Source organism: Phalacrocorax aristotelis, chromosome 9 (genome assembly GCF_949628215.1).
Source record: "Phalacrocorax aristotelis chromosome 9, bGulAri2.1, whole genome shotgun sequence".
Taxonomy (NCBI): Eukaryota; Metazoa; Chordata; class Aves; order Suliformes; family Phalacrocoracidae; genus Phalacrocorax; species Phalacrocorax aristotelis.
Genome location: NC_134284.1, coordinates 34,237,479 through 34,359,393, shown reverse-complemented (window position 1 = coordinate 34,359,393; position 121,915 = coordinate 34,237,479). Strand labels below are relative to the sequence as shown.

The 121,915-nt window shown below is 50.9% G+C and overlaps 1 protein-coding gene across 5 annotated transcripts; it reads left to right on the top strand.

Moving 5' to 3' along the window:
* The first annotated feature begins 11,113 nt into the window (after nucleotides 1–11,113).
* On the top strand, nucleotides 11,114–114,744 carry SAMD4A (sterile alpha motif domain containing 4A). 5 transcript variants are annotated; one of them, XR_012662392.1, is made up of 12 exons: nucleotides 11,114–11,460; nucleotides 73,741–74,259; nucleotides 93,077–93,340; nucleotides 98,875–98,984; nucleotides 99,637–99,723; nucleotides 102,284–102,578; nucleotides 104,053–104,138; nucleotides 106,378–106,496; nucleotides 109,972–110,173; nucleotides 110,468–110,594; nucleotides 112,363–113,509; nucleotides 114,520–114,744. XR_012662392.1 is itself a non-coding variant. In XM_075104305.1 (12 exons), the coding sequence occupies exons 1-12, from the start codon at nucleotides 11,265–11,267 to the stop codon at nucleotides 114,546–114,548; spliced, it is 2,118 nt and encodes a 705-aa protein (XP_074960406.1). In that variant the 5' UTR covers nucleotides 11,114–11,264; the 3' UTR covers nucleotides 114,549–114,744. The 5 variants fall into 5 exon arrangements, 4 of the variants coding, with proteins under 4 accessions (XP_074960406.1, XP_074960408.1, XP_074960405.1 ...); XM_075104305.1 differs by having other exon boundaries at nucleotides 112,363–112,446; XM_075104307.1 differs by lacking the exon at nucleotides 93,077–93,340 and having other exon boundaries at nucleotides 112,363–112,446.
* The last annotated feature ends 7,171 nt before the right edge of the window (nucleotides 114,745–121,915 follow it).

The following is a 121,915-nucleotide window of genomic DNA, read 5'->3' as shown; positions in this document are numbered from 1 at the left end:
GCTGGTTTGTGCATTGCTCAGTCCCCCCACACCCTGATAAAGCTCTGCAAGGTCTGCCAGGTGAAGGAGGGAGGTCTGGGGCTGACGTGCGTAACAGGGAGGTGTCTGCAGTAACTGGCCACCAGTCACAATTTGCTCAGTTGTCCTGATATCCACAATAAACAAGGACTGGCCTCTGTCACTGCAGCAGACGTGCAGCCCCTGCAAAGGCTGTCCCTGGTGTCCTGTATGTTTATAGCTAATGTAATTAATGCCAGGAATAGCTGAATTTTATCTGATACAGCAAAACTCCTCCTCTGAATTAAGCCATTAGGAAGGCTTGGTATTGTCTTGCTGGAGTATGCTGGGCAGGAAGGGCAAAGGGAAAAACAGGATTAGGGTTGTATTTCTGGATAACTTCAGTGTTACTACCATTTTAATGTTGCTTTGACAGCATACAACGGCCTTGTAATGCAAATGCATACTGGAGCGCAGCTATCAGGGCACAACCGAGCACTGGGGAGTCCCATGCTTTGCAGGGTCCCCCAAAACCAGCCAGACCCTGCTCCCTGTTTTGCCACTGCTCTCTGAAGCAGTGCTAGCCACGATCCCCTGGGATGTTTGCCCAGCCAGTGACCACGGAAGGGCTCAGAAAGTCTCTCCTGAACAGTGCGGAGTCGCTCGGGAGGCTCTACACCTTGTTTCTGTATTGCTTTTACTCCCTCATGCCCATGAGCGATGTGGATAGAGAGACACAAGCTTGTAATGCAGCAATGGTTTTACCTGTAAAAAGGGGCTTCTACTGGTTTGGTTCCATAAATTCGTAGGAATGTGCAACACCTACATAAAGGCACCTTTGTCTGGATGCTGCTGCGTCTGAGCTAGGAGAGTTCCTGCTTTAATTATGCCATCCCATAATGGGAATGGTTTAAAACAGTAAAAATACTATACCCAAACATAGCCTTGAGAGTAGATGAAGTCTTCAGCGGAGTCTGACGTCCTAAGTGAGGAGTCTCTGTTTCTCTGACAGTATTTTGAAAAGCAATGATAGATAACAAATTCACACTGAGGTTACTGAGACCTTGTTAGGGTTCACAGAAACCCAGAAACCTCCTTTTACTCCTCCTCCCTACCCATGTCCTCCTTAGCCATAGAAAGGGCAACCCTGTGACGTGTGCCATAGTCGTGACCTGATGGGTCACTGCATTTCCAGTCTTTAGAAAACACCTGTACTACCTGTGCAGGGTCCGGGTGCTCCTGAGGGTCGAGAGAATCCCAGAATTACTTCTGCGGAACCAGCAATAAATTGTCTGGACAATTAGTTGCTACCTGTGTTTTATATCCTCTGCGGCGTCCTTGTATCAGCAGATTTGTACCTAGAAATCTTTTCTAGGTTTTAGATGCCTCCTCCAGCTTTTTGTCTTCATCGGATGAGGGGTTTTGGTGGTTCCTGATATTTTTCACTCTCCCATTGCATAGCCACTGCACATCTAATATTTCCTGGCAGATTTTTCAATAGAGGCTGTAGTCAGGGGACTAGTGAGAAGTCTAATGCATCACTTATCTCTCCCGTAGTGCTATTTATTTCAGTGTCTACCAGCTCCTTGTGAGCAATATTTTAACAAACAGGCTAGAGGGAGGATTGCTAATTTGTGAATTATTTTGATAGTTGTTCCTCTTCCTCTTTTTTCCTTTTAACTCTGCATATGCTATTGAGTTTGGAGGCAGTGAGACCCCAGAGATCTACCAGGGGTCATCAGGCATCAGTCTTCTGCTACCAGAATAGAGTGAGATACAGATGTCCTGTTGCTTCTTACCTGGTCAACTATGACACAGACACTCAAAGCTATTTGATTTTGGTCTCCCGTTCCTGAGGGACCTCAGTTTCAAGGATTTCCCCTGTAGGGAAAGAGCCTAGACTGCAAGTTCAAAATGCAGCAGCTTGCAGGAAGCCCTGGGGTGGGATATTTCTGGCAGCGAGGCTGAGGATAATTATGGCAAGCGGAGAGCCTCGAGGGAGTCGGGCACCGCGTTTTCTCACGTGGCCGCCTCACTTGCCAAGGTTAGCAGACCCCTTTCTATGGCGGCACATTTCATTGATCAAAGTAAGAACAGGGCAGTGATTTATGATGTATGACAGCTTGAAAAGCAATGCTTTTCATCAGACGCTGCCATACATGGAGACAAGATTGACAACCCAGCTGCTGCCTTTCTTCTGAAAGCTGGCTTCTTCCTAGGTGGTCAGTACCAGACCCTGGCTGGAGCGGCTGCGGCATCATCCAACCCTCCTCCACCGGTACAGCTTGCTCAAAGGCCAGCTTGAATCACACAAGAAGTTACCTTTACATTTTGCTGTAGGACCAAAGAAAGATGTTTGCCAAGAGCTGGTGGCTTCACATGTAAGAATGGCCATGGCTTTTCCAGTCTTTCAACCTTTAAGTATCTTCCCAGAAACAGGAAAATGTGTAAATAAGTCTGCCAGCTCCAGTTTTCCCTTTCAGCGCCAACTTCTTAATGCAACCATCTGCATCAAGTCCAACAGCATTTAATGCTCTACCATTAACAAGCCATTTGCTTTTCTCCTGTCCTGAAAAAGGTATTTGATAATATAAAGGACTCTTGATGCTATGACATGTTTTGATGGGATCATTTATATCCTTCATTTTAGCAACCTCTACCTTGCTGTTCCCACCATCCAACTGATGTATCTACTCACAGTGTCCCATCAGACACTTATTTCACAGCACCTCGTGGAATTTGAAGTTTCCAGCCTTTGCAGGGTTGTACCCTCGGCAGTATTTTGCCAATCCTTTTGCTGGGCTGTATTTTGCTGCCTGTCAGTCTGTTATGGACAGGCAGATTGGCAACGTGCAGATTTCTCTGCAATTCATCCTGTTCCTGCTTCCAGTGACTGCTGTCAGGTGAGACCGCAGCAACGCGGGGCTCCGCTATCCCCCTCTGGATACATCTGCGCTAGCTAGCGAGAACAGATGGACCTCCATTAGGCCACATTTTCAACAGCGTCCTTAAATGTTCCTTGTTGCTTTATGTTAAGTGTTCATCCTCCAAAGATTCCCATAAAAACCATGTCCTCCAGCACAGCCAATACTTCCCTTGTCCGACATAGTCTGAAGGCTACTGAAAGAGGCGGTGGGGACAGAGAGGTGGCTGAACACTGGTGATGATGGGGACAATCACAGAAAATGTGGTAGGTTGTAAAGCTTTGCCCTGGAGCCAGCACCAGTGTTAATCATGGCCATCTATGCTGGAACATAATGTGTGATCTCGTATTTTAACTACGTGGTACTCTCTGCTGCAGGGAGCAGGACAAATCTGTACAAGGGCAAGGCAAACCCAAAGACATATCCACTGACTTCTGATCAAGAGCCTTCTTTCTCCGAATGAGCTCCTCAAAGCGCAAGAGTCAGAATGATTTTCAGTCTTTTTTGTGTCTCTTATTTGGAGCAACATAATCCTTTGTAGTAGGAGTTGGAGATGGACCTTGGTCCAGCTGAGGGACCCTACCCGCACAAATCCGATCTAATAAGGTGGGTTTATCCCTTTTTTGCATCTCCTTGTTTCCATGAAAACCTTTCCTTCTTTTCCCACATCTTGTAGAGAAACTTGTTGATACTCATGAAGACGAGAGTGGTGGTTTTGGGGCGTTTTGGCACATTGCACCGAGCGTGTTGAGTGGCCCATGGGCAGAGCTGCCAGGGTTCCCTGCTCCCCATGCCAGGCTCCTTGGGGAAGCGGTGACCTCTGCTGTGCTCTGCTGGGTGGTAGCTGGAGACAAGCTGGGATGGCCAAGTTTGGTATATACAGAGCAACATTTACCATTTTACATATTTATTTAGTCAGTTTTTCAGGGAAACACATAAATAGATCTGAGCAGCAATTTAAGTGCCAGACAGAGCATTGTACAACCGGTCTGGTTCATCAGGGTGTTGGGGCTGGTATTACCCAGTTTGCTCTTAGCCCTTCAACAGACATGTCCGCCTTCAGTGATGGAGGTCTCCTGAGGACTCCTGAGACGCAACCTCTGTACCAGGGTGAGCAGGCAGCATCCTGGGCAAGCGAGTGGCCTGAGACATGGTGGGATGGAAAGAGATGCGAGGACGGTGCTCAGGGCACAGCTGAGACTCTGCCAAACCCATCTGACCTCCTGCGTATGTGGAGCCTCTCTCCCCAGTTCACTCGGTTCCCATGGCTTGTCCCCTTCTTGTCACCTCTTGCAGTATCTTCAGAGGACTTGGGCAAAATGCAGAAAACCCCTTAGAGGTCTCAGTGGATTGTCTCTATTTACACCTCTTCTAGCTGTGCATGCACACGTTTATTATTTCTGTGCAGCCCTAGTTGTTACTTATGTTGGTTTTGCTGAAAGCTGCATGTTTGGAGCCAGGAGCAGGAGAATCGATGCGAGCAGTTTCCCCCCATGTTTGCCTTTCATGCTTGGATCCCCTCCCATTTCATCAGGTGAGAGCGTCAAGGTTTTTCTCCACTCCAGCATCCTGGCTACATCTAAACCCTCACCCAGCCTGGCAACTCTTCCACTCTCCTTTAAGGAAACTCTCCTTAAATTACCACCATTTTGTGAGCGCTAGGCATGCTTCATTATTAATAATTAAGTAGGAAAACTGCCTTAGTACCAGTGGTGCTGACACATGTCTTGAGTTGGAACCAGGCTTCCAAAGAGAATTGCTTGAAAGGGGTAGTTAGGGAAGCAATTTCCTCGACGGTGTGTGCTAATGCACATCTCCAAGACTGTCTTGGAGCTGCTGGAGCCAGGGAGTCGAGCAGCTCCGTTGAATGGTGCCTCCTTGGGGATCAGTGTCTTGTTTCATCAGGGCCATCTGCTTGCAACACAGCCTCAGTCAGCTCCAAGTCCTACAACAAGCTGCTTTCATTGCTGGCTGGAAATGGTTTGAAAAATCTGAGTGTTGTAGGTAAACATGCCGTGAGGCTATGGGATATAGCCATCCAGGGAGTTATCTCGCCAGCAGGCATTTATGGGGTGTTAGCGCACACGAAGAGGGGCCCAGAGCCGCTCAGGCATCTTGCTGCGGACCCATCCGAGGCATGAGCTGGAGGTGTGCTCTGTGCCTGTGCCGACAGCTGGTCGGAGGGGGTGGGATGGGACATCTCTCATGTGCCGTGCAAACCAGCACGCCTAATAACCAGGCTGCCCCAAAGGCCCAACGGGGCTTGAGTCAGGCTTTGCCGTCAACACACACAGCGGTCTCAGTTTTGCAAAATCAAACTCTGCAAATATTCACTCGTTGATGGGACGATAAGGTTTTGCAATGTAAAAGCCTGCATTTATATTCATGGGGCTGTTTGAAACTGGAAGAGCCCCATGAAACTCACTGCCTGTCTGGTTAAATAAATCCTTCACATCCCCTTCTTAGCTCCTCTTCGTCACCGATTCAGCACGCGTCACGGGGCGGGAGAGCGGCCTGTGATATGTTTGCAAGAGATGCTTTTTTGAGGTCCATTAGTTCAGGCTGGAAGATGAGTGTTTCACACCCTGCTCCAAAACGATGCCAGCAGAACGCAGTGTACGTAGGGCCGGATTAGGTATTCCAGGGCCAGGATTGTCTTTGCTTCTGTTTTTTTCTGTGCAGAAGAGACCTGTGTCCTCCTCCCCCAGCCTCAAGTAGATACGTGTAGGAGAGACCATCAAAGATTGCTGCTCCTTTCACAGTGAATTCAGACCCGAGATCATCCCCGAACCCTGGACTGGGCACAGGAAGGTGAGTATAAATACAAATTTTTAAAGTCTGCCACATCCAGTTTGGAAATCTAGATCCATGTAGGTTTTATTGTTTACTTTTTATTTTTACTTTTCTTATATTGCTTTTCTTTGTGTTTGTTTTTGGCGGGGCTTATTTGTATGAATTGCACAGCTCTCCACTTTACCACCCAGGGTAAGGAAAACACTAGCATCCCAGTGGCCAGTTCCCACATTTTGTTTAGGAACAAATGGAAGAGATGTCATATTTAATTATCTCAGCTTGCCTACCACGATATTTTTGCTAATACTTGGGTTTAGTGAGATAGGGAATCTGGGCCGTTGTGTGCTGGTGGATATACTCATCCTTTCTTTGGCTAAATATGCTATCGGATAGCTTCCACGGGGGTGAGCCACGGCTTCCTTTGAGCTCCTGCAACGTCAGGATTCACTAATTTGCTTAGACCAACTGCTTGGCTAATATTACTGCAGGCCTCTTGTTTCCTCCCTGAATAGGTAAGCAGAAGCATAGGTGGTGCCTGGATGTTGCTGTCCCAAGCCACCCCGGGATGCCGGCAGTGGAGGTCGGCCAGACCACGCCATCAGCTCTGCTCTGGCCAAAAACCAGCAGCGGGGGCGATGCCAAACCCCACTAACAGCCACCGCTCTCTGTCCCGGGACTTGCAGCCCTGCAGAAATGCTCTGGCTGGATCTGCAAAGATCCCGGGTCCCCCAGGGATTGCTGTATAAAATGGAATTATCCTGCTTCTCCACTCGCTCTGCCTTGTGTCTGTGCAGAGCTGGCTGGGGTGTCTCTGCTCCCAGGACACAATGTCTGCACATTGGGTGCTCCGTCCGTGGGGAGGAGAGTTGACCACAGAGGTGTTGATGAGCCCCTCCACCCCACCTGATCAGCCCCACAAAAGGAGATTTGCTTCCAGCCAGCTCGGGGACCCTTTTATCACACTGATCTGTACAGGCGCCCGTCCCGCAATGCATCTAGCGGTGCAGCAGGGTATTTCTTCCACAGGTCACAGATATATTTTGTAATTACCATAGAAACCTCCAAACATCACAGCGTATGCTCTTGCATCAGGACCTCGCTCCTCCGCATCTGCTTCCCGGGGACGCTATGGGGAATACGTACTGTGGGGTCCCGAGTGGCGAATCACTGTTTTTGGTTTTATTATCAGGTGCATTCTTGATGTCTCCCAGAGCGCGGGATAGACTCTGTGGCTTCAGTCCTTTAGCTCTTCATGACTTGCTGCGCGTCGGGGGACACCGTCTCTCGCCGATCTGCCTGGCCTCGCATAGTGCTGCATTTGACGTTTCAGCTCAAAATATTCTTCTGCTGGCTGCTATTACCACTTTAGATGTGCAAAATGCAAAACCTGAGAGGCGTTATCAGCAAAGCAAGCTTGGCAACCCTTAAATTAGCAACGTGCAAGCACGAGGCATTCTGCCCGGAGCTCCTCGTGCCGTTAAAGCTGATGGTTTAACGAGCCTCACTCCGTCTTCCCGCGCAAGATGTGCACACCGGCACAGCAGATGGTGTATCCTCGCAGCTCCACAGGCCATCCCTCAGCACGCCCGGACGGCGGGAGGACTGTCGGCACCGAGGTGAGGGGAAAGGGGTTCTTTGACCATTTATTAGGATGAGACAGATGGCTGGGGTTTGTCGGCAGGGAACTCCGCTCCTGTTTCTTTAATTAGTCACCATGCTGAAAGCTAAAGCGTGTAATATGCAAACTCCTAAGCGGGGTGAGATGGACCTTTTGCGCCTGATGTACAGGAGCAGCTGGAAGCAACTGCGTAATCTGCATCTCCTGGTCCTGCTGCGGGATCGATGCTCCTGCACACGGGACCGGGCCTTCCCAGTGGCTTTGGGCAGCATTTATCTCCCTGCTATATTTTTTAACCTGAAATGGGACAGATTCAGCCATGTGCATAGATTTTTAAGCTGAAGGGTGCACAAACCCAGAGTTTTCCTTTTTGCAGTACCCACCAGAGCACGCAGCTCCTTTTGGGGAGCGGATTCACCCGTGGAGGGGTTCAGCCCCTGGTTTCCCTCGATCCCATCACGCCTCCCTCCCTCGCCATCTCCAGACACATGAGCACATCTCTTACCTCTGGGTTTCCCTGTCTGCAAAGCAAGGGGCACTAGGAAACGCTACAAAAGTACCAGCGTCACTTGTTCCCTGCAGCACAAGCCATGCATGGATCAGACATCTGGCATCCTTTTGCCCACAAATAAACACAATTCGCGCCTTTATTTATGCTTTATAAAGTGTTAGATTCTGCTCAATTATTAGCTTGTCTTCTTGCAAACGCTTGTGCTTGCTTCCCCCCCCCCCCCCCCCCCCCCCGTTTCCCTTCTTGGATATACCTGTATCACTCATCCCTTGAATATCAGGGAAATAAAATCTGCAGGGTATTTCGGTAACCCAAAACACAAATCCTACCCTCCTCTGCATACTGTTAGTCTTGTGGGGTTAAATCCATCCATCCCCATCAACTGCTTCCAGAACCCTGGGGCAGCATTTACCCTGAGGATGGCGACATGCAAAAGGTGAAGGGAGAGCAGTGGATGTTGTCTATCTCATCTCGACCTCAGCAAGGCATTCGACACTGTCTCCCAGAGCCTCCTCACAGGCAAGACAAGGAAGTGTGGGGTGGATGAGGGACAGTGAGGTGGCCAGAGACCTGGCTCAACAACAGAGCTCAGGGGGTCGTGACCAACGGGGCAGAGTCTGGCTGGAGGCCTGTCACTAGTGGTGCTCCCCAGGGGCCTGTGCTGGGTCCTGTCCTGTTCAACATGTTCATCAGTGACCCGGACGATGGGACAGAGCGTAACCTCAGCAAGTTCGCTGATGATGCCGAGCTGGGAGGAGCGGCTGATACACCAGCAGGCCGTGCTGCCACCCAGCGAGACCTGGACAGGCTGGAGAGCTGGGCCCAGGGGAACCTCAGGGAATTCAACAAGAGCCAGTGCCAGGTCCTGCCCCTGGGGAGGAACAGCCCCCCGCACCAGCACAGGCTGGGGGGGACCTGCTGGAGAGCGGCTCTGCTGAGAGGCCCTGGGGGTGCTGGGGGGCAGCGAGGTGACCCTGAGCCAGCACCGGGCCCTTGGGGCCAAGGGGGCCAGCGGTGTCCTGGTGACCATGAAAAGGCGTGTGGGCAGCAGGGCGAGGGAGGTTCTCCTCCCCCTCTGCTCTGCCCTAGTGAGGCCACATCTGGGGGGCTGCGTCCAGTTCTGGGCCCCCCAGTTTAAGAGGGATGTGGAACTGCTCAAGCAAGTCCAGTGGAGAGCTACCAAGGTGATCAGGGGCCTGGAGCATCTCCCTTATGAGGGAAGGCTGAGAGACCTGGGTTTGTTCAGCCTGGACAAGAGAAGGCTGAGGGGGGATCTCATCAATGCATATAAATATCTAAAGGGTGGGTGTCAGGAGGATGGGACTGGGCTCTTTTCAGTGGTGCCCAACGCCAGGCCAAGGGGCCACGGGCACAAGGTGGAACACGGGAAGTTCCCCCTGAACATGAGGACAAACCCCTTCCCTGTGCGGGTGCCAGAGCAGGGGCACAGGCTGCCCAGAGAGGCTGTGGGGTCCCTTCCCTGGAGACATTCACCCCCCGCCTGGACGCGGCCCTGTGCCCCCTGCCCTGGGTGTGCCTGCTCACGCAGGGGTGGGACGGGATGAGCTCCAGAGGTCCCTTCCAGCCCCCACCTGTCTGTGATTCTGTGAGTTTGTAAAACGTCGAAAAAGAAAATTAAAATGATTTTTTAAAATGCCTTTTCTTGACGAGGCGACATTTAAAGGAGCCGAAAGTAGCATTTTTCCCGCCGCCCCAAAAAAGAAAAAAACCCAGCCGAACCCCTGCCATTACCCCGCAGCCCGCTAGATGGTGGCTTCCTCCAGCGGGAAACCCGCAGCGGGGGGGCCGGGGCGGTGAATTGGGGGTACGGGCTCTTCTCCAGCCCCCACCCCCTCCCGCAGCACCCCGAATCCCCCTGGGGACTGGGGGGGGGGGGTTCAGGGGGGCGCGCGGAGCCGCACGGCTTTGCAAGGGTTTGGAACCGGGAGGGGGGGGACGGGGGGGACACCCCCCTCCGCCTCCCCGCGCGCCCCGCCCCTCCCCGCCCCCATGACGTCACCGGTATGCAAATGACGGCATGTGGGGAGCGGGGGCTCGGCGCGCGGCTGGGCTCAGTCTCGCGCCGCGGAGCCGCCGCTCGCGCCCCGCGCCCCCCCCCTTCCCCCCCTCCCCTCTCCCCGCCATGGCACGGCCCCCCCCGGCGCCGCGCCGCCCCCCCCCGCGCCCCGGGGCCGCTCTGAGCCAGGTGAGTGTTTCGGTGCCGGGGGGGGGGTGGTGGGGGGAACTTTTTTTTGGGTTGAGGGCGAAAAACCTCATTCCGCACGCCCCCCCTTTTAGCCGTGCTCTGCTGCAGTGGGGACACCCCCCGGGCGCTGGGTGCGTTGGGGGGGTTGCTTGTTCCCCCCCTAAGTGGGGGTGCTGGATGCATTGGGGGGGGTTGCTTATTCCCCCTCCCCCCCGGCGGCTCGGTATGCATGGGGGGGGTTGCTTATCCCGGGTCGCTGGATGCATTGCGGGGGTTGCTTATTCCCCCCAACCCGGGGGTGCTGGGTGCATTGAGGGGGCTTCCCCCATGCCTGAGTGTCGGTGGGAGGGAGGGTTCCCTTCCTCCCCCGGGGTGCTGGGTGCTTATTCTCCCCCCACTGAGGTGCTGGATGCATGGCGGGGGTTGCTTACCTCCTTCCCCCCCACCGGGGGGTGCTGGCTGCACTGCATGGGGGTTGCTTACATCCCCCACTCCCCCGTGCTGCTGGGTGCACCCTGGGCTGGGGGTGGTGGTGCTGGGTGCGCTGGGGGGGTGCTCCTACCCCATCTTGGGTGCTCCGGGGTGGGGGGAGGCAGCTCCCAGCGTGGAGGGTATCGGAGATCTGCTCCTTTGAAGAGGAGGAGGAGGAGGAAGGCTGCGGTGCCCGGACCACTGCGTGCCAGGGACGAGGGCGAGCCTTCCTCCTCCTCCTCCTCCTCCCCGCCCCTCCTGACGCCCCCCCCCCCCCCATCTCTTCCAGGTGTGAGGCCCCCGCCGGAGGAGGCAGCCCCCGCCGCTCCCAGCCCTGCCCGCCGCAGCCTCGCTGGGGGCAGCCCTGACGCCGGGGTTTTCCTTTTCTTTTTTTTTTTCCCTGGCTTTTTTTTTTTCCCTTCTTTTTTTGGCCTTCCTCCCCCTCCTCTCCCCTCCTCTCCCTCCCTCCCGTGCCGCCGTCAGGGAATCCAGCACTGCACCGAAGCCAGAAGAGAGGGAGCAAAACCCAGCCCAGGCCGAAAGCTGCGTCCAAAACAAAACCCACCCTTTTTATTGCAAAGGAGATATTTTTTTCTTTTTTTTTTTTTTTTTTAATTTTTATTATAATTATTTTTTAATCCTGACCCAAGACATAGGGGCAGAAGCGGAGTCAGGGCGGGGAGGCTTTCCCGGTTATTTATTTTCTCCCCCCGCAGAGGTGTCTCCTCCGGCCGCCGGCTCACCATGATGTTTCGAGACCAGGTCGGCGTGTTGGCCGGTTGGTTCAAGGGCTGGAACGAGTGCGAGCAGACTGTTGCGCTGCTCTCGCTGCTGAAACGCGTCAGCCGGACTCAAGCTCGCTTCCTCCAGCTCTGCCTGGAGCACTCCCTGGCAGACTGCACCGAGCTCCACATCCTCGAAGGGGAGGCCAACAACCCCGGTGAGTGGGTTTTGGGGTTTGTCTTTTTTTTTTTTTGCTGCAACCCTTCTTGAATGATGCTGTAATGCGGGCAAAATTAAAAAAACCAAAACACCCAAGAAAAGAGGGAGGTCGGGGAGCCGGGGCTCCCCAGCCTGCTAGCATTAATATCTTCTCTTCATGCGTTTTATTTTTCAAACGGGTGATGGCTTATTTCAGTTCTATTTTTATTTTTTTTTTTCACAGCAAACTACTCCAGTCTATGGCGTGGTGTAACTACGGTAGCATGAATGATTGGTGGTTTTTTTCCTCTCTCCCCCCCCCACCCCCCCCTTCCTCCTTCCATGCAGTTTCCTGTGAAATAAGTAAGTCAGGTCACGTAGAGTCTGGATTTTCTAGGCTTCTTTTGGACAACGTGGCTTGCTTTGCTTTCTGCAACATGCAGAAGCAGCTCATCGCTACCTTACACAAACTGTTATTTTCTAAAGGTCTGGGCAGCTGGGTTATCCTATTTTCTTCTTTTTTTTTTTTTTTTTTAAAATGTGGCAATTCCTATTTCATCATTCAGATCCTGTTTGGACGCATTTTTTCCTGCGGCTCTGAATACTCCCTTGTGTTTCAGCAGAGCTCTGAGAAAATATGAGTAGACCGTTTTATGTTACTGGATGCAGAGGATGCGTTGCAGAAAACATGCGTGGCTGCAAAAGTATATTTGGGTTTTATTTATACACCGTTACAAGTTACTGAACTCCGCAGAAGTAAATGGAGTTTGAAGATGGCATAAGCGCGGTGTGAATCGTGCTGTGGGCTAACGTATTTATTTAGGGGTGTGCATGCATGTATGTTCCTAAATACGTGTGCGCAGATAGATGGGGGATGCAAGTCCCTTTGCGCAGAGTTTGTGAAATACAAGAGTACGAGCAGGGAGGGTGAAAATCTGTCTCTAAGTTGCGTAGTTACGTTTCCCCAACCCCCCGCCCTGTTGCAAAGCATCTTTTTTTTTGTTTAAAATCCCGGGACGGGGAGGGCCCAGGAGCTCGTGCTTTTCAGGCTGTGCGTGTCGAAGCGGTGCTGGGGAGCGGCCCGGCCGCATTTTGCGATAGGTGGAAATCTTGCGGGCTGACGGCGGCCGGATCCCGAACAGAGCCCCCAGTGTTGATGGGGCGGGAGGAATGCAGGGTCCTTCTCCAGCTGTTCCCTATTAGAGCACCGAGCCGGCAGGATTTGGCAGCTGCCTGTGCTGCCATTTGATGACAAGGTCCAGCGCAACGCCGCGTTCGACCAAGGATGGATTTAAGTCCTTCTGCAGGAAACCAAGCCCGGGGCTGCTCCGGCGCGAAGGGATTGGGGCTGGCTATGGGGGAGCGAGGCTGGAATTGGCCGTTCCCTTATATAGCTCGCAGGAATGAGAGGGAGGAATGCTGCCGAGTGCGTCTGGGCGCAATACTGCTGGTTTTATCAACAGCTGAAGGGCCGAACCTCATCCATTTGGGTGGGGAGGCCCCGGGGGGGGTTGCAGGGAGGGAGCATGCTCTCTAAACTCAGCAGCCTCCCGTGCCGGCCTTAGCACAGCCTTGCTACAATTCCCGCTGCAAGTTGGCGTGAGCGATATATTTTTAATTTCAAATTGTTTATTGGCATCGTAATTTTTCATTCGAATCGTGGTTTTGGCGGTAGCCATGTCCCTTAGGTTGGTCAGGTAATTAGAGGGGGGTGGTTTACCTCCTCACCACAGGAAAGGTGAATTATGAAGGAAAACAGAATTTTGAAGTCTTCCCGGGTACAAAGTCACGTATGGCCATCTGTGTGGTGGCGTTTGCTCGACGTAAGGCAAGGTGGAAACGAGGAGTTGGGCCCTTCCCATCTCCACTCGTGCGAGCAGTCCCTGCTTGCCCCTGTAATCCCGTTGACCTTGCTTGGCGCGAGGATCGCTCCTGCGAGCGAAGCTTGGCATCCAGCCTCCTGCCTGTCCCTCGGTGCATTTGTGGAGCTGCCTGCGCTTTTCCTGACGTTTCTTCCAAAAATGAGCCATTCTTCCAGGGCATTTGTAACGCCGATAGCAAAACCTGGATCCGCTGAGTTCCTCTCTCTAGCCGAGATCCCCTCTATATGCCTTTCCCATGGGAGGGATGTATCCGTGCATCCTGTGGAGCAGGACGCGTGCTTTTCCGAGCCGCGCGATCTTGTTGCAGTGGAGGGAAGGGTGGCAGAGGTTTGCAACCAAAAACTGTCGGGGGAGAGCTTTTAGCCTCCAGCGTTAATGCTGTCGTCTTCGTAAAACCACCTGTATTTTTTAAATCACTCCTATTCAGCACCCGTTTTGCAGTCTGATGTTTGTCACTTGCCTGATAATGGAATTGCACTGGGTTCTTCTGAACCATCATCATCATCTAACCTTGTGTTACTCTTTACTGTTTGAATCCCATTGTTTGCTGTGCTAATTTGGGCTTGATTCCCTCCCAGGCTGGGGCTGAGGTGGCTCCTGGTATGTTTTCCGGGCGTTTGCTGACTTGGAAATGGTGGCTCCCTGCTTTCAGGTGCCCCACCAGCATCCTTGTTGATGTTGGGGATGTGGCAGCAGTGGTGTGCAAGGGACTGCAGGGTGATGGGGGCGCACAGCCGAAATGGGACGTAGGAGCTGGCTGTAGGACATGGTGTGGTCTCCTTCAATGAAGCATGGGTGAAACCTTCCATCTGGCAAGGGGCGTCACCATGAGTGAAGCAACACTGGTCTAGTTTAGCGTGCCGGAGCGAGCGTCCGAACTGACTTAAACAGTGGGTTCTTGTGAGGAGTGAGTTGTTTTGTACGTGCGGGACCTGTTGCTTGCCCGGACCCTGCTGGGGAGGTGGGAAAACTTGGACGTTATCCCTAGTCGAAGGACGTTAGGAGGAGGTGGCAGCCCTACTGTGTTCCTTGGTGGATGGGCACCATCCTTGGCATCACCAACAACTGAGATGATGAGGAGGGGACCCTAAGGGAGCCTGGAGCATAAAATCCTCACTGGCTGGTGGAGCTGGGCTCAAGAGCCTTCAAGTGTGTGGACCAGGCATTGAGGAGGACTTCTCTCAACAAAGGTGTCTGGGTTGTTTCTTGCCTGGTAGACTCCAAATGAGAGGTCTGCTGTAGATGAGATGGGATGGGAAAACCTCAAGGGAGAAAAATAACTCTTTTTTACTAGTTAATTGACATGGAGAAGTGGTGTATTTATTTGGAAGGAGTTCTATCTTTTTTTTTTTTTTTCCAAGTGTAAGGGTGTTTTTGAGAATGACAGCCAAGCCTTCCTCGTTAGGACTGCAGACCTGCGGTGGCTCTGCTGTGTGCAGCTGTGTATGAGCTTCCAAAAGGCCTGACGAGCCTCCTGCTTCCGTGGCTCTTTGGATGCCTGCTCAAGTGTGGAGGGGTGGGTATAAGCACACTGCCTGCCTCCGATGAGAGACATCTTGCAGAAGGTTACACTGGTGTCCTGGAGCACACTGGAGACGTGACGACGTGCAGTGCAGGGGCTGCGGAGATGGCTGCGAGACCACCAGCAATCCATAGTGCTTTTAAGGATATTGCTTGATTATAAGGGTAGATTGAAGTGAGAGACGAATGCGGAAGGGAATCTGTAAGTTTCTTCATTAGGTGAAGCGTACAGCTTGTGGTTATCCTACATGGTGGGTGTAAGTGGCTTCAGAGCTTTACTGGTTTAACTGGTGAAGAATGTGGGTTGCTGCTAATTCAGTTGGAGTGTGAATGGCTTGGCCTGCCGTGCATGGAGAATATAGAAACCATATTATCCGTCCACAGAAATAGAAGTTTCGGGTATTACATAGCGCTATTTAAAAGCCTGCTATAACTTCCTTCCTTCCTTCCAGCCTGGCCTCGCTGGGCGGCCTCGGTCCCAGCTGCTCGGAGCCGTCAGGACACGGCGACCTCCTCCGAGCCTCCAGTAAAGGTCAGGCAGGAGCGTAATGTGCCCCATGGTGGGAGCAGGACCTGTGCTCCTCCTGCGCCTGCCGGCTGGGGCTGAGACACTGAGGGGCGCCAGGTATAGCTGCTCTGCAGGATACAGCCCCGATGAGGAGACGGGGGCTGCCATATCCACAAAACCTGGTCCATAGGCTTTTGTCATTGAGTGCAGGATGTGCTTCTGCTCCCACCTGCTCAGGCATCCCCTCTCTGATGGCCAGAGGCATGACTGGGATTTTCCTGGGGCTTCCAGAGTCGTCCCACATCCCATCCCGCAGGCCCCGGCTTCAGAGCTGCCGCGGCTTCCTCACTCCCGCAGAGTCTGCTGGCTGACGGAGATGGCCGAAGGCTCCTGTGGGTCCTCCAGGCATCCGAGCACCCGTCTGCACTGCTGGCAGCAGAGTGACAGCTTTAAGCTCTTGGTTTTGAAGGACAACAAGCTTTCTTCGCCCTGTGCACAGGACATCAACTACTTCATGTGTTATGACCAAAGTCTTTATTTCATTTCAGCAGGCTGTCAGGTGTCCAATTGAGAGCATCAAAATGACCTAGATTTCTTGTCCTGGAAAGGACTGGCTGGAGGAAGAGACAAGGGTTGCAGGGAGCGGTAGTGTCTTTAATTAGACCAAGTGATGCAGCTGGAAAAAATGGCCAAGCACGAAGGTGCACCAGCTCAAAGAAGGGCTTATGTGGTTGTGGGTTTTTTTTTCCCCCCCCAACTGTACCAGCTGGTCTATTAAAAGGTATTACATGTTCCTGCAGACCTCTCCTCTCATATCCTTAGGTCGCTGTGGCTCCAGCCCTATGACTGTTGCTGCCAGCCTGGCCGCAGACAGTCTCCCAGCTCATTGGGAAGCTGCTACCCCCTGCTATGTGAATTTTGCAGTTCAACCCCAGTGACCCCCACTGACCATCCCAGTGCCCAGTTTGAAGACGGTTCTTCATTATTTTTGTTTTATTTTTTTTAATTTTTCTTTGCTTACTGTTGCATTGTAGTGCTGAACTCTAGTTTAAGCGTCCTTGGGCTGTGTGAGAGCATCACTGGTCTGTCCTGTGGTGGGGACCAGAGGGGCTGAGCAGGCATCCTGGGAGGAGGATGGGGAAGGAGCTAAGCCCCATTCTCGGTGGGAACAATAGGCAGTTTTAAGTGCAACACCGGACACTGGCATTGTGTTCTCCCTCTGCTCCCTTGTCTCTGCCTGGAGTGGGGTGTGAGCACCCTTGCTGGCTCTGCTCATTGAAAATCCTCAGCTGGGACCCTTAAATGGAGAGATCTGCTGAGCTGGTGGACCCTGGCTTCTTTTTATCTGCATGCTGTTGCTTGAGCTGCTGCCATGCATCTTGCCCAGGTTTTGTTTGCAAACTTGAGGGCTAAAAGCTATCTCTGCTGGGTTTTTTGGAGAATAGTGAAGGGAGTGATACAGAGGTAGAGCGGTGTTAGCCTGGGGATTTGAGCAAGGCTACACACCCAGTATTCTCTTACAATTCAAAGAATTTTATTTTTAAAGATGTTTTTTAGAGTAGCTGTGGAAGCACCACAGGCCAGCGTTTGGCTCACACCTGGCTGGAGGCAGGTCTGTGGCAGGGCTCTCCCTTTCGCCCTGTTGATGGGACCTAGAGGAGACGCCTCTTGGGTTCATGCCTAACTCTTCTATATTTTCTCTTCTTTGTTTAAAAATGCCTTCCCTCGTGGCTCCTGGGAGATGTCCTTTGCAGTCAGAGAAGGAGAGGGGAGCTCTATGAATGGCAAGGTCTCCTCCGTGGGGCAGAGCTCATGAGGGCTGGGTCATTTGGGTGGCGGGTGTGCCTCTTCCCGCATGGCAGAGCTTGCTGGTGGAAACTTATTTTGGGTAGCAATGCTTAAAATGGGGCAAGGTGAGGAAAAAATCTTAACTAATGAGAGCAGTGTGATTTGCCACCCTGAGCATCACGCTGGTGCAAGAAACTCTGCCCACGGGCAGGCTCCTCTTCCCCAGAGAGACTCTTCTATACTTTGCAGCCTCCTTCTATCATTTTGTCATATGATGCATGCCTTGGTGAGGGGCCTGATGTCAGGGTTAATATTCCCAGTGACTGCAGTTGGGAAGAATCCTGCTGTTGAAATGCACGTGAAAGATGCAGAGAAGCATTTCATGCATCATCGCAGACCCAAGAAAGAGTTTTCTGCCTGGACTGGCTTGTTGTCCCATGATATCTATCCAAACGCTACGCTTCTGCACAGACACCTCGTGTTTGCACCTGAAGAAGTAGTTGAGAGTAAGTTCTGCCCCATAGCAGTGGCTGCAGGGAGGCTGTACGTGAAGGGGAGAAACCGCACGCGGCATTGCTGACAGTGTATGGCAGCCTTCAACCCATCAACCCATATCTTGATGGGAGAGGCCAAGGATAGCTTGAGATCAGGAGCTGAATAAGAACCAACTGTAGAGCCATCAATCAAAATAATCTAGTTTGTGAATACCCTTATCTTCAAATGAGATTAAATGATGAATGGGGAGAGCACTCTGCTTGTAGCCCGGGCCGTTGCTTGTGGCTGATCATCCGTGCAGTTGCATCCTTTGGTGTGTTAGACCTCAGCATCAGAAGGATGCCGTGTGCCCGTCTTGCCACTTATTTTACATGTTTGCATTTGGTCCAGTTGCTTTTACGACAATTGATGCTCCAGTCAGCCAAAGTTTCCTGCAAAGTTTCCCTGAAGCACTTGGTGAAGGTTTCTGAGGACCAGGTGGATGATGGTGCAAACTCCCATCTTCCTACAATTTCTCAAGCTTTGACCTTTCTTTTTTACCTCTTCCATCAAAAACCACTTTTATTTAATTTGTGGCCCATGAAAGCAATTTTTTTACCAAGCTGGGAGTTATGTTTGCAATCAGTGTGAGTAACTGAAATAGTAATTAGTGTGAACGCTTGCTTTATTTTAAGATGCATTCGTCAGTGCTTCAGCTCTCCAGCTTCATGCTTGTGTCTAATGTTACCACAGATAACTGTTTGGAGAAAGGGCACCCCTTGCACTACCACTGCATCCAAACCCCAGGGGTCGGAGCCGACAGCTCCTCAGGGTTGGGTTCATCAGAGGGTGGAGGAGCAGCTGTACTACAGCGGCTGCTCGGCCGCGTTTTGGGGTTCCCACCTGATTGCCCCAGTCTTCTCCCCGCATCTTGCATGGTGCTAAGGGAGGGCAGGAGCCCACGGCAAAGCACAAAGTCAACATGTTTGAAACTCTTTCTGTCTGCAGAAACCCGGGAGTGAGGCTTGACTCCAAGGGTTGCAGCTGGGGTGAATGCTTACATGAGTCGTGTGTGCGTGCTTGTATACCTCTGAGTGTGTGCGTGCCCTTTGCACTTTCTGTGCTCACTGAAAAAAACAGAGCATTACTTCTACTAACTCTTGGTTACGGAAGAGCTGCCAAGGGATCTAAGAGATGCGAGAAGAGGCTGGAGGCCCTGATGCAGGGGATGCACAGGCTTGCATGCTCACCCTTTTTCTCTTAAACAGTGTGTTTCTCTTTGCAGTGCTCTGGTCCTAAGAAGGAGACCCAGAGCTTTGCAGAGGTCACCGCTGAGCGTGAGTTTGGCAGTGGCAAATAGCCAAGCCGGTGGCTTTCCATTTTGGCCCCAGTAATTACAAATAAAGTTGAGATTGCAGCGAGCAGATCCGTTTCCGACTTCTTTCCGCCTGCGCGCCGCTTCCTCTTCCGCAGCAGATGCACTAAGTGGAAGGGCAGGATCTCATCAAAACAAGGTTGGGGTGGTTTCTCTGTGGGAGAACGTGATGCTGGCTTTTTCTTTTTTTTTTTTTAAGAGGTTTTTAAGAGGTTCTTTTTTTTTTTTTTTTTTTTTTTTAAGAGGTTTTATGCAGAAACTGCGTTTCTGGCATGGAGAGATTGTCCCAAGCCCTCTGCTCGGGGAGAAGAAACCCAGTGTGCAGTCTCCCCCATTGCATGGTGGCCATGCAATTTGGTCTGCTCTGATTCTGGGTAGGGGGCAGAAAACGAGCCCTGTTGGGGTGATGGGACCAGCTCCAGAGGCAGAAACGCAGTTTGCTTTGTACCTGGCAGGAGTTAGCTGTGTGAGGCAGGTGCCTGGGCTTCTACCAGCCTTGCCATGCAGGAGGCAAATGCATCTAAGGTGCACGCAGGTGTAATGAAGGATTTATTGATGCAGATTCACCCATCCAGTGCCTGGTTCACAGCTTGTGATTTTATTTGTGCATTTGCATGTGGTGACCCCATGGCATGGTACGGTTGCATCAAAGATTTTGGTGAAGGTGTCTGAATTGGAGTGTTTTTTCTGACCAGGCTCTGTGCCTGCAGAGCTGTGTGCGGGTGTGTGGTGCAGCACCTCGTCTAAGGCCTCCTGGGCCCGGGGCTCATGTCTGGCATAAGCGAAAACTCTGCTTGCTTATTGATGAAGTCTGTGGACTTCTGGTTTCTTGAGTTGAAACCGGGGTGATAACCATGTGTTTTGCTACTATTAATTCCGGCGGCTGCCCTTTGCAGCTGTTTCTGGGCACTTGCAGTGCTTGAGCTGTAGTGCAAAAACTTTCTTATATAATACAAAAATAATCCATAGGGCAGAAAAAGAGTGTCTCCTGAGCACGCGGCCGGGCTTGAACAACTCATGGTCGTTTTGTATTGTGAACGTGGGACTTTCCGTTACGGAAGATACGGATGGATGGTGCTGATGGCTCTGCACCGAGGGCTGAGCCAGCTTCTGCCGCGATCCCCGCAAGCCTTCCCTGCCGTTTGCAGGAGCTGGACATGGCCCAGCGTGTTGAGCCATCATGCCTGAAGATGTTATTTTGCAGAAAATATCGTTAACATTGTGAGTGTCATCTACAGGATTCAGCAGCTTTGCTCCACTCTTTGTTCTCGAGCGAGGCAGCCCTGGAATGGAAGCACAGGGCACTTAAAGCGTCTTTTCTGTTACTGAACCTTGCAAGTAATTCGTTCCAGATTTCTTCTTTTTTTTTTTTTTTTTGATAAAACTTTTTTCATACAAACTACAAACCTGCCTTCCTTTTAACCAGTTAGTTCTCCTGCTACTTGCCTATGCTGTTGCCTGGTGTGGTATGGACATGTGTTATATTTGGAGTTTTAATTGTTGTTACAAGAAGTAATTGAGTAGGTGGATTAAAAAAAGGGTTTGACCAGGTTTAGCTTGAAACATTTTAAAACTCGCTTTCCATGCCACTGCATTTTTTTCTTGTTTCTGTGTTTTCAAGGAAGAAAAAAAACCTGAGATTGGTTCTTCTTGTCCTCAGGTTTTTATTACTGTACTCTTCTCTCTGTCTCTCACCTGTAATGGGAAGTGAAGAAGGAAGAAAACTGGGAGAGAAATGTGGACAAAAAAACCCACAACTTTTGTTGTGGAGAAACTTGGCTAATCTGACTTTTGTAAGCAGAACATAGTGTTTCTGCAGCAGCTGTGGCCTACGTTCATGCATTTCCCTGGGTTTCGTAGTTTTCCTGTTGGGATATTCCCCTTCTTTCTCAGGCAGCAAACATCAGTGTGATTTTTCTACCTTTTTCTCTCTGTTCCCCAGTGTGCTCAAATTGCCTGCGGGGTCAGCTTGGTTCTGGGTAGGCTTATTTTTTTCTTAAAAAAAAAAAAATCTTAAAGTTCCAAAGTAGTGGATTTAAAAAACACAAAACAAAACCAAAAAAACAAAACCCCACACAAAAAAAAACACCACCAAAAACTAACAAAAAACCCCAAAGTCCCCAGGCTGTTTCCCTCCAGATAACGTGAATGTAGATGAAATGTTGAGTTATAACTACCTGAGTGACCTTTTAAGATAAGAATTGTTACTGACTTGTGGTATTACGTTAACTGATAAGAATTCTTTTAAAAAGAGGAGGAGGAAAAAAACCTCAACAAAAACCCTTCAGTAACCATAACAACTTACTCGGCAGCGCGCAGCTCCTTCCTGGCGCTGGGGTTTTGAGGGTGGCCCCACGGGGATCCCATCCAGCAGCTCCTTGGAGGGGACCTGGGAAGCCTCCCCGGAGCTTCAGGTTAGTGCTCTGAGGGGTGCCCGAGGTCACTTTGCTGCTCCTGTTGCTGTCAGCCCCTGAGTTTTTATCATCTGTAGGGAATTTTAGCTGGAGAGTTGTGCTGGGGCTCAATTGGTGCTGGTGAGCCCCGGTGATGCAGGTTTGGGTGTGGTGGGAGGGATGGGTGCAAGGGGGGAAGGTGCTGGGAGCAGGGAGGATGCTTTGGGAAATCAAAGATGCTCTTAATGGTCCTTACTTAAGAAATGAGCAGTTGGGCAAGGAAGGCTCTACCTCACCATTTCTGTGCCAGCAGGCACAGCGCGGCCCTTGGAGCCCTGTCGGGAACCGGGTCCCATCTCCGCGCCCCAGCAGAGGTGCCAGCTCCCATTTTGGGTTACTATAACAGAGTTAGGAGCCTGATGAGAACATAGATGTACCTAAAGGCTTCCTTCACCTAGCTGAACCCTGCTTGGTAGGTTTGTATTGCTGTTCCTGGGGAAGCTGTCAATTTAAAGCAGAATTTGCATTTCTGCTGTGGACTTCGTTACCTTCTGTTACCAGGGTTTGCCACCAAGATGATTAGAGCTGAAGAAAACCAACGATGAGCGACTGATTTTTCTTACCATCAGCTCTTGTTCCTTCCCCATCCCTTTGCACTTGCATTAACTGCGTGTCATGTTCTGTGGAAAGCGTGTGTCCATGCCCGTGGCTCGCAGGCGGGGGTGAGCCAAAAGGTGAACGAGCAAGAAGCGGCAGCTTGGGAAGCGCAGAGACCCACAAGCTCTAAGAGGAGAAGGGATAGGCCTGATGAAACAAAAAAATACTCTAAATGTCTTAGAATTAGGTCTAGGAGAAAAAAAAAAATAAATCCATTTGAATACATACCAGCAGAAGAGGCAAAGGTGTGCAGCTCAGCGTGTCTGTTCAGGAAATCAATTACTTAATCCTGCTCGGTTAAAAGAGTCATCACAGCAGCATGAATTCTTTTAACGATAGCTCTTAGCGCTGTGTAAAGGTGTCTTCTCGGACTGTACTCGCTAACCTTTCATCACATTATTCTGAAGCAGTCAGTTGGATGCTGAATGCTTTTTGTAGCTGATGTCAAATCTCGGTCAGCCAGAGAGCCTTTATAAATAAAGGTGTCTGCTTGTATTCAGGCATACGTGGATAATAGCTGCTGTAATTCAGCTGTCCAGCTCGGCTACCCAGCTTTTATAAATGACTGATCAGAGATTCCACTGAGAATGAGTATTTAAAGGGATGGAGCTGCTAAAAGTGGTCTCTGTACTGATAAGTATAGCAAGTCTCTATCCCCGGGACAGGTGGCCGGCGTTTATATTTCACACAAAGCAAATGTTGCATTAATAAAACTTTTGTGTTGCGGTTGGGTTTCAAGGCTCTGCATTAATTTTTGCAAGCTGCACTTGAATCTTTCAGTTTGTCTTTTTTTTTTTTTCTCCTTTCCTTTTAATGGGAGCGGGTAAACACTCGGGGAGATCTCTGGACAAGCCACAGCAGCTGGAGGATACTGGTTTCTCTATGGAGTGGAGGAATTTCATCAGAGGAGCTATTGTTTGACTGTGTTCTCAGCATTTTGGCAACTGTTCTTTAGATTAACCCTACAGAAAGGGGAGGGTGCTCTTTGCCGGGTCTGAAATAATTGCAAAAATGTGGGCAGATGCTTTTGCATTGTTAGAAGTCGATACTGGTTGGTAGTGGGGAAGTATGGTGTGGGATTAAGGAACGAAGAAGCCAGAGTTCTTTAAATCCCTCCTAAAGCCAAACTGGATGTTAGCATTGATGTTCAGTTGTTTTTTGATTTTTAAAATAGAAATAGTTGATGTTTCCTCCCCCCACCCTGAGCAGTCGATAATCTCGGTGTGTAATACCCAGGGGTCCTGTCACACAAGGGGCACGGAGCCCAGCCAAAGCTGCAGCCTTCCCCTGCCACCCCGCAGACCCCTTGATTTCTGCAGATTTGCTCCCACCGTGGATTTGACGCTGTTTGTAGGTCTCTGAAATCAGCCTTTCGGTCAGCACCCGGTTTCTCCCAACTCACTTGCGAGGTGGCAGCTCGCATCGCCTGTCCCCTTGCAGCCGGTGGCCTGGATCGGGCGGCTCCGTCCCTGTCTCGGGACACTTCTGTACCCTCCCTCGGAGGGGAGATGCTGAGAGCTGCTGCAGAGCAAGTGTCTTGCTGCGGAGGCTCCTTGGGCGGTTCCTCCTCTCCTGGAAGGCTGTGGTGGGTGGCAGCTGGCACACCCAGCCCATGTCCCTAATGAACTAATGCAGAATACTCACTCACTGGATAATCCATTTTCCTGGGCACAGGCTCTTGTGCTTGAAAAGGAGGAGGATTTGATACGAGAGCAAGCATCCCACATATGGCTTAGATGTGGCAGGTGGGGAAGGAAACCCTCTTCCAGCTCTGAAATGTTTGTGCCTATGTTACCTGTGTGCAGGGCCCTTTTCAAATCTATTTCTTCGTGCATTTATGTATTCCTATCTTGCAGCTTGAGTCCTGGCAGAGCTGTTCATATCACTGTGTATCCACGTGTGGTACGCCCAAGCCCTTTCACCATTTACATTCCCTGCATTCTCTGGGGTGACTTCTGTTAGCTTATTTTTTTAATAATAATAATTAGAAAAGGTTGCCAAAGCTTTTTCCAGGAGACAGCCAGCACTTCTGCATGACTTCTTGCATTCCCCATCCTGTGTGGGAAAGCAGGGCTGTCCCTGTGTGCAGCTGATGCTCATGTGCTGGTTCCTGTTCAGTCTCCCCCAGCCCTGGCCGGGCTTGGACCCCTACACCTGTGCGGAATTGGAGCAAGTCCTACCTCAAGGACGGGAATGAAGAGGGATGTAGTCTGCTGCTGCTGCATCACCCTGCCAAAGTCAGTGATGCTCTTAGCTGGGTTTAGTTAGAGTGGGTGAGTCCTGCTCACCAGTGAAACAAATAAAAAAACTTCTTGGGGTTTTGAGTGTAATTATTCTGAATTTATCCAGCAGAATGTGGCTCCTGGGCGCTTGTGGAAAATGGGAACAATCTCCCTAATCCTGCTAGGGCCACTGAATCTGGCAGCAATCTCCTTGATCTGGAGAAAACACTTTGAGATACGGCATCTCTTTTTCTGTGAAGGCAAATCAAGATGTTCTCGAGTTAGCAAATGCTGCTGGCAAAAGCTGTGGTGGGGTGGGTGGCTCCAGAGAGGCAGAGCGCCTCACTACAAACCTGCCCGGCTGCAAAAGCTTGGCACATGCACCTTTCTCCCCTGCGCACACTGTTCTTGGGCAGTTCAGGCTTGGTAGAAATGGGCATGATGTGCAGGTGTCGAGCCCTGGATGGGGAGCTGCAGCTGTACCTGGTCCTGTGGTCCTGCCGGCTGCGAGCCGCACGCTTGGGCTTTGCTCCCCATGTTCTCTTGGCTGCTGCTGAAAGCCCAGGGGTTTTGACTCTGGGTATGTGCTCACAGAGGCATTAAGAGGGTGCTCCTCTTACATGGGGGGCTTTCCTGAGGTGATGGGTGGTTCATGATAAATTTTGCTTTTTGGGTTGGTGGTTAGGGAAGTTGGATCCTGAACTCGGCGCTTCAGCTTGCGGTATGAGGGTGGCAGTGTCCGATTTACCAGGGCAATAAAATCTGCTGATGGTGGATAGCAAAGAACTTGTGTAATGGGTTAGGAGGTGGCTTGAGATAGCCAGGCTGGTGTAAATCTGGAGGGCTGAGGAGTTCCCATGTACCAAGGGATGATATGAACTCACTGTGGACCAGCAGTTGCACAGTAGCCTGGACTCTTACCTGTTTGTGCTCTGCCACGAGTGCAAGGATACATTGCCTGTCCCTCGCGGGGATGCAGAGGAGAAATGGGAGCCCATGAGCTGTGGCCGAGGTGTGATGAAGCTCCTCGCTCACCATGCAGCAACTTCTTCCTCTGCCAGTGCCTGCAGGGCCGAATTCAGTCCCCCCTCCATTAGTTGCCAGCGCTGCAAAACATAACCAAGGTGGTTTGTTTTGTTTTTGTTTTAATCTGCTGTGCATATTTTGGTTCCGTTTACCCATACAGTTACAGTAATTTGCTTTATTATATGCAGAGATTAAAAATGCATCTGGCAGAGAGGATTAAAAACTAGTAATCTGGCTGTTAAGAAACAGGCGATGTTTTAGGATTTCCTTTCTAGGTGTGCAGAGCTCTATAACATAAGCAAATCTGATCCTTTGTAGTTGCAGTTTTCACAGGGAGAGCTCATTAAAGCTAGCGTGATTGTTCAAGTAAATGAGAAATGAATGAATTTATAAGACTAAATCCTACCACATTAAAGCAGTAGTCATGATTTAAGAGCTTGATTTTGGTTTGGGGTTTTTTTATGTGAACCTGGAGCAATAGGGTTGCTTTACCTTTTAAAGGATTTTAACAAGTTGCTCTAATTTTCTTTTAACGTTGCAGTGTTTCAGAATAATGCAAGGTCAGACCGAGCGTAACTAATTCCAGTTTGAAAGCAGAGGGTAGCCCATTTCTCAATAGACTTACAATTAGTGCAACAATACTTCTGCCTTCAAGAGGGACGTAGCAGGAAACGAGACCGCTGGAATCTCAGTAAATAAAAATATGTCCTTGGGGAATTTTTTTTTTTTTTTTTTGGTACAAGGAGGAGGGGGAACCCTATAAAAGCCAAGGTTTGATTTAATTTTGCTTGCTTTCACATGTGCCTCTGGCCCGGGATGACTCACGGCAGGAGGTCAAGATGTGGCAAAGGTACCCTTGCCTCCTTCATCAGGGGCTGGCAAACCCCTCCAAGGGCACTGTCTTTCAGGTCCTCATCCCATGGTTTGTCCGGGTTTATCCGTGGGAGGGTCCGAAGGATACTGAGAGCTTTTTTCCTGGTGCCTGCGGGTCAGTCTGCTGCTGCTGCGTGAGCTCTGCTGCTCCATCCCAGCTGAGCGTTGGGTTTTTGGGGGCGATCGCTTCGCTATTCTGCAAAACCTTTTTGTTGCACTGTTAAGACTTGTTGTGAATATTGGCTTCACCATCTTGACGTAAAAAAAAAACTCTGGCTATTTTCACATAGCTCTTGGTGTGCTACCCGTTCTGGCCTCTGCTGTAACAAGGAGCCCAAAGCCTCATCCCGCTTTTCCTGTGGCAAGCCCTATAGTGTGTGGTCAAAGTGTATCTTCGTTTAGTCATGTCATGTTTGGGGATCCCACAGCCTGTCTGTCCTGGCCACAAAGCTGCTCCGATGGCTAATGTTAACAGCAAATGACTGTCACTGTGTCACCTTAGTGTTTCAGGTGATGCCTGGGGTCCTTCTCTGCCATCATTAGAGAACCGTCTCGCAACTGGGCCCTTACTGCATGTGTTAATTTTGCTTTCAAAGTCTGGACTGCTGCCGCAATGCCTTTGTGCCCCTTTCTTCTGCACATCATGGTCTCCTGCTGCCGGAGGTGGCCGGGAGCCCAGTGACACCAGGAGCACAGACGGGGCAAGGGGAGCTCCTGTGCCCTTGCTCCTATTTACCATCCCTTTCCTTATCCAGAGAGACTGTTTTCACAATGCAGAGGTTGCTGGTGATCACAGTGAGTGTTTGCTGCCACGTGCCCGAGGGGACACAGTGAGGACACGTCCCATTTTCCACCAGCCTTCCCCCAGCGGGGGCTGTTGGGGAGCCCCACGACTGCCCCACCACCACCGGGACCACTCTGACTCTTCCCTGCGTGGGATGCCGGCAGCGACCTCCTGTCCCCCTCGGTGCCAGCTGGAGCCCTGCCAGCCGCACCAGACCTCCCTGGGCATCCCCTTCCCGCTGGCAGAGCCACAGCCAAATAAAAAGCATTTTCCTTTCTCCATCTCTGACCTGCTGCGCTATCGCCCAGCCTCGGGGAGGGAGATGGGGCTGTGGGCATCTCTCCAGCCATGCTTTGGTCTGCTTTTATCTCCCTTAAAATGTCTGCACACCCTAGTTTGCAAATACAGTCAGCTCTGCCTCGCTCCCTTGAGACTGGTGTTTTTTTGGTTTTGTTTTTTTGTTAACTCCTTATGTGCCCCTGGCTGATATAATGTGGCCTATTGTGGTAGAAATCCCAGTGTGTGCTCCATGCTTGCACTCTTTTTTTGCAGCAAAGACCGTATGTTGCAGCTCCCAGGAGGGAGAAAAGCAGCGTTAACTTTTCATCTCGGTCATCACTGATTTGAGGGGTAACGAAGTGGCCTGGGTCTGTTTTTAAGAACAGGGCATATACCAGTGTCAGTAATGAATAACTCAATAAGCTGAAGAAAGCAGCAATATCTAAAATTAAATCTGTTCTTAATTGCTTGGTTAAAAATGGCAGCGTTTTCTCCAAATGGAGTTAATTTATTATTTTTCAATTGCCGAAACAAGACTCAGCAGCGCAAACCCCACGGTTAGCATTAGTACAATAATAAGGTGCTTCCAAAAGGTGTGTTTGGCGTTTGTAATACATAATAGAATATAACAAACCATAAACTATGTCAAAATACTGCTAAGGTGGTAATTAAAATTTTTAAAAACCATAGAATAGATGAGTACGTTCCAAATAGTGACTTTTCAATGAAGCTCTTTCATAAAAAACATTGTTTCTTGCCAGAACAAATTCAAAGGCATTTTTGTAATTTCTGTTGGGGAAAGGAGGAGTGTTTATCCAGCCTTTCATGTTGGCTGGGCTTTTTGACTTTTATTTAAAAAAAAAAAAAAAGTCAGTGCAAAAAGAGGGTTTTTTTCCTGAATGTGCATTATGAAGTCTTGCTCCTGTCCTCTCCAGAGTGAGGTGCAAAGTGGGGTGAAGGCTAGTGAGGGATGTTTCTTGCGGGTGCAGGGCTCTCCTTAGCCAGGTAGCTGAAATCCATGGGTGATGGGATATTAGAATCAGGGAATCATAGAATCATTCAGGTTGGAAAACACCTCTAGGATCATCAAGTCCAACCCCCAGCCCAACACCCCCAGGCCTCCTAAACCATGGCCCCAAGTGCCACGTCTACATGGTTTTAGAACACCCCCCAGGGATGGTGACTCCCCCACCTCTCTGGGCAGCCTGTGCCAGGGCCTGACCACTCCCTCAGGAAACACATTTCCCCTAATATCCATCTAAACCTCCCCTGACACAGCTTGGGGCCGTTTTCTCCCAGGTCACCAGTGACAGGATGAGAGGAGAGACCAACCCCCCCCTCACTCCAGCCCCTCTCAGGCAGCTGCAGAGAGTGAGAAGGGCTCCCCTCAGCCTCCCCTTCTCCAGGCTAAACCCCCCCAGCCCCCCCAGCCGCCCCCCAGCACACTTGTGCTCCAGACCCTGCCCCAGCCCCGCTGCCCTTCTCTGGACACGCTCCAGCCCCTCAAGGTCCTTCTTGTCCCGAGGGGCCCAAACCTGAGCCCAGCATTTGAGGTGGGGCCTCCCCAGGGCCGAGCACAGGGGCCCCATCCCCTCACACATTGCATTTGGGGCAGACACAGGGCCCAAAGCAGTTCCTAATGGCACGAGGCTGCCGGGGGTCCTGCCAACATCGGTGGTGAAGCTCCCCTTGCTGCCGGCGGCTCCTGTTATTGGAGGAGGAACCCCCAGCGGGTGTTTAGGATGGGGATGGGGTTCCCTGCTCGCTTCGCTTTGCATCTACTGCAGCAACAGGCATCTAACCAGCGCACAAAGCAAAACTGCTTGAGGTATTTATAGTTTTCCCTTCTGATTTTTTTTTTTTCATCCTTCCAATTTTGGACACGTTTTTGACAGCTTTTACCTGCTGAGTCACCACTCATCCTTTGCACGGGAGCTACTCCTGCCATACCAATTACCCAAGGAGGCTTGAGCAACCATCATTTAAAAATAAATCCTGTCAAGGTAGTGGGTTCCCCCCCCCCATTTTTTTCCTCATATCACCAACTGCTTTTCTTGCTGTGTGTTTGCTTTCTTACACAAGATGGCTATTTTATAGATGCAGTGCCTTCACGTTGCTAAGGATGGCTTTATGATTTATCACATCCCGCCACAGCGTACCGTATGGAGGAACTGTATGTTGAAACCAGATAACGGCGCAACTTTTGACGATAAACTGTATCTGATTCTGCAACAAGTGCTCTGGTTTTCCTAAGATGGATTTTTCCAGTAGTAAACCCCAACTTTAGCACAAACTGTTTGATTCTCGTAGCTCCACTTAATAAATAACTCCCCGTGCGCAGCAAGTAGCTATGGCTGTTACTTCTGAGGGATGGGAAGGGAAGATTCATCTTTCCAAGGGTAACCCCGATATCCAGGTTGGTTCTCTTTCCCACTTACCAGGTTCAGATAGCCCAGGTTTTTACAGCTGTTTTTGCAATGTTGTTTAGCGCTTAATCTGCAGCACTTGTTTGTTGGTGGCCAGGCTGCGACGGCCACCTCTCTGGAAACCGCTTGGAAAGACCTTGGATATGTACAATGTCGCTTATTTAGGGTATCGGAGCACCTGCCTCTCTGTTGCTTCAAGTGATTTCTGCCCCCAAAATGCATCTCGGATATATTTGCTGGCTTTATTAGCTGTAGTTTTGTGCATTGGGTAGTAAATGTCAAGAATATCATTAGCTCCTTCCTATTTCTATATTGTCACCGACTGGAGCCCGCATTGATGCTGCAGATGAAGCGGGAATGCTTTATGGTGTGCACGGCTGTTCTGCCTGGGTGGTGTTTTCCTTATTTTGTGGGTGCTCCCACCTTCCTCCTTTCCAGGGAATACACTGCAGAAATTAAATATTCAGTCTATTTATAAGCTTCAGTCTATATATTAATCCCTCAATATATTAACCCTCCAGGTGGTTGCATTTCACTGTAATGCAGCTGCTAGTGGGATGTTAATATCAGTGAAAGTCTATTTTAGCTTTCTCCTGGTCGTACAGCCTGCTGTCATCCCGCGGGGCAAATCCTCCCCCAGGAAAGAGGAAGGGAGACTATTTAAGGAGGAGCAATTTGGGAGGGAACAACTGCAGCTGAAACCAAAGCCGAATTTGGGAAGAGGAGGCTGGGAAGGAGCTATTTCAGGGGATGGCTTGCCTGGCCATGCTGGTCTTGGGCACGGAGGTGTCCGTCCACCTCCTTCGTGTCTGTTGATCAGCGCTAGCTTAGACATGAGCAGTTTAATGCATGACTGTTTCTTGACACGCTTGTGGGGGGAGATGCAGAAACGAGGCATGCCACGGGTGGTGTAGGTGCCTTGCTCAGACCTTTGGTGGTTTGGGGGTGTCTGGAAGGTTTCATGACATCCTTCAGGGTTCTGCTAGTGTGCAGGTACATCTTGCGTGCACTGCAGGTGTTAAACATTGCATGTGTTTTGTGGTGCGCGCCTGCTCTTTCCTTAAGGGTTTTTATATTTCATCCTGTCTTCTGAGAGGGTCAGATCACAAGCAGCCTCTTATCCAAACTGGAGTCTCACCTTGCTTGCAAACATACGCTTTGTTCTCTTTCTTCTAGTTTCCTCTGATGAGTAGCCCATCTTTTCCATAACTAAACTTCTAATGCCCTGGGGATATGCTGTATTGATCGGCCAGTAAATCTTTGACCTCAAATTCAGCAGGGCAGCTTGGGGCCCTGTAGGAGTGGGGTTTAAGTGTGAAACCCACGGGATATATTTGCATCATGGATGCAGTGCTCTAGTCCTTGCCCCTATAGTTTTTTCTTGACGACACAGAAGACGACAGGCTTTGTGCCTCTGCTGCTTTTAGATCTGAAAGAGTAATTCAATAAGAAGTAGCTATCAGTTCATTGCTTTCACGTTAAGGAGAAATCCTGTCCTTTCAAAGCCTTTATATAAGAATTGGAAAGTGAGCTAATTTCTAATCTTGCACAACTAACCAGTACTTGAACATAAGGCTTCCCTTTATCATTGCAGTCTCTTTTGTTATAGCAATCCCTCAGCATATGGTTTTTGGAGAATTTAACATCTCGCTCAGACACATGGTGACACACTCTTAGTCCTCTCTGCACGTGTAAGTCTAAAAATGGGCTTTTTAAAAAAATTTCCAGGATGCTTGTGAGTACTTAGCGCTAGAGAGGAAAACAAAAGGCCCACCAACACCAACAGTTTTTGCAAAAGAAGGTTTCTAAAAATGCACCTTCTTTTAGTAAGGAGAGCACGTGTGCCTGGGCTATAGCACAAAACTTGTTGACATGTTTTGCTAAATTTGCTAAGGGTTTTTCGCTGCCAGGGATTCGGTTGTTTGGGGTTTTTTTTAACAGTTGGAAAAAACTTGTAAAACTGGGGAATCTCTGCGGTGGTTTTCCCTCCTTTTTCATCCTGCTGCTTCTCGCTGGCCGACTTGCCAGTGCTGCCCACGTGGGGGTCCTAAATCACCTCCTTGGCCCCTGCGGTGGTCCTTGTGCACCGAGCCTGGGCACAAGCTTTCTTCTGCCCTGCATCTTTCTGCTTGGTTTAGATGGAGATGTTGTGAATATAGGTTTTCCTGACTGGAGGAAAAAACCTTCAGGTTTGTGGGTTGGGACTGGACCGTTGGTCCCAAGGATTTCAGCTTCCTATTATGTTCAAAAAGGGTAATGGGGCAGCGCCGGATTGAAATTGTTTTTGAAAAATCAGCTTTTTCCCCACTTACTGTTCATCCTTCCCTTCAGATGTCCCTTTGGCTGGTGATGTGTGGTAAAGAGGAGAAAAAAGAAGGGGAAATCCTACTTAGGGATAAAGGAAAGTGTATTGTCGGTAGCGCTGGAGCCAGGCAGTGAAGCATGAGAAGGGCTCGCATGGGATTTGTTGTGGCTGCATGTTTCTCAGCTTCAGCCATTTTCCCATCACAGCAGAAGCCACATAGATATCTCAAGTTTTATTATTGCATGACAGAGGAAGCATTTTCTGTCTGAAATAAAAGCAGTAAGGGATTTCTTGGGTAGTTTAGAGGGATAGTGGGCCTTCTGACCCAAGCAGAAGCTGCGGAGGCTCTCAGAGTCACCAAGGATGATGATGGTTCACAACAGCATATTCGAACATTGCTCAAAACATGCAAGCTTTGCTTCAATTTGCGTTTTTACCAGGGGTTTTACACACACCGCTTGTTCTGTACACTTCTTTTTCCTAGCGCACATTGGTCCACGCGTGAGCTGAGAGCTGATTCCCAGGGCGGGCTCCCCACTGGCATGCCGAGAGGAGCAGGGTGAAGGCGTGCCAAGGCAGCGGGGTGCAGAGGGGGTGTGCAACACCCCGAGTCGAGGGGTTCCCGTGCAAAACCCGCTTCGTGCTGTCCTCCCTCCCCTCGCTCGGTGGAAGGGTCCCCTCTGGCTCTGCCCTGGTGTCCTTTGGAGACCCTCCAGGAGAGCATCAGCTGGGGAGACCTTGTGCAGCCAGAGGGGATGGTTGGATACCAGCTTCCATCCCTGGAGATATTTAAAAGATATGTAAATGTAGTGCTTAGGGACATGGTTTAGTGGTGGGCTTGGCTGTGTTAGGCTTATGGTTGGACTCAATGATCTTAAAGGTCTCTTCCAACCCAAATGATTCTATGATTCCGCTCTGGGCGGGGGACGGACGGGAATTGGCATGTGGTAGGGTGAGGAGGTGCCTGCCCACCCCGCGGGCTTGCTGTGGGGTGGGAGCAAGGGGACCCTGTGGCTCCAGGGAGGATCCCTCGTTGCCTCCCATGTACCACAGGATGACTGTGAGAGTGATGCCCCTAATCCAGACCTCTTAAAGCTGCTGCTGCGCTGCCTTCAGTGGAGAAATGGGAAAGGTTTGGATGAAGGCACTGTTTGGTGGGTGCCAGAGCTGCTCCCCCCACCCGAGACCACGAGATAAGCCAAAGGAAAGCGTGGGGATGTATTCCCTCCCTCCCCCGGCATGCACATAACCCTGAGACTTGGCTGTTGTTTCAAAGCTGCTCTCTGACTGTTTTAAATTTAGGAGCCAGCTCATGCAGGCGCAGGCTGCGAGCGGCTGTGCCGTGGGGCAGGAGCAGGATGGGGCATCCACAGTGACTGGAGCTGCTGCTCCTGCCAGATCCACCACCCTCCCTGGCCAAATTCTATATTTCCACCTCACCTGCGACATCCCTGCTCCTGCTTCCAAGTCAAATCATCAGGAGTTAGGGTTTTTGGGGGGAGTTTTTGATGTTGGGGGAAGAGAAGCAGTGGTGAAAGCAGCTCTTGTGGGGTCTTGAGGTCTGTGCACCCACATCCCTGTGTCTCCAATGTACAACGTTGTCCTGTAATCGCATTTGGGCTATAAAACATGCTCTTTTGGCTTGAAGAAGTTACGTTGGCATGGACTCGCAGAGCACACGAGCATGCAGCTCCTGCCTGTGCAGGCATGGGTTGAAGTCAGAGTATCAGCATCCATCAGTCCACTTGACCTTCTGTGTGCTCTCTCCTGGAAACACACTTTTTTGCAGATTTGGGGGCGGGGGAGAAATTAAAAATACATAAAGGTCTGTGCTAAAGGCATTCCCAGTGGGATGGCTTCATTTTTAGCCCCTCTTTGTTTCTTGTCCTCTCCTCTCTCTGTAAGAGGAAGATAATCTACCCGGCAAGGGTGCTGGGAAGCTAGATTAATTCACGCTGAGGTCTTCGGATAGAAAACGCTGCAATAAGCACCAAGTGTGTGTGTGGGCACGGTGCTGTATAGCACTCGGATGGCGCCTGTTAAGGTAAACATAGAAATATGCTGATATCTTTCACCATGGCTTTAAAAATCACCTGCGCTGTTGAAAGTGTTAATATAGGAAGAGTAATCAGCGAGCGGTGCTCTCCGTGACCTCCAGCTTCCGAAGCGAAGCCTTGTCTTTCCCTTATTCCTGTATCCACATCCTCATCTTGCGTTACAGGTCCCAGGTCAGGACGTGCACTTGCGAGACTCTTATTTTTCCCTATCTGACAGTCATGGGGGATTGCAGCTCTTCATCAGGAGGCCTGACTCCCCTCCTTCATCAGGCATCAAGGTTTAAATAAAAGGAAAGTTTCTTTGAGTAGGAAAAAAATAAATAAGGCTCCACCTGAATTTCCTGGGGTTTTTTGTTTTTGGGTTTTTTTTTTTGTCAAGAATAGCCTGGAATGCTTCTTGCTAGAAACAAATAAGAGCTGAGGTGTCTGAGCTGAGTATAATGATTTATTTGAACTGAGTATAGTGATTTATTTTGAGCACACTGCAGAAGCAGGAGGCTGCAATAGCTTTGCAATCCTTCATGCAAGTGAAGTGGGGAGAGATGGGAATGGGGGTTTCTGCTTTGGGGTGTGCCTGGACATGGCCATGCGCATCATGGCTGAAAAATGTGAGACCCCCCCCCTTTTCATCCAGCATGCAAGAAGCGTGGCTTTGCCTCATCACCATGCAGATGGTGGGTAAAGGTGAAATTGTTCTGCAGACCCCTCTGCTGCCTTGCACTGACGTTTCCTTGCATAAGGCTCAATGCAGCTTCTCGGCAGAGGTGGGGGTTTACCCCTGTAGGAATAGGGCTCTCCTTAACAGAAGATCATTGAAAATAAATAAGTATGTTTTTGGTCTGGAAAATACTTCCAGATCGTTAGATCCTCTGGCCAGAAGGGAGCATGCCGTTCCTCTACTCTGGCCAGGCAGTTGCGCTCCGTCATTCCCGTAGCTGAGCTCCTGGTTTTTGGGTGAGCTGGATTTTACTCGGCATTTTCCATCAACTCCGCAAAATGGGGTCAGCTCTTGCCCGTCGCTCTCTCCAGCGGATGATGTGCTCCTCTGGCAGGAAATCCTCTCTCCTGTGCCTAACCCAGCCGATGGTATGTGTCAGCAGCGCGTAGGGCTTTTATCAGGAGATGAAAGCAGATGCTCAGCGCTGCAGGGGAAGGTGGTTCCTACATGTTTGGCTCTCACCATCCCTTCTCCTGCCCCAGTAAGGGACAGCGATGGGTAGCAGCATCCCTCCTCCCTCCCCCTTGGCTGCCTGTTTCCAGTGGGTCCTGTCCACATCATGAGGGGCAAATAAATAAATAAATGCAGCCGGGGGTACCCCCCTCGGAGTGACCGGCTGTCTTGCAGCCGATCGAACACACCAGTTGTGTGGACTTCAGCCGGGGCCAGTGGGTTTTCTTCTGCCAGGAAGAGCCAGGTTGGGCGATAAAGGCCCCCTTGTTAACGCATATTGCCTTAAGCTATGTTTCCACAGCTTTCCGTCTGTTTACTGAGAGTATTCAGACATGTAATTCCACCGGATCTGGCTGCTTACAGAGAAGGCTGGATTATTTGTGTTTCATAAATAAGGCCAGAAAACGCAAGGTCCAGAGCACTGAAAGCCAGCTCTGCATCATCCTAACGGGGCTTCTTTTTTGGTTCACTCTCCTGCCTTTTGCTCTTTTTTTTTTTTTTAATTTTTAACCATAGCCCCCCTTCCCTCTGGCCCATGCATGCCCTGTTATCCCTGCTCTCTCCCAAAACACAGGGAAACCCCACAAGCCAACCATGTTGCCACAGAAGAAGGCATTTCTGCCCCCTTTGCACCCCTTCCGCCTTCACCCCACATGCTTTCAGCCCTGCTGGCTGCGGGATGCGGCCGAGCAAACCTCGCTGCTGGAAGGAGGAACAGCACAGGGCTGCTTTTTAGCATCAGTGTCGGCTCCTGCTGCCTTAAACTGTTTGTGGCTCCGCAGCCGGCTCGTGCCCCTCGGGAGGAGGGTCTTATATGAGCTCCCTGCTCCCCATGGCCCCTCTCACCTGGAGGGTCCTTTTATTGGTTTAAGCCTGCTAGACTTTTTGTTTTGTACGCTAAAACCTTATTTCAAGAGGAGCCAAGATTGTGTATAATGAGACCTGGATGTCCCTGAGGAAGGGAGGAGCGATCCGTTGGGAGGAAGCAGTCACGGCGCATCCCTTGGTGAACCCCTTCCCGGTGTGGCGAGGGGTTTGGTGGAGCTGCTCTCGTCTCAGTGAGCTTTCGTGTTCCCCACCACCTTTTCCCAACTCTCGTGTTCATCCTCCTGCCCATAAAACCAGCAAAGGGGAGAGGCTGGTTTACACTAGCACCTGTGTGAGCTGAGAGCTTTGCATCCATGTGCCCGGAGGGCACAGCATCCCTCCCTCATCTCCGGTGGAGCCCACGGGAAAAGCGCTTCTGTCAAGGTAAATGAGCAGTTTGGTTAATTAGAGCTCTCTGGACTTTTTCCAGCTGGATGCCTGTGGAAGCAGGGGACAGCTTGTGTCCTCGAGCCAGGCACATGGACCACGTCTCCAGGGCTTGCACCCACACCCTGCAGTGATGGTCAGGCTCTGCACAGGGAAAAAAAAACCTTTAAGCCTATTTTTTTTCATAAAAAGGTCTCTAATGATAGCTTAGCTGTCCAGCCTGTCCTTAAAGCACCTTGTAGGATCTATTAAAGTAAAGCAGTGCTGGTAAAAACACAGCCATATGTTCATCTGAACAGGGAGGTGTCGGTTCAATTAGCAGGAGTGTTTGGAGGAACATCTGTGAATGGGTAGGAGAGATTTCCCGTACTACCAGCACGGCAAGTCCTGTTCCTGTCGGCCCCGCGCTTGGTCTCCAGAACCAAGCTAGACTCCTCCTGTGAGACTGTCTCACTGAGATGCTGCTGCCTCCCTCAAAAGGAAAAAATAAAAAAGAAAACCAGGCAGTGTTTTTGCAGTCTGCCCTGCTGCTCAGGGTGGTTTGCAGGACAGCCGACGTGCACAGCAATAGCACGGCCTGTCCTTCAGCCAGGCAAGCCTCGGTTTTCCTAAGTTGGAAAGAATTGCTTTGGATAAACTATATAAAGTCTGGATTCATGTCCTGTTGGAGTCGGTGAACAGATGCCCGTTGTTTTATGGAGCTGTGGATGAGAACCTGAGAGCTATCCTTTGGCCGTAGCGTACGGGGCTAACAGGCAGGGATGCCCCAGGTATGTGAGAAGCACTGAGCCGGGGTCATTTACCTGCTCTGTAATCTGTGCTGCCGGGACCCTCGGTGCTGAAATTGGGGAGGTTAAAGGTAGCCTGTGTGTGCGTCGTCAAACTCCTGCTGTACTCATACGGTTAGTTATGTCCCTTAGCCTGCAACCTGCACGGTGCCGTGACCTCAGCCTGAGAGGGGATTTGGGCTGGGGACGTCCCGAGGGGGCGTGCGGCCTGTTGATGGCTAACAGGTGCATGCGAAATCCTCCCAGCAGCAAGGCCTACGAAGTGATGCTTTCCCAGTATAAATTCTCATTTTCCAAAAACCCAGCATTTCTGGGGACTTCCTTAGGTTCCATCCAGACCAACTGGGCTGAGATGTAAGTTTGGGAAACAGACCCCATAAGCAGAAGAACAATAGGAAGTTGTTCCGGCTACTTCTTTTCTAATGGAAAACAGATTTAAGGACTTTGTTTCTTGGTCTGGGGGAAGTAAATGAGTCTTCGAAGCTTTGCTCGCTCTCTGTCTGACTTTTCAGCATAGCAGTTAATATAAACCCCCATTTTAAATGTATCCTCAGAGAAGAGCATCCATGGTGCCGGACCATAGATTTAGGGATGATGGATTGTCACGACCACAGCCATTTGGGGATGATGCAGGCTGCTCTTGGCAACTTCTGCAGTTGGTGGTCAGGGCGGCAGCAGGGAGGAGATGGAGCTAACCCTACAAAATAACGACACGCGCAGACCCTGCACTTCGTATCTTCAAAGCCTCACGCAGCTGCAAACTAGTTAATGCCAAACTTCTATCTGCTCAGTCACGAGATTGTGGAGCAAATTGTGAACCTCAGGGGAGCAATGCAGACCCCGAGTCTCACCCTGGCTCGCTGTTCCCCTGGCTTGGTGCACAGCTGGATGTCATGTCACATCCCAACGGCAAGGAAAGGTTCAAGTCCATAAAATGTTTGACACCGGAGATGTGTTTAGGAGGACATGACCCCCCCAGGCAAAGGTTTGGTGCTGGTTTGAATTTGTAAAGACCAATACATGAGCTGTAAAACCAGCATAATCTCCAAGCAGGCTACGTCCAAGAGATTCTAGATGCTGATAATAAACCCAATTAGACTCTTATGGCGTGGGTTTTTTTATTATTTTTTTCAAGTGCCCCATGTGATGTTTCCAATGGCGTTTTATGTTTCAGATTTCCTTGGTAGGACAGCGGTAGGATCTAGAAATATCCAAGGCATTAACAGTGTCTCTGTCTCTCCCCCTCTTCCCATCCAAAGATAATAAGAGCTGCAGGGTTAGCCCTTCCCCCAAAGCTGCAGGGCTTGTATTGCTCTTCCTTGCATATTTTGGCAGGGAGAGAAAATAGCCTTGAAGTATGGTAAAAGACAGAAATATGCCAGAGCATCAGGAATCAAACCAGACTCTTCGAGGACGGAGTAAGAGAACATAAAGGTTTTTCTTTCTTTCTAAAGGAGTTACGAGCAAAGCTGTTGTTTTTGGGGATGGAGGATCATAAAGCACTTTCCTGGACCAGAGAAATGATTCAAACTGACAGATTTCAAAATGAAAACAAAACCGGGGAGAAGCTGGATTTTTAAGAACTGCTGCTTGCACAGTTTAAAAACAAAAACCTGCATTTGCTTTGCAGTTTTGCTGATATTATTTCTTAGTCTGTGCATAAATGATTTGAAGGTAGTAGTAGCTTCTTGACTATTCCATTGGTTTAAACCCATTTTTACTGGACAAGGTGGCTTTTTTTTCTTCCCTTTTGTGCCCATTTACATCAGAGCGGTTCCTGTGGCTCTGTGCTGATGGGGGGAGCTGGTGGTGCCCTAACGGAGGGGGACCAGGAGCTCAGTTTTGGCTGCTGCAGGCTGTCGTGTGATGCCCAAGGTGTCTTGGGCTTTGAAAAGCCTTTGGGAGCAAGAAGTAGGAGAAGGGTGAACTTCCTGTGCTGCGTGGACCGTTTCAGTCCTTTGTGGCATATGCTGGTGCCAGGAATCTCTCAGCTTCATGTACTGAAGATATATGCAATTAGAAAGCGTGTGTGATTTTAGACCTGATAGCGTCACTCATCTGTGAACACAGAGAAGATAAAAAATAAAAAAAAAACACCAAAACCCCCCCAAACAATGATGCGTCTTTTCTCCTTTGTTTTTTTAAATGAGACCCCATTAGCTGGTAGCACTCATCCCTGCTGCGGCTTTGCAGAGGGGACTGCAGTGGGTCTGGGGGAGGCAGCATGAAGGGCTGCAGCAGGGTCTCCATCCGCTGGCCGAATTGAACCGCAGATCCCCCTGCGTGGGCATCACTGTCCTCACAGCTGGCTCTCATCCCGGGGAGCGAGCGCGGGGCGTTTGGGAGCTGGCAGCTTGCCTTTTCCCTTTCCCCTGAGCATCACTCGGGGCTGACGCAAGGCTGTGCCCTGCTTGCCGGAGATCCTGGCTTCTCGCCCCTGGGGCCGTGGTGCTCCACTTCAGGCTGGTGTGTCTGCAGTGCGATAGAACCACCGGGCACAACACCATCGTGTGGCATCGAGGCCATCTGAGCATTGACTGCGGTGACACCCGCTCCCCGTCTGCGGTGCCGCTCGCCAAGGTCGGTGCTGCCGGTCTGCCCATATTGGGCTTGGCGTGGACGCTTTATTTTCTGTCGTCAGCCACGAGTACTCCTGCGTGCTCCCGGGTAAGTTGCTGGTGAGCTGGCACGGCCACGGTTCCAGCTGCTCCCTGCAAACCTGGCTCGGCTCCATCGGGAACCGGTCACGTCGCCCAGGGCTCCAACCTGGTGCAGCAGCACAGAGCTTAGCCTGGGAAAAATATATAATGGACTGGCACAGAAGAGTCACTTCACTGCGTTGTTTAATGGATATTCAATTTTTTCTACGACTGCATCTATCACTGTGACCCCAGAGTGCTGACGTTCAAGCAGTGAGTGCAGTGATGAACATCAGATCCTAAGGGAGGAGAGACCTTCAAGAAGTGACCAAGGCGTCCCTGTTCGTAATAGAAGCAGCTCTGATTTAAAGCAGAGCTCTGTAGGGGTTTTTTTGGGGGAGGAGGGAAGGGAAAGAAGTACATGACATGTCAGTAATGCCTTCAGAAAAAAAAATTAAAATTATTCCAGATTGAAAAGTGTGAGGGATCTGGTGCAGAGCCTTTTGCGGCGCTTGTGGCGCACACCGCGAGAGGCTGCCTCTGCTCTTCTGGTTTCCCAGCAAGCAGCAGTGCATCCGTGGTGCAGGTTTACTCCTGAGCAGCACCGAATCACATCTGTCTGCAGTTTGTCTTTCTGCAGAAGGATGTTTTTGCCAGTAGAAAAACAGATCTTCAGTCTTTCAAAGATGAGGTGGCTTCAGACGCCCACAGGTTTCATTGGATTCTCTTTTTTTCTGGTGTGCATGCTTCCAAAAATGAGCGGGAGTCCTTCCAGTGAAAGCACTGTAACGTCAACTTCTGGGAAGCTTTTTTTTTCCTAGTTCTATACATATTGTCACTTTTTAGCGATGGCAGGGAGCCTACAGGTATTTATGACAGCGTCAGCCGGCCGGCTTCCCCGCAGCAGCTCCCTGCCTTTGGGTAATGGTGGGGAATTCAGGCAAAGTACAGGGTGTAAATACAGAATGGGGCAGATAAAATAAATAAAAATTAAGAAAGCCCTGTTTGTTTAAAACATATTTTTTGTAAGGAAGAAGTGAAAATTTAAACTCCAAATGATGACAGCCTTCATTAAGATAAAAACGTACCGTGATGAGCTGCTGTGCTTCATATTAAATATTCAAGCACTGCTTGTTTGCTGCCAGGGTGTTAAAGAAAGTCAAACTGTTGGGGGTGAGGAGTTGATAGCAAAGTACCTGTAAAGAGATTATCGAAGTGCTGAGTTTTCTTCCTTTCTGTTGAATTGCCCCGTTCTGTTCAGTGGCTGGTCCCTTCAAAGCAAAGACAGTCATCAGGGACTGAGACAAGGCTGAGGATGTTTTCCTCGTCAACCCCCAAGTTAAGCTGAGATCTGTAACTTCTAAACTCTTGAAACCAACCAGAAAAAAATTTAAAAAATAATAATAAAAATTAATAAACATTTAAAAGCAGGTAGTCTGAAATACAAGCAAAATAAGCTTCGATCCCCCTGCTTTCTCCATACGTGTTTCGCAGTGCCGAAGCTACCTTGTTGTTCTGCTTTTCGGTTTCCACTTGAGCGAAGTTTAACACATCGCTGTGAAGAATGAGTGTGTAGTAAATATAATGATTCATCATTCCTACCGTAGTGAAAAAGGGAGGTGGGGAATGTCTGTCAAGTTCTCCAAGTCCTTGAATTAAATGTGTAGGGATTTTGAATAACCTCCGAGTTAGCAAATAAAAGCACTAATTTTAGTGTTGAGGTGATATTTAATTGAAAAGCAACCAAAGGGACATACTCATTTTTAGGCAACTAACAAAAAGGTATAAATACAAAATAAGTTTAAAATAAAGTAATTGGAAATTAATTGAAATTTAATTTTAATTAGGTGCCTGAAATTGGATCGTCTGGATCCCTGGGGGTCCTGTCTCCGTCTCTTCCCTTTTTTTGTCCCCTCTGTAAGGCAAATGCCAATTAATATTTTAAAAGTGCTTTAAATAACTTCATGTCTGCAACCTGTTGCAAGTCAGTGGGACTCAAATGTTCAGAGGTTTAGGAACCTGCGTGCAGTTGTAGTTACAGAATAGTTGCAAAGGGGAAGAAGCATTCAGGTCTGTCGGTGTTTCTTGGATGCCCAGTTTTCCTTAAAAGCAGAAGAGGAAAAAAAAAACCAATTTTGCTGTTCTGCTTTGAAATATCACCTGTACTGGTGTTGTTCTCCTGGCTGGAGAGAAGAGGGTATGGTTCAGCCCTCTTGGCGAAGACTTTACGTGATTTTCTCTGAAGTACTAGATGTCTGGAGATGCAATGGCATGCTTTTCCTGACACCTCCAGCTGCAGTAGCGCCTTGAGGCTGGGTAATGCTACAGGATCCATCTTTTGTGGCTTGATTTCCATCTAGCAAGGGTTCTCTCGGGTGTCTAGACAGGCTTTTGGTTAACCCTGGTGTCCAAGGTGTCTTGCCAGGCACTGCCTCTCTGCAGCGAGCTCCTGGGGCTGGAGGAGATGCCCGAGCGTTCCCCTGCTGCACCCTCTGCGGTCCAGGGGATGCGGGTGCCAGAACATCTCAGGGCATCGTTGATTTTCCTGGGAAGGTTGGGATGCTGCTTCTGGCTGCCCTGAGGGATTTTGCTGTGGATCCTGCCCTTGACAAGTGAGGACACGGCTCGGCTCGTACCAGCCTCCGGGCTGATGGTGGGCAGAAGAATGTCCTCTGTCTAGACGGATGGGTCTGACTCAGGGAGCGTGCGGTTTTGGGAACGGCCTCACCGGCTCCCTCGGGGCACGGCTCAGGTGCACCGAACCACTGCTATTTTTGTACCCACGGAGAGAGGGGGAGGCTCGTGGCTCATTCAGGCAGCTCAGCAGCAAGATGAGCAAGATGCTCCAAAGGCGAGAGGTCCCTGGGGAGCTCACCTGTGCTCGGGCCAAGCCGTCCCCCGCTGTGGCATCCCCAGGGTGGCCTTGTTGGAGGAAGAAAGGCTAAATGGGCGCAGCCTGCAAGTCTGTGGGGTTTGCCTGTGCTGGGTGCAGAGGGGAGAACCGTTTCATGGGGAATACCTGCACCTTTCCCACCTCCATCGCATGCCAGGCCTGGGTCCCTGTTGGGTGGCCACTGCTCGGGGAAGCTGGCAGCATGTTCCATCTCCTTGCCGAGGATGTATCTTGATGCTTATTGACTCTAAGATGCCTTTGTCATGCTCAGCCAGAGAAGCAGTGTCTAAACGGGGCATCTTTAATGTATGTGAGGAGCTGTCACTTAATGGCTTGGAATGGCAAAGCTCGTTATTGTTGCATAAAAAGAAGGAAAAAGTCGAGAAAGAAGGAAAAACAAGTTTTCTTGTCCTTGTGCTGCATCCACAGGACCTGAGCTGCTCGGGGCTGAGCGCAGCAGCTTGCATGTGTCATACGTGCACAAGCCGGCACGTGTGTGCGCAGCGGGGGTACAGGGCAGCGTGTGGAGGAGCAGCTCTCCATCCCCCTCGCACAGGTCTTGTGGAGTTCAGCTGCCTGTGATGAGCTCCTCAAGTCGACAGCATTTCCTTCCACCTCTCGGAGCTACAGAAAAGATGGGTTTCGCTCAGGAAGTCAGAGCGGCTGTTATTTATAGAAGAATTATTTGTTTGGACGTGAATAACCTCGGCGCTTGCTGGCAGCGAGTCGGAGATCAGCTTCCCTGTCTGCTGTGTTACTGCACCTTTGCTGCCTGGGGAGACCCTGTTGCATCCTGGGGTGCTTTCCTGGCCTGGATTCCTTCGTCTCCATACCCCTGCCCATCCCGGGGCACCCCAGCACCCTCCTGGGCACTGTCCTGGGGTGCCTCTGTCTCGCTGGCTGTCCCACACCCTCCCTTGTGATCCCTGGTGGTGGTGCATTTGCTGGCAGAAATCCTCTTTAAAACCATCTCCCTGTGCATATCGGGTAAGGCAGTCCCCCCAAAAAAGCTGATAAAAACCCATTTTTCAGTGCAGGCTTAAGAAAAGACACAAGCGTATGTTTAGCTGCATCTTGCTCATTTTGCTGGTTTCCCCATTTCAGCTCCGAAGTGAAATCATCCCTCAGCCTTTAACTAATGGAAACTTGGTTTAGGTGCCAAGATAGAGGCAGCAGAACCTGAAACTATTTTTCCAAAGCGCTGGAAACATTGCGCAGCTACAGCTACCATAGGGGAGGCAGGATGGAAACGTTCGCATCAGGTTTGTTACCTCTAATACCAGTTTTCCGGAGGTAAGGTTTAAGTCCCCTGCATCGTTCTGCAGCAAAGTGGATTTGTGTGTTGCTTTGATATAAGGATTTTTGGTTTTGAGCCGAATCATCTTATTTTGGCTGAGCGAAGGACCCTCAGAAGATGAATGGGTTTCTTCTGCTCACTTCCCTGTCCTCTTTTTCCTTGTCAGAGCAATGTAGAGGCTCCTTAGAGTAATTAGGCATCTAGCCCTTCATTTTCCTTTTGTTGTTTCTTTCTAAAATTAGGAGGGAGGGCTCATTCCTGCTATTCAGCTGAGAGTCCACGTGAAATAAAATCTCCCAGAGTGTGGTGTAGGGTTGAGTAATGTTATGCGTAACGCTGACTTGAGCATCTGCCTCCTCTAACATGCGAATCGAGAAGAAAACGGGTTGGTTTTTTTTTCTTTTTTTTCTTTTTTTTTTTTCAAACGAGGTGTGTGGTTTGTTTGTGGAGGGTTTGGAAAAACCTCTGGAGCTCCTTTGCATGTACATGCAATCCTCAGGCATACTTGTCTGACTGTCCTAGCTGCTAATTTAAAGGTCAAAGCCTTGGAGGTTTCCCAATGTATATCATCTACCATGATTATTTTTTCCATATTAAAAAAAAATAAATAAATTTGCCAGTAAAGTTTAATTATTTTCTAATTAATTTAAGCTCTTGCGGAGGGGTTTATGTTTGCACCGGCGGGGTGTTGCCCGAGCGAGAGCAGTGTGTCCCTCTGGAGCTGCCTCCGGCACAGGGGAAGGGCTTTTTTTTTTAATTCCTTAAACACGATTCACATCTCAAGTACGAAAGTCTGACGAGGAGAAACACTGCACCAGAACATTTGCTTGTGGTTTTTTCTCTTCTGTCCCTCCCTTTCCCTGTGCGTGCCTCTGAGAGAGGGAGAGCGAGGGTTTGTGCGGAGGGAGGGGGAGACACCAGCCAAATTTTTCCAGCGGGTTGCTGCTGGGGCTTGGCATGCCTGATGCGCCGGCTTCTTGCGAGGATATTTAGAGGGAGGTGGAATAGCTCAAACTGGGATAATTGGGCTTTAACGTACCACTGTACAGAGAGCAGCTTCTCAAGATGAGCGGCTCTCCCTGCCCCTCCTTTTGTTCCCCTTTTCCTCTGCCCCCCGCTGCCCCCATCACCTCCAGCCTACGTGCGTTTAGGTTTGGTCCCAAACGGCTTTGTGTTCTGGGCGGGTGAAGATGAAAGGAGTGCACCAGCTCTGGGTGACACCCCCAAGGTGGATGGTGCCATGTGCAATTTAGCTATGGCAAGATTAAAGGAAGGGCTGCTTATCTAATTACCCCAAAGGATAATTATAGCACGGAGCAGAAGTTGAGGCAATGAACTTACTGGGTCTGACTCATCCACTTTGCTCCTCTCTGGCAGAGCGGAGTGGGTGGGGATGTCCCCAGAGACGTTTCCCAAGCATCTTGGACACAGGGCGATGGCTTCACGCGAGCTATCTGCCTGGTCTCTGGAGCTACGGGACCCATGGGGGTACCTAAGGATGCAAGTCAACCTCACGGCCCTTTGGCTCCAGCAAACTTTGAGGGGCGCAGGACTTAAGCTGGGTCACTGTACAGCCCTGGGAGAATCTAGGAAGGTCCCCTTTCCTCTTTCAGGCATCTGTTGGGGTTTGGTGTTTGGGGTCCAAAGGGTGGCAGGGTGTTTGCCGGCATTACTCCTTGCATAATACGGGGCCGGAGATCTCTGCTCGGCAGTTCCCCAGCCATGTCGCCTGCTTGTTCGAATTGGGCCATCTGCACCTAATTAGGGCAGAGTTTTCTTCCAAGAAGCTCGTTCTTGAATGAACGCTGTTGAAAGGTGCTTTTGTTATATAAGTACTTGTCGTAGGTCCTCCTGAGCCATCCACAGGAAGAGCCTCGAATAAGAGATGCCCCATTGGCCGTCCGATTAATTTTTTAATTTTTATTTAATTCGCTTATCCGCTGGGCTACACCTGCTTTCCCAGACCCCTTTGTTAAAAGCCAAAAGAATTAAAATGTCAGATATCGCCCCCCTCCAGCCCGATTTCCGTTGCCATGCTTTATAACTGGATAGCAGTGATGTACCTACGAAGGAATGCCGGGAACCGCTGCTGTTTGGGATCTTCTCCCGGCCCACGGAAACTCCGCATTCTTCGGCCAGCTTGCGGCACGCCAGCGCATTCCTGCTCCATGAGGTGGAAGCAATACTGGTAGTGTGAGCTGTGATTTCTGCGGCCAGGGTGGGGAAGCGCTGCTTTAAAAAGACTCTTAATTATATTCTTTCTCGGCAACGCATCAGCGCCGTTTTTAGCCCATTACGAACACTGCGATTTTTCTCTTAAATCACACCTATTAGCTGATTGACCTAGTTCTTTTTTTGGGGTTTTTTTTTTTGCCAACACAAAATGTTCTATTTTCAGGCACTTTACAGCCCTTGAAGGAGGGAGAAAATAAGGAGCCCAGCCCTGTTTCGTGCCCATCTCCTCGCTCGCCCACCAATGGTGGTGGTCCGTTCTTCCCCTGGAAGTACAGACACAATGCAAGTCCCTGCGCAGCCTGGTCGTAGCTGCTGCTTTGGACTTCTCCCTAATCCCCTAATTTCCTCGGGCAGCGATGCTGCCGGCAGGACTTGTCCCTAGCCATTTCTGCATCCATACCTTGCTGGTGCCTGGTCCCGTGGTTGATGCTACAAACCAGCCTCTTCTTTCAGTCCCAGCTGGGATTGAAAGGGTGCAGCTCCCATCACCCACTGTGCAGGAAAACACGGGGAGACCAGGATGGGGAGGAGATCTGGGGGTGCTCACAGAGGTGGTGAGGACCGATGCGAAACCCTCCACCAAAGGAGAAGTGCGTATTTGAATTTGCCCTGTGGGTGTAGAGGTGGGAGCGAGGTTTTTGCCTCTCCTCCTTGCGAGCTCCTCCGCAAGCAAAGGTGAGGCTCCTCCACACCGTTGCACCCCATGGTGCTGTGGGTCGCAGCTCCCCTGGGATGCCGAGCATCAGGGTTGCACAGGGGTTGGGTGCCTCAAGGAGGGAGGGATGGGAGAGCTCTTCCTTCCAAGACTCATAATAAATTCCCTTGCAGCAAAACCAGGCTTTGGGAAGGTGTGTTGGCTGCAGGCTAGGAGAGGACCGGCTGCTGGAGACACTACCCTGGAGTCAGATGTGTGTCGGGGTGGTGGACCTGCTGCGTTTGTGATCGATATGATGGGTGTACTTAGCATAATTCCTCCTGTTGTCCTTAGACCTGGTGAGTCAGAGCCCCGCTGTGCGCAGGCAGCGACCTGCCCTCGTTTAAATGCTGATGAACTTGAACAGAAAGTTGATTTGTCCGGTTTGCATATTAAGCAGCAGTTCCTTGGAGGAAGCTGTTGAATACGATGGTCATGGACGATGCGGGAGGTCCGGGGCCTCTTCAGCCAGGGATAAAGCAATGAATAAAAGATGCACTGCCTGGGGGATAAATCTCTGTGTTAGTCCTGTGTCAGCAGATAGTGCACCTGGGAGAAGTATTTGTGGCAGCCTGCGTTCAGGGGAACAATTAAGGAAACTCAGTCTATTTCGTTTATCCAGGAGACACAAAAAATCAATCCATGTGTGTATAAATACCGACGCAGGCGGTTTCAGTGGCGGCTGGTAGCCGGCTTTAAGAACACGAAGGGTTGGAAGTGGATGCTGGAGACGTTCAGGCTGGAGATGCGCTTTGGGATTTTAGGTCGTCGTGTAAATAACCTTTGCAACAGCTTACCAGGGCCTCAGATGGATTCTGCATGGGGTTCGAGTTGGGGATGTCAGCTTCCTGCAGGGTACCTGGTGTAGATGCTGCAGGCCAGGGCTCCCCGGCTGTAAAATTCTCTTTACTCTCTTAATTCAGCAAATCAGCGTAAATAACCACAGCACAGCCCTCCTTGGCCCTCACATCGAACGGCTCATGAGTCTGTGAATAGTCTCATAATGTGGGTTTTTTTGGTGGGTTTATTTTTTTTTCAGCTGGCACAATGAAAAAAGGCATTTCCCCAGACCTGCTGCGTTTCTTGCCTAGGCTCCAGCCTTGTCTCAAAACGCATATTCTGAAAGCCCTGATGCCTTTTCAGGGAGAAGACGGGATGTTACAACCTCATGGTAAGCCCTTAGGTTACCCAGGGTGACTGATCTCTCTTTACTTCTTCCCTATGAAGTTACCTTTATGCAGCGCCTGATGGGATCTTTCTTCACACTCTGCGCTCAAACGTGCGTGTTCTTTTGGTTGTACTTTTTTTCCCTCCCTATGCTGTGACGAGCAGATCAATAACTCTTTGCTTTCAGTAGGGTTTTTGATCCCTTCAGCTGGGGAAGACGCTTGCTCGTGCTCTTGCAGGCGCGCTCCTCTCCCCGTGGGGAGCTCAGCATCACAGGAAGCCTTTCAGGTGCAGCCACCACACTCATTTTTCTTGCAAAAGGTGTCAAAATGAGCGCAAGGCAGCGATGCCCAAGAAGCCTGTCCTGCTGCTGCTTTCCCAGGTACTGGCACAGCTGGGAAAAGCAGCAAAGCTTGCTGGTGCTGCTGGCATCACCTAGTCACTCCCTAGGAATGGATGTTGCACAGAGCCAAGCACAGAGGTTCATCTCGCAGAGCTTGTCTTTTCGCATTTGCAGCCTTCAGTAGGTGCGAAAAGATAAAACAAAGAAAATCCTGTTGCAATGGCTTCACCTGCCCCCCCGCCCCGTCTATTCTTGGTCTGCCCTGATAGCGCAAGTGTATTTTTAGATCTGCATTCATGCATTCGCTGTATCTAATGTGCTGCCGTGCCGCCTGCCCAGCCGGTCACAGGGATGTGGGCTTCCTTGCCAGGTTGCCAGTCTTGGGGGTCCTTTCCGTCATCATGGATGGCTGGTTAAAAAAAAAATAATTAAAAAAAAGCCTTAAGGGGCTCCTAGCAACTTGCTGGGTTTTTTAATTGACCTGTGAAGACAAAAAAAATCCCATTTGTAATAATGCATCCCACACTAATGTATTGTAACAATACATTACAATCCAAATGTGCTCTGTCTTTAGATGTCTAGAAAGATCTTGGGAAACTTGCCTAATTGTCCAAATAAATACATATATTATATACATATTAATTGAGACTGTGCATATCAAGCCTTTTTGTTAAACATCCTTTAATTATGGTGGTCCTGCATATTTATTCTCGCTATCAGGTAACTGCCTGCCTGAAAACTGTTCATCAGATTAAAAAAAAAATTGTCCAGTTGTCGGTATCCTTCTCCTCCTTGTGCCCTGGAAACAGGTGTTTTCTTTTGAAGGATGCTGATGATGGGAGCTCTGATCCCTTTCCGGTCGAATACATGAAATCCACTTGGATGGACACCCTTTTTTATCCCTGTAGAGTCTTACCTGCAAGCTGCTGCCTTACCTGTGCAGACATGAAGATCTTCACGGAAAGGGCAGCATAATACAAAGAACATGTCAATAAGATAGCTATAAACCAGAATATATCCACTCAGAGTGATGGAAAATCATTCATAAATCACTGGGGGATCACACATACTCCAGAGGAGCTGCTCTAGACAGGCTTCGTACACGCCAGACAGATAGATGGGAGTATAATATTTGCTGAGGAATTAGAAATGGAAAAACCTCACCCCAATCTTTTAATACTAACTCCTCTAAATCACATTTTTATTGACTTGTTTAAAATACGATGCAGGCAAAATCTGTTTCTCAAGAGCGACTTATGCTGGAGTTAAAAAACAGAAAGCAAATTTTGACTGCCAGCCAAGTAAAACTTGGATTGGCTATTAAAACCAGGATTTTGTTGGCTAGCATTGTATCTGATTACATGAAAGTGTGGGAGCTAATGCTTTCTAAAGCTACTTTTCCAGCCTTTCATATGTTCAGTTGTATCACCTACTGTAGCTGTTCAGCAAGACTCCCCTCCCCACCAGCCCTTCGCCTTCTAATCAAACCCGCGTGCCTCAGGAAGCTCAGAAAAAGCACTTTTTGTCCTACATATTTACTTTTAAGTAAACGTACCTGTCATTCTATACAAAGGATCTTTAAAACAATTTTGCTGAACTGCAGAGGAGGTGGAGAAACTCGTTGATTGTAAGCATCCGACCGGCTTACGTGGTTTCATCTGCCAGAGGTGACGAACTGCCTCAGCAGGTGTAAATTACTCTGTTTCTGTTGAATGATACAGAACTGACAGTCTGGCTCAGCCAAGGAGGATCTCTGCACCTCTGTGGGGAGTTTAACTTCACCTTTGCAGAAGATGCATGGGAAGATGTACAGTCCTCCCTTGCTTTGTAGGGGGAGCATCCGTTGATGTGCACAGGATCCTCAAGGAGAACAAGCAGAGCAGCCGCCCCATGAGCTGGTTAACTTTCAATTTCCTGAATGAATGCTTTTATCTTTATATTGTATATAAAGATAATAGTATATAGGTTACTGGAAAGAGCATCAAAATTACTTACCTGCCTTTCTGCACTGTTGGACCGTTCTGGACACAGTTGTCTTCTCTGCTCTTAAACCCTTCCTGTGAAGAAGATCGTCCTGGCTCCTTGGTCCAGTTTTGGTGCCCTTATTGCAAACAAATTTTCCCTAATGCAGAAACTAATGTTCCTTCCAGCACACTGCACTGAGCCCTCTTTGTTTTCTGGAGGCTAACCTTTCATTACAAGATGAAGGCAAGTCTCTGGGAGCTGTGGTTTCTTGCAGGACACCTAGGGCTGTGGGTGAGAGACTGGGGGAGTTGGACTCCTCTGTCTTAACTGGACATAACTCTGTGGAAGCCGTGAATTTTGCTACCGTAGGTGCTGGTTGATAGAGGTGATGTTTTCCGGTGCTGCTCCTCAAGGTCACGAAGAGCTCTTCCGTGAAGTGTACGTCTTTTAGGCTGGAGTTATCTTTCTATCCTGTGTGATGACACGCTTGGCAAGGAGGGGGTCTTGGCCAAAGCAAAGCTTTTGGTTTGCTACAGTAATGCAGTGAGGATGACAAAGACGGCATGACACACTTTGCTGGAGGACACCAGCATTCAAATGGCTGAGGTGGTGATGACTAGGGAGGATGAGCAAAGTTTGGGTTGATACTGTGAATGTGCTGTTTATTTTGGGAAATTCAATAGCAAGCTGGGTTGTGTGATCACCCTCTTCATTCCCTGAGCTAGATTTTGTTTATGGAAGACAGGTTTCATCAAAGAGATGCTACAGGCATAACCTGAGATCAAAAGCAAGTTTCCAAATGCTGGTCGCTGAGGATTTATGTAATTTCATACAATGATGGAGGTATTTGCTGCCTTCTTCCCTGTCTGTTCATCTGCTGCACCGAGGGTTTTCTTCAGCTCTGAATGTGCAGGAGATGTGATTCTCTGAGATGGAGAGAGGTTGGTGGCAGGTTTCTCCTGGTGTGATGTGTGTGGCCGGCATCGCCCCAGAGTCTGGCAATGCAAGGCAGCGATGCCCAGGTGCAGATCTCCAGTGTTCTGCAGGGCTGTCACCAAGGCTGGGGACCGTGTGTTCTGCACTGAAAGGGTAACACTGACTACTTGGTGGGCTTGGCTTGAACATCCCTAAAACAGTGCTCTATCAGATGGGGCCTGTCTCCCCATGTCGGTTCATTGGGCACAGCACTATCACAAAAGCAACATTTATGGCATCGGGGCTCTGCTTCAAGTCTGCAGCAAGGTTGACTTTCCTGTTGTTGGCTCTTGGGTGAGGTCTTCTTGCCTGTTGGTGTAGAAGTTTCAAGGGAGGTGGTGCGCACAGCTTTGATTTCTCTAGCTGGCTGCAATCACGTTGCCAGAGAGCTTTTTTTTCCTTCCTTTAAGGCCTCACCCCATGTGCTGTGAAGGTGCCCAGGGCATAGCAGTAGCCACAAAGCTTGTGAAATAGGCCAGGAAGGAATGACAAACATGTCCTTACTCAAAGTCATGCATGGCTGATCAGATGCTACTTCTTACGCTGGCAGCCTTGGCTTCTCCTAGAAGTTTGGGGAAACTTGCCTGGCAAGATACCCAGAGAGTCCCCAGTGCCAGGCTGGAGAAGAAGGTGCCGCAGGACCTAGAGCTCCCAAGGACAGCCATTTCACTTGGATCTCAAGAGCTATTGTGGGTCTTCACTGTGTGAGGTGGAGAGATGTTTTGCACTGGAGGGTACATATCGTTCAGGGCTTTCTGGGTCGTATCAATCCATGCTCAGAAGAGGGACAGGAGCCAACCTGCAGCATTGCAACCCAGCGGATGGCCGGGTTGCAAAGCTGAATTGCATCCATTGGACATATTTATCAGCATCAGCATCAGCTTGACCTCCCTCTTGGGTTTGCCCAGAAAAACCCTTCAGGAGGAGGCTGGAAGATAAACGCCCGCTGTGAAAGGCTGGGAGACTTCTGGGGAGAAATGGTGTAGAGAAGTCCCAGCCCCATTCATCCGGAGAATCCCAGAGGCCTTAAAGTGTCCTGTTCAGGAGAAGAAAGTGGGTCTGGGTCTCCTCGTCCCAGCCTGGAGCAGCCCACTGTGGAGGGCACGGCTAAGGGAAAGCCATTACATGAGTGCCTTAATGCAGAAGCTCTGAACAAGCAATATGTGTACAGGAAATACTTGGAAAGATGTTTTATCTTTAGAAGCAAAGATGCTTCATTAATCTCACTGAATAATGCCTAGCCATAAATTATATTAATAATAGACATATTTACATAATGAAAAGTAACTTCACTTGGTCTTTACATGAACAGAGATGAGAAGCAAGTGTATTTTCAGAACCCCATCAGTCCGTTAGAAATGGTGTGCTGAGAAGTGAGATGATGGAAGGACCCGGCTGTGCCCCACAGCAGTCCTTGCGTCCTCCCACACCACAGCTTGCATCTCTTCTGCAGCATCATGGAAAATGCGCCTTCAGTAAAAAAGGGTTAAAGAAAACGGCTGGGACTTGCAGTGAGCCTGCCTTGCTTTCAGCATCCAAAAATATTAAAACCAGCAGCCCATGTCATCCAGACCACAACAGAATTTAGAGGCCGTGGTGCAAGTATCCAGGAAACTGGTTTCGTATGGCAAGGCCATGTATCTGTAACCCCATAATCCCCGACGCTGGGAGAGCTGGAAGTGGGTTGCATTTCTGTGCAGTGAAGTTGTTTAGCCAGGCTGGAGAAACAGACTTTTCCTTCCAAGAGCAGGGGGAGAAAAAGCTCATTTAATGCAAGGTTTGCACAGGACACAGCAACTGATGGGGCTGTTGGATACCCCTGATTTCATGGGTTTACCCAGAAAATGCCTCAAACAAAAGAAAACGGTCAAAGTGTTCTCAGAGGTTGGGTTGCTTTTTTTCCCCACAGCATTTGAATGCTATTTTCCTCTCTCAAAGCCCGAACCTCCCACATTTGCAGTTCCTCTCCTCCAGTGGTCAGGCGGGCAGTTTTAGGTCCCTGGCTGGAAGGGGTGAGTTCCTGCAGGAGCAGTTTTGGCTGATGGGGACCCACATTAACCCGGCAGGGAGGCTGGTTCCCACTCCCATCAACAACACAAAGCCCTGTGAAACACCAGCGGTGGGTGACGCCACGACTGGCGATGTACAGGTCCTCCTGGACGTCACCTCCCCCGGAGGCAGAGAGATCTGAGTGTCAGGGTGATGATCCTCCCCAGCCTTGGTGGGCTGTTACTTGTATGGGTGAATGGGGTGGCTAGGGATGGGGGAATGGTTTTTTCACTCAACTCTGCATTTGTTTGGTAGAGTGGAAAATCATTGTGATACGGAGCAGTAGGAAATGGCAACCTTGATGTTGAGGAGGACAGCAAGGTCTGAAGAGCTCTGACTTCACTACTCATCTTCCATTGACAGGGTGTCCTGCGACATCTCCTATGCCACCACTCAAAGGCGCAGGAAGCTTTAAATTCATGTCAAAGTACTTGAAAGAGGGGAAAGGCTGGGCTGAGGATGAAGGAGATGCTGGTGAGCTTTAGCCTTGCAGCCGCACGGCTTTTGCGGGTAGTTCCCTGAGTGCTAATAAAGCAGCAAGAGCAGTCTGTCTGTGTTGACTCCTGCGATCAGGACTCCTTGCTGCTTGTGCTGGGCTCCCAGCGTGGCACAGGGGAAAGGATGTTAGGAAGTCATGCACTGGGTGAAAGTCCTCTGGGATCCTGGGATAAAATAAATAATATTCTATTCTATTCTATTCTATTCTATTCTATTCTATTCTATTCTATTCTATTCTATTCTATTCTTGCATTCAGCAGCCTAATCCAGTCTGGGTTGGTGTCCGCGACTTGGGCAGGCACGTGCGACACGGAGAGTGTAGGAGAGGGGCAGCAGGTAGTGCTGGTGCTGTGGTTCAGGCAGGTCCCGAGGAGAGCAGCGAGGCGCTTCTCCCGGCCTTTGTGCCGGCTGCCGCGAGAGCTGATCAGGTTTCACCCCGAAAATAACTTTCTTCTGCAAACAGTGATGGCTGTTATAAGGTCTGAAACCTGAGCACAGCCTTGCGTTGGTTGCTTTATCAAGCCAGGAATTTATTGCATCTACCATGTCTGCCCAAAAACTGTTTTCTAGTTTCCCCCCAGTGGTATTTGGTGGGACTGGGAAACCAGAGCTTCCCACTACCTTCCCCACCTCCTCCCTGTGCTGCTCCGAGCTGGTCCTGCTGAAGCTGTTGCGGTTTCATGCTCTGAAGCAATTGTCAACATCTGATGGAGAAGCATCTCTAGGAATAACATTCCCTCCTGCTGTGTTTCCATATAAAACTTCTCTCTATTTATTCACAGCTTTTCTTGTCACACTGCTTCACGTTGAGAATTGCAATTCGTTGTCCGGTGGCTGTATGTGCATATTCCACGGCAGCAAAGGGACTGTGGAAAGTGGCAGGTCAGGGAATTTGTTCCTGCTGTCCAATTTTCTGCCTTTAACAAGTCTCTTGCTGTGCTGCTGTTTGTAAAGTAGCCCAGAAGAGGAGCGGAGGCTCTGCAAGCATTACTTGTGTGAGTGCTTTTCTTTATGGGATTGCCAGCATGCAGGAGAGCTGCAGCCTCCAATTCCCCTCTACTTAAGGCATTTCTCCTCAAGGACCAACCCTGGGGTAGCTGGTGGAAGAGTGTTGTCCAGAGGTTTTAGTGAAAGGCTACTGTCAGCAAAAGCAGCCCTCTACATGAAATACTGTACTGGGTTTACGTTAGCTAAGAATTACCGTCTCCTAATACCAGGAGGAGACACAAAATGATAACTCAAGAGTTGTATAAACCCCACCCTAAAGTTTCCCTTCACACCACACCAGGGGAGTTGGAGACCTGGAGGACCTGAGCAGTTGTAGGAATCCCTTTGAGCTGGGAAGCACCGGAGCTTTGCTCTTCCGATGGGGATCCAGGATGTAGACCCGATCTCCCCTGAGATGGAGATTGCAGACATAGCACTGAGCAGGACGATGCTAATGCTGTATCACGACACAATAAAGCCTTTCTCTGGCTCTTCCATGCTGGGTGGGTGCAGTTTGCGCCTCTCCAGCAAGAGTCTGAATTGCTGGAGGTATTCGGCAATCAGGTCCTTCTGCAGGGTAGACTTGATTGCAGCAGAGCCCAGCTGCATGGGGTTGCATGGGAAGGGAAGGCAAGGCAAGGCAAGGCAAGGCAAGGGAATATTTCAGTTGGAAGGGACCTACAACCATCATCTAGACCAACTGCCTGACCAATTCAAGGCTGACCAAAAGTTAAAGCAAATTATTAAGGGCCTTGTGCAAATGACACTAAAACACTGGAACAGGCTTGGGGCATCCACCACCTCTCTAGGAAGCCTGTTCCAGTGTTTGACCACCCCTGCAGCATACAGGCTACTATTCCCACCAATTGCATCAGTATTTTTCCAACTTTTCTTCTAGCCAAGAAAAGCTTCTAGTACCATTTCTGAGGACCGAGCAGTACGCTTTTCTCTCTGCTCGTTTCTGCGCACTGTTTACGGGGTTGCAATTAGGGCTTGAGGCATCGCAGGAGCAACTTACAGTGACTGCCAGGAGTGGTGAGGCAGGATTTACCCACTGCAAAATCCAGGAGAGCATTGCGTAGCTCTCCTAATTTGCTAGATTTCTGTGTGTTTACCATGGTGTCGCTGTAGATCGGCTCAGAGCTGCTTGAGGAGTGTGGTTGCTGATCTGCTGTAATCAATAGCCTGGAGGGGAAGAGGGGTCAGCGGCTTCCAGAAATCCTGTTGCTTCTCATGTTCATCAATTCTGAATAGCATAGGTCGAGTCTTTCCGTGTGGGTTATTGCAATGTATTGCTGCTCTTCAGGGGAGAACAAGAGGCATGGAAGGGGATCTTCCTCTGCAGGAAAACCTGCTCCTTCCTCTCCCTCCTCAAAAATACTCAGTTTCCATTTTGTTGGAAATTTCTTCTCAAATATTATGGAATTTGGTCAAGAAAATGAAATCTCACATCCTTCTTGTAGTTTTTTTGGTAATTGAAAATGGACATTTTAGCCAGGCAGGGGGAGGGGGAGGAAGGATTTTGGTTTGACTGAAAAACTTGCATTAGCTGGTAAAAGCTTTTCAGGTTTTGGGCACTAAGAAGTGTTGAAATCATCATTGCTTGGAGCCAGGAGAGCGGTTGGTTTTCTACATGTCTTAAGGCTCAAAAACGTAGTGTTAAATGGAAATTTTACAATTGAACAGAAGATGTTGTCCTGCCTGTTCCTTGCGATATTTCCCTAGGTGTTTGAGGGTGATCTTCACTTTCTCTCCTCCTTTGCTGTCTGCCCTAATGCCGGTGGTCAGCGTTGATAACACCAACACTTGGACCACCAGTAGCTGTTGGAGCTATATCAGCTGCTGCCAAACATCCCCAACGCCCATTAGTATATACACAGTGGCAAAACATACGACTTTTTTGGGCTCCTCAACATAATTTTGGGGACTTCCGTGGGCAGCAACAGTTATGGGAGAGGAACCAGTGCCTTCAGCACCGTGCATGGCCAAACTAACCAGCTCAGCAGCGGGAACATGTAATTGCAAGGACTGGCATTCTTCTTTGTTCTTTAAGTTAAATGTCCATGTTGACCTGTGTCATATTGTGTTCACAGTGGAAAGAGCATCATGGAAACCTTCCTGGTGAAACAGCTGTGACTGTGGTGCCACCAGATCGTTTTAGCCACCCTCCCCCCCCACCAAAGCATTGCAGCTCCTGGGATGTTTTCGTGAAATAGAAATAAAAATTGGGTGAACAGCAGTTTTATTCTGAAGGAACAATGTCTGTCTTTGTTTTGAGGTCCTGCAGCATTTCGTGGGTATACAAGAAGCGAAATGTGAAGCTGGTTATAAAGGAAACACAGCCTTTACGTGCCAGCCGCGGGCGGCACTGAAACGTGGTGAATTCCCCAGTGGAAGGTGTGTTTTAAGCCGGTGTTCCTGCCTTGCGAGAGCTTGTTACAGCTCACAAACATACAGGCAGTCAGCCGAGTGCTGGTACCACTGCTCTGGTACGAGCTGTTAGCTGGTAGGAGCCAGCACTTCCAGTCCACTTTTTTTGTTTTGGTTTGGTTTGTTTGTAAAAAAAGAGGAGTTTCACTTTGCTTTGAATGTCTCTGTTACAGATGCACAGATTTTTCCCATCCTCCCTGACTCAGCCCCCAGCTCTCCCCTCCCTCCTCTTTGACGTTTGCACTTCAGGGCAGGATCAAAGTGGGTGAAATTAGACAGTCTCCTCCTTAGAGTGACTCATCGCTGGCTTTGGTCAAGTGCTTTGCACTGGGTGATGTGAGTAGCAGAAAGGGGAAGGGATGGACGCCTGCATTGCCGAACTCCTGGGGCTTCTGCACCCTGAGCACGCAGTGTGGGGGGGCCGTAGCTGCTCGTCCTGCTTCACAGCCAAGCTATCGTAGTTTTCTGTCCATCGTACTTTAAAGCCAAAGCAAAACACTTCAATTTTTACCCAGGGGGGAAATCTTGTCGAATCTGAGATCTGATCAGATCAGTTAAATTGTTTTTTTCTTTTATTTGCTGCAGAGAGTTTGAAGCAATGAGCAGCCAGGTGTTTCCCCAGGCTCCCGCAGGGCAGAGACTAGCAGCCAGCCAAAGCCAGGGCTTGATTTTTACACCTCAAGCATTGCACAGAAATTTTCTTTTTTTAAGTCCTGGGTACGTTTTCCCTGCAAAAAGCTTGGCACCGTAACAGGCTCTTGCTTTTCAGCGTGTGTTGTGCGTGCAGCAAGAGGGGCTCCCCCATATGGATGTTCTCTGTTGTCTAATGCTGGTTTCCAGGAATAGACTCCATGCCCCTGTAGCTCCTGAGGTTCATAAGAGAGCTGAGAACAGGGCCAAACCTTAGACCAAACCACAACTTTTCTCATCTCCTAAAAAAAAAAGGTCGTGGGAGAGCTGCACAAGCTTCGAGCAACCTGGATTTGCGCAAGCAGCCAACTTGTCATGGAAAGAGTTACCTGCGGGGCAGGAATGCTCTTCCTACCCGCCCCAGACACTTGTGAAAATCTTAACAAAGAAGGGAAAATTAATTATTTCATGGCTGGCAGATGCACAGATTCAGCCCGTTAGCCCACACCACGTGCGGTCCTCCTGAGTGATGCTGGACGCCTTTGGCCAGGACGTGGAGGAGGATCCAATGTTCATCCCGAGGGGTGCAGCTGCGGCTGGGGGGTCTCTACATTCACCCCAACCAGGAGCGTGTTGTTGCATGCTCAGACCCAGAACCCAGTCTGGGGCCACCAAGGAGGTTCTCTCCTCCCAGATCCTTTCTGCCCCAGGGAGAAGCATTGTTGAGGGGTGCATTCAACTGCTTCAGGTTCAAGATGTGGCATTTCTAGTGCACACAGCCTTCTCCCTCCAGCTCTGGTCTCTTCTTTCTGCAGGGGCAGGACTGGAGGCAGCTTGGGCACAAGAGGGTTTTGCAGCATTTTTACGCAGCATTTTGCTAAGAGGAGCAGCAGATCATGACGATGACTTTCATTTGCAGTGCTTAGATGTGTAAAATGTAAAACTTCCCTTAAAACTCCTTTTTCTCCAGGCATTGCATTTCCTCTTAATAAGTGGAAATTACATTATTGGCCACTGCGGTTCCAGCATTTATTTTTATTTTTAACATTTCCATGTCTGCTGTGGGACAGGAAGCACTGGTAGCAGTCCCTAGCATCCAAAGATAGGAGCCAGTTTGTTTTATCTTTACTTTGGCCATGTTAAATTTTGCTGAGCACGTCTTGGCTGAGCTCCAGGACGCTGGACCAAACCCACCATATTCAGAGAAAAGTGAATAATTACTACTTTGCGGTAGTAACGCAGGGAGGAACGAAAAAGTGTTTGCAAAACGCCTTGAAAATAATGACAACCCTTAGTTTTATGAGTGCCAGCGTTACAGAACATGCTGTAGGTAGCTTGTTAATGCTCGGTGATTGGGGGACTGGACGAGAAGCACCATTTCCAGCGGCGCCTGATTTGGACTTCCTTTAAGGAGGGAGTGGTGAAAGGGAGGGCTTAGCCAAAAATAAACGAGCATCTCAAAGGCAGATGGTCCTATTCACAGACCTAAAATTGCACCAGCGGAGGGCTGGGCAGGGTGAGAGGAATTAGCGTCTGGTGGCGAAGGGAGGGCAGTGTCGCTGCGCAGGGTGGGTGACCAGAGGGCCCGGGCTCTGTCGGATGTCCTGCAGGCGGTTTCAACCTTTCCCCGCTTGCACACCTCTCTCTCTCAATATATATATATTTTTTTTTTCCCCTGGGGAGGTGCGGATTCCTCCAGAGCAATTGTAGGCTCACTGGCAGGAGGCTCGCGTCTCCCAGTTACCTTTTATGGACCTGTTAACACCCTGCTTCTGCAGCCACTGCGAGATGGAGCGAGTGAGTGCCGAGGAGCCTTCGGCTCGGGATGGGACCTTTCGGCAGCACCGCAGTTAATCCCAGGGATAGGCACACCAGCCCCCATGAGGGGAAAACCCATAGAGGTTCAAGCACCTTGTTTCTCAATAAATGTGCAGCCGGTCACCTAATTTCTGTGGACTCCTTGCATTTTCCTAGCCAAAATTAGGTGCAATGAGCCACTGGTTGCGGCCACTCCAGATGCTTGGGTCGTTGTCCTCCTGCATCCCGGACAGATGCTGTTCCCTAGAGCAGCATTTTGGGGTGCAGAGGGGCCAACGCTTGCTTAAAGATTGTTTTCCCTTCTCAAGTGAAGCACAAAAGCCTTTTGTAGGTCCGTGCTGTGAATCCCATCAGCAGCCCAGTCTAGGTTAAAATGACCTTTTTTAGTTTATTCCCCCACCTCCCAATGTTATTTTTAGCCCAGATGACCAGGCCGGTGGCCTGGTTCATGGCACAACCCCACGAACGGTTGTGTTGGAGGGGCAGGGAGATGGACCCTGGTGCACGTGCCGGCGTACGGGGAACCCCTCGCACCCCATCCCCTGCCTCAACCCTGTGCTGCGGGTCACTGCGCGTGCATTTCTATAGTGTGGCTTCAGACAGTGTTTGAAAACTCATGAGGTTTAAAAGCGCTGTTGCAATACAAGAAAAAAACTGAAGAACTAAGATTTAAATCCCTCTCTCCCTCCTCGCGTATATGGGGGATTTGGGGAGGGACTGGATTTGGTCCAGGGTTTGTAAATGTTAATTGTACAATATATCATGCCATTCTGCAAAGGACGGGGCAGAAACCTCTGGAAGAAGTCGCTGACTGGTGGGGGTTTGCCTTCCTACGTAGCCACATTTATTTTTATTTTACTTTTGAGCTAGTATTCCAGGAAAGCCCATTAAAAGCTGGCAGCCGCTTGCTAGCAAGCAACTTGCTGGAGCTGAGCGCCGACGTGTGATACCGGAGGAGCCACGCCGACGGTTGGGGATGACTGATGGCGCGAGGTGTCGGTGGAAAGGAGGGGAAAAGGGGGATGTTCTCACTCCGCTGAACTTCCTTCCTTTGTGTTTCCTATTAAGCCGAGGGAACCGCGCTGATGCGGCTGCTTTTGCAGCCTTCCAAGCTCCGATTTAATTGTGGATGATTTCATCCTGGCCTTTTTATGTTGAAGCCAGTGGCCTGCGTCATGCAGCAGTGAATTTAGGCAGATTTTATTTGCATGTGAGTCATTGAGCTTTTCCAGCTGAATGTCACCAACTTGGAATTTTTGTCTGATTTTGTTGTTGTTTTTGTCTCTTGGTGTTTTTCCACCGGACTTTTTCCCCAGCTCTCGCTGCCTGCACCAACCCCCACCCTACACCCCACCCCCCCCATCCCTCCACAACCCCCCAAAAAAATAGGAAAAGGCTAAATGTGAGTTTGAGTTGGCAGTGCCAAAGGACAGGATTATGAATGTTTGGGGAGGGGGGGGGGAAAGGATGCTTTATGTCGCTGGGAGGGAAGGACCGAGGCCAAGTCAAATTGAGGGCTCTAATTTGGGAGTAGTGTTATTACAGGTCAGAGGGAGTCAGTTACTGGCTAAATTGGGAGAGCTGTCACATGCAGGAGCTGTAAATGCTGCTCACATGGCTGGGGCACACAGGCTCTTGGACAACTTGGTTTGATTTTGTTGACAACGCTTAAAAAAATAATATTAAAAAAAAATCTGTTTATTTTCCTCAAAATATAGGCTCCGTAGCAGTGGCCCTCTGCCCCCGCTGCCTGCTCGTCCCGGCCCTCGCCTGCCCTTTGCACAGAGAAGTTTATAAATAGAGCAACTCCTCCATTATGTGCAGCTTCAGTCTCTTTTATTTTTACACTGGAATCTGTTCAATGATTAACAGTTCAAACCATGTGCTGTATATCAATACCTTACATACCCTTCATAACTTATTTTTAGTATTATTTTTGCCCCTTCTAAATCCTTTATCCATGTTAGGCAACACAGTTATGACATTCAGATAATTTTTTATTATTTTTATTTTGGCCTTCGAAGAAACTTACCTACATTTCAGTTTAGCTTTTGCTAAAACACTTCTTGCAATTGAAATTAAGAAGTCTGAGGAGTATTTCTTCCATGCCTCTAGTTGTGCCTGTAATCTCCTCACTGAAAGCGAGGAAGATTTGGGCGTTTTTATGTATTAGGCTCAAAGAAGAGATGCAGAAATCGCGTGTTTTATTTCTCTGGCTTCCTGTGTCCCAGGAAATTCCACTGAAAATCTGGATTTGAGGGCATGCGGAGGCATATGAGCACTATAACCTGAACATAAGTGAAAGCAGGCAGTGAACTCATTTCCCACCTGTACCCCCGTGTCCCAGAAGCACCAAAACCAGCAGTGTTTTGCCGTTGCTGAGCTCATGAGCTCCAAGAAATGATGGGACTTCTGGAAGCAATCCGCAGCCCCCTGTTTAATTATACTTTTAATCCTCGTTGACCCTTCCCATTGCCGCGGGCCAAGCTGCCTCTCCAGGCCAGCTGAGCTCAGCTAACTTTGCACAGCAGCCAAGAAAAGCCACTTGACCCAGGATCTCATCGGGATATCTTTGTCCATCAGACCTGGCACGGCTGCTTTGATATTTCTGTCTCCTCATTGCATGCACAAGGGCTGATGGATTCCCCTCCGCTCCTCCCGTTACGGCCCAAGAGCAGCCGCTTCCCCCGGGACAGCATTTTGGTGTCATTTCTGCGGTGATAGCTTTCTTCCACCCACCCACCCCGGATGGAGGGTGCTCCTGCCTTCTGCTGCTCTCCTGCACCAGTAGGTAGAGGTGGAGAAGCACCTCACCTGGTGATGTCCACACCGTTGAGCTGCTTTTGCAGTTTTGCATGCTTTCTGTTGTCAGGTGGGACCTAGGCACTATTTTCCTGCACTTTCAAAAGACCATCCTCCCCATCTGAGGCTTGGGAGCATGATGCCCAGGAGCTTGTGTGCTCCAGCAAGTGAAGAGAAACCGCCATTGTGAGCCCTTGTCCGGTGTCAGGCTGGCTTCGCTCTTCAAGACAGCTTCGCAGGAGGTTGGTTGGTTTGTCTACCAAGCGTCTGTCCTCCTCCTGGCCTTTGGGTGAGAAGCAAGGAGATGGTACCTGATCCTTGCGATGCCCCAACTGGCTCTGGGCTCTTATTTCTGATGCTGACCCGTTTCCCTCATTTGTCAGTCCAAGCGCCGAGTGCTCCGACAGAACTTGTGGGATTTTCACTTTTGTTTTGCACCCATTGGCACCTCTGTCATCGATGTAGTCATCGCTCCGCGAGACCATGCCGGCTGCACCGCAGCTTGTGAAATCAGTGAAGCAAATTCATCTTTCCCAAGGTGTCCTGCACACCAGTGCTGGCCAAGCCGCACTGAGGAGCTCAAATGCTGTCGTACAGGTGGCGTAGGTTCCCTTGGCACCTGTGGGGCTTTTGCTAAGGTTTCCCAGCGTGTCGTCTTTGCTCTGAGTCAGTGAGATGCGCTCAATGTTGCAAAGCTCTGCACTAAATTAAAAGTCATGTTGCTAGGGAGTGTTGTGATAATACATGGTATTACGCTCCATAGCAAAAGAGTGCAACAGATACAGCCCAGAAAACAAATCCATAAAACCTCCCATCAGATGCATGGTATGAAAATCAAGTGTAGTTGAGCTTGGTAGTATTAAATATGTCATGGAAAAAGACTCCCGCTCCTCCTGAATTTCCTGAAAGTCTGCTTTGGGCTGAAAACTGTAGTGGCTGCAGCCAATTTAGAGAAGGAAAAATCCCCGCTCTTGTTGCTGTCTGCAGAAGCACGCTTAATGATCGTGCCATGCGATTCTCCAGTGCTAAAAATATATTGCTTCTGGGTTTTTACAAACAGCCTCCTAATAACTGGAGCTCTGGCAAGCTCACGAGGTAGAGGGGGAAAATAGTGTCAAAAATGTGAAAATCTTTTTTCGTTCTACTCCCTCTGCAGCAGCGTAGAGCTGGGTTTGTCTGTCCTTGCGGCTCTCGGCATGAATTAAGGGATGTTTTGTTGAGGGATCTCCCAGCTTCTTCTGCTTCTGACCAAAATAATGGGCATTTTGCTCCCTTTGGAGTTCACAGCTTGGATGGCGAGTGCTGAGCTCCCTCAGCAGCCCCGCTGCTGTATCTGCTGGGGTGGTTTCATCAGCCTGTTTGGGGTGACAGGATGTGAAGGTGTGATCAGGGGTTGTCTTTGAGGCTGACTTCAGTGCCAGAATTCCCTACTCTTGGTAACGCTGTCGCTGCTGTGAGACCAAGAAGCGCAGTCTGAGGTTGAGATGCTCAGCCTGGGGACGTCCTTCCCAGTCATTTCTTCTCCACAAGGAAGGGACCGGTGCTACAAAATGGACACACTTGATGGGGCTGCCATTTCTTTGGAGAGCTTGATGGAGAGGGGAGCTGCCAGTAATAAACAGCTGACCTTGCTCCCCAAGGAGAACTGCCTTTAAAAGGGCAACGAGTTGAGTAGGGTTCAGGTCTTATCCCCTAAAGGGTTTTTGTTTTTGTTTTTTTTCCTTTGGTATTTTTCCCCAGAAGCTGCATGTCATATGGTCGCCTGCTCCTTAGCCTGGCTTCCCAAGAAGTGTTGCAAGAAATTGGTTTTCAAAAGTGAAGTGCATTCAGGATGCAGCAGCCAGCTCCCGGCTGCTCATCCACATCCACGTCACCTCCATGTCAGGCTATCTTTGAGGGTAGCCTGATCCGAGGGCTGGAACACCTCTCCTTTGAGGACAGGCTGAGAGAGTTGGGGTTGTTCAGCCTGGAGAAGAAAAGGCTCTGGGGACACTTATTTGTGGCCTTTCAGTACTTAAAGGGAGTTTAAAAGAAAGATGGGGACAAACTTTTTAGTAGGGCCTGTTGTGATAGGACAAGGGGTGATGGTTTTATACTAAAAGAGGGTAGATTCAGGCTAGATATAAGGCAAAAATTTTTTACAGTGAGTTCAGTGAAACCCTGGCCCAGGTTGCCCAGAGAGGTGGCCGATGCCCCATCCCTGGAAACATCCAAGGCCCGGCAGGACGGGGCTCTGAGCAACCTGATCTAGTTGAAGATGTCCCTGCTCATGGCAAGGGGTTGGACTAGATGGCCTCTGAAGGTCCCTTCCAACCCAAATTATTCTATGTTTCTACAATTCTGTGATTTGTTTCGGAGCACAGCCCAGCAGGGACACACCTTTTATGAAGCACAGAAAATAAGGCCAACAATGGCCGACATGCTTCTTGTGACCCAGCTGTGCCGGCAAACCCTTTGATGCTGCCTTGGCAGTGGCTGTTGCAGAACTTGCCCGTAGCGTGCAGGGGGATGCTGGGGACGATTGAAAGAAGGTTGTGTCGTTTTGACGGGATTGGTTTCAGCAGTTAAATTTGCAGCTACATTTGACAAGTCAAAGGGATATTGCGTAGTTAATTTACATGGAGCTTTTTAATCTCGGTCATTAAAGATGCAGAAGATGCTCCTTCATGAAGTCCTCTGTGCTCCTGTCAGTGCTGAATCCTGCAGTATAATCAGAAACACTTTGCTTTTGATGGCTGTATGGCTCTTCCCTTTGTTTTTCCAAGGAACTAGTTTCGCCTGCAGCAGGTACTTCCCAGCCACCTCCTTTTGCAGGATGTGCTGTGCCTATTGCTCCATTTTTATGGCATCTCTTCCCTGCATCCACACCAGTCTGTTTACCTCCCCTCCTGCTCGGAGCTTCTCTGCAGCAACCGCTCGGGTGGAAAAGAAACATTAGGAAAGTACTTAATGTATTTTTAGCCCCTTAGAATGTGATGTAGCTGCTGGAAACACGGAGGAGAGCCAGCACCATGTGAACCGACAGGTTGCAGCGCATCACCGGCAAATTTTCCGTCGAGCACTGGTGCTCCTTGGCACCGTCATGGAGCCAGGGTGCAAGGTGGGTCGTGTGCGTTGGAGAAGGGAGGTCATGCACGTGCCTTGCGTGATCCAAGGCGCAGATTGCCATCTATCTGTCCTCTCCTTATGGGTGCTGATGAGCAAAAGTTCCTTCTGTCCTTCAAAGAGGTCATCTGTGCTTAAATCTGCACAGAAGCTAACCAGCTAGGGAAAGGGGGAATTCAGTGATTGCCTTTTTATATCTCATTATAGACCAAAAATGCTGGAGTAGCGCTGAGCCACGCAACCACCTTGGACCTAGAGGTTCATAGCTGTTGGGGTGGATACTCCAGGAGGGAAAGTGCAGAGCCCTGATTGCCACGCATAGCAGGCCCTAAGCCCTCCTGGTGTCCAGGGCTTGTCTGCAGACCTGGCTGTTCCCAGCTCCTAGCCAAAGCTTGTTACAGGGAAAGAGCTTCACCACTGCTCCCTAAATCTCTCCCCAAGTCGGGCTGTTAGACCTGCATGGGAGGGAGCAAAAGCAAAAAGCCAGCTGTGAGGTTTTCTTGCCTTTTCGTCTGTGAAATCCTGTTATCCACCAGGACAAGCAGTTTTGGGGAGCTGGGAAGAATCGGTCCCCGGTTTGCAGAGCTGGCCTCTCCCAGCCGCTGCAGCGCGGAGACGCGGGAGGTGCCAGGAAGCCGCGGGTGCCAGATCCAGCAGGCACAATGCTCTTTGGCACGGCTCCCGTTGCCTTCAGACGTATAGGATTAGGTCCTCCCGCTCCACGCTGTCAGCTCTAGCGCAGGCATAAATTCAAACCCGTTTGAACGTAGCAGGGGAAGGTTGGCTGGGTTTACACACCACGCTGCAGCCTCCCGGCTGTAGACACACTTAGAAACATCACTGGTGTCTTCTTGCCTGTGTTAGCCGCGGTTTTGCATCGATTTTGGTGAGACGAGGAGTAGGATTCAGGTTCACTGGCATTTCAGTGCCAGCTTGCATCTCTGACTTGTGCAATCGGCAGGTCTGCAATAACCTTTATCGTCGAGATACTTTTATTTAGCGTCGCTTGCAATTATGAAAAGGCACATGCTGAAATTCTTATTATTTGGCCTCTCGCAGGGGGAGAAGGCTGCCAGGTTTAACGGCGAGGGTATTGATGTGCTCTGGATGGGCTACAGAGAGGGTTTCCAAGAAGGTTCTCACTTTGTTTTCTTTAATGTTGGTCTTTTGAGTGAGGCTAATTTAGGAAGAGAATGAAGTAAATTCACCCAAAGAAAGTATTGTGAATGGGTAGGCGTGCAGGTACTAATTACTGCAAATAATAATTGAAATCCCTTTGTCTGGAAACATGCTAAAGTTCACCTTCAGTCAAGTTGCTGCGGCCAGAGCCAGGGCAGGTTCATCTCCACAGCAGTGTTGGAGAGATTTGTGTGATTGGTGGTGGGGAGTTGGACCATCTCGCAAACCAGTTAATCCAGTTGCAGGAAGGCTGAGACTGGCAGCAGCTTGCCCTTGGTCAATGTACTGGGTGCAAATTCAGACTTGTGGTTTAAATATCTTCATTTTTTGGTCTTCTGCTTTAACTTTGCTGCAAACCACCCCGTGTGAGTGGGGTATGGTCTCTCTACCCAACTCATGCTTTTCACTGAGCCAAATAAGACCCAATCCGCTTGGGTGCTGGAAGTCAGAGCCAGCAGAAGTGTTGCCATGGCCTCAGGATTAATGAGCACAGGGCGATGACCTCTTAGAGACAGGACATTTAGTTTCTGCTAAGCTTACCAGAAACAAAAGTAGAAGATGACTTGAATGCTGAGTCCCGACTACCTTCCCTTGAGAACATGCAGGACATCAGGGAGCTCTCTGAATTAAAGAAAAGACCAATTAACTGAATTAAAGAAATTAAAGACCAGAATTTATCCTAAAGCCAGGTAAACTCAACTGGAAATGAAGGCCAACTGAGGTGTGAGGGACACACTGGAACAAATACCCGGTAGGCATAGGGTTGGGGTTTGTCTCTTGGTAGCCCTTCACTGAGAGATGACATTTTGGCTGAACAGAGGTTGCTGCGCTGTGTTCATATGCAGGGCGGTGTTAGGTACCGGTACTGACTCTGGTGATGACCTTGGTTGCTGCAGATTTTGGTGATTCTGATGAGCGCAGCATCTTGCATGCATGTATGGAGGAGCTGGCGGGTAGCAATGTGCTGCTGGGTCTTTACGCAGCAGGAGTCCAGACACAGATTTTTCTGCCTCTGCTGAAAAAGTGGGTGCCTCCACGTAGCTCTGCCCATTGCCCAGAGCCGGTGCCACATCAGTAATCCAGGAAACAGCGAACAATGGGAACCTCGTCTAGGAGCTGCTGAGGAAGGCCTTCTGCAAAACCTTCCTGCAAACCCAGAAATAGCCATTGCTTGCATTGGGGCCGCCGATTTCGGGCGTGCTTGAAGCAGTTGCAAGCTGCCTGAGAACAGACTGGTTTTCTGTTTTGCTGTTGGCCGTCTAAGACATGAAAACCTCGGTGTCGTCCATCCCTAGGAGGGCCTGGTCCAGGAGGACCCAGTTCCTCCCTCCTATCCCTGATGCTGCAGCATGCCACTTAGCAAGGTCAGGGATCCCAGCCTAAATTTCTGGTACAAACTCCTGTTTTTTCTCCCCGAGAACATCTGAGTGTCGATCCATTCAGCCCTGCTGTGAAGGCGGTCTGTTTGGTGGGTGCCCTCCAGATGTGTACATCTAACTCTTACATGCTGGACAAATTATCTATATGGGCTTTTGAGAAATTTTAATGTGAAATGTTGTTAAACTGAAAACAAGGGCATAATACAACAGTAATTTCAGAGCAATTTATTGACAACTTAAATGCATTGATTACCATTGTGGAGCGATGGTACCAAGCCTGCTATTTGAACATACTCTTTGTCACTCGGAAAATGGTTGGGCAGTTTTTAAAACACTTTCAGTCTTTAATTGTTGTCCTTGTTACTCATGATAAGCTGTTGTCTAGCTCATAAATTACACATCTTTCATCTCGTCCACTTCGTCAAGACCCCAGTCAACATATTTGTCTACTTCACTTGTGAAATGTGATAAGTTGTTTATGCCAACAGGAGGATAACCCAGTTTCTGCTGTCAAAATGAAAAGGTTTATCTTGGCTGGAGCTGATTGGTTTTGGGGGTCTTTTTAAGCACTTGAGATGTATCCTGCATTGCCGTTGTTCCCTGGAGGCATCTCATCTGGTGAGACACACGCATTCGTGCGCCTGTGCTGACAGCTCCTCTCGGCCATTCCTCCAGAGCGGGTCGGTGTTTGCGAGGTGGGGGTCAGAAGTCTGTTGGTAAAAAACAAAAATAGAAGAACAACACAGGCAATTAGGTACTTCAGTGTTTCTAAATGCAGGCACCAGTGTGCCGCCTGAGTTGGGTCTTGCAGGTGTCTGCAGGGACTGTGTGCATCCCTGCCTCTGTCCATCCAGGCTGGCTTTACGTTCGGAAAACTGCAGCTGTTCCCAGTACATCATTAACAGCTTCAGGAGCTCCATGTGCCTTGGTGGCGGCTGAAATAACCCAGTCATCTATCAGGAGGCAGGTTCAAAGTAAAGGCAAGAAGGTCCTTCATGCTGTGCGGCGTTAGAGGTGGATCCATCGCCGGCAGACATGGAGGCAATTAACAGTTTGCAAGGATCCAGAAGTGATTAAGCAGATTTCTGACAGAGAAATCCGATGAGCGCTTATTAAATTGACAAACATCACCGCTTTCTCAAGCCATAAAGCCCCTGTTTCAGGGATAGCATTGGACCTATTCATAGCACAGCACAGGTTTCAGCCTTGGAAGCAGGACCCGGCTATATTTGGTGCTATATTTATTTGCAGGCATCCTGCACAAGCATCAGCTGTGCTGTATGGCAGCAAAATTGTATTGGGTAGGTAATCTTAAGTTAGAAGGTAATTTCACATCCCACCTTCATTCAGCTTCTCACCCAAGAAAGAGAGTCCTGTAATGAAAACTGGGATGTTCGGCCAGCAGCTCCCACCCCTTCCCAGTACAGGGGTCGCAGGGCTGGGATGGGAGCTGACTCCTTATGGAGCCTTTATTTTAGCTCATCTCCAAAAGGAGAGGTCAGTGCAATGACAGCAACAGGCAGGATGGATTTTCTGGGGAGTTTCAAAACAGCAAGGTAGAGTTTCTAACTCTGGGGCTTTCTCTATGCTCAGATTTGCCTGCTGCAAATATCAATAGTCTTGCCATCCCTTAGAGAAGCAAAAGCCTTGTGACAGAAAGCATCAGGCATCTTTGAAGCAGGACCCAGGGGGACTAATGAAGCTGTGATGTGATTAGTGCCTGCGATCCAGTACATCACTGCAGGTAGCGTGTTGGGACCCTGGGATGTGGGAACCCAAAACAGGGACCCACCCTAACTGCAGCTGACCCGGGGGGGCTTGTGCTGGCAATGAAAGGTGAGACACCCCAGGTGTCAGGGAGTGCGTGGCAGCAGGTAGGGACCTTAAGCAGGGGCTCCTGTGTTTGGGGAGAGGGTGGAGAGGGAGTTTGGGGGGTCACCTGGCCCTCTCACCCTGCCCAGAGGCAGCTCCAGCTTTCCTCCTCCCACGGCACCCTTTCCAGATCCCTCTATTTTCTGGCAGATAGGATTAAGCCTGACCTTCAGCCTCATCTCAGAGGGAGCCAAACCTCTTTCAGATCTAATTATTTTCCATTTTTGTTTAATTGTGCACATCCTGCTGCTGGCTGAGAAGGAAAGTGGCTCCTGCCCGGGCCAGGGCAGGGAAGGGTGCCTGGCCCGTCACCAGCCGCGGGCTTTCGGATCAACGCTCCATCTGTTGGGGTTGTGATTTCAAACACCCAAATCTCTTGGAGGTCCGAGGCAGGTTTCCCAAGAAGTGATATGGCACCATCCTATGTTTCTCCAGTGGTGATCTTCACGCTTAGTCCCCCCTGCCATGCGAGGAAGATGAGTCCAGCCACGGCCACCTGCCTCCCCCATCCTCATCCTCCTCCCCTGCACCCAGTTCGCACTGGGCTCTGCTTTTTCTGCATGTATTTTGCTACCTGGTTCTTATGTACAAGTGGCACCGACTTCTTTTAGCAGTGCGTTGCGTGCCTTTTTTTAATGATCTTTTGATTTCTCAGTTTTATCTGAGCTGCTGCAAAATCCTGCAGACTCTTCCTGCAGGCGGTGCCGGGATGGGGTTTGGCTGCGCCAGCCTGAAAGCACTGCCGAATCACCCCAACGCCAGTGATAAAATGTGGCGGTGATAAGGGAATAGGTGGCATGCCTCTGCAGGAGGAGGGGAGAAAATAAGATGGGTTTTCAACCTTCCGGGCAGCTGACTGAGAGGCAGGGAGAAAGAGGGGACAGAGAAATTGGGTTAAGCATGACAGGAAGCTTTGCTTGCAGCAGTTCCATCTGCATACGGAAAATACGGAGATGCTCTGGTGAACCATGAGTCCTGCCATGCTTGTGTATTTTTTAAAGATTCACTTAGGTTGAGCGTTGCTTTTCCAAATCCTATTTTTTAGCACCAAAACAACCTTGCAGCATCTCCACGGGCACAGGAGCACACCCAGAGTACCAAAATTTGCTTCTGCTGCAAATGAAGTGGTTCCTTCTCCACCAAAGCTGTGCCACACTGTTTCCCGTGCACCTCTCGGCACAGCGGCACGAGATGGCTCAGGCACGCCGGCAGCTGGGTCGGGAAGCAGCTCTGGAGGAGGGGTGGGTCTGTGGAGAAGTAAATACCACTGCAGAAAGTTCCAGTGAGAGACGTCGGTGTTTCCAGCAAGCCATCTAGTGGCTTCCTATTAAAACGGTTGCACGCCTTGAAACTGGGAAGGCGAAGCTGGAGGGTTGAGTGCTGCTCACCACGGCAGTTGTGTTGGGGAACCGATGTGCAAGGTTTGGTCTTAATTGGGAAAAGGCCCCACTGTAATAGCCCTCTTCTGTGTCATGGGGTGGTGGGGTGATGGAAAGGTTGGATTAACTGCTGGACGGCAGCATGGTTCTTCCCAAGAGCAAACCAGGTGGGTGATCCTACAGATGGACATCCAGGTCTTCATTTCAGTGGTGTGGGTTTGGTCACCCTAGCTCAAAACCACGTGAAGGATATAGGGATAATCAATGATTTGGAGCACCTTCCTCTACAGTATGGATAGGAGACGGCAGACAGGGAGGGACAATGTGAAGTTTGGGGGGGGGGTTAATAACATGAGAACTTTGGGGGATCTCACTTGGTGATGTTTTGGGCAGTGGGTTTAAAGCAAACAGAAGGAAGTCGTTTTTCACCAGATGGTTCAGTTGTGGCACCTTAGGCACAGCCTGCTACAGCGACTGAAAGTTTGAAGGCTTCATAGAGGGGGTTGGTAAATGCTGGAGGAGAGACTGACCTGGGGCTGGGAAGCGTCTGTCGGGTGGTCTGGGTAGATCCTGAGCTATCCTTGGCAGGTGTTTGTGTGAGCTGTTCAGAAAAACCTCCAGTGATGGAGTTTTCACAAGGTCTGTAGGCAATCTCTGCCTGTGCATCACTAGCCTTACCTGCAGGAGATAGTTTCTTCATGTCTGACCTCAGTCATCTTTGCTGCAATTCAAACCTATTACAACAATACAACAATCCCCAGGAGACGTGGAGAGCAGCTTGTCCACGTCAGTCTTCACCTCTTAGACAGGTGACAGGCTGGCTGGTGCAGTTTTTATGTGCAACATGGCATTTTGACTGATGTTCAGCCTGTGATGCTTCCTGATCCCAGGCTCTTCCCCGCCTGGTACTGCACAGCGATTTGTTCCCACCTGCATGCAGATGTTTGCACCTACTTAATGCAGCTGGTTTTTTTCTGACTTTTCTCCAGGTCTCAACATTGTTTGACTTCTAATCCAGTCTTCTGGATTTCTAGCGTGATATCTGCATGTTGAACACATTTGTCACATCACCCATGTCACCGATGGCATACTGGGTAGTGTCATGGCTGGAACAAGTCTCCTTGCTCAGCACATCCTCCCAGTCTGATGGTGAATCACCAGTAACAACTCCCTCCATATGGTTTTCTGATGAGTTGCATGCCCACATTAGAGTAGTTTCGCCTGAGAGTGTTTCTCTGGTGTGCTGCTGAGAAAGCCATGTGCGGCAGCACCTAATGAATATCAAGATATACGGCGCTGACTGCTTCTCCAGCTATTCACAGGCCAGTTACTCTGTCGCAGAAGGAAATTAAATTGTTCTTGACAAATCGGTGTCGGCAGTCACTTATCATCTTGTTATCTTCTAAGTGCTTACAAATAGGTTGTTTCATTATTTGTTCCATCAGTTTTCCAGGAGTTCGAGTTAAGTGACCAGTTTGTAATTCCCTGACTTTTCCTTTTGCATATTTTTAAAGCTAAACCCTATGTTTGCTTTTATTCTGGTCTTTTTAAACCTCTCCTATCTGCCGTGAGCTAACAGAGGAACAAAAGCTCTGCGGCTGCTTCATCTGAGCCCTTCCCTCAATACCTTTGGGGCAGCTTATCACGCCGGGCTGGCGGGTGGGCCCACACCCTGGTTTGGTTATTGCCCTCCTGCTGGGATGCTTCTTCTCTTCGCCCTCTGAGGCTCTTGCCTGTGTTAGCCCATTTGAATCTTGACCTTTTCCATTTTCCAACCAGTGCTTTTAAAAGGTTATGTTTATCCATGTAGAGGTTTTGTGTAGTATTTTGTGTAATCTGCAACAATATGGAAGATTTGGGCCAAGTTATGACTTTGGTTAGTTATCATTAGGAGAAAAACAGTGGAGCTATGTGGCTGTAGAGGCGGGTGTAATTTGGCTTTTTCCATCACTTTCAGGAGTGTCTGATAACTCTTGGTGTCCAATCTGGCACACCTTGCCTGTCACCTTGGTTTTGGAGGGCAATGACCTCCCCTGGGAGATGCTCACACAGTGGCATCATGCGTGCAGGCATCCCTTTGGTGTGACGTATTTACCCTGCCAGTGTCTATTTCTTTACCACCTCTGTTTGCCAATTTCTCAATTCTCTTCTTTTTATTTTTTTTCTATTCCTTCAACAGGAATCATTAACCAATGGCAACAGGAATCCAAGGATAAAGTGATTTCCCTATTGTTAACCCACCTGCCTTTACTGAAGCCCGGAAACATCGAGGCAAAAGTCGAATACATGAAACTCTTGCCTAAAATCCTGGCCCACTCAATCGAACACAACCAACACATCGAGGAGAGCAGGCAGCTGCTGTCCTACGCCTTGATACACCCTGCCACCTCCTTAGAGGACAGGAGCGCCCTGGCCATGTGGCTCAACCACCTGGAGGACCGCACATCGGGTGGCTTCGGCAGCCAGAGCAGAGGTCGGTCGGATTCGGTGGACTACGGGCAGACGCACTACTATCACCAAAGACAAAACTCCGACGACAAGCTCAACGGATGGCAAAACTCTCGAGACTCGGGCATAAGCGTCAGCGCTTCCAGCTGGCAGGACAAAAACCTGGCGTGCGAGAACGGCCATCTGCCCCTCTACTCCTCCTCCTCCGTCCCCACAACCATCAACACCATCGGCACTAGCACAAGCACCAGTAAGTACCCACGGGAAGTTCTGGGAATGGCCACCCACGGCCGCCCTTCACAGCATGGTCCCCCCATTCCACTAGAAAATATTGCTTTGCCGTGGTTGGCAGAGGGGCTGGGTTCATCTGGGCCATAGAAAACTCCTTTTTTTTTTTTTCTCCTTTCCCCTACCTGCTTTTTTATTTCCTGCCTGCCTTTTTTTGTTCGTTTTTTTTTTCCTCTACTCCTGTGGGATTTTGAAGACCTGGCAGCTGGAGAGGAGGGAAAAACAGCCAAGCTGTGAGAGCAAAAAATGTGCATTATCGAAGGGAGCCCCTTTTATTTCATATATTACCTCCATGTAGATTTGCAGTTCACATTTCAAGAGTTCCTAAAGCAAGTGGGGAGCTGATGCTTCATGTCCAAAAGTGAGCTGGGGGACTTGAGGCCCAAAAGTGACCTCGGGACTTACTGGGAGGAAATGGGACTGGGCCCCTGAAGCACAGGCATTGTCTTTGGAAGCAGGGCTGGGATCCATGGTCTTCAGGGCATATCTGGAAACATTCCCGTGTATCTGCAGCGCATAGAGGCGTGAAGCTGGTGGTGATCAGGGGGTTTAGATGCAGAGTCCTCAGTGTTTTCCAGGAGAGCTGGGTAGCTCTTTCCCCGTGGAGGCCCTGCCAGGCTTTGGTGGGAGTGCTGGATGATGCAGAGCCCAGCCCAAGGCTTGGACGCTTGGGGACACTTCAGAGCACCATGGCTGGAGATACATCACTGGTTTTGCATGAAGCTGTAGTGCAGCTATAACTGTTTTGTAAAGCAGCCATTGGCGCCTGCAAGCCATCCATGGGAGAGGAGAAGCGAAGCATCTTCTCAGCAAGGTTCAAGAGCTGCGCTGCCCACCTGCTCCCTCTGTGGAGGGCTGTCATGCCTGCCTTGCTGTCACCTCGGGTGATTGCCACCATCTCACCTGCTTTGGGTCATCCGGGAGGTCTCTCTCCAAGATGCTTGGCATCTCCCTAGATGCAAGGGATGCAGCGAGTGCTTCAGGAAGAAGAGGCTTCTTGTGGCGAGGGCGCTGGCTTCTTGATCAGTGTGTGGAAACCCACAATTAAATAGCTGAAAGCTCTAAAATGGTCACTTAAGGCTTCTGGGGTTTTCCCTCTTCCATAATCGGTGCGTTTTTAAAGTGGTGTTTCAAATCAATGATGATCAGAGACACAGCTCTGGGTTTATTGCTGTAGCACCCTGGTCTCTGCCTCTCCAGTGTGCATCCTTGCAGGCAGCGCCGCCTGCTCTGCCACATGGGGATTTAGCAGAAGGGGCTCAGTTTCTCCACCGACTCTGAACATCATGCCCATCCCGTCCCCCATCTTCGAAGCCCTGGCTCCTGCTGCCATGGGATTGTGTGAGGTTCAGCTTCTCTGAGAGCTGGGTCCAGGCGCTGCGGAGGAGAGCTGTTTCAGGGTGACCAAGCTGCATGGGAAAGGCTTAACAAGGAGGCAGGAGGAGAAGGATCGTGACGGTATTTGCAGTTGGTCAGTTAAACCTCTCCAGAGATTATTTTCAGGGGGGTTCTTCCTTGTGGTTTTTGCCTACCTGGCAGTTTGGAGGCTTTGCGTGCTGGGGAGGCAGTGGGAAGAGGTGGCTTCAGAAGGGATCTGGTTCCTCGCTTCGAGAGCTGGAAGCAGGGAGGTCTGATGGGTGCAGCAGGTTAATCATTGACAGTGGCTGGAGCTCCGCAAGATGCTTTAGATCTTGAAGGCCGCTTTTCAAAGATCCCTCTGTTTTTCTTTTTGTGCACAGGTTTATCTCGTAGCAGAAGTAACAACCCACCTCTTGCCCAACAGGGTCCCCAAGTATTAGCAGAAAGTGCCGAAACCCAGGCAACAGCTGAATTACTCAGCAGCGCCCAAGCTGCCACACTGCTGAGGTTTTTCCTAAATTCTCCAGAATTAGGTGTACACAGCACTGGAACAGGAGCGTTTGTGGGTCTGTCAGCAGGGGCTGTACAGCCCTACGCTTTACCCTGGTCTTTTGCTGGAAGTCTGTGTCCCTCCTCCATCTCTGCCACTCACTTTGCCGCAGCATCCCCTGCCATAAGTCCCGGCATGGCAGCCCTTGCCCGATCTGGTCATTCCCAGCATCCAGCAGTAGCTGCTTCTCATGGCACCGGGGCAGCTCGCTCGCACTGTCTTGCTCTGAGCTGCAAGATTTATGGAATCCATATTCAGGAAACCTTTTCCCCAAGTGTCACACCAGGGTCAACGCGTATTTCTAAGACTGAGTAGCTTTGCAGGGGTATCTAAACACATCTTCAGCCCAGCCTACCCCTAAATGTTAAGCTGTTGTAACTCCGGCTGATGTATTTTCGTGGCAGGATATTCAGACAATCTGCGGGTTGAGCTGGAGATGACCTAACCACGCTTCGTGTGTTAGTTCATAAGCTTCCTTAATGCAGTATTTGCTCGGACACGAGCACAGTAAGTCCACAGAGAGATGCTAAAAAATAAACATGGCTGTCAGCCTTTGTCCCAGCCCCTTGAGTCGATCAATACGTCCATTAATCTTTTATTCCAAAGCAAAACCCTCAAACTGTTACTGTTTGTTTAGGTTTTAGTGTTATTATTTTTAAATCCTCCCTCTTACTTGGAGGTGTTTATCTGGGCAGGGGTTTAATCCAGCAACACCCTGCAGGGCACAGCCTTCTCTGACCTGTCCCTGCAAAGGCACTGCCTGTTCCTGATGCTGAAATGGGGCAAAGTCTTTCCCAGAGGAGTAACATGGTGATCTTGCCCGAGGTATTTTCGTCTGGTTTTGTGGCATAATTAGGTGTAATGCTATTACGGTGTTGGGTTTAAATATGGGTAAGTGAAGCTCATGTGACAGTTTGCTTTCTGCTGTCCTTGTCTTCAACTTGACCTAGACCCAGGCTTTAAGACTTGGTTCAGGCTAGGTTCATCTCCAGCTCTCTCTTAACGGTGCTGGCTGGTGTTAGCCAAGGTTTGAGGAGATGTTGCTGGAGTTCTCCAGCCTTTGCAGGGCAGGTCTGGAGCACTCTGAAGGCATCACTCTGGATTTGCCACAGTAATGGTGATCCAGGAGCAGGACCAACGTAAGTGATGGGTTTGGGTCTGGAGCAGTCTGAGGGTATGCACTCACTCAAAGCGATGGAAGTTCATGCCCATCCACTTCATCACCATAATGGCCTTTCTCAGCCCATCCCACAGAGCTTGACTTGCAACTCTAAACTAAGCTTTAGAGTGCCAGGAGTAAAGGTAGCCTCGGCATGGGCTTGGGAGCACAGATGGGCAGGAGGCTAAAGCTGCTCCAGGCATGGTGGGACAGGGTAAAGCCCAGAACCCCAGCTCTGCAGTGAGTCAGGCAGCAGTTGCAAAATGCCCGGGTTGCACAACACCTTTGCAGTGGAGATGGTGCTTGGAAACTCTAAAATGACAGAAAAAAGTGGCTGGCTTTCAAAGCTGCAGACCGAGAGCTTCTTGTGGGGAGGGCCCGTCTCCTTCCTGTGTAATTGGTTCCACCTGAGCATGATCTGATGGCATATGGGTTTCCATTGCCAAATGGAAGTACAGCATAGCTTAACCCTGTGTTTTCTGCCTGCTCAGAAGGAAATATGTACAGAGGAGAAGGAGGGTCTGCTGTTAGAGATGCTTGTCCAGCAGCAAGAAGGTGGGGTGCAGGTCACTGGTCTGATATGGACCATAAGGTCTGCAAGCAAGGAAAGAGAAAGAAAACCAAAGTTTGGCAGGAGTGATAGCAACTCCAGTTGGCAATAGCAAGCTTGTTGAACCACAGCTAAAGAGGTAAGGATTTGGTTCCTGGCTCTGACGTGCATCTGCTGGAAGAGTGTCTTGGTCCTCTGCTCCCAGTGTTACAAGTATTACTTCTTTTATCAGTGTGTGGTTAGATTTTCCTATGCTCTCACCTGTGGTGTAGTGCCAGGGCACTTAAACTCCCCTTGGAGATCAGGATCCTAGCAGCAAGTCTCTGGTCTCTGCACAGGGGCAGAAGGTCTTGGTCTTACTGCAGGAGCAACAGTAACTTGCCCCAAACATGTGAATTAAGAGACAGATGTTGCAGGCTCTTTCTGGCAGAGGATCGAGGACCTACTTATGCCAGTACCTGCCCAGAAAAAGAGGCAGCTCAGTGCCACGTACAGGCAGCATTTCAGCCAGGGTGAGTGTCTCCAGTTGTCATGCTGCCTGGGGAACAGGAGCTCTGCCCAGCCTCTGCATGGGCTGTAGTGCTGCCGTAAAGCAATGGCACATCGGTCCCTTGGTGGGGGATGGCCCCGGAGAAGGCAGGCAGCACCTGGTCTTACTGGAGCCTTGTGTCTAGGAGTATTGTCTCCTGCCTGTCCTTCCAAAAAGAGGAGGAGGTCCCTGGACTGGTAATGGTGGTATCTGAGTGCGTGGCTGTTGGTGCCCTGCAGACCTGTCCCTGGTGCGTGCGCCCTGGGTCGCTTGGAGTGGCACCGATGCCTGGAGGTATGGTGTGGGTGGCACCAGGGTGTGCATCACACATCAGTGATGGATAAATGCAGTCAGAGACCTTGCTATGGAATACCCTGCAGAGCAGAAATCCCAGGCGTTGGGACTGTGTTCATACAGGAGAGGTGTTGCAAACTCTTTGGTATTTCAGTGTTGCTGTGCTGCCTGGGTTCCCCTGTGAGTGAACGGAGAGGTCCTTGGACCAGCAAAGCTCTTTGCCAGCCTGCAGCCACCCTTCCGCTTCTGCACAAATGGGAGAGGTGCTGAGTGCGCAGGCCTGCTACACCCTTCCCATGGGAGTCTCTGCCAGAAAACTGATGTTGTTTGTCTACGAGGAGAAACAGGAGAGCGAGCAGTGCAATGCAGGTGAAATACTCACCTGTATAACCACCTTGTCCTGAAAAAGAAAAATCTCTTATCTTGTCCTAGAGCTGAAGAGAAGGAATAAATCAGTGTACTTCCTTGCATGCACGCCAGTCCAGATTCACGGCTCTCCCCCTGCACCTGCCAGCTCTTCAGAAATGTTTATGTTTCAGGGTCATGCTCAGGTGGCATCAGCCACCTGAGATCAAACACTGCACCACAAGAAATGTAGAAATGCTGGTGGCAGCAGGGCACGCTGCAGAAGGAAGGATCATCCCATGGACTCTTATGTGAAGATCCCACCAGGGGCTGCTGGCTCTGGGGCAAGCCCAGTGCCAGCTTGTGGAGACCCTGCCATCCTGGGAAGGGCTTTCTGTTGTGTTTCTCTTTCTCAGAAGGGACTCAGTCCCAACTACTGCCCTACAGGCAGGACGGCAGCTACTAAACAGTATGTCAGTATGTGTGTGCATGACATGGCTTGCTGGGTTTTGCCTACATTTGCCCCAGTTACAGACTCCCCAGTGAGAGAGCAGATGAACAAGACGGTGGAGCTCTTCCCCAGGTCATGAGGGAATTGAGGTGGAAGAAACGACGCCAAAAAAGCTCTTGTCATGAACGGAGTGTGGGTTTCCTGACTCTTCCTCCCCTACACTGCTGTGCAACAGCTCACTTCCTACCACCAGAGACAACCCTGCTGTTGTACCCAGTATCCAAACTGAGCTTGGTAACGGGATAACGGCATGTTTTAACCCGCAGGACCACCCTGATTTTTGTTGGGTTGATAGGCAGCTTGCAAATACAACGATCTCCTCTGTGTAGATTTACAATGACACCTGATTGTGTGTCCTCAGCATGTTTGACTTATGCAGGGTGACACGTTTCCTCCTGTGCAAAGTTAGCAAAATATGCTGTTTTGCTTGGTCAAAAATAAAGAGTGGAAAAGTCTTACTAAGGTTATGACAGTGAAGCAAACAAATGTACTCTTCTTGCCAGGGGGGATTAGCTTTGTACTCGGGAATTGCCTTCAGAATCTTGTTCCTCAGTTGGCCATGCTGTGTACTGAGACTTGGCACCTTGGCACTCATCCTGCCAGGTGGGGACACCTCTAATCTTTACTTTCTTTCTCTTTTACTGATGGACTGAGAAAAGCTCGTTGACCTATACTACACTTGAGGTTTTCAGTGGTGGTAGATTGGGGCATTTGTTGTCTTGCTCATGCCCTCTAGTGTTGCATGTAACCATTGGAGGACATTTCTAGGAGTCACCCACTTTGCCAGGGTCCCATGGCTACAAGGTCTTGCTAATTCTGGAGCTTAAAAACAGAGTTGCTTTCTCAAATCCATGCAGAATCAGTACAAATGCAACAGCAAACGGGACTGAGAGCGAGGACAACAGAATCACAGAATCATTTAGGTTGGAAAAGACCTTTAAGATCATTAAGTCCAACTGTAATCTGCTACTCCAGCTCAGAACAGCAGATACAGATTTCCTGGCCCCTATATATATTCAAAGCACTTGGTCCCTGGGAGATACAGTCCACAGCTCTGCAGACCACCACTCAGCAAGCAAGGAGATGAACAGTCCCCTGCCCTCAGCCTGGAAGCCATCAAATTTTGGAGATGGTAGCGGTGGTGGTGGACAAGATCTATGGCCTTTTGGGGTGTCAGCAATGCTGGGGAAGATCTGCTGCTTTTGAGTGGTCACTGCAGAGCTGTGTTTTATAGCCAGCGTCCCTTCCCGCTGTTGAGGCTGCTCCATTTGCCATGGCCCTCAGCCTCTGGTTAGCAGGCAGGTGTCCAAAATCAAAACCGAGCAAGCTGTGCCCATTCTCTGTGAGCTGATCAGCTGGCCAGGATGTTTTTAGTTGATGGGCCAGCTACATGTGCTCATTCCATCGTCATCCCAGCTCCCACGCTGCCCAGATCTGGACTCCAAGCAGGGCAGCCAGGTGAGCCGTCCCACCCTGGGACCACGGCAGCCCTGAGGTGGTCTTTGGCTGGTCAGGTGCAGGGAGGGAGACTGTTCCCCCTGGGTCGGTGGGATCTGGGCATGCAGCAGCAACATACAGGCTGGGAAAATGGGTCTGTCTAAGTGGAAGAGGTCAGGGCAGCCCTGTCATACAGTCCAAGTAACAAGTGATAGGATGAGGAGAAGGCCTCAAGTTGCACCAGGGGATGTTTAGATTGGGTATTAGGAAAAGTTTCTTCACCAAAAGGGTTGTCAAGCACTGGAACAGGCTGCCCAGGGAAGTGGTTGAGTCTGCATCTCTGGAGGTATTTAAAAGATGTAGACGTGGTGCTTAGGGATGTGGTTTGGTGGTGGACTTGGCAGTGTTAGGTTTACAGTTGGACTCAATCTTAAAGGTCTTTTCCGACCTAAATGATTCTATGATCTCTGCTGTGCACTTGCTCACAAGGGCTCAAGGTGAAGATGCATGAAGACACTTTGGGCAGAAACTGGTCTGGCCCTGCCTTCTGGTCTGTCACCTTTCACCATCCGTGTTGCTGTGTTTAGTGTTTCCTGACCCAGTGTATTGAAGCATGTTGATGGACTCTTGTACTTGAGCAATGGTCAGAACCTGTCCTACCCTTGAGACTTCAGTTTGGCTGTGCCAGCACTTCCTGTTCCTCCTTTGAGCCTGTTTTGGCATGTTCCCTTCACCTCTTTGCTCCTGGAGGATCTCTCTTCTCTCTGTATCTTTGGCCAAAAAGGCATGTTGCTGACAAAGAGCAACATGGTGCTGAGGTCCCACCTGCAATTGTCTCCATGGGTGTCTTAGACTGTCATCAAAGCTGATCAGCCTAAGTGTTGTCTTCCCAAAGACCGCGTTCTGCACTGGAAGGAAAAAAAAAAAGGATGACATGTGGATTTACATGGTGACACAGAGTAACCCACTGACCACTGATGAACACTTGGGTTTGGACATTGGCCAGTGTCTGGACTGGTGGCTCTCCTGTTTCCATTCAGCTGGGACTTGCTCTTCGCAGTTAGCATCGCTCGTAGGGGATGCACAGCCACGCAGCCTTCGGGGCAGAAGTTTCTTGCCTGCAATGGATGGCTTTGGGGGGATGCGCTTGGCTCTGGGGGGATGTGGATAGCTTTGGGGGGATGTGGTTGGCTCTGGGGGGATGTGGATGGCTTGGGGGGGATGCGCTTGGCTCTGGGGGGATGCAGTTAGCAAAGCAGAGTTGATGTTATCCCAGGCATCAGGCAGGTCCTCCTTGCTGTGCCCACTCTGCTCTCACACAGGAGCAGGTGACAACACGTGCGTCCTACAGTGGGCAACGCATTTGGGCTGTGCGCGGATCCTGTTGTTCGCAGGGTGTCGAGCAAGTGATGGATACCTGCTTGCCAAGCAGAGGGAATAGGCAGGGAAGCGAATGTGTTTCCCATGAGCGTGCCGCAGCGAGTGGGCTTTCACATGGGCAGCAGGCTGGATCTTGCGGTCTTGCCTCTGCTCAGCCCCTCATCAGTCACGGTGCTCGGAGGCAGAGATGTCACCAAAAGGTCCTATTGTGGTCCCAAAGGGAAGGAGAGGAGGGGACCTCGAGGCTGGGCTCAGCAGTGACTTCCACCAGGTGATATTATGGGTGGCACATAAGCATGCGTGGATGTCACTGGTTGCTTTTGGCTGCTGGTAGGTACAGACCCATGCGGGTGCTCCTAAAAGAGCCCTTACAACACCAAATGATGCTGCTAGGCACTTAAATAATTCACATAATCTGGCCTGCCATAGCCATAGCAAACAGCCCCGTTGTTAGGGAAGAAGCGAAGGGGTTGGTGGTTGGTCTGGGTGGCCCGTGAAGAGGAGGGGGAGCACTGGGCCATCCCTCCCTGAAGAGGGCATGTCACACATGCATCCTCTGGGACTGCTCCATTGGTTCCTCCAAACCTGGTATATGCAAGGTTTGATCCTTGCATGTACCTACACATCTCCTTACAAGGCACCACTCCCAAATTGACATACGCTACGCACAGAGCGATGGCTCCACAGCTTTCTGGCTGGAATCAGGCCACCTAATTTGGGAACCTCTATTCCAGCAGCACCCAGGGACGCTCCCACCCTCACGGCTTGTGACGTCCCGGTGCAATCACCGACCGTAAGCGCTCAGGGCAGAGACTGCGTGCCCTGGTTTTGCACGGCTGTGAGCACATTGCTTGTCCATTGGCCACGGAGGGTAGGACACCATCCTCGACCTGCAAGTCAGGGTGGAAGGACCTTGAAGTTTCCAACTCCATTGCCTCCAATTTCTGTACAGCAACCTGTGTGTCTTAGGGAGGGGTGTTAAGAAGCATCAACGATGGTTTTGTGTGTTATCCTATGGTTCTTGGGATGACTGTTGCCAATGAATCATGCTTCTGACCTGGAAGCGGTGCAGAAACCGTCTGCGGTTTGCATCACCACCAGAGCCGCTGTCGGTGTGTGGCCAGGGGGCACTGACTGGGAGCCCAGTACCCAGGGGTACTCCTCAGTGCCTCCACTATTAACTTCTGTCCCTAAAGTGCCTGATGACTCTGTCTCCAGCTGCCTCCAGCTAGGGATCGCTCTCACCAACTCACCCCTGGGCTCCTAGTTGCCAACAGGCACTTTTGGGGTGCCCAGCAGGCAGTCACAGAAGGGGAGGAAAGGCCCCTGCTGGCAGAGTCGTGTGAACCCCCACCCAAACCCCTTTTTCCTCCTCCACAACAGCCTCCCGATACCACCTTTCCCCAGCCTTCCCTCACAACACCATAAAAATCAGTTTTTTGATTTTTTTCCTAAGCATCTTCATGGGGCAAGAAGCCCCTAGAGAGAATCACCTCTCTGTTGCTCATCCTTTGAAACCGTGCGACTCTAGGCTCTGGCAAGTAAAGGAATGGAGACATATGAGCTCTCCTTCTCCCCGCCATCGAAGAGCAGCTGCAGAGAAATGGCAGGAGGGCAGCGGGGAGGGAAGGGAGTGCTGGGGTTTGGATTCATCTAAAGCGACTCCAGTCTCCCTCTCGACTGCGGCGTTGCACGGGGACTTGCTCTGTTCTCCTGACTCAGTAACATGCTGCTATTTAATTAACTTTTGACTTCTGGTTTAAAGGAGCAGTGCACAAAATAGTTATTTACTTCATTTGGAAATTCTTTTAATTGTTGCCATAATTATAGCTTCCTCCTCTTTTTTTTTTTTTTAAATATTTTTCTTAGCAGGGGGAAGGGAGGGAGGAACGGAGAGAGGGGGAATATTTGTCGCTCTCCTTGTGGTTATCACATCCTTCAAATTACTAAAAGAGGCTGGGATAATAGGTCTGGTGATTATATATAGGCACCATCTGCTCTGTGGCTGCTTCCTATCAAAGTGCAGTTAGGAGAGTGCAAGAAGGATATTTTATCTCCAGCTATATTAAGACTCTGTTTCCATCTCAGCACCAAAGCAAAGCTCTCTGCATGCAAATGGATCAAATGCGCTGTAATCAATGGCTCAGTTTTGGCAGCCTTGAGGCTGAATTTTTTTTTTTTAATTTTATTTTCCCCTCAAGTTTGCTGTTCCCATTCGTTATGCAATTTTATTCAAGGCTGGTTGCTCTGCATTTGATGTTTTCTTGTAACCGTAGTCCCCCCCCATTTGCTGAGCAATGTAGTCTCGTGTTAGCCGGCACAGAGATCTGTGTCATAACTCAAATGCAAGGCAATATCTGAGCAATCGGGAATGTTTTGGAGGATGACGAGGGCAGATTTTTAGGATGCATATGCTGTCGGTATGTAGAGGAGGTGGAGAGCTGAGCTGAGTTGATTTGGAGCAATAATGGGAGAGAATGAATACATGTTTTAAGATAGCAGCCGTGGCTATCGCAGTGCTGCTGGGGACTGTTGGGGAGCATTGCAGAGCTCGGTGTTTGGGGCAATACGGGGAGTCATGAGGTGCCCCTGCTGGGCACTACCTTTTGCATCTTCTCATGTGGGGAACTGGATACTGCATTTGCCCCTCCAAGACCCAACAGCTTTTCTTCTCTCCTGGAGCTGGTAATATTATATGCTCTTGGAAGAAGAAGATGGAGGAGAAGGAATAAGACATCGCCAGCCCTTACAGAGGTTGCTCAGGACGGGGCATGTGAGCCCCCGAGAGCTGGAGGCCAGAGGAAGCCGATAAGGCTGAAATGCAGAGGAATTTGTCTTGTGAAATCTGGGCCATGGTGCCTACAGGAGAGGAGGACTAAATGGCTTTCTTGAATGAGTGAAAGTGGGTAAAAAGAGATAAGGGAGGAGAAAATCCCAAATAACTCAGTGAGGACGGAAAAGGCTACAGTACTGTAGCAAAGTCCTGTTTCTTTCTGGGTGAAATTTCCCTGATGACGGTGGGGTGATGACTGTGGGACGTACATCGTGTAAGACACACTTTGTCCTCCTGTATTTTGTCACTCCTAAAGGCACGCTGTCTCCCTGCACTCACTCCACAGACTCTTCAGGGATTATTGGATCCCAGTTTCCTGGGGCAATTCCAGAGGTTTTGCATTCACCTCTTCCACTCAACTGGCTTAAGACACTTCTTACTCCCAGTTTCCACAGGTTGCGTATTGCTTGGTAAAGGATGTAAGTCTTACAGCTTGGCCTCTTGAAATGATGGCAACTGATTGAGGGGTGTTTCCATCTGAAGTGTAACGTGTGGTAGAAGCTGGTGCTGCTGGCAGTCTCAGCAGGCAGCTGCTTCTCAGACCAGGATCTTATTAGCAGCTGGTGGAGGCAGTGGGGAGCGCTGGCTGCTGCTTGGGCGGAGCGGGTGCTCTTGGACATCTCTTCTGGGTGGAAAAGGACCATAGGAAGGGGAGTTTCTGCATCCCAGCGCCATTTATCTGGCTTGATCTGTGAGCAGGGGAGGAATTTCCCCCAAGAGCCTGTAGCAAAAAAATCAGTGAATTCTGGGATAATTCCGGAGGCTTGGTTCAGCGCAGTAGTGTTGTTGTTAATGGACCGGGATTCCCCAGGGGCGAACGCTGCTTTTTCTGTGGTTTGTGCATAAATGTATGAGAGAAACCACATTTATTGGCCTGGAGATCAGGGCATTGCGTTTACCCAGAGAGCAGCATGGTTTAGGGCAGCGCCTTCTTGCAACATGATCCTCCATCGCCAGCACCGCCTCCCGACGCAGACGCCGTTTCGTGCGTTCTTTTGTCTGTGAGTTAAGTTGCGCTCGGGATTCACACCTCGTCTGTCTTACTCCCACCTCGCCAGATGCTCTGGTGGGGAGCCCCACGCAAGGACCTCAAAAGCAGCTCCTGAGCTCATGGTCCTTGGCGAGACAGGCTGGGCTTCCTTCCAGAAACCCATCCCATCGGATTGCTGAAGCCACCAAGAGCTGCATTTACACGTCTTTAGGTACAGCCCCGCTCCTGCTGCCTCACAAATGAGTAAATAACAACAGCAGCAATTCCTGCCGGAGCCAAACAGCGGGTCCACGGGTGCTCGTGGCACACAGGGGCTCACAAAACCCTCTGCGGTCAGCAGAAACGTCCCCTTCCCTGGCTGAGCCTGGATGAGGCCTCGCACGCGCTGCTTGGAGAGATCAGCAACAAACGGGTTATTGTTTCTCTGTCCAGTTTCTTGAACAGGAAACTGCGTTTAAAAACGTCATTTTTTTAAAAAAAGTTTGCTTGGTAGGCTTTTCTGCAGTCTATGCTTCTTCCTAATTTCTCTGCTTGAGACAACACTCTGCTTATATCTTTTTTTTTCCTAATACACACAAATACCCGGGGCCTGGTTGCATTTAGGACCCTTGGTTTCAACCCCTCCATGGCTTATATCAGTGCCTGATTCAGAAGCAAGGACATGGCTTATCCGGCACCGTACGAACACAGTTAAAGTCACAGCCACAAAACCCAGGGAGAAAAAAAAAAGGCACAAAGAAAAGCCTCCAAGGGTTAGGGGATGTTGAGCCGAAAAATGTTCCATCAGGTTCTGCTTCGGCCACGCTGGAGCTGCCTGCGGCGGCGTGGAGAGCGGGTGAATGAGGTGCCCAGGAAGGAGGCTGGGTGCCAGCTGGGCAGCGTGACCCACCGGCGGCTGTTTCCAAGGGTCCTCGGCACAAAAACGCTGGAAAAGCCGCGAGCGTTGCTCTGCCAGCGCAGGGAAGCCTTCCTGGAGGGGATGGTGCTTCGTGACCGGGGTAGCAAGGGGGGGAGGCAGAGCAGAGGACCGAGTTGAACTTGGTGGTTTCTTTGCGAGGAGGATTGCAGGAGCTGCTCAGCATTCCCCCTCCGTGGGGGTGCTTCTGGCTTGTACAAGAGACCATGTGGCCTCGGTGGATTAAAAACATCCCCGCTTCCTACAGCAAATTGGGGTCAAGCTACTGCTCCAGGTGCCTGCAGGCTAGAAGAGGAATTGTACATGATAAGACACTGCCTAAGGATGCACCATAGCCAGCTTTGCAGCCAAGAAGTGCCATTTTTAGACTAAAAGCAAACAAAAAAAACATTTCCCGAAGAGTTCAGCATGCACCTTGCAGCGCTTTTTCCTTTCTTCAGCTATGGAAAGGATATTATTCTCAATCGTAATGTGCTGTATGGACTGTGCGCTGGTGTAAAGGGTTGTGAGGTTGTTGTAAAGGTCCTCTGGGTATCAGGGACCCAGTGGGGACTGTGCAGCGGTGGAGGGCACACTGGGACCAGAGGCAGTCTGAAGGCACCTCTGTACCCAGCAATGGGTCTGGCTCTTGGTGGAAATGCTCGCATCAGCCCCATGTGCGTCTTGTCAAGAACTTTTGCAGCACTTTAAGCCAGGTTTAGTGAAGGGTGCGCTGCGGCAGCGGGAAAGCAAGTGCCTTGTTGGCCGTCGTACGCTGCTTGGAGGAAGGTCTGCCTGCAGAGCCCAGTTCCTCGGCTCTAATTACAGGAATGGGTGGCTTTTTCCTTCTCAGGCTGAAAAATTGGCCCAAAACCCTGAGAAGCCACAACACAAACGTCTGACGCTGTTCCACATGGTCTTCAATGAACAAAAACCCTCTTGAAATTAGCCCTTGCCTACCAAAATAGGCAACACCACTTTAAAAAGGAAGAGAGAAGAAAAAAAATCCCGAAACCCAGGGCTTCACAGGGAAATCACTTGCAGCCTCAGAGTTTCGCTAAGCACGTTGCCGTGCCTGCCAGCCCAGCCAGTGTTTGGTCCGTGATAAAGCCACTTTTGCCTGGGGAGATGGCAGCCCCACAGGGATGCTCCTTGCTGCTCCGTCCCTGCGGCACTGCGGTCTGCATCTGCCCCCTGCGATGGGGAGCCCCGCACACCGGGATGCTTGCGTCATCGCCATCACTCCATCCTCTTAATTTTTTTCCCCGGGAATATTAAGGCGAGATTGGTTTGAAGCTTGAGAGTGCTTCAGACTGCTGGTAATTTAGCACATTTTTTCCTAGGATGCAAAACATCCAAGCTCATCTCAAAGGCGTTATATTTAGCAGCATCTATATATATTTAGCTGCTGGGTTGCAGCTGACCCTGACCTGGAGGCCACGAGGAGCTTTCTTGCAAGGAAACACGGTCTGGCATGGGCTGAGCCCAACGCCTACGGCCGTTCAGAGCTGTGGTGGAGGAGCAAAGAGGCGACACCAGCCCGCTTATCATGGGGAGGACTTTGATCTGCTCTGGCCCCCGTCCCACTGGATACCCAGGTGGAAGGAGCCAGACCAGGCAGCGCCTTTGCAGAGTGCTTGGTGGGTCCATGGGGAGCGGATAGCTCTTCCACCGCCTAAATGAGCCTGTGGCTGGCAGGAAAACACTTCTAAGCCAGAAGTGGGATACACTTACAAGTTGCAGGGGATCCGTGTGCCAGCGTGGCTTGCACTTTGGAGTGGTGGTTTCCTCTCTTTGTTCAGCCGGCTCGCACTGCTGTGGCACTCAGAAAGGCAGGCTTGCCTCTGGCCGCCTCCTGGAAGCTTATCTTATCCTAGAAGAATATATGAGATTTCCTTTTTAAATTAAAGCTTAATATTTTTGTAATTAAAAGAAAAAAAAGGCTTGAGTGTAAGGTTATAAACTCACACTTGTATTTCTTCTGCTGAAATTAAAGCACACATGGACCAGTTATTTTAGAAAGAGACTGAATAAATGGCTTGTCCCAGCGCATCCATCGGCAGCCCTGGCTTCACCTCGGACCATCCAGAAAACACACTGGCTTGTCAAAAGCAGGGAAGGAACTACACTAAACTGACACTTGGAAAATTATGAGCTACATCCACTGTTTCAAGAAAGTGCTGCTTCAACAAGCAGCAGTGTTAGTAAATATGCACATTTATTAATTCCCTTTCTGAGGGTTGCAAATTAAAAGGGGGAGAGATGTGTGCACGCCAGGCAGGGGTACCAGCCCAGGGCTCACAGCGATCTTGCTTGACTGCTGGTGGAAACTGGTATGAGGGTGTGCAAGAAACTGTGTTGCTCACTGGTGTCTATTGCAGCCAGAAAGGCTTAAGCAGAGCCTAAAGTTAGGCCACTGCTAAGACCTCTTAAATAATCTATGTCTGGTACCAAGAGTAGCTGGGGTGGTTTCAAAGAGCTGGTGACTTTTTCTGCTTGTAGCATCCTCCGCAGAGGAACTATCCCTACCGCCTCTCGTGAAGTTGTGTGAATTGACTCATAGTTCAGTAAAAATGCTTGTGGTTTAGTAAAACATGGTCTGTTGGACTCCAGCGTTGCATTATCTCAGGGAAAGAAGTGGAACTAATGTTTATATGTTGCACTGGATGATTTCTAATTGTTCCTGGCCATCCTGCAGAGTTCATTACTTCTCCTCCAGCCAACACCGGCTTCTAATGAGGGGGCATAAAATTAAGATGGAGTTTGCAAGGGTATTGCTGCTCAGGAAGGAATCTGGGCTGGATTTAAGATTTTGGTGGTGAGAGGATGGCTTAAATGCTGCAGGGTATCAGCAGCTGCGTACACCCTGTAAGAGGGGCACTAATGCAGCAGCCCTTCGCCTCCTAGAAGGCGCCAATTAGCTCCTGGCCTCCTGCCCCATTCCCCTGCATCTCTCAGTCATTCAAAGGGCACAAATATTTCCTAAACCAGAGTTTTTCCTACAACAAATCTGGGGTGGCTTCTCCCACCCTGGGGCATGGAACCCCAGCTGGGGGCAACAGGCACAGAAGGGGCTCTGGGCTCTGCTGCTGTGACGCTCAGCCCTGGTGATCCATTTCAACTGATATATCAGTTTTGTCCCGTGTTTCCCCCCCTTTTCCTTTTTTTTTCAGTGCTAAGTATTTTTCTCCTGGGAGGATGATGTAGCATCTCCAGGGCCCCCTTACAGTGCTGCTTTTGGGGTACAATTGGAAAGCCAAGAGCTGAAATAGCTTGGCCAAGACCTTCTTAAATCCACCTATTTCCCTGTCAGGAGGCACCACAACTTTAGGAAATGTAGCGCCACTCTGAAAAATAATCCCGCATCCTCATTGACATCCTTTTCTGCCAGGAGACTACTGGAAGATATTTCTATAGTTATTTAATGGGAAGGGAACAAATTCTTCACCATAAGCCATCCCCTTGCTTCCCAGCGCAGCATGGTGTTACTGTTATGTGCTGGGAGAAGAAAACACTTTCAGATATAGGAACAATTTAGATGTTGCAGAAATCTAAAGGGTTTTGGCTTCATCCATCAGCTCTGTGTGGCACCAGCTGCTTTTTACAGGTGCTTAATAAATGCAAACGAGCTCTGGCGTTTTTCTCTCCCCTCCGTTTATAACCCCACTACTTGCTCATTTTCATTCCACTTCTGGTCAGCAGAGATGGCTTTGATGGCAGGTTTTCCCCTGGGCTTTAGCTGGGAATTAAACCTGGCTTAAGTTTCACAGCATGGCACACCTGGCTGGGGGTCCTCCACCAAGACTCATTTCTATTTGGAAATAACACGTGGAGGAGCCGTGAGTGGTTTTGATGAACTCCTACTAAGGCAAAAAAGGGGGTCAGGGAGCTTCAGTGCATTGGTGCCTTAGGAGGAAAACCAACAAGAATGATGAATTCCCCCTAGGTTTTGTACAGAGTTAAGAAATTTGATTTTGAAAGGAAAACTGAAAAGTTTTTTGCTTCAGTTTCATTTGGGCTGAAAGGTCATTTTAACCCCTCTGCCCTCAGATTTCCCTGGAGCAGAAAATCTGCTTTTCATTTCATCTACCCCGCAATGAAGCTTACAGCAGCTAATTTGGGGAAATTAGTGTCTTTCTGCAGGGTTTGCTCTTGTCTCTAGAAACGAGTCCTTTTTAACAAACCAGTGCGGATGTTTTCTCAGCCATCACGACATGAACCCCACATCTGTACCCAGGGGCACGTCGAAAGTAGCAGCGTTGGCTTGGGTTTGGTGTGACCCAGAAGAGCCTTCCCATAGCGCTGGATCCAGAACTTGTCCCGGTTATCGCAGCAGCTGATGAGACACGGCTCGGCTGACCGACAGCTAAATCCAGAGTTTTTTTGGTCTCAGTTATCAGGAAACAGCCCCTGTGAAGTTCAGTTAATTTCACTGAGAGTAACCGCAAGAAAACATTAAATAAATGTTTTACATCCTAAATCTGTACATTAAAATACAATAACTGCATTTATGGTTTAGCCAGCAGCTTAGTGGCTTTGTGAATTATGGAATTTGAATTTTGTTAAGCCAACAGACCAATCTTTTCATTTATTTTTCATTACAGGAAACAGAGATAGTTTGTCCATATCCATCTTTTCCTCTAAATACCGTGTATTACCCCCACTAACCCTAGAAAAAGATATCTAAATCTTTAAGGAGTAACTAAAAATGAATGAGGCGGTATGGAAGAAGGGCAGCGAAAAACTGAGACCATTCAGTAAAATTTACATTTAAAAATCTATTCAAGTTGCAACACCTACCAAAAAGTGTCAGAAAATCTAAGATTTGGGGTTTTAATACTTTAGCATGTGTAAGACATACTTCTCTATTTGACTGAAAGGCAAGTAAATACCCACCCATTGTAAAGCCTTTCTTGAGAAATAACTCCAAATCACAGGAGCTGGTGCATCCCTCTTTTCCTAGCGGTGTTAGACTTATTTGTTAAAAACAAATTTAACTTGGTGGTATTAAAATTTCAGCCAGGAAATAGAAGCCAATGGTAAAAACAGATCCAAAGCTTTCCAAAGATAATTGCGGGGGGGGGGGTGGGACTTGGCCTTACCTCTTTGTCGTGGGTATATTTTTACCATCGCTTTGGGCATTTGCTTTTGTGGAGGTTTAAAAGGTATGTGCTTGGAAGCGCCCGTGATGGGTGGCTGAGCTGGGGTGCTCGGCTGAGTGCAAGAGCTTGGTAGGACTCCCCAAGGCTTAGACATTTCTGTGGATGATAGGTACCTCCACAAAGATGCGAGGCAGATGTGTAAATGCTCGGTGCTTCGGGGCATAAGCCAAGTCCTAACCCAAAGGGAGAGACAGAGAGGCTTCCCCGGGGTCTGTGTGAGGACATTCCCATCCTGGGGATTTTTATGCCTTTCCCAAGAAAGTCAGGGGTCCGGATGATTTTTGCAGGGCGAGTTTCGTGGCCTCAGTGTAGTCGCTTGAAAATTCCCATTACACCTGCAGTAGCAGCAGTGGTTTCCCTGCAAGGGAGACGGCCACCCGGGCTCCAGGGTTGATGAGAGGCAGCAGCCAAGCACCCAGCATGGTTCTGTGCTCAGGTTTGCTGTCGGTACGTGACTCCGCACAGGGAAAACCTCCAGAGCTGCTCGATTAGTCTTTTTTCCCCTAGAGATGCAATCCATGCAACAGCTTTCCGTAACCAACCCGACGTAGCTCATGTAACCCCCTCTCCTTGCAGGTACTCCTGTCCCCTTTGCTCCCTGGGAGGCAAAGCCGAGAGCTCAGGGCAGGGCTCAGGTAGCCACGGGCACTGCGAAGCCATCAGTGAGGCACCGTGGCCAACCAGCACGCATTTTATGATTTCATTTAATTTTTTTTTCGGGGGACTCTGCTGCATCCCGGGCCGCGAGGGGGGAATAACCTCTTTGATTTTATTTTTTTTTCAGTTCTCTCAGGCCAGACACACCACAGCCCTTTGAAACGCTCTGTGTCCCTTACCCCACCCATGAATGTGCCAAACCAACCTCTAGGACATGGATGGATGTCTCATGAGGACTTACGAGCTAGAGGACCCCAGTGCATCCCTTCCGATCATGCCCCCCTGTCTCCACAAAGCAGTGTAGCCTCTTCGGGAAGTGGTGGGAGTGAACATTTAGAAGATCAGCCTTCCGCTCGTAACACATTCCAGGAGGAAGGGAGTGGGATGAAAGGTGAGTGAAAAACCAGACGCCTCCCCCCCGCCAGCACCCAGAGGCAGGAGGGGAAAAGCCGTTTGCCCGGCAGCGCGGGGCTCGGTTGGCGGTTTTGGGCGAGAGTTCTCATAACCAAACGGGGCTTTTCAGCGTTTCTTCCTGGCTTAGGAATTTAGGTTAGGGGAAGAAGTTAGGTTTTCTTTTAAGCAGCAGCTGGTCCTGATCTGATGTCTTACGCTGGGTGCCGGTGGGCTGGTTTTGCCCCAAAATCCTGCAAGCTGCCAGCTTCCCAAAAAGCTGGGTTTTTTTTCATAGCCTGTGGCTTTTGGCTGCAAGTAGTGCTTTTTTATCTATCCTTTTATTTTTTTAATTACGGTGAAAAATAGCTTAGCATAGGTTCAGCAAGCCACCAGTGATTTACCATTAGGGTGTTTGGTACCCACCAAGTATTTGGGGAAGTTTTGGCTTCGGATATTTGTTTGTAGCGAATTTATCCTGTGTATTTCAGTTGTTTTTCCCATTACACCTGCATTTCACAGAGACTCTTAGCGTTAAATAGATGTGGTCCTGTTGGTAAACAAAGCAGAAACGAAACCTTATTGTTGCAGTCAAAGATGGAGAGCAAACTTGAGGCTGTAGAGGAATAAATAGATAAAAACTGGGCAAACACATAGGCTGTATATTCCAGTTAACAGACAAAATGACTGAAAACAAACCCGCAGCTATCAGAGACTGATTTAAACAACTGCAATTTTCATTAATCCAAAGCAACTCTATTCTGTAAAGACCGATGATGTAACAGAATAAGGAAACAATCATATTTTTTAAATAGTCACAAGGTCTGATTTTATTCCAGTTGCAGACAAATCTAGATACGTATAAACCTCTGTAACATGCGATTGTGTTTGACTTGTCACTGTATGACTTTGATGTGCACGAAGTAAATGCATGAAAGAACCTCTGAGATAGATGCTCGGGCTCAGCCCTCTCCCTGGCTGGACTTTGCACCATAGCGTTGCTCTCGGGTGGGGGCGATGGGCTGTAGATGTGAAGGGAGAGTTATATGAGCGCGACGGCCTCGCAGAGCCAGGCTTTACTTCTCAGTGGCTTCGCTTGCTGACGAACACCTAACCAGGTAGCACAGCCAGGGAGTGTTTCATCTCCAGCAGTGCTGCAGGCTCTGCGTACCTGCGGCTCCTGCTGCCTGCACAACCTCGCTGCGGACCGGCAGGCAGGCTCGGAGGGATCACTGTGAGCATGTTGAAGACTAAGCTGCAATCAACATGAAGGGTCCCCAAGGCTTTCCATGCCAGATCCTGCAGTCTGTCAGATCAATAGACCCTTTTTGGGAGCTGGTGGTGCAGAGGCGTCTATCTAATATTGTATTTATCCAGGTTTCTGCTGATGGGACTGGGGAGGAGAGCATGGGGAGCTTGGGTCCCTGTGACCCACAGCTGCAGCTCTGGGACCTGTGTGGATAGAAATATTCCAGTGTGATGCAATCGATCTGTATGGCCAAATCTGCAATACCCAAAGGCGCTATTGCCCAGGCTATCCATGAGCAATAATCAGTTAAAGAAACTCCGGATATTAATACAGCCTGTTGCTGCTGCACGCAGCCCTCGCCAGAGAGTTAGCTACCCTTCCTCGGGCCATCCCTTCCCGGGCATCCTCCTTCTCTCGAGGAAGGTTTGCAAACATCTAAACCTGATTCCCCCCATTGCTGAGTCAGCCAGTTGGCTTTTGTCCCGCTGTCCGGGGACGTGCAAAACAGATGTCTGCAGCCTCTGGTGTCTATGGCTGCCGTGTCCTCCCCCCTCCGCTGTATTTTCTTCAGACTGAACCAACCCAGTTTCTTCCCAGATGGTGTTTTCTAAACTTGAGGTTGTTCTTGCTTCTCTCCACTGGGTTTTTTCCAGAAAGTCCATATTTTATTGAAGGTGCGTTGCCCAAAACTGGGCTCGGGAGCAGAGCAGAGACTTGCTTGCCGTACAGACAGCGTTCCTGTGGCTGTATAGCTCATTGGCCTCAAATAACACACCACCGCAGGCTGCGTATGACCCCTTGTAGCCCCACAGCTTTCCTCCAAAAAAAAGTACTGCCCGTTCCCTGCCCTTGGTTTGTGCCGGTTCTTGTTCCTACAGAAACGCACAACTTTGTGCATTTTTATTGGGTTGCATCTTATTTCATCCAGACCGGTTGCTCGGTTTGCCAAGTCCCTTCTCTGAATTGCAGCCACGTCTCCCCGAGCGCCTGCAGGCTCTTGCGGCTTGGTGTCACCCACACCTCCAGTTGGCTTGTTCCTTCTTTAACACCCTCCACAGCATCCAGGAGGGTAGTGGGGAAACCAGACCCACGAGAGGCCCCTGTCCACCATGGCTTAGCAGTTCATCTCCCCTAATGTCACCTATTTCTCTCCATCTATCCTTGTGCTGAAGGAAAAGCACCCTTTGGCTTTTTCCCAGCCCCTGGTTTCTCCAGGGGAGATGTGGACACTTTGTTCCTTGCGGAGCCCATACATCTGTCTGTCTGTCCCTTCCCGGGGCACAGCTTGGGGTGCAATGGGAGGAGGGTTTGGGTAGAGCTGGGGGTTTCTGCTGTGAGTACGTCCATGGCTCAGCATGGTGTGCCATAAGGGCACTTCCAAAGATGTCCTGAGTATATATTGGCCTGTTTGTGTGTATATATATGGCAGGATGAATTGTTTTCCTTCTAAATTTCCATGCCAGCAGCCAGATACACATGTGCCGGCTGCACTCCAGCGTTTAATGCATATAGGGGACAGTGTATGTGAGCAGCATGGAAGTCCTCATTTTGCTGCTTGCATGAGACACAGCATTTCTGACAGCTGTGCCATGACTTGGCAATTAGCTCCCGGTAATTGGTGATTAAAGAGTAGCTCCTTGGGCAGGCGGCTCATTGCTCCGTGGGGAACATGAGGAAGTTTGACTTTCCAAAGGACCATGAAATCACCTTAGATGACCTTGCACCTCCTGGGTGCTACTTCCCCATGGGAAGGGGGAAAGCCCCACCACCATCCCTCTGTGTGCTGGGGTGGTTCCTTCTCCCCAGCCCACTCCTGGGATTGCCATCCCCGCTGGCAAGGGGGCTCTGGGATCGTCTTAGCTCCCCAAAATTAGGAGGGGGTCCAGGGAGGCTGATGCAAAGGGAAAGAAGAGCTGCTTCTGCACTCTGACCATCTGCAAAGGTTGGAGATGGGGTTTCACAGGGTTTAATGTCTATATGAAGTTACACCTGTCTTCTGAAAGTATCTCTGTGGGCTTTGCCATCGGCACGGACATGTGCCAAAGGCAGACATCCCCAGGGAACAGGTCAACTTCTAATGTGTCATCACTAAAATGGTGTGGTTTTCTATTAAAATTAAGTTGAGATTCAAGCCTGCCAGTCCCACGCTGGAAACAGGGGGCTTTCTGCTAATAGCTTTTAATTTTTTTAAACAGAAGATCAGTTTAAGAGGCCTCTGGTAGCAGGTTTTAGGACTGTTGCATGTCAGGACTTTTTGAGAAAGGCAAAGTTCAGCCTGTCTGTGGACAGTAAGTGCTTTGCCCTCATGTTTGGTGTGGGGTTGACCTCCTTCTGTGCAGCATTTGAGGAATTTCATCAAAATGCAAATCCCGATGTGTGTCAGAGAATGGAGAGTGAGAGCAAAACGCAGCATTTTGGGGCCATTTGCATTCTCTGCTTGGATGTGAGTGGCGTTTGGGGTCAGCCTGGGCAGTGGGCAGCAGGAGACTCCTGGCAGATGTAAGAATTGCCTTAGGGGACCAAACCAACAGTCCATCTGGTCCTGTCCCCTCCAGTGATGAGGTGTTGGCTTGGGAAGAGGTCTGTGACGATCCTTGACTTGCATCTGGCACTAGGCACTGTGGGGCTTTCTGGACAGAGACCACCCATACTGTGGGATGTCCCAGCAGTGGGACTGTCCTCCTTGCATTGTCTCATCCCTTTCCGAAGCAAGTCTAGCCTCACACTTTGCAGTCAGGTCAGCTTAGAAGACCTTGGAGGATGGCTACATTAATGAAGGTTTTTGGACGTGACCATGAAGGTTGTCCTCATGCTGGCCTTGGGGGTGGTGAGCAGAGCACCAGCACCCACAGCAGCCCTCGCCTGGCAGCAGAAGCACATAGTGGCTAGAAATCCCTCCCAAAAACGTTGCAAGCCTCCATTCCTCCTCCCCTCTCTGTGGGAACGTTGGAGGAGCCCCATCGGCGCAGCCCTGCCACTGGCCATCGCTCCTTCCCCTCGGGCTCTCCTGTGCCATCAGCCCCTGCCCACCGTGGGACGTGGGGTTCACCACCCTCTCAACGCATACCCCTCACATTGACTTAGGAATGATCAAAGAGAGGGGAGATGTTGCTGTTAATTTGTATTTAGCCCCAAAAGAGACACTTCCCGAGCCTCCGCCTGCTCTCTCCATTCAAGGTGTGGGGTTTCGTGCTGTTTCAGGCTGAAACACTGGTTTTTCACTGGTACATCACCCAGTGTGGGTTGAGGCAGGGCTCCCGGGTGTCTCACTCGTGGGGAAGGGGACAAGGACTAATGGGTGAGGGTGTTGCTGGGAGCGGAGCCTGTGAGCTCAGCAAGCTAAAGCAGAGCTGTTGTAGGTGCTAAATAAAGCAGGTCCCAATTTGGCACAGAGTTTGAAGCCTTTAGGACACAAAGCAAAAAGGTCATCACGGGCACGGTGGTGTGCTGCAGCACAGGTCTCTGCAGGCCCCCCACCCCTTATGGGGTGTCACCGTGGGCCCCCCAAACCTGGAAAACCCTGAGTAGCTGCTGAGCAGACTGGAGTGAGGGGGGCTTCTCTGTGGAGGACACCCCATCATGGGGTCCAGCGGGGTTTTGCATGTTGCAGAGGAAGGATCCCCCTCCCAGGTCCTTCCCTGTGAGGAGGATAAAAGTATTTTTGGGTACCCAGCCAGGCACAGATGCTACACTGCAGATAATGAGTGGGAAGGAAGAAGTCATTTCAGTCGGTGCATTTTAAGGTCCCAAGTCACCCTTCTGAAATGGGTTGTGGGACCATCTTCGATGGCACGTCATTTTTCCATGCTCAGAAAAAAAAAGTCTCTTTATTTCTCTTAAGCGGACATTTAAATTTTCAGCACATACCATCTTCCTTCATGCCATAAATCAGTGTCTACCATCTGCAAAACAGCCATTTGCTCATCCTAAGCTCGACCACACTGTTAGCTTCAGCGATTCCCACGTTCTCGGGAAAAGGGCAGCGAGGAGCTTGCCGGTGCAGTGGCGCAACGCCGGCTCCTTGTGGCTAATTCCCAGCGGCTCAGCCGCAGAAACCCAGCCTCTGAGGACGTGCCCTCATCGCGGGGCTGGTTCCTCCTACCGTCCACATCCACAGCACTATGTCCTCCAAAAGGTCCGCGAAGTTCAGTAAGGCGTCTGAAGCACCGGTGGGATGGTGGATGGCACCTAACCAGCTCCTTGTGTTGCTGTTGATGCTGTCGCGCGTGATTAAGCGGTGTTGTGAGCTCAACAGGAGCTCTCATCTCCTTACCTTTGTGCTGCAGATGTCCCAGCCTGGCTGAAGAGCCTCCGGCTGCACAAGTACGCCGCCCTCTTCTCGCAGATGACGTACGAGGAGATGATGGCCCTCACCGAATGCCAGCTCGAGGCACAAGTACGTCCCACGTCAGTCGTGAAGGGATCAGCCGTGGTCCCGGTTCTTGTGCGGTCGGTAGATGAGACGCCTCCAACACCTCATTTTGTGTCTTCACGTGGAAGGCGTTTTGCCCACAGGTGGTTGGAAAGCAAGCAGAGAAAGGAGAATTGGTTCTTGGGGGTGAAATAAACCACACTGAACTTGAAAACAGCCTTGCCCCAGACTTCTTACTGGAGTCCCAGCATGAAAGTCCCATCACTAGGAGCTGCGCTTGGGCTTTTGTCCGGTTGGGATTAAGTTTAGGAGTTTCAGGGACACAGTCTGCAGTACCCAACTCCTTTAAAGTCAGTGGGGTTTTGGTGGTGAATTGCCTTGTTAACCTTTGAAAATGTCCCCGCTTTCAGGTTTACGTATGCATTAACCTCGGAGTGACGAGGGCCGGTCGGCACCTTTGCTTTCACTGTTTGTGATGTACCAGGGAGGGACAGACTAGCTGGAAATCTCTATCTTCAGCAAGTCTCTAAGTGATTTTCTATGTCCCCTGGTAATGCCTGCGCTCAGAAATGTGATTAATTTATAGCAGCACTTTTCGTTTAGGGGAGGAAGGATTTGGGCTGACCGGGCTGTCCTGTGGAAATGTTAATGCCACATTTTGTGCTGGTTTTTGCAGAACGTTACCAAAGGTGCAAGACACAAAATAGTCATCAGTATCCAAAAGCTAAAAGAAAGACAAAACCTGCTCAAATCTTTAGAAAGGGTAAGTAATGGCAACTGCTTTTGTATTTCCTCTTTTTCAAGAAGCCAGGAATTAAGTCTGGGGTGAAGAACTCTTCAGTTACTCTTCAGTTGTTGGCATCTTTTGCAGAGAAATCTGTTTCTGGCTTCACCGCATCCAAACGGTGTCTCAAACAGTTCTGTACCAGATGCAGGTTTTATTTGGGGCTGTCTTTTGCAGAGTGGGTCCTAATCCGTCTCCGGCACTCAAGCAGCTGGGATGGATATAACCTGCAGCACTGGTACAAGCCCTGCCCAGCCTCAGGGTGCTCAGAAACACCTGAGCTCCAGGTGATGGAGGGCACCACCCCAGCGACACTGATGGGAAGGTGGTCACCCATCCGCTGAACCGTGGTGCAGGACCAGCTCTAGCTGCACCGGCTGGGCAGAGCCTTTAGCCCCTGGTTATCCCTCGGCCACTCGATTAACTCTCCCATCTCGACGCCTCCATGCACAGCAGTCCTCACAGGGACCTCTGAGCCCTGCCCCACCTCTCTGTCCCCAAAAAGAGGTAGGATTCCCCGGTGTCTGTCAGGTCAAGGCCCACCGTGCTTTTGTGGCACATCGTATGGGCAAGCTGTTCCCAGATAAAAAGCCCAGACACCCACGTCAGTGCCTGAACAACAGCTTGAATTTCCAAGGAGAACAAATAGAAACTTCTTTGTCCCTTCAACAAAAGCTTAAATTCTGCAGCAGTGGCTGTCAGAGAAGCACCAGCAGCGCAGACTGGCTGGGAGCAGCTTACCCAACCTCTCGCTATTTATTATCGCAATACTATATTATATTTAATTGCACCGTCTTCAAACAGCAACTTGCAGAGCCTCCCACTAGGGGCTTTTAAATACTTATGTGGTGTGTTGCTATTTATTGGTGTTTTCGTTAGCTCACTGCTTCACTATTTATTTATAATATGGGATTGTACTCAGAGTATGGCAGGAGCTAATAAAGCCGTATTTACCTCCGTATATTAATAATAACTATTAAATCCAAGAGACAGCCCGCTGGATTGAGCTTGCTTTGGTGATACGTTTTCCAGGCAATTGCACAGCCTCTTCCCCCGCTTCTCCGCCTGGGTTTTGAAATATGGTATTGATTGACTGGCGCGGCGCAGGAGCTTAAGCCCAGTTCAGCTGACACAACCAGCCATGCATGCTGTAAAATACAGGAGATAAGTGGCAGGGACTGCTTTTGAGCCCTCACAGGGTGGGTTTGGGCTGTGGGGCTGTGACCGTGTCCCACTTTGCTGCGGCTCAGAGCTGCCTGTGAGCTGCTTTACTTGGGAGGAGACGTCTCTGGTTTTCCAGGCTTCCCATCCAATTTCTTTTTGCTAAACAAGAGCATGTGTGGGACTTGATTTTTCTGGGCAGTGTCTCGCTGCTAAAGATTGCTGCTTTCTTGGAAAGAGCTGCTCCACCCCTCTCCACCAGTTAGCAGAATAGGATTATTTCCCCCCAAAACAGTGCCCAGCAGACTGATGCCAGGTCTTCAAGAGACGTGGAGCTGAGACATCTGAGAGCAAGCTGGGGTGCAGCAGGAATTAGGGTGAACAACCATTTCAGGGCTTCGGCTGGCTCGCATGCAGCCTGTGTGGCCACTTTATGTCTCTTCCCTAGGCGCAGCCAGGACTCGCTCCAAAAGCTGCCTCTTTCCAAGCGGTGTCCCACGAGCCAGACCCTGTAGGAGCTTGCGATGAGCTGTTCTGGTCCAGGCTATGTTAAAAACAGAATGCAGTTATTTCCCATCAGTGAGATGAAGATCTGACCGTAGAGAGGGAGTTCTTGATCCCCACTGTAACCAAGAGCAAAGCTGGGGGTGTACCCAAATTCTCTCCCTCCTGGGTGGACCTCCCCCAGGGTCTCCATGCTCCATGTTTTTGCTATAGGGATATAAGTTCACCTGCAGCCTCGTGGTCTCCCCTTCTGCTGCAGGATGAGCCCCTGCATCCCAGCGTGGTCCTAGACTTTATGACGGTCATTGCAGGGCATAAGGATGCTATCACAGGATCTTTGGGGCAGAGCAGTTAATGGAGAGCCAGGCCTGAAGGCAGTGCTGGAAACTGGAGACAAACCCACATTAAAAAATACAATTCAGATTAAATAGGGCTGAAAGGTCACCATTGTGGGATTGCTGGGGAAGAAGCAAGATACCCACTGGTCTGGGCATTGACATCTCACAGGCTCAGCCACTCTCATGGGGTTTGCATCTTCCTGGTGGAAATCCGGAAACGACGAAGCTGGATTGTTGCTGGATTTGGGTCCCAGTGGTTGACGGGGCACGTTTGTCTCAGGGGATTCAGGTCTGAGCACATCCCTGGATAATCAGGCACAGTCCCTGCAGCAGCTCCCCACTCCCCTGATCTAAGCAACAGACTCGGTGAGTGAAACGCGGCTGTTGAATATGGGCTGCAGCAGGATCCTGGGGCAGGAGTGAGGCCATCGGCTTTGCTGGGGATTTTCTCGGGGTAACAGTAGGGGTCTGGTTCGCAGCTGAGGTCATGGTGTCCCTGCAGAGACAAAGCCTCTTCTCTCTCCTTGAATCCGCAGGACATCCTGGAAGGTGGCAACTTGCGTGTCCCGCTGCAGGAACTACACCAAATGATTCTCACCCCCATCAAAGCCTACTCTTCCCAAAACTCGAGTACGGAGGAGCACGGCCGGGACGTGGACTCGCATCACCCTTCCTCCCTGATCAGCTCAGACAGCCAAGGCTCTGACTGCAAGGACTCTGCCGCGGGGGGGATGCAGCAGCACCATTTGCCGGGATGCGAGGGGGAGTCAGGGGGGGCCCCTTTGCCCGAAGGCGACCTGCCCGGACAGTTCACCAGAGTGATGGGGAAAGGTGAGTGGCTGTCACTTGTTATTGGCATCCTCGCTAGGGAGAGCTGCTTCGGGGCAGGGTGCCTGCGGTGGCGGTGCTGGCAGCAGCCTTCCCCCGAGCTCCTGCAAGCCGCAGTCCTGGGGGCGATGATTTTTTTGAGGCTCCATCATGCTGTGGTAAGAGGTAGGAGTGTGGGTGGGGAGGAGGGCAGTGATTTTTGGGAGAAGCAGCAATGAGATGGGCTGCCCACCCCAGGTCAGAGGTGGATAGCATCCTCTCCCCGCCCCAGGTCAGGGGCAGATAGCATCCTTTCCCTTCCCATTCACAGCCTGGGGGGCATCCCGCCGGTCCAGAGGTGTTTTCAGCAGCATGCCTTGGACTTGCTCTGCTTGCTCGGGGGTAGCAGTGGTTCAGGGGCTGGGCGTGACCCATCTTGAGTGCAAATCAGCTGGGTTCAAGCCCCTTTTTAAGCCCCAACTTAGATGCAGGACATCCAAAATACTCAGGTGCCATTCCATGCCTGATGTGGGACGCATGACTTTGCATGAGGATTAACATACTGCGAGGTGCACAGGAGCGATGTGGGGCAGGGACCGACCTCCTGTGCCATATGCAGGGCTCTTGGAGCAAATTTGTATGAGCTTGGATGTGTCCTAACCCCCGTCAGCGGCACCTGAGGTGTCGGTGCTGGCTGCATAATCTCGCTAGGGAAGAGGGGAGGGGAACCTTACCCACAGGCTCGCACAGGAGACCAGGAACGGAAGGAAACCCATTGGGATGCCACAAAGAAATATCAGCCCTGTCCCTATTTCAGACCTTTTTTGCAAACAATAGATGAGATCTTTTCTATATAAAAACTTGGTGCAAAATTTCTCACCAGCTAATTGACTGCATGCACAGACAAATGTGGGTTTCTGGCCCCATTTTAAACCCGCTGATGAATTCAGCCCATGACAAATGCCTGCGTCACGCACAAAGCTGTACATATGGCACAAGGCTTGCCAGGACAAGGTGTCCTCCTGGACCGCAAGGGATCCCTGCCCGGGGGTTATAACAGGAGAGACTCATTTATCCATGAGCTTATTTTCACTTGCCTTTACGGCATTAATTCCAGAAGAGGTTAAAATCCATCGAGAAAGGTGGGAATCCGTTTGCAGTGGGGACAGAGTTTAGCCACGGGAGCAGCAGCTCTCCCAGCACTGGCTCTTGCCTAGGAATAGGGTGTAATCCTGTGCCCCTAATTTGCTCAGGTCTAATTTTGGTGACTCCAATGGTGTCACTCTGGATTTACACCAATGTAACAGAGAACAAAATCTGCCCCTAAATATAGGACGACACGGCAGGAATTGGGGAAGGGTGTTTTTCTTGCTCATGAGAAGACTCACCCGTGGGACAAGGGAAACGGGATGTCCAAGGTGTTCATGGACCCCCCTGGACCTCATCTCAGTGTCCCCATGCCCATTTCTCTTCTCTTCTCTTCTCTCTTTTTTTCCAGTATGCACACAACTTTTAGTTTCCCGGCCCGACGAAGAGAATATAAGTTCCTATTTACAGCTCATAGACAAATGTCTAATCCATGAGGTGAGTCGTGACAGATCAGCTCAAACTGTTGTTCTCATCACTTAGAAACTGTTTCCAAAGTGTCTGTTTATGTAAACCTTTTGGTTTCTAACACAAATATTTTTTGGGGGTATTAATAGTAATTCTGACAGAACAGGGCTGGAGCGGGCGGTGGCTCCAACGTGGTGCATGGAAATGTTGCTTCCCCCCACGCTTGCTTAATTGCCAAGACCTGGAGCTGGGAAATTCATCTGGCTCGTGACAGTCTGATCAGCAGCTGGATGAAAGCAAAAATCCTGGGATAAACGTGCAGACAGACCCGGCGATCCCTTGGCTGCCTCCTGTTTCGCAGCATGTGGTCTTGGGATTTTGCAACGGGGGCATCTGTTTCTGCTCCCAGCAGAGCTGCCTTTGCCAGGTGATGGCTTGGGATGGCCAAGGCTGTGCCGCAGGGCTCCGGCATGCTCCTGCTCGTGGCAGGGAGGGACGGCCGGCGACCCCGGTGTCCAGCAGCGTTTCATACCCATGCCGGCTGCACCTGGAAGACAAGCTGCTTCTCATCACCTGCCCATATGGCAGCGGTCGGGGGAACATTGCACACCCTCTCATAGGAGCTGCAGGCTTTAAGCGTTTCTCAGTTATTTGTTTATAAAAAAACATGCTGTCAAAGCACAGAAGAATCTCCTCTGGAGAGGGCTGGTGGCTGCAAACCCCAAAATGTGCTGCATGCCACGTGGAAGAGGAGAGGCGGCTCACAGCCCCTTGCCTCGCAGCTGAAGCCAGTGTCCGAGCCACGCTTGAGCAAAGGTTTGATCCACGCATCTCTGCAGGGCCGAGCACGGGGGATCTTGAATTGGGATGAAATAGTTGGATACTGGGCAAAATGTGAGTGCTTCAACATATTTTTTGGACTGTGCTCCCAGACACCTCTGTTGATCACAGTGGGGATTTCAGTGCATTTTGCTGGCAGCGCCTGCGGTGTCAGCTGACATTTGGCCCCATGAAATATGGGGTGGTGGCACCCGCTGTTTGGGTTTGCTGCAAAACAGGTTTAGAGCCATAGGTATGGTCTTCTTGGTGCTTTACACAGACACGGGCAGTGGCAAATAGCTGCTGGGGCTGGAGGGGAGAGCATGTCTGCTCCCAGTTGATCCCCTCTCAGTGAGCATCAGAGCCTGGAAATGGTGCCTGGACTTTCTGGATGGCTGAGCAGGGCATTGCTGGTGGAGCAGAGGCGTGAAGAGAGGCACGAGGATGGTGGCAGCAGATGCCCAAGGCTGGAGAGCAAAGCCAGGAAGACACAGAGCTGCAGAGGGGCTCATTTTCCAGGAGCGCCTGGGACAGACGTGGTGACGCAGTGTCACCCCACCGCTACCAGCCGGTGTCCCAGGACCACCGTCTGTGTCGGCTCCAGCGTAATCAGCGCCAGGAGAGAGCATCTGCTCTGGAGAGTGGTTTGGAGCAATCAAGTCAGGTGCTAATTAGCCTCCAAATTGTCCTCCAGAGACCTCTGCTCCTCTCCGCCGGCAGCACGGAGACCTCGGGTGTCTAAAGTTAGCTGTGGTGGGCACATGGATGTCCCCGTAACCCACACCGCCTGCCTGGACGTCTGGGGCATTTCGGGAGGTCTGTCCCCTGCGTGGGTGACCTTCGCAGGGAGCCCGAGCGGGTGGCGGGGCTCACCCCGGGTGACCTCCCGCAGAGGCTGTCGGCGCCAGGAACAGAGCTGAACTCTGCCCAGCCCTGAGAAGGAGAGTAGGATGCAGGATGCCACGAGCATCTCTGCTTTCCAAAGCCCAGCTTTTTCCCACCCTGGCAGTGTTCTCTAGAGCCACGTCCAGGTGACAAGTGTCACCACCCGGCGGGGACCCTGCGGGGAGCTGCGCTCACACCCCGGCAGCAAGCGGGCAGCTGGGTGCCTGTGCTGCAGCACGAGCAGTGGGTCTGGGGGCTAGGAGGAAGCTTTGGGGAAGCCCTGCTCTGCCCAGGGGGGTTGGCAGCCTCGGGGATAGAGACTGGCCATCACTCTGGGACACAGAGGATGCTGCTGGAGCATTTTCTCTACCAGAGGTGAGTAAATCCTCGAGAGAAACCAGGGTTTCCCTCTGGACTTGCTCATGGGGCTCAGCTCACGCCACTGCCTGCTCCAGCTGCTTTTCCTTACACACACACCCGCACATGCATCCCTGCTCGCTTTGTCCAGGAAAATACTCACGTTTCCTATTTTTCTTCTTTGTTTTTTTTTTTTTGGGGGGGACAGGCGTTTACAGAGATCCAGAAGAAGCGGCTGCTGTCATGGAAACAGCAGGTGCAGAAACTCTTTCGGTCTTTCCCTCGGAAATCCCTCCTGGAGCTGTCAGGCTATCGGCAGCAGAGGAGGTATGCTGGCTTTTGGGGAGGGATGGATGCGGCAGCTGGGGGAGCCTGGCCAGAGCATCTCGAGAGGAACCGATGTCTCCCAGCAGGGAGGGATGGATCCTGCCAGGTTCAGAGCCGCATTTCAGGAGGGAGGAGGGTTGGAAAAGCTTCGGCAATAAAACGCCAGGCGTTGGCTGGGAAGGGAAAGCAGCAGTTAGTTTGCTTGCCTGTGTGGTCGGCGTCTACCCCACCGATTCCCACCACGTCTCTCTGGCTCTGAACTCGGCGCTTCCCAGGTGTGCAGCGTATCCCCGGCACTGGGCAGCCTCTGCTGCTGCCCCTTGCATGTTACATCAGTGCTGGAGTTTCACCAAAAAGCCATCAACTGGCAAAAAAAGGCTTGAAGCCCGCAGACGGTGCAGAGCCGGGGGGGCTGCGGTCAGAAAGCTGGGTAGGGCTGTGTTGTGAACACCTTGTTTGCTCGCTTCCAAGGTGGTGCTGGATTTTGGGTGATCCTAGAAAGCGTTGGGGTTACAGCAAGAAGAGATATTTTTAGATCAGTTTTAACAATAACATCAGCCTTTTGTTTCATTCTGCTAAGTCTATTTTATTGCAATCTTGTGCAAGTTCTCTTTTTTTTCTCAAAAACAAAGTGTTTTGGAGATAAGTGGGAGCATTGGGACAGCCACGCTGTGAGTTCAGAAGGAATGAGTGCAGAACCAGAGTGTTCCCCAGCGGAATGAAATGATGTATTTTAGAATGGAAAAAACCAAGCAGCTTCAATGCTCGCAGCAGGATCAGAAGCAGAATAGACAAGAGCAAAGGTTTTTGATGGACCCATTTGGTCTGGGCCGTCACTGGCACAGCAGTTTAGCTGCACACCCAGGCTGACCCCCGGCACGAGGTGGGGCTGCCAGCTCGAAACGGCTGCTCAGGATGGTCTCCAGTTTCCTCGCTGCTTTTGGGTGGTTTGCATTGCGCGTTTCCTCTGCTCCTGGGAAGCTGTGGGTGAGGAAGGAGCATGTGGCCAGTCCTGCTTTTCTCATGGGGATTTAATGGCAAGAACGTTTTTTGGACGGGGTTTAAAGGAACCCTGTCGTACTCCTGCCTAGTAAATTCATCCGGTTTGGGGATCCCAGTGTGCTCAAGTCGTCTGAAGCATGTTTGCAGCCACCCGCACAAGCAGGAGAGATGAGGGCTGGGAGGAAGATGAGCTGAAACATCTGCAAGGGTGATTAAGTGCTGGAGAAAGGCAGGGGGGAATGGGGAAGTGCAAAAGCAACTGCAGCTGTGGGTTTGCAGAGTGCTCCTCTCCTTGGCTGTGCTTAAACCCAGTAATGGCGTTGCAGTCCTGCTGCCCAGCTAATTGGGCAGAGACACCAAGCCAATGTTGCAGGGTGAGGAGACCTGCGCTGCCTGTGTTTCCAAGGATTATCTGATGATTTTTGTGTCCTTCCTCTGGTTTTAAATGCAAAAATCCACATGGGGAGGGATGCCGGCGTGTCTGATCCCCCCCTCCAAGGAGTAAAGATGGTTTCGTGTCCAGAGATCAGCATCTCAGGATATTTGGGCTGCATGGTCTTGGGTCCAGATGGTTTTGCTCTGACCACAGGGAGCTGGATGAAGGTTTGCAGTGCAGAGACGGGAGCGGGTGCAGAATCAGTCCCACCTCTGCAAGAATGTGCTTTTTGCTCAGCCCCTCCCTAGGAAATCTTGGACTTGTTAGGTCATTTTAACCAAGTTTTCCAGAACTTGGGAAGTCTCAGAGAGGACCTTGTTCATAAAAGTAAGCCTCCTGGGAGGGAAAAGGTCCAGTCCTTCAAGTGTTCCCAGTAAAGAAAACCCAACAGCATAAGCTAAACCTTTATCAGACACTAGAGAATCCACACACAAGAGATCTCTTTTGTACAGCTCAAAGCCACGAAGAGTTTTAAGTCAAAACTCAAGAAACCAGGCGCTGCTAGCTCCAGTGCCTGGGGAATTACCCGCGTTATTTTAGCTTGCATTTAAGAACAGGTCCATATTGCGGGAGTAAAATAAACTTAAAAAAGAAAAATAACAAAACGGAAGCTGAGACCTGCAGAAGCGGGGGAGGGCGACTGGCAGACGGGGAGAAGAAAGGCTGCTGCTGTTGCGTGTCCAAACCTCCTCCTTCTTGCTGCACGTGGGGGATGGAGGGCCACCCTCAGCGGGGTGGGAGGGTCGGGGCAGGGGCAGAGCTTGCAGCGAACCTGTGGCCGTGGGATGGGCGCGGAGTGACGAGCATCAGTTCGGGGCGCGGGGTGACGAGCGTCGGTTCGGGGCGCGGGGTGACGAGCGTCGGTTCGGGGCGCGGGGTGGCGAGCGTCGGTTCGTGGCGCGGGGTGACGAGCGTCGGTTCGGGGCGCGGGGTGACGAGCATCAGTTCGGGGCGCGGGGTGACGAGCGTCGGTTCGGGGCGCGGGGTGGCGAGCGTCGGTTCGGGGCGCGGGGTGACGAGCGTCGGTTCGGGGCGCGGGGTGACGAGCATCAGTTCATGGCGCAGGGTGACGAGCGTCGGTTCGGGGCGCGGGGTGACGAGCATCAGTTCGGGGCGCGGGGTGACGAGCGTCGGTTCGGGGCGCGGGGTGACGAGCGTCGGTTCGGGGCGCGGGGTGACGAGCATCAGTTCGGGGCGCGGGGTGACGAGCGTCGGTTCGGGGCGCGGGGTGACGAGCGTCGGTTCGGGGCGCGGGGTGGCGAGCGTCGGTTCGTGGCGCGGGGTGGCGAGCGTCGGTTCGGGGCGCGGGGTGACGAGCGTCGGTTCGGGGCGCGGGGTGACGAGCGTCGGTTCGGGGCGCGGGGTGGCGAGCGTCGGTTCGGGGCGCGGGGTGGCGAGCGTCAGTTCGGGGCGCGGGGTGGCGAGCGTCGGTTCGGGGCGCGGGGTGACGAGCGTCGGTTCGGGGCGCGGGGTGACGAGCATCAGTTCGGGGCGCGGGGTGGCGAGCGTCGGTTCGGGGCGCGGGGTGACGAGCGTCGGTTCGGGGCGCGGGGTGACGAGCGTCGGTTCGGGGCGCGGGGTGACGAGCATCAGTTCATGGCGCGGGGTGACGAGCGTCGGTTCGGGGCGCGGGGTGACGAGCATCAGTTCGGGGCGCGGGGTGACGAGCGTCGGTTCGGGGCGCGGGGTGGCGAGCGTCGGTTCGGGGCGCGGGGTGACGAGCGTCGGTTCGGGGCGCGGGGTGACGAGCATCAGTTCATGGCGCGGGGTGACGAGCGTCGGTTCGGGGCGCGGGGTGACGAGCATCAGTTCGGGGCGCGGGGTGACGAGCGTCGGTTCGGGGCGCGGGGTGACGAGCGTCGGTTCGGGGCGCGGGGTGACGAGCATCCATCCGGCGCTTCGCAACGACGCAGGGGCGCCCTCGGGACGTTTGGCTGTTGGTCTGAGCGCACCAAACCAGCCGCTCACCCCTGCATCTGCAGCACCGTCCCCTTGAAGGGGCCATTTTCTCACCCTTGGTGCTTTTTCTCTCCGCAGCCGAGGCTTTGGCCAGTCGAACTCCTTACCGACAGCCGGATCTGCAGGGGCAGGACTGGGCCGGCGAAACCCCCGCCAGTTCCAGATCCCCTCCCGCAACCTCCCCACTGCCCGGCTGGGGCTGCTGGGCCCCAGTGGGCTGCTGGGCACCCCCCAGCGCAGCCCCGCCGCCAGCCCCGCCATCCTCAAGCAAGGCAGACAGGTTGGTCACCATTCCCAGTGTCTCCAGCTTTTCCATCCCTTCCCTATAAGCTTCCTGTGCCTTTTCTCCTCTAACCTGCCTGGATCCCTTCTTTTTTTTTCCTTCTTTAGTTCAAGCCAAGCAAACCAGAGCAACTTATTCTCCTCCATGCAGCTGGGTGCAGAAAAGGGACTGGCAGGAGCGAGGCAAACCGGGAGGCGGAGAGGGGAGAGATGAGCTCAGGGGGGTTATAAATACATGGCACAGAGTCCTCCATTTTACATCCTGCACCCCTTTTTTGTTTGCTTCCCACAGAACCTCTGGTTTGCCAACCCCGGGGGCAGCAACAGCATGCCCAGCCGGAGCCACAGCTCGGTGCAAAGGACACGCTCGCTGCCGGTCCACACCTCCCCGCAGACCATGCTGATGTTTCAGCAGCCAGGTAGGAAGAAGGCATTTCCTTTTTCACTTACCCACAGCCTGGTGGGACGAGGAGAGGCTGCGGGAAAGGAGCCACAGCGGTGATCCTCGCCTTGTAGCCCCGCTCGCAGCGCCGGCTGTCGCAGCCCAAGCGGGGTATCTTTGACGCTAGATTACTGGGTTGATTCAAGCAGAGACATCACTGGAGGGATTTTGACCCTATATATAACATCTCGGCCCTATATATATACATGGGCTGGTGCCTTCGCTTGCTTCTGAGGGGCTTAGTGTCAGGTGGGGAAGATGGCAGCTCTTCCATCACCGTTTTTGCTCACGCATGGACACGGGCAGCTGGTGCGGAGGGACTGCCTTTGTGCACTCAAGGGAAATTCTTTTCACAATGCACTTGAAGGGAAGCGGTGCTGTGTCGGTGCTTCCTTCCTGAACACTGCAAAAATGGTCCTGTATATAGGAGCATCCTCTGATTCATGGGGGTTCCTGCTGAACCTGGACCCTGACCCTGGAGCATCCTTCCCGTTAGGACATTCATGCCTTTTTCTCTGTGTATCCCTTCATTAGCCGTTAAGTGTGTCTTTTCTTACCAACACACTTACCAGAACAATTTATACCTCAGGACAGGGAGTCATATCCCCGCCAGTAAAATAAACCTCATCTGTGAGCTTCTGCTATGGCTTCAGCGTGGCAGCTCCCCTCACATCACACGCCTGCGGTGTTTTAACTGCATAATTTAGGCGGCAAATGTCCTGTACAGCAAAAGCAGCGTCTGTTCTCGGGTATTGATTAAACACCAGGACAAGGGCACATTTCTGCAGGCACTGAAGGAGAATAAACAGTTTTCTTTTTGTGTGTTAGCCTGCGGTGAATGAGGGCGTAGGAGGCTCAGGGAGCCAAAGATGCGGACCGAATTGCAAGGAAAATAAGCAATAATGTGAGGCTGGGCTCCCGAAACACTTTTCGTCGGGCTGCGGGAACCTCAACCCTCCTGGACCTCGTCCCATGTTCCTGCAAGCTGGTGGCAAGCCGGAGACGCCAGCCATCAGCAGTAAAAGCTTACTTGCAAAGCTTTTTTCTGCAAAGGGGAGGGCATTTTTGTGCTGTATGGATCAGGCCAGGGCATTGCAGCACAGCAAACTTTGTCCCCCCCACTTTTTTTGTGCTCACCTCCCCAGAGATGGGGCAGCGGGGCCGTGGGCAACCGAGCAGCGGCCAAGCCAGCACAGAAAACCAGATGGCAGCTCTGCCGGCCTGTGCTGCCATCCCATGTCTGAGCGCTAACCCTGCCTGCACACTGCCTGCACGGGCAGCTCTCAGCCCTGCTGCTTCCCGGGGCTGCTTGAAGGTTTTGCACGTATCAAGGATTTTTGCTAGGTCTGAGCAAAGGGGAGAGCCTGGGGCTGCCTTCTCCCCAGGCAGCAGTCCCACTCTTACCCCAGCTCCCCTCCCAGCATCTCTAACCAGTGCCTGAACCCCTCATTTCCATCCACCTCCTGCTGCAATGCCACTGAATTTCCTGAGATTTACCCCTTACCGAACCGGGAGCGATGACTATTTTTGCAAGGGTCTCTTGCCAGAGGTGATTGCACCGGGAAGCGAAGCACTGCCAGAGCCGGCCATGCGGTCAGACCCCCCCTGGGGGCATCTTTTGGGTGGTTTTCTACCCCATGTGCACCCACTCCGGCAGTAGCAGAGCGGGCAGGGGGTGCAGAGCAGGCAGACAGGGTCCCCACCAGGTCCCCTGACCAAGGTCTCCTGTCCTTTTCTCCCTGCAGAGTTCCAGGTGCCGGTGACTGAACCTGACATCAACAACAGGCTGGAGTCCCTGTGCCTGAGCATGACGGAGCACGCACTCAGCGGTGAGCACTCCCTCCTCCTCGGGCTCTTCCAGCACGTCCACACCGCCTCCGCTGAGCCCCCCAGCACCTGCCCCTGCCCCACGCCCCCCAAAAGCTGGGACAGGCTGTGGCTGTGAGGGGATGGGATGGCGGCAAGGGCTGGATGCGGGGATGCTCCCGGGGATGCTCCCGATGGGGGTCGGACGGGGACATTGGCTTCTCTTGGCGAGGTAGCCGCGGCAGAGGGGTAAAACCAAACACAAGGATTACACCCAGCACTAGTGGAGTCCGTGCTTATTAGCCACTAGTTAGCTTGCTAATAATAATTAGTATTAGCTCACTGGTTTGTTGTTAGTTCTCGATAAAGCCCTTGCCACTGGAGCACTCGAACGGTTCACAGGCTTTGGAGCATTTTACCCTTCTGCCACCGGCGTCCCTCGTTTGGCCGGGGGGTGCAGGAGCCCCGAGGCCCGGGGCTAAAACCATGCCGCGGGCTGCAGGGCGCTGTGCCAGTGGCACTGGCGGCTCCTCGCCCAGGCCCGGGGCAGCTGCGGGGGCCAGCCCGGGTGGGCAGATAGCGGGCATGGGGAGGGAGGAGGACCAGGTGAAGAAATGGGCAGGGAAGGTGGAAAAGGCAGCAGCAGCATGATGGAGAGGCCGGCACAGCAAAAAGGTCCGGCACCAGAAGTGCCCAGTGCCCCTCACCGATGCACCGGACCCCCGAGCACGAATGATGACTCCCCGGCGATGGGACGAGCGCGGCCGCCTGCATTGCCCAGACCCTCCCAAATAACCAGCTCGGGTCTTGGCCCCGGCAATCCCCGGACTGCGTCGGACAGTTGAGGACGGGAGCCCTTGGGGAGGATGAATGCCACCGGGTTCCCACCACCAGCACGGCTCCCCGCAGCGACGCGACAGCCTGTCCCCTGGAGAGGGACGCGAGAGCAAGGACTGTAAGAGGCAGCAGGGCCCTGGAAGCACCATGGCAGCATCCTCAGCCGGGAAAACAAGGACACTTCTGTCACCCGAAGCGTTTCCCCGGCATGTGCCCAGGCGAGGCTTAGCTGTCTTGTTCCTCTGCAGGGTACTGTTCCTCCAAGTTATTTTTTCCAGGTCGCATACCCCGAGCCTCTCGAAACTGGTCGTGCTATAAATAGCTCTTAAAAAAATAAACCTTCGGGGGAGAAAAAAAAAAAGGTGTAACAAACCTGTTTGTTTTTAGTCTTAAGGAGGGAGGCGGCCACGATGCCCTGGGTAGTGTAACAGGGAGTGCTCTGTTTGGGGGCCGCCCCAGGAGCTGCCCCCCAGCCACACTCCATCCCGGGGATGGGGGTTTGGGATGAGGGACGGGGGGGTGATCGGGGCCACAGGAGGGCTGGAGGGTTGGAAATGCTGTTGGGTGTAGATTTCTGGCCCCGTAAGAGGTGCTGGTGCCCAGGGGGATGGAGGAGAGGGGGCTGCCGGCAGCAGAGTCATTTGTGTGGCTTTGGGCTGGGTTGTGGACCCCGAGCTCCTGGGCTCAGGGCTGTGGGTGCTGGGGACAGGGGGCTCTGGGGAGATGGAAACAACCCCTTGGGGGCGGTTCCTGATGTGGTCCTCTGATGAAGGAAAATTTTGCATCCTCTGCAGTGTGGGCATTGCAGGGCTGGGTTAGCTGCAGGGCAAGGCAGCCCCCCAGGAGCGGCTTCATCCCCGTCCACCCGCTCCTGGGCAGTGGGTCATGAACTTGTCCTGCTGTGGGGGCGGTCCCAGACTCACATTCACCTTGCGGCATCCGGGCTGCCGAGAAACCCCCTCTGCTCCCGGGGAAGGTGCTGTGGGGTTGTGGCAGAAGGCCTGGACCGGTGTTGCGACAGCGACTTGGAGGGGCTGCGGACAGAGCACACAGGCACCGGCAGAGTCCGGACACCCCAAAATCCTTTTGCAGACCCTTGGGGAGATGGGGAGGGTGTCTCCATGCTACCACCTTGCCACAGGGGTCGTGGGTTGGGGTGCTCTGGGGGGGTCCATGCCCTCCACCTCGGGGTGGGTTACCAGTGCAACGTGAGCGGCTGCTTGCCAGGGCTGCTTCTAACTCTCCCTTCCCGCTTGCAGATGGTGTTGACCGAACCTCCACAATCTAGAAGGCGTCGCGACGGGGACGCTGGCCGGGAGAACAACTGCTGCGGGTCCAGCGGCGAGGTCGGGGCTTGCAGGGAGCCTCAGCGATAGCTTGCATCCTTTCTCCTCTCTCTCCTCTCCTCTCTCTTTCTCTCTCTCTCCTGTTTTAATTTTGTGAATGTGTAGATTGTCCTTGTGAACATATCATTAGACTTGGAATTTGTGTTGTCATTTATTACATCCATGCTAAGGGGGGGAAAAAAAAGGTGAAAAATCGACGATGATGAAGAAGCATGGGGAGGGTTGGGGGGGATGCGGCAGGAGAGTGCTGACAACGGAGGGTTCACCGGAGCACCGCGGGCAAACCCTGTTTCTGGATGAGGATACGAATGAATCTTGAATATCACGCGGGTGTGTACGACCAAAAACCCTTTGGGGAGGAGTTGCCTGTCCCGCCCGGGGCTTGGGGGCCGGTGGTCCCGTCTCTTGAGTTTCGCTGCATTCAGGCATGGACTGGCCCGGCGAGCCCAGATTTAAAAAAAAAAAAAAAAAAATAACCCCAAAATTTCCTTTCAGTTCAGCCAAGAGCATCTGCAGTTTCGAGGCAGTGTTGTGCACAAAGCAGCGGAGGCGGAGGGTCGGCGGGCACCTACCGGGCGCGGGGTCACACACTCCCCCATCCCTGCTCCCCTGGCACGGATCAGGGTGCCGGGGCTCGGGGTGGGGGGGCATCTCGCCTAGCGGAGGGTCCTGGGGATGTCGGCAAAGGGGGGGGATTCTGGGTGAGTTTCCTTGTCTCTTGCCTTGCCTGCGTGGGTACTGGGAAGGTGCTGCATCCTGGCGTCACACATCTGCCCCCAGCCTGCCGAAATCCAGCCACGAGGGGCTTTTCCAGCCCCGAGGTGGCCGATGAGGGATGAAGGAGGCTTGGGACCGAGCGCGTGGTTTTTATTTAGCCAAATAAAAACCAAGCCCCAAAGGGCACCAAAATACAGCTCCACAGCCCCATTTTTCTTGGCATTAAACGTGTGCTGGGGAGGAGGTGTTGCTCAGCTGCCTCCTCATCCGCCACTGCATTGCTTCCTGTAACAGGGAGCTAAATTTGGTCCAAGGGAATTAAATAGATAAACCTGATATGGCGCTGCTCAAGCCCATGCTCAAAGCGAGGTCGGGGCCAGAACCGCCATCCGTGCCCGTGGTGATGCTCGGCACTGGCTTCGATCCTGCCGGGCCTGATGATGCTCTGAGTCCCCTGGTGGAATAATAATAAATTTAAAATTAAGTAATGAAGGGAGGTGACGGGCGGGTGCGGCAGCCACGGGGGTTGCAGCAATGTTCCCAAAATGGGCTCGGCCGTGAGCACCGACGGGCAGCAGCGAGTGCCGGGACCGGCCGGAGCAGGGCTGGGAGCTAAGGGGGACCCGGAGCTTCAGCTGGGCCGGCGGGGATGGGAGATGTGTGAATCCATTTCCATGCAGCATTTTTGAGTCTTTTTCTTTAAAAACAAGTGCCAAATGCAATGTTTTATGTTTGCTGTTCCTTGGTGTCCTGTTTCCCGGCAGGCATGAGATGGGGGTAGGGGGGTGTTGGGGGGGGGGGAGCGGAGAAGGGAAAACCCGAAAGCGAGGGAGGTTGGGAAGAGGTGTGAGGAGGTGAAGCGGGGGCCGGGGCGGGGGCCGAGCCGCAGGCGCCGGCTGGCGCTGGGGCCCTGGGTCACCCCACCGAGCACCCCCAGGTTGTATGAAACTGAGGTGTGAACACTACCGCCGTAGCAGGAGCCTTTCCCCAGGGAAGGCTCAAATGTATTTACGGAGCTGAAATTCTATTTATTCCTTCGCTGACTATAGAAACAGAGGTTATCTGATTGTTAAGAGATATTATTTTGGATATATAACCTATTAACTTGCTATGGCTGGTAACCATGATTATGTCTGTTATTAACGACCACCAAATAATTCAATTGTTTTTTTTCCTTTTGTTAAAAAAAAAAAAAAAAGCAGCTTATTTTCCATTGACAGTGTATAGGTTAATAATGACTTAGTTGTGTTTGCTGTTTCTTGGGGTTTTTTTAAGTAAAAAAAAAAAAAAAAAAAGTGGCTTCAGTTGCGTTCGGGAAGTCCTGCCTGGCTCTGGGGTGCCTGCGCTGAGTGCAGGCAGCAGAGCTCCAGTGAAAGAAATTTAAAAAAAACAAAAAGGCAAAAAAAAAAAAAAGCTTGAATCCTAAAAGGAAATAAAAATTATTTATAAAAAGAAAAAAGAAAAAAAAAACAGTTGCATGAGTGAGGCTGTGAAGTCAAATCTTTAGTAATAAAGCGGCAGTGCCTTTCTTTTTTGTATTCACCCATTCACCCCACGTGCAACTGTTTTGTACCACGCGCGCGTCGTGGCGAGGGCGATGTCGCCGCCGCGGGGGCCCTCGGCGTCGGGTGGGCATCTCCCCCCCTGCTCCCCCAGAGTCAGCCCCTGGCCCCCCCAGCACCCGCCGGGGACCTTTTACTGGTGCTGTTCCCCTGAGCCGTCCCCGGCTGCAGCGGGGGAGGCCGGCCAGCTCAGAGCCCAAGTGTCCTTGGGTCCGGCGGATGCTCCCCGCGGCTGCGACACCCAGGGGAAAAAGAAATAAAAACCCAACCTTTTCTTTCGAGGTGTCCTCCCCCTCCCCAGGGACAAGCCCTGCGCTCGGCTCGACTTGAGCTGGGCTTTGCCTTTGCTCGCTCAGCTCATTTAAAAAAAAAATCTTGGAGGGGGGGGGGTCAAGCCCGGCCAGCATCCAGCAGGAAAATCCAAAACTGTGATTTACACCCGCGAGCGGCGCGGATCAAAGCTCGAGTTTGGTCAGCACTTAGGGAAACTATTTCTGTTGTCACCTTTCTCCATGTCGGGGTGCAGCCGTGCCCCAGGTTTGGCTTTCTGAATGTGCCTGATGGAAAGTGGGTCCTGCAGACGTCTATAATTTGCACACAGCGACGATAACACTAAAGTTGATTTTATACGAGTCATCAGAGTTTGCAAAGTGAGTTTTATTTTTTGTATTCCTTTATCTTTACTTAAAGGTGAATGTGTATTCCTCTGGGAGGAATAGGAAGAAAAAAAAAAAAACCAGGAATGTTAATAATGTTAAACAAATACTTCCTCCCTTATTAATATATATAACCCTTATGTATTTATGCATATTGTAAGCTTACTTTAAAAAGCTTTGAACTCTCTTCTGTTGCATGCCGTTCCCGGGCAGCTTTTTATTGTACATGCATGCCTTTAGTCCTGGTTTTTCTGTACAAAGTTAGTGCACAAAGAACTATTTTTGCCTAGTTAATGTTGCCGAGCAATGCATATTTTTTAAACTTTTTTTTTTTTTTGTCATATATGGAAATAGCATGTTTGTTACATGTAAAAGCTTCCCGATATAAAGAAATACTAATGTTTGGAGATGCCGGTCTTTGCAAGTGTACAGTTTTCAAATGTTGTTCCCAGTGAAACACCCTTGTGATTTCAACTTGCTCCAATGTATTTATTACTCATTTCCTCCCATGTAACTAGGAATCATGGCTATATTTCATATCAACGTTATATTGAAAGTGAAGGGAGATGATTAATACAAGGTTTTGTAACACTGGGGTGTGGCGCCTCCTTATTTACGCTCTTTTTTGGCAGATGGCTTCATACTTTAAAAAAAAAATAGAATAAAATAAATGGCCAGCCCTGTGGGGTAAGAGAGGGGAGGAGGAGTTGCGTAGTCCTGCAGGGCGGTTTATCAGCTTTATATAAAATCCATGGCAGGGCTTACAAATCCCCGGCATTCCCCATGCAGCTGCTTCTCTGTCCCTTTGGGACGCCCACGCCCCAGGAGCTGTTCAGATACGGGCTTTTCTCTTGAAATCAGCGGGAATTGGGGCTGGAGCAGCTCAGAGGCTGCAGATGAGGCTGTGGAGGCACACAGAGGAGCCCGCTCAGCCGAGAGCCTCAGCGTGTGCACGGAGACATTTGGGTCGGGTTTTTAAGGCTGGACTGATTCTGGGCTAAAACCCTGCAAATTTCAGACCTGCCTTAGGCTGGAGTGGGCAGGGAAGGATGCTCTGAGCTAGCACTGCCGCTTGCCGTGGGCACTCGGCAGGATCATGGCTTCTGGACCAGGTTTTTCCATATTTTCTCAGCTTTGGACTGTGCACAGGCTGAGGGTGGCAGGACACCCCCCACCCCACCACCCAGATCACCCCCTCCCACCCCTCACTCAGCAGGGGCAGGGAGAGCAAGGTGCTCGGCGTGGGGTTGGTTACCTCCAGGTGTGGTGGCTGTACCTCTCTGGACAGCCTGGTGCAGGGTTAGTCCATGCTTTTGGTTACAAAATGGCTTTTTCTAACATTTAAATGGACTTTCCCATGTTTCGGCTTGTAGCCATTGCCTCTTGTAGCTCGTTTTTATCCCCCTTTGCATTGGATGCATCAGTAAGAAACCCCCTGAGCTGCCACTTCTCCCAGTTGACAAAGCCCCGCTCCTGCAGGCTCTTCTCAACTAGTCCAAGCTCTAAATCATCAGCTTAGCCATTCACTGCGCTCATATGTCCCTGTCCCTCCTGTACTGGGGAGCCCAGCACTGGCCCAGCACACCAGGTGTGTCTCAGGGCAGGCTCACCCTCCTTGACCTGCTGGAGATGGTCTTCTCAATCCAGCCCAGGATGCTGGTGGCCACCTTTGCCGTGAGGGTGGATTGCTGGCTCATGGGCAGCTTGGTGTCCACCAGGGCTTCCAGGTCCGCCTCTGCAAAGCTGCCCTCTGCCTGGTAGGCCCCCAGTGTGCACTGGTGCATGGCGTTATCCCTCCCCAGCGGCAGGACTTGGCCCCTTGCTGAAATTCATGAGGTTCCTCTCAGCCCATTTCTCCAGCGTGTCCAGGTCGCTCTGAATGGCAGCATGACCTTCTGGTGCGTCAGCCACTCCTCCCAGTTTTGTATTAGCTGTAGACGTGCTGACAGCGTGACGGTGTCCAGGTCACTGAGGACGAGGTTAAAGAGTAGTTGGCCCCATTATTGACCCCTCGGGTACAGTACTATTGCCCACCCTCGAGGTGGACTTTGTGCCAGTGAAGCCAGCCCTCTGAGCCCAGCCGGTCAGCCAGTTTTCAGCCCACATTAATGTCAAATTATCCAGCCTGTACTTTGTCAGCCTGTCCGTGAGGGTGTTGTGGGAGACAGCGTCAAAAGCCTCACCGAAGTCAAGATAAATCACCCGCTGCTCTGCCCTCGCCCACTGGGCCAGTCACCGCAGTGCAGAAGGCTGGATGGGCACCCGTTCCCTTTGTGAAGCCACATTGACTGCTCCCCATCACCTTCTTGTCCTTCAGGTGTCTGGAAACGGTGTCCAGGCTTAGTTGCTCCACCACCTTCACAGGTGTGGAGGTGAAGCTGACTGGCCTGCAGCTCCCCAGAGCCTCCTTCCTCTCGTTCTTGAGGAAAGGAGTGACTTTGGCTCTTTTCCAGTCCTCAGAAACTTCCCTGATCACCATGCCCTTTTCAAGATCACTAGCGGTGGCCTTGTGGTGGCTCCCGCAGCACCCGTGGGTGCACCCCATCAGGCCCCATGGACTTGTGCATGTCCACATCTCTCACCAGTTCCAACTCCAGGTGAGATTTAGCTTCCCAAGCCCCATCCCTGGATGCCCACACAGTGTCCCTATGCTTCTCCCGGGGCCCCTGTCCCTGCTTCTGTCTCTCATATGCTTCCTTTCAATGCCTGAGTTGTGCCAGGAGCTCCTTGGGCATCCAGCACTGCCCCCAACCTTCATGTACCCCACCAGTCCTTACTGGGTTGCAAGCGTGAGGTGGAGCAGACCGTCTCCCCTTGCTTGCCTGTGTCAGGTCAATGTCATGGGTGCCCTCCAGAGACCTCCTGGGTGGCCTGGGCCCTGCTGTGGTGTCTCTCCCGCAGGCATTGGGGTGGCTAATGTCCCCCACAATGAGCAGAACCTGCAAACATGGGGCTTCTTCAGGTTGTTTGAAAACCTTATCCGCTGCTTGTCCTTGGAAGAGTCTCCTAGTAAGCTCCCCAACGCTGATGAGACCAAGTACCCCAAAAGCATGTCCTCAAGGCCTTTCTATTTAAAGACACTCCTGAGCATCATGGGCCGGGCCACCCAGGAGGGAACATTCATCACAGGTTCAGTCCCGCCCAAATTACCCTGCCCAGGAGCGCACCCACATCCGCAGCTCACAGGCAACGGCTCCCTGCACCCACCACGCATCAGCCCTCCCGACGCGGCTAAGAAAAGCATTACCTAAACCCCAGCGAAATGCCTTTTCCTTCCATAAACAGTTTGCCTTTCCACGTACGTGTGCCTGCTGTCTGGGTCTCAAAGCATGGGTTTGTTGCACTAATAGAGAATGAAAAGGGAAAGGAAAAAGCAAAAAGCCCTGGGCTGGAAAATTGGAGCTGGAAGGGCTGAAAAGGCTCCAAGGAAAGCCCGCAGCAGCCGTGCGGTTAGGGAGAGTCTGCGGGTCCCTCAGACAGGCAAATTAGAAAGGCTTAAAAAAGGAAAAGCAAGAGAAAAAAAAAACATTTCTGTGCTGTCAGGAGCTGTTGGATGAATCAGCACCAGAGATTAAAGGCCTTACCAACCTGTGCTCCCACCACGCACCCAGCCTGGGAGAGTCGGGCTCGCGGTCTCCTGCCCTGCGGAGGCTGCAGCCCACATCCAGCCCGGCTCCTTGCAGGCAAAGGCAGGAGCCGGTGGCCACTGTTTTAGCAGCTGCTTGGCTGTACTGGTTTTGACAGCATCCCTGCCAAGCGTGGGATAACCTCAGGTTATCTTGTTAACAGGGTCTTTTCTACACCTACCCCGAAGGGTGATGGAAAGGAGCCGCAGCCCTGGGAGCTGGCATGGCCACCCAGGCGCACCCTCTCAGGGGTTGCTTTGTCCCTTTGGCCCTAACCCCAGGCTCCCGGTGCAGGTACAAATGCCTCATATTTAACAGCAAGGGGAATAGCCAGGGGATCCATTTATCAGCAGTGGTAGGCAAGGATTTCCCATTACAGGAAAGTTTTTAATCAAGATGGAGAGGGCTTTACCAGAAGCGCTCCTCGAGTTCAAGGAATAATTAATTCCCCAGGTCTGTTGGCTGAGGCTGTGCGGGAGAGGCTGGATGATAACAGTGGGCTCTCTGCCAGCTGGGGACCCACTCTTGGAATATACCAAATTGCCACCGCCACGCTGCTCCTCGGAGCCATGGGCTGGCAGCCCACGCCAGCAGCACAGGGCTCATCACCAGCAGCGGGACTATTTTGCTTGGCGTGGCCTCTGTCACCCCCTCGTGAGCAGCAAACGATGCCGTGCAGCCCCCTGGGGAGGAAAATATTCCTAGAGCTGGTGCATCCGCACCCAAGGCTGCGTGGAGACAGTTGTTC

Excerpts from the sequence above, each read along its gene's own strand:
- SAMD4A (XM_075104304.1), top strand. The coding sequence starts at position 11,265 with ATGATGTTTCGAGACCAGGTCGGCGTGTTGGCCGGTTGGTTCAAGGGC. Across the intron at positions 99,724-102,283 it reads TGCTCAAATCTTTAGAAAGG|GACATCCTGGAAGGTGGCAA; the intron begins GTAAGTAATGGC and ends TTGAATCCGCAG. Across the intron at positions 106,497-109,971 it reads GGCTATCGGCAGCAGAGGAG|CCGAGGCTTTGGCCAGTCGA; the intron begins GTATGCTGGCTT and ends TTCTCTCCGCAG.